Genomic DNA, 144179 nt, shown 5'->3' with positions numbered 1-144179 from the left:
CATGATTCATGTAAGAACTATATCTCATGTATGGTGACAAATTTTGTTTAATTAAATGCATGTGACTCCTTTTGTTATGAACTGCGTACAATGATTGAGGAATTGACTGTTATATGCTAAATCTCACGGGTTGCACCCTATGTTGTATTTAGGGAATGCCTCCTAAGAGTACGCGAACCTCGGCATGCCTCACCCTTGGTGACTCGATTGACGGAGCTCCTCCCCTAAGCGATAGCTAGACGGAACCAGTTTGAGCCCGACTCTTGACACTATGTCCGATTCTCAGCCGGCCACTAGCCCACTAATGGGCCAACACCTGTTACACCACCGGTTCTTGAGCAGAACCACGTGTCTACCTCGACACCACACGCATCTCAGTCGGCTCCTTCTGCAGATAGGTTGGAGCAAATGATGTTATTGATACAGCAACAACAGCTGCAACACCAGCAGCAGTAACAACAGTAGCAGTAGCAACAATTTTTGGCTACTATTGCAGGGGTCTTTGCCTAGAATACGGGTATGGCTCCACCTGCATCACCTATGCACCCTGCTGGGAACGCGAGTGCCAGCGGCACCTTCGAGCGATTCCAGCACTTGCGGCCTCCCACTTTCACGCGTACTCACCGACCCGAAGAGGCCGAGTATTGGCTTGACCACATCTCTAAGATGCTGAAGCCGCTACACTGCACTGAGGAAGAGTAGGTGGAGTAGGTCACTTTCATGTTCGAAAAGGAGGCCAGCCTTTGGTGGGACAGTGTCCTTCGGACGATTGCCGATGGATACAAATGGACGTGGGCAGCTTTTGAGACGCCCTTCCACGAGAAATATTTTTCTCTCACGTACCGCCATGAGAATGAGAGTGAGTTCCTTCACCTTCGATAGGGAGGCATGTCAGTGCAGAGTATGAAAATAGGTTTACGAAGCTGGCTAGATATGCTCCATTGATATTAGCTGATCAGCCGATGTGTATGCAGCGATTTTCTGAGGGCTTGTGGCCTGAGATACACTTGAAGATGTGTTGCACTAGCATTTCCACCTATACTAAGCTAGTGGATATGTCTTTGCGAGCGGAGCAGGATGGGAACAGGCTGTCCCGTACACGTGGTCCTATGGCCCTTAGGCCGCGTCTAGAGTTGCCGACCAGGCCGTTCCTCGGTAAGAGGCCCCGCACTGATTCGCCTCCCAGGATTGTGGCTTCACCAGCCCCTATGAGGTGACCGGACTTGTGGTGCACGTATTGCAAGCGTGCGGGCCACACAAATACTTATTATTTCACCAAGATGAGGGACAACGACTTCTCGCCGCCTCAGAGGATCAACCGCCCGCTTCCTCAAGCCATTACAGCCCCACCACTGCGATCAGCACCAGCACATCCATCTTTTCACCCACCTACACCCCGATTTAGGCCGCCTTAGAGACCTATGGTGCCGCAGTCGAACTGTTCGCAACAGGCTCGGGTGCATTCACTTACAGTAGAGGCATTCAAGACAGCAGATATAGCACCAATGACTTTTGAGGTCATGGCACAGATCTAAGGTGTTCCAGTCTTCTTATTGGTGGACATTGGGTCCATTACGTTCATCATATCATGCGCAGCAGTCAAGCGACTATCGTTGGGTACTGCTCCTATGAAGGGAGTGAGAATCCTTACTGCCATAGGAACTTTTTTTGACGTTACCAGGATTTGCGAGGGTTGCACAATAGATTTAGGAAGCAGGGTGGTACTAGTCTATCTGATTGTTGCCCCCCTGTATCATTATGACGTTATCCTCGGTATGGACTGGCTCACTGAGATGAGGGCAGAGATCGATTGTGAAGCTAAGGTGGTGACAACCCATGGACCTAAGGACACGGCTTTTACTTTCCCTGTTCAGGTCAGTCACCCTTCCCGTTTGAGTTGTTATGCTTCTCTATTGGAGAGTATTAATGGTCCGACACTTGGGAACACGCTTGTTGTTCAGGACTTTGAGGATGTATTCAGAAAGATACTAGAGTTGCCTCCTCAACGCGGATCGATTTTACAATCGATTTAGTGCCTGGTGCGACACCCATTTCGCTGCCGACGTATCACATGCCTCCATGTGAGATGGAGGAACTGAGGAAGCAGATCGATGATTTGTTGGATGCAGGCTTCATACGACCTAACGTGTCTCCATGGGGAGTACCTGTGTTATTTGTGAAGAAGAAGAATAGATCTCTGCGATTGTGTATTGATTATCGCAGGCTGAACCAAACAACGGTGAAGAACAAGTATCATTTGTCCAGAATAGATGATTTGTTCGATTAGTTGAAAGGGGCACGATATTTTTCAAAGATCGATTTGCAGTTAGGGTATCATCAGTTGTACGTCAGAGATGAGGACGTGCAGAAGACAGCATTCAGGTTCAGCTTTGGGCATTACGAGTTCCTTGTGATGTCATTTGGACTCATGAACGCACCGGCCGTGTTCATGGACCTAATGAATCGGGTATTTCAACTGTACTTGTACCGATTCGTCATCATCTTTATAGATGACATTCTGATATACTCCAAGAGTCGGGAAGAGCACGAGGAGCACCTGCGGGCAGTCTTTACTACTCTCAGGGAGAATCAGTTGTTCGTACAGTACAAGAAGTGTGACTTCTGAAAAGAAGAAGTCAAGTTCCTAGGACATGTGATGTCCAAGGAAGGGATAGCTGTGGACCTTGCTAAGGTAGCCGCAGTTCAGGACTGGGGCAGCTCGGTTCGGTTACTGAAGTGAGGAATTTTCTTGGTCTTGTAGGTTATTATCGACGATTAATTTGGGACTTCTCCAAGATAGCTAAACCTTTGTCTCAGTTGACACAGAAGGATCTGAAGTTCGCCTGGAATGAGAAGGTGGAAGCAGCTTTTCAGGAGCTGAAGGACAAGCTAACGTCCGCCTCTGTGCTAGTATTGCCACAGCAAGGGGTTAAGTATACTATATACACCGACGCGTCTCGCGTTGGTCTGAGTTGTGTCCTTATGTAGAAGGATAGGGTGATTGCTTACGCCTTGAGACAGTTGAGGAAACACGAGGAGAATTACCCTACACACAACTTAAAGTTAGCAGCCGTCATCTTTGCACTGAAGCTCTAGAGACATTACCTCTACGGAGAGGAGTTCAAGCTCTTTTGTGACCACAAGAGCCTCAGATACATATTCACTCAGCGAGACCTGAATATGAGGCAGCGGCATGGATGAAAACCTTGAAGGACTTCAAGTTCAAGGTTTCCTACCATCCGGGCAAGGCTAACCTTATGGCTGAAGCGTTGAGCCGCAAGAAGACCATAGAGTTTGTGGCTCGGCTGATGGTGGTAGAATGGGGTATGGTAGAGTTCATGCGAGACTTTGAGCAGAAGCTCACTGTGGAGGAGCCGTTCGAGAGCGTCGTGCACGTTCGTGTGTAGCTACTTATTGATGATAGGATCATTGAGGCCCAGAAGGATGATGGAAGATTGTCTGAGCTTCGAGAGCAGGCTAGCGACGACGAGGACACCGAGTGGAGAGTTGGTAAGGATGGGGGCTTACATTACCGTGGCCGCCTATGCATCCCAGATCTCCATGACTTGAGACAGGAGGTTCTCGAGGCTGCACATAGTTTAAAATTGGTGATGCATCCTGGAAGTACAAAGATGTATCGAGATATGAAGAGATCATATTGGTGGGATAACATGAAGGCCCACATAGCAGAGTATGTATCACGTTGTCTCACGTGCCAGCAGGTTAAGGCCGAATATCATCGACCTCTTAGACTGCTTCAGCCCATGCCCATAGCTGAATGGAAATGGGATTTCATCTCCATGAATTTTATATCAGGGCTGCCGAAGACGAGGAAGGGGCATGAATCCATTTGGGTGATCATGGACCGGTTAACGAAATCGGCTCATTTCCTCCTGATTAAAGTTTCAAACTCAGGAGACGAATTGGATATGTTATACATCAAGGAGATCGTACGCCTTCATGGAGTTCCCCTAGAGATCGTGTTGGACCGAGACACGCGATTCACATCTATCTTCTGGACTCGTATCTAGGAAGCGATGGGTGCGAAACTGAAGTTCAATACCGCGTTCCACCCACAGACTGACGGGCAGACGAAACGGGTGAATCAGGTGTTGGAAGATATGCTGTGAGCTTGTGTACTTAATTTCAAGGACAGTTAGGATAATTGTCTCCCATATGCAGGGTTTACTTATAACAATAGTTTACAGGAGAGTATTGGCATGACTCCCTATGAGGCCTTGTATGGGTGCCCCTGTCGAGCACCGCATTGCTGGGCAGAGGTTAGCGAGAAGAGCTTGATTAGCCCAGAGTTAGTTCAGGCGACCTCAGAGAAGATCGAAATTATCAGGCGTCGTCTTCTGGCAGCACAGAGCAGACAGAAGAGCTACGCCGATATGAGGTGGCGGCAGCTAGAGTTCGAGGTCCAGGACCATATGTTTCTGAAAGTTTCCCCGATGAAGGGAGTCCTTCAGTTTGGGAAGAAGGGGAAGCTTACGTCGAGACTCATCAGCCCATTTCAGATACTTGATCGAGTGGGTGTGGTAGCATACCGTCTTGCTCTGCCTACACCACTTGCGGGCGTGCATAACGTATTTCATGTATCTATGCTGAAGAAATACATTTCCAATCCTTCCCACATTATCAGATGGGAGTAGGTACAGTTGAGTGAGGATGCTACATATGTACTGCGACCGACGTGGATCCTAGACAGGAAGGAGCAGGTATTGCATAGCAAGGTTATCCCACTTGTGAAGGTATTATGGACGCATCACACCGAAGAAGAGGCTACTTAGGAAACAGAAGCCGAAGTTTACAAGAACTACCCTCAGATTCTCAAGGAGTACGAAAATGTGCTAATTTTGAGGGTGAAATTTTTCTTTAAGGGTGGTAGATTATAACTTCTTGAAAAAATCCGTACAAAGATCCGAGTGCCACCTCAGGCAGAAATCACTAAAGACCAAATCCTTTAGAAATTAAACGAAATTAACTAAGTGCTAAATGAGATTATCTGTGAAATTAGCACTAATCACTTTAAATACGAACTGCAAGACCCAAAACGTGAAAATTCGTTAACACCATATTACCTTAAAACTTAGGACCCATCTCTAAACCCGGTTGCTCTCGGGAGCACACCGAAACTCCGTGTCAGACCTGGACCACGCGTCGAAAGTCCGATTACCCCAAAACTATATGGTTATGACTGCTTTGTTGGACTTGACAACCACCTTGGAAATCAAGTCCTAATAATACCCAGAAACGCACAACTTGAGCCCGGAGTGAAGTGTGTGAGAAACGCGAATATCTTTAGAAAACGAACTGAAGTGAATTGAGTCATTCACTTGCAGGCCAAATCTAAGGACTCAAACCATCGAAATCTGACCCAATTACACCCTCGGATCAGGAGAAATTTCCAACACATGCCAGTGTACTTGTGGCCCTGATCGAGTACCGGTAACCGTTGAACTGAAACTGGCCCACCACGGCCGATCTATAAATCCGATTGGACCGAAAACTTAACTCGACCTAGATCTAATGTCAGGGAGCTTAAGTTCGACCGCATACAAAAAAGGAGCCCCTAGATGTGCTCTGTTGGATCGGAACAGTCCGTATTTAGTTATAACCTAAGTATACCATGGCCCTGGGGCCATTCTCATCACTTCTGGGGCCTATATAAGGGCCTTAAACCCTCTCTCTCCCTCCACATACGAATTTTCAAACCCTAGAGAGAGAAGAGAGAGAAAAGAGAAGGAAAGAGAGAGAAAGTGAGAGAGAGAGTTGGCGGTTGTTCCTGGGATTCAATCCCGCCGCTCAACGTGCTTAACCACCCTTTCCGTGTTGCCATTCCGGTGATTCTGATTCCGTTCTTAGGTAAGAAAACATAATCTTAACCTATTTTAGGGTTTTTCAATAGTGTAAATGGTGAAATAACTAATCTATTCCCTATTATAGGTTATTGTGGTGTCGTAGACAAACTCTTAGCTTTTAAACTGAGTTCGTTACGAGTCTACCGGCGAAAGGTGCGGACTATGAATATTTAGGTTATGCTTTTCAAGGCTTTCAATGTCAGTTAATGATTTATGACTGACTTGAATGCTGTCGTATGCTTAGATACGATGTTTTTCGTACTTTACACATATATATGAACTATGTTGAATATAGTGAAATCCATGTATTTGTTGATATGTTTGAATGAATATGGAATTATGATTTGTGCTTGCCATGATTATTGATTGTAAATGCATGATCATTGAATACGAGGCATCTCTTTTATGAAAGGATTTGCTATAATATGTGTTTTAATTAAGTTATTACATGCATGTAATATGTGTAGTCTAAGTGTTTGATAAAATGCTTCAATGAGGAAATACTTGTTGAAATACATGTAATGAGGGTGTTGAGATAGGATTCTCAATTCCCTTAACTATGACTATAGTTTCCTTTATGTGATTTATATCGCTACTACGTGCTTTATGGTTAAAATGCCTATGTATGCTAACATGTACCCTATGTGTTTGTTGAAATGCCCATGTGAGATCTGTATTTGATTTCAGTTGCCACATGCTATTTTGGCTTACTATATGTGAATGCTATTGTTTGGAATGTGATTGGGGCTACGAGGTAGTCCAGGCAATCGGTAATGGTTTACGATAGGTGGTCGTACTACTTAGCCACGATAAACACGCCCGATGAATCCGAGTCGTACGTTGCTTGTCGATAGTGGTTAGGCCACACGGAGTGCTTACGCGCTCCATGTCGATCGGCTCGATATATGCTCGTACCAGTCGAGCTTGTCAAGTAACCCGGTTGACCCGATGTATGTTCACCATGTATGGACGCTACTGTTTGAATCTAAGCTACCAACTTACCAGTGCCAAAACCCGTTTAACCTTGATACCTTGATCCGCTAAGACTCACGAGTCAGGCATGGTGGTATGGGACACCGTGGTCGTGTTGTCAGCGTATGCTGAAGTGACGAGCCTCACCATAGTGACCACTGAGCAACCCAAACTCATGAGCCGAATACAGTGGTATGGGACACTGTATTCGAGCTATCGGCCTACGATCAGGTGACGAGCCTGTAATGACCTCGAGCATACACTAGAAACTACGTTGAGGTGACGAGCCTTTCCGTAGTAAACTAGAGTATAAACTAGGCCTATGCTGACGGTGACGAGCTTCTTCGTAACGACCTGAAAACTATTTATCGTATGTGACTACTAGGATTGACAACCCTAGATGGATCAATGTTTGGGTTATGATATAAAGGGAAGTGCCTTAGCTTCCCAATCCTACTATATGAAAAGGTCTAATAAGAACTCGGTAATCACACTCATGCATCGCATTGCACGGTACTTTGGCGAGGAAGTGCACAGAGGAAGGGGTGCATGCCGCGACCATAAGAGGAAGATCGTAAAGGGAGTGCAGGCGAGGGCATGCATCATTAATATATATCATTTTTACATTAACCAGAGTACTTAGAGATGCTTGATTGTATTGCTTTATCATTACTACTTGATTGAATTGATAACATGTTAACCTTTGCCTTATAGCTCCACTGAGTTGATCACTCACTCCCATGTTCTGGGACGGTGTTGTATACACCAATCAGACTCTGTCTTAGCTGCAAGTGATGCCGATGATTATGAGGCAGAGCCGGACTATTATGATGATGAGAAGGAGTTCTCTTATATACAACTGTCTAGTGGGTCTATGTAGACCTGGAGTTGCGCTGGCGGGGCTGCAGGGTTTTGGATAGAGAATATTATACTTTCTCATTTTGTATATTCTGGAACTAAACTTGTAATTATTTAACCTAGTGACAATCATACCCTAAGGGCTTACTATGACTCTTATATAGTTTATATACATATCACAGTCTTTCGCTTGCGTAATTTAATTTTTCCCTGGAGTATTGTAACGCCCTGAAAATCGGGGGTCGAGCATAGACTCAACTTCCGAGTTCCAACGCATCACTTATGCAACATAGAAAATGATGATTTAATGTTGTCCTTATTAGTGCATTAAACATGAGTGAGATTAAGCTAAAACAACATGTCATACTCCAAAGGCATTTAAACAACGCAAGCAGAAGTCTGTGATACATATATAAACAGTATAAGTGAGTGTAAGCCTTCAAAGTATGAACGTCTCCAAGTTAAATAATTACAAGTGTGTTTCCAAAATAAACAAAATAATGAAGTGTCGTGCCATCTATCCATGCCCCTGTAGCCCCGTCTGCGCAAATCCAGGCCTACATAAATCCGCCTGAAAACTGCATGTAGGAGAATGCTTCCTCGTCATCCTCGAAGTCCAGCTCTGCCTCGTAGGCATCACCATCACCTACAACTAAGGCAAGGTCTGGTTGGTATTTAAAACACCATCCCAGAACGTGGGAGTGAGTGATCAACTCAGTGGAACAATAAAGCAAAGGTTAACATATTATCAACTCAGTCAAGCAGCAATGATAAGCAATACAATTAAACATCCCTAAGTACTGTGATTAATGCAAGAATGGTACGTAATAATGATACATGCCCTCGCCTGCACTCCCTCTGCGATCTTCATCTCACAGTCGCGGCATATCAGTCACTTTTTTAGTGCTCTACCCAACGCTAAACGGCACATGCAGTGCGGTGCATGAGCGTGATTACCAAGTTCTTATTAGGCCTTTTCATACAGCAGGATTGGAAAACTAAGGTACCTCCCTTATATCATTTTCCAAACAATGATCCATTCTAGGGTCGTTAGTCCTAGTTAATCTCATACGATGTTACGGTTACAGGTCGCTACAAAGGGCTCATCACCTCGATGCATGCCTGGCTTATACTCTTGTTTACTACGGCAAGGCTCATCACCTTAGCGCAGTCTTAGAGTATGCTCGAGGTCACTACGAATGGCTCGTCACCTAGTTGTAGGCCGATAGCTCGAATACGGTATCCCATACCACCATATTCGGCTCACAAGTCTAGGTTGCTCACTGGCCACTACGCGAAGGCTCGTCACCCCAGCATAGGCCGACAGCACGATCACGATGTCCCATACCACCATGCCCAGCTCATGAGTCTTAGCGGATCGAGGTACCAAGGTTAAACGGGCTTTTCACTAGTAAGTTTGGTACCTTAGATTCAAGCAGTAGCATCCATACATGGTGAACACTTAATATGACAATCGGTTTTATTAGACAAGTTCGACTGGTACAAGCATACGCTGAAGTAATCGACATGGAGCACTAACCACTGTCGACAATCATCGTACGACTCAGATTCGTCAAACGCATCAAATGTGGTGAGACTATCTCGGCTACTCAAACAGGAATTGTTACCGATTGCCTGGACTACATCGTAGCCCCAATCACACCTCAAATACAACAGGCATTCATATGTACTAGTCAAACAGCATGTAGCAACCAATCCAAATATAGATCTCATATAAATAATTTAATGAACACATAAAGTACATATTATCATACATAAGCATTCATCCACAAATCACATAGTAATAAGATAGGTTACATAAAGGGAACTGCAACTACAGGTAAGGGAGTTGAGAATCCTATCTCAACACCCTCATTACATACATATAGACAAGCATTTTTTCTTTCAGATATTTCATTAAACACTTAGACTACACATATTACATACTTGTAATAAATCAGTTAAACCACATATTATAGCAAATCCTTCTACATAGGAGTTGTCATACGTACAACAATCATGTATTCTCACACATCAATTATAACAAGCACAAATCATAATTTCATATCCATTCAGACATTTCAACAAACACATAGAATGCATTAAAAGCAACGCAGTTTACATATACGTGTAATATACGGGAAACATCGTAGCTAAGCATATGTAATAGCAATCAAGTCAGTTATAAATCATTAACTGACATTGAAAGCCTTGAAAACTGTAACCTAAATGTTTATAGTCTGCATCTTTCGCCGGTAAACCCGTACCGAGCTCAGTTTGAACACTACGTCTTTGTCTACGGCACAACGGCTACCTGAATCACGAAGTAGATTAACTATTTCGTTGATATCTCTATTTGGATTTCTAAAATGAGATTAGTGTTAGGATTTTTTACCCAAATCGGAACCGAAACAAGTTAAGTAGCGTAGTAGAGAAAAGAAACGGCGTGTGGAGTTGTGGAAAAAGATCCCAACAATAATCCTCAAGAATCTCTCCTCTTGCCTTCTTCTTTTATCTCCTTTTCTTTCTCTCTCACCTAGGGTTTCTAAGAAATTCGTATGGATTGGGAGTGAGGGAGTTTAAGGGCTATTTATAAGCCTAGAATCGATGTCAATGGCCCCAGGGCCATGGTATACTTAAGTTATAGCCAAAATGCATCTGTTTCGGTCCAACAGAGCTGATCTGGAGGCCCCTTTTCTGTGTGCAGTTGGACTTAAGCTCTCTAACATTGGATCTAGGTCGAGTTAAGTTTTCGGCCTGATCGGATTTATGAATCGACCGTGGCGGACCCATTTCAGTTCAACGGTTACCGATACTGGATCAGGGCCACAAGTGCACTGACATGTGTTAAAAATTTTTCCTGATCTGAGGGTGTAATTGGGTCAGATTCTGACGGTTAGAATCGTTAGATTTGGTTTGCAAGTGAATGACTCAATTCACTTAAGTTTCAGTTCATTTTCTAAAGATACTCGCGTTTCTCACCAACTTCGCTCCGGGCTCAAGTTGTACGTTTTTTATTACTATTAGGACTTGATTTTCGATATGTAAGCAAGTCCAACGAGGCGGTCATAACCGTATAGTTTCGCTGTCATCGGACTTTCGATGCGCGGTCCAGGTCCGATACGGAGTTTCGTGATGCTCCCGAGAGCAACTGGGTTTTGAGATTGATCCTATGTTTCTAGGTAATATTGAGTTAGTGATTCTAATGGGTTTGGGTCTTGTAGTTCATATAGAAAGTGGTTCAAGCTAATTCTATTGATTATTCAGTCTGGTACTTAACTAAATTATGCCCTAATTATGACAGAATATGGTCCTAGGGCAGTTTTATGCCCCTTTCTGGTGCTTTTAATTAGTATATTATTTTAATTATTTTTCTAATAGTTCTTCATTAATTTTAGTCTATACCAAATTTCATTAGATTTTGTATCATTAAAAAATTCTAAAAATTCTAGACGCAGCAGTTGTTCAAACTAATGATTTTCAGACAGTTGTCACAACGACCTACATTTAATTATATTATAATTTTTATTATATTTTATTATTTTTATATAAAACTAGACTTATTGAGCTTCAATCTGGCTTTTGAATCACCTAAATTGGAGTTATAACGAAGGAGATATGACTTTTCAAAGTCGGACGATAAGTGTAGAAAAATCGCAGAGGCCGGCGAGGCCTCGCCGATCCAGCGATGCCATCGCCGGTCCCTGGACCCCGGGGCGATGGCTCACCCTAGGGGCAATGGAACCCCCCTTGGAGTGCCGAAAATGTGCGGGAACCACCTTGGGTCCCCCCGATTTGCATCGTTTGGCCCCTCGAGTCCGTTTGATGTGGTTTCGTCACTCAATACTTGAAACGGGTGCATCTTCCAATCTAGAATGGGTTACGCAACATGCAATATATGATTTTGGGGTAGGAGAAGCTAATTAATCCAAATAACCTATTTATATCATGAGATTCCAAAAATGTTAATGGTCAAAAGCCTATTTTATTTATGTATTTACCATTTACAGTAAGTTTTAGTCTAAGTATTGTTCTTCATCATTTAAACTTCAAGATTAATATCTAATATGAAAGTACTTGAAAAATTTGAAGAATAGGGTGGTGAAAGGTGAGATTTTAAAAGAAGTGAGTTGAAAGGGGCTTAAGGCTTTAGGATTGAGCTTTGAGAAGTCAATTAAGGTGTCATGATCGACTCATTGCCTAAAGACGTCTATCTCCAAGTTGGCAAAAAATCCGAGGTGTTACAAGTATGATATGTTGTTTTGGTATAATCTCATTCATGTTTAAGGCACTAATACAGACAACATTTAATTATCATTATTTATGTTACATAAGTGATGCGTTGGAACTCGAGAGTTGAGTATATGCTCGACTCCTGATTTTTAGGGCGTTATAGTATTCGAGTTGTCGGCCTACGCTAAGGTGATGAGCCTTTCCCGTAGTGACCTCAAGTGTACACCATGAGTACGTTAAGGTAACGAGCCTTTCCGTAGTGACCTTACATATAAATCAGGCCTGCGCTGAGGTGACGAGCCTCTCCGTGGTGACCTGGAACATGCCCATCGTATGTGATTGACTAGGATTGACGACCCTAGATGGATCATTACTTGGGTAATAATATAAGAGAGGTACCTTAGCTTCCCGAATCTGCTGTATGAATAAGCTTAAATAAAAACTTAGTTAACACGATCATGCATCCGCATTGCACGGTGCTTTGGTGAGGAAGTGCACGTTTACCGGGAGTGTAGCATACGCGATCTTGAGATGATGTCGCTAAGGGAGTGCAGGCGAGGGCATACATCATTTTCGCATACCATTCTTGCATTAACAAGAGTACTTAGGACATGATTGTCATACTGCTTGACTGAATTGATAACATGTTAACCTTTGCCTTATAGCTCCACTGAGTTGATTACTCACTCCCACTCTGGGACGGTGTTTTAAAACACCAACCAGACTCTGGTTTAGTTGCAGATGATAGTGATGCTTATGAAGCGGAACCTGATTTTTATGATGACGAGGAGGAGTTCTCCTATATGCAGTTATCAGGTGGGTCTATGTAGGCCATGTTTTGATCGACGGGGATTACTGAGATGCTGACTAGATGACATTACATATTTTGTATATTTTGGAATTTTACATGTAATCAATTGACCTGGTAACATGATCATACTCAAGAGACTTACAATCACTTATATATTCTATATACTTATCACAGTCTTCCGCTTGCGTAATCTAACTGTCTCTGGAGTATGATTTGCTGATTTGGTATAATCCCACTCATGTTTAATGCACTAATATAGACAACATTTAATCATCATTATCTATGTTGCATAAGTGATGTGTTGGAACTCGGGAGTTGGGCTCTTGCTCGACCCCCGATTTTCAGGGCATTACAATATGATGGGCCCAACGAATAAGCCCCGCAACAAATAATAAGTGGACCAACAAACATGATTCACAACTATGAATGGGCCACTGCTAGAGCTGTACACAAGTCGAGTTGGCTCGGTCAGCTCGCTCGACTCGACTCGGAAATGCTCTACTTGCCTCGGCTTGAAATTGGATTTGAACGGAGTCGAGCTGGTTTCTGGAGCTTGAAAAAATTTTGAGCTGAGTTTGAACTTGCCCGAGCTCGAATCAACTTAGATCGAACCTCAACTCGAATCGACTCGAATCGAATTAGCTCGATGACTCGATTATTTTGATATTGATGTTGCTCGTTGAATGTTTGATGAAATGACTCAATTAAGTGTGACTGCCCTCATATCTTGATTTTGATGTTGGTCGCCGAGAAATATCTGTAAAGCATTGTTACTATTTTGTATTTTGTGAGAAATTGATGATGCATTCTACGTGTTTGAGAAAATGTCGCACATAATCAAACTCGGCTTGAACTGGCCCGAGCTACTGATCGAATCGAGCCGAGCTGGCTAGACATGCTTGAGGACCAAGCCGAGTCGAGTTAAAGTTGGGGTTAGCTACTGGCCAAGTTGAGCCGCGTTGTGCCAAGCTCAACTCAGTTTGACTAGTGTACAACTCTGACAACCACACAATTGTAGAAGGAGTAGATGTCGGAGGGCTAATCTAAAACGTTACCACAGGCCCAACTAAGACGTCAAATGAGTGGGTAATTGTTGATGTAGAAATCTGGGTAGCCTTCCATGGACCTTCGAGTGCCTACACAAAAAGCAGACCAAGGAGACCCGGCAAGGGCCTCCGATGCCTAAGTCAGGTAGGGAATCTAGGTCTGGTTGTAAATAGGGTTTTGGGCTCAAGATTGTGCATACCTTTCACTATTAGGAATGCTCTTATTTATAGGTGGGAGAAGGCGGTGGCGTAAGAGGTAGTCTTCCTGTTTAACAGAGATGTATTGTATAAGGATTTGGATCTCATTCATGTCATGAGGATCTTCTGAGATCCTCGGCCAAGATCTCAGGCAAATCCGTGTTGCAATTGCCTTCTTAGATCCTCGACTGGGATCTTGAGTAGACACTGTCAAGACCAGGTCGGAACTAGTAGAAGAAGGGTTATGCTAACCTGGGTTTATGCCGACCCAATTCCTTTAACGAGTAGTAATCAAGTTCTTTTTGGTGTCGGGCAGATCAATGGATTTTTCGACCTGTTGTCAAGGACTGACGAAAGGTCGATGCTGATCTCATTTCCTGCTCGGATTGGAGCCAGAAGTCGAGCCTTTAGTCGTATCGGCTGTTGACCGACCTAGCGAAGTACACGGAGTTCCGAATTGACCTTATCTTATTAGTCGACCCATTTTTCCCATAACAGTGATGATAACCATAATAACTAGCAGATTCATGCAAATAGTGGAAGGTGGGCCACAACGTAATTGATGCAAAGGTCCTGCACAGGAGAAATGAACTAGCTAGGCTAGATCAGACCTTTAAAGTCTGAAAGATGTCTAGGCACAATATCTAAGAAAGAATTATTATGGAAGAATAAGTTGTTGGCCTAATAGCAATGTAAGATCTATTTTCTATCGTCCATAGAAAATAGATGGTCCACAACAGTTGCATATCCATAACAGTGTCTCTAATATTGCAGTGGACCTTGAATCTGAGTAGCAGCATGCAGTCCCTCATCCACAATATTTTCCAATGGATGGTCACTGATGGATGCGGGCCTCTTTTAGTCACCACGTCCCGTTAGGATCACCAGCAAAAGTGAAAGGCAAGAACAACAACAAAACCCTCGTTCATGAAAGACAACCACCATGTGGGATTTTAGCAAGAGGAAGACATCGTGCAATATCTCAGAAGCGATAAGGCATCCATGAGCAACAAGTTGGAGACATGCAGATATGGGACAGTGATCAAGCAATGATCATCAACCAATGGATAACAATGCTTACAGGGAGTATCAGGTCCATAGATCCATAATAGCATAAAAGAAAAATAGCCTAGTCCAGATTTAATCAAGTTGCTGTAGAGAGGAAGAAAGGCATTACAAAGGACATATGTGTTGGACAGATGATCAGATTTGGGACAACAAAAGAAGAAGTGTCCAAGATTTTGATCTAGGCTCATTGCAACTTTAAACACTGATCAATGGCACTAAAACATGCCTGAGGAGGAGGTCGGATCTACCTGATTTTTTCAAAAATGGCCCACTTTGATACTATGTCGAATGGCTACATTTTGTCATTCTTATGGGCCTATGAGGTGCAACAATGGAAAGATGAAAGAAGAAAGATGAGAGAGTAAACATGTGAGATTAGAAGAAGTAGAGGAGAAGGTTTCTCTTAGGAGAAAAACCTAATTCCATTTCTCATTGTATAATAATCCATACCGTGTACAATCAACGTATAGGACTTTGGGCGAATGCGCAAGGTCTAGTCAATTCAACTAATGTTTACAACTTATTCATCTCAGTTCTCTGACCTATTTAATTGAGTTTAAATTCATTCTTTTAATATATAAGGGGAATGACTTGGTGTCAAGATGAGCATTCTTCAGCATTAGGCTTGATTTTGTGTCAGTGTGCATTCACCAAAGCTCATAAGAGTTTGTGTCACTGATGGTTTACTGGATGGGACCTTTGATCACTCACATTGGTAGGATTGCTTATAAATAATTAGTTTAGGAGGTTCACCATGTCCAGACCAAAAGATACTTGTGGTTGTACTAACTCTATTAAATCTCTTGATAGAAGGATGTGTTGATGAAGAGATTATCATTGATATTGTTTAGCTTACTTTACAAGGTTACTGTAGGGCTACTAAAAGTGAATGTGGTCGGTTAATTTCATCAAGGTCTTCAAAGTCCACATGATTCAACATGAGATCTACTTGATTTGCTTGAGACACTCATGTGGGTTGATCTTATAGTTTGCACCATTTTAAGGGGGTGTTTGGCACATGGAATTAAGTGGTATTAAGTGGGATGGAACTTTAAATTCCTTGGTTTGAAAAATCATCTCTATTTGGTTCATCATAGGTTTCCAACATTGAATCTTGTGCATGGAGTAGAGAGGGCTTTCCATAATTCAGCCATGATTTACGGAATCTATGGGATTTCCTCTTAAAAGCATAAGTTAGGAAGTTCTAATGCTGGGAAGGCCCATCTTGATATTTGTGAGGAATCCACCCCACTCTTTCCTCTCGTATGGCCCACTTGAGTTTTGGATCTACTCGACTTTTGGTAGTATGTCCTAAAATGATTTCACAAAACGGATGGACGGGGTGGATTACTCACCAACATCAAGGTGGGCCCCACCTTACTTCTCACTGTAGTTTTCAAACATGATTTTTGAGATTGGTAGTTATTTTCTATGTACAACCAAACACTACATGAATCAAAACATGTATTTAAGCCATACATCCTACATGATCCAAACACCAAAGTTAACAGGCTCACTCCCATGGCATTAAGAGATAATCCACTGACAAGTGCATTTATTACAAAAAAGCAATTCCATTTCACTTAATACCATCTAATGCCATGCGCCAAAACACCCCCTAAAGGTTGGTAAACTCTTTTATGGTTTTTAATTGGTTAATCGTAAGTTTTCAACTGTTAACTTTGAGTTTTAACTGTTGATTTATTTCAAGCCTTTTTTGATAAACATCTAATTGCTAAGATATATTAATCCACTCATTGGGGCAACATGAGAAACTCTGAGGATGGTGACTACAGGTAATAGAAGACTTGGATGGTTGGGTGTATGGATTAAGAAAGTGAGCATGATTCCTCCATAGTATGGTACACAAAAGCTCCGTAGAGTAGTGGAACACCATATTGGGTGCACCTTCTCAAACCCTAAACCCTCATTGTATAAATGTAGACACCTACATCAAACCCAATACTTTTGAGCAAATGCAGTGATAGGTGGTAGCACCATCAACTTTGCACAAATGCGGTGGTAGCTCCACCGTCTCGACAAGAAAACAAGTTTGTGGGTTTGGCAAAATAATCGCTCGCTTACACGTTGGCTTGGCTCACACGAGCACCCATCCATGACCCCATGTGATGGTCTGACTCATACGAACCTAACTTTGAATCCAAGCCTGTGGCTCATAGGATCTGGACCTGACATCCAAAATGCCTATAAAAGGAGTGCTCGCCTTCAGAGCGAGAGGTGGGGAAAAATGAGAAAGGAAGAGTGAGAGGGCATAATCCATTTAGCAAGCAAGAACCCATATTCCGAAGGGAGAGAGTTTTGCTGAATTTCAATCTCTAGATCTTTCTCTGATCTCTTCTTTCTTTCTCTTCTTTTATTTCAAACTTAATTTTTTTTGCCAAATACTTATTTCCGATCTATCCTGTGATAGTAAACATATTTCAACCCTCTTCCAACCCCCTGTTTTGAACACTTGAGGGAGTAGGCTCCGCTTCGATATAATGAAAGTAAGCTCTATAGTTGCATCTCTAGAGAATCTTCTGTATCAGAAAACATGACTTAAATGAGTAACTAAAAACTGCATTCTTTTTCTTTTCTGTACTTTCATAAACAAAAAACCTTTTTATCATGTTATTTTCGTTTTCCGTCTCACCTGTAGTCTAAACATTTAGAGCTTAGTATTTTACTAGAAGTTTCTTTGAATCACTTTTAAAAGCATACAACCTTGCAAAGTAGAGATCGTGCTTGACACAGGCGGTAAAAGTGGGCCTAACCTCTTCCTTTTCTATAACCGAGGCTCTTACCCAGAATCCATGGCGCAGATCTACCAGAGAGTCATTTAAGCCAAGAATTCTTCGATTTTCCCAATCTTTAGGCAATTTCATGGATTCTAACCAACCGTGAATTCTAGAGCCTTTATTTTGGCTATCGGTGGCTCTGATCAATACATAGACACAAGTGCATTGCATGAGGTTTATGAATGATATACATATAATTATTAAGCTTTTCTTCTCAACCCTTCCGCAAGGTTTGGGTATGGAGGTCTTAGCTATAGGTTTTATTGGATCTGGATAGACTTTGGATCTGGGCCTTCATATATTATTGCCTGTATCAACCAAGCACTTAAAATCATTATTATTCTCTTTTCAACACCTCCGTGAGGTTCAAGTATAAAGGTCTTAGCTATGGGTTTCACTGGATTTGGATAAACTTTAGATTTGGGCCTTCACATGCTATCGCCCGTATCAACCGAGGATACAATATTCCTATATTAATCACTATATATATATATATCCATCATTCAACTCATGTAACCATCAGACAGTCCGACCCAAACACCTAGTGGCGCAGCTCGGGGGGATTTCCCTCTAGCATTTACAATAAATATTATATCTCAAGGAGTAGAGAATTCCAGAGAGAGAGAGAGAGAGAGAGAGAGAGAGAGTGTGTGTGTGTGTGTGTGTAATGGCCCGAATTTTCGTCAACTAGGATTTAAAAAGTCTTTGATAAAGTTTTTGCTAGAATCATTTTAATCCCTTATCTAGTGATCCTTAATACGTGATCCTAACAAAATTGTAGGTATTGCTAGTAAAGAACCACACAAATTTGATTAATTACTCATAGGAAACTAACGATTATGCCTGATCAGTTAAATATTGGTCCTAACCTCATCATATAATTATCTAAAGCCTAAATCTAGGTGACCTACTACTAATTAATCAGAATAATTGTAGTTTAATGAAAATTCATCTAAAACCAAGACAGCTAATGGAGTAGATCTTGATTATCCCATACACAAAAACCAAATAGACCTAGTCACTCTTTTAAAATAATTAATAATTTAGGATAATTAGAGCTGAATCACCCTTTCTGCTAATTACATAAAGGCCAAACGATGTACTTAGACAATCCGAACCCTACTTATCGCGCACAAGCGATCCCGCTACTTAAATGATCCTAAACATGGTCGGATTAACCAAACAAGCTTTAGACCTCTCGTTAGTGGCCATTAAACTCGAAACTATAGTAAGACGTCCATCTCAGTGGGCTTGACATCTCTCATTGAAGATTAAGTCGAGACTATACACTGAATCATTCAACTTGCACTCGTGAGGTTGCACGTGACATGTGTGAATTTCCCTAAAAACTCTAAAAAAGTTAAGTTATTTGTGTACACTAGAACTTAGCCAATGTGGAAACTTTTGAATCGTTAGTTCTTGATCAAATTAAAGGCATTAGCATAAACTACAATCATACAACTATCCCTATAGTCGTGACCCTAATCAATGATTGGTAACTATTAAACTAACTCTTAATCATATCCATCGATCATTGTATACGAATAACGAGACATTTGAGGCCTTACGTATATCACTACTTCGGACAATTATCCTATAACATAGATCGACCCGTACACCATGGTAGACCCTAAAAACTAGAATTGGCCTCTCATAGGGTTAGCTAATACTTAAACCCATCTCTAGGGCCAATGAAACATCATTTGGACTTATAAATACCCTATTTTGAGTAGCCCATTCCCTTCATACGAATTTACCTTAGCTTGAAAAGAAAGAAAGAAAAAGAGAGTGAGAGGAAGAGATCTTGTTACTTAGCGTAGTATTCCTTTGACGAAACCCTACAAACTACCATTTTCCTCCACCGAATCCACCTCCACTTGTGATCGGAGATAAGATTTACACCAAACCTTTCAACTAATCAATCGAATGTTAGATCCCCTATCTTTACTTAAGAATTACTTGTATTTGGTTTCGAAAATTAAAGTTCTCCCCAAAACCCTAACCCTAGGTGCTCGGAGATTGAGAAATCTCTTTTTAAGGCGTGGACCATTTCTTTTAGGTTTATTGTTATTAACCCTTGATAGTCTTAGATAATGAACCACGTTGCTATTAGGATTTTATATGATACAAATGCTAGATTTTCTATATTATCACAACCTTGATGTTGTTTGCTATTGTTGATAACATGCTTGATGAAATGCTTGAATGATATGAAATTTATAATATAAGAACTTTCCTACTATGGTTATTATGTCACTTTGACATAAATTTGATTGTAGTGATTTGTACAATATCCAATTGACTTACCACAATGTGGTGTTAAATTACTTTTAAACTTGAGATTATGTATTCAATGATTTGCACTATTATTATCGTGGATCAAGCTCTACAAATTGTTTAAGTAATCAGATGACCTACCTTAGGTTGGCTACTCCAGACTTGTTCGATCGACCGAGTTTGAACACGGACGACCGAAAGTAGTTGGAACTATTTGGGACTTTGCACCCAATGCTGGTTTTGCTAGAGCTCTTCGAAGTCGATCGAATCCGTCTAATGTAGGATTGACACCGTGTCCAAGCTATCGACTTATGGTAGGTGACAAGTACCCCGTAGTGACCAGTGAATATCATTGGAGGTGTCGAGCCATATTACGATAGGATTGATTTATTGGTAACATTGGTGACGAGTGATGTTACAATAGGATAAATATTATTAGTGATATTAGTGACGAGCCTTTCTATATCCTTAAAATTATTGATTATAATATATATCAGGTGACGAACCCTAAATTGGATTAAAGGACATTGGCGACGGGCTACTATGTACTGCAACTAGCCACATGATCTACTTATTCGACTTGTGATATAATAGTGGTATTCTAACTTTACTAATATGTTATTTGAATCGACATTAATAAAGATTTGGCTAATCATGCATATCATGGCATTTGTTAGTAATGATGGTGGCAAGCTACATTACAATAGGATAAATATTTGTGCATGATGGTGTTGACAAGAAGTATTACAATTATTTTTATTTTCGATATATGCATTTGCGTATCATGCCATCTATACACTTAAAAACCAGATGAGGAAACCATTTGTTTTGTTATGCTCTTATTATCTATGTTTGATTATGTTAATAACATGTGTAACTTAAGGTAATGGTACCACTGCGTTTATTACTCACTCCCACCTAAGACGGTATTTTAAAACACCAACCAAGCAATATCATTGATGTAGATACTACATGAGGCAACACATTAGATGAGGCCCATCTATGCCCCATAGAGGAGGTACCCAACTTTTAGATCCCGGACATGTACGAGTAAGTGGAGCGCTCCAATTATCGCTCATTTGTTGAGTGTCGTGCATGGATGTTATTATACATTATTTTTGTACATTTTGGGATATGTATATTGGGGTCCGCAACTGGGTGGACTTCATGGATTGATGATGGATGTGTGTATATTTTGGAAATTTTCATGACTACACTTAAATTTAGACTTATATACATTGTTTAACTTAGCTTTTATTATTGATTTAATGCCATTATAACTATAAATGAGAAATTATTCTTCTGAAAGTAAAAGGAGTATATACTCGACTCCTGAAATTTAGGGCGTTACAAAAGAGAGAGAGCCCTAGACATCTAAGCCCCACCTCTCCCCCAACATCCACACTAGAAAGAGTATGTGCTAGCTTCTTGAACTGACTTTGTTTTTTGAGCTGGTCTCTGTAGTCTTGCAAGGCCTCCATGTTAGTCAAAGATCTTCGAGGTCTTTAGAGAAGAGGTTCCACCTTGACGTGTTTCTCTTACTCACCCTCTCTGTCCTTGGGCCCCTTTGTCTATCCTTCCTTATCTTTTTTCCTACTCTACGCGCCCATCTAAAATGGCTATTGGGGGGCTGAATTTATAAAAGTATACTATTTGCTCATGGTGGGCCAATGGTGGACACTTGCCATTTTTTTTAGTTGTTGTACTAGTATCAACAGGAAGGATATATACTTTGGTTGGTGAAAAATGGGCCAAGTTTTTGTTGGCATGTAGTGGGTGGACGACCTACTTTTTCTACTACCTAGCACCTACTATGTTTAGAGGCCTTTAAAAAAAAAAAAAAATTAATTTTAATTTTTTAATTTTTTATTTTATAAAGGTCCATTTCTTGGTTAAATTCAGGTTTATCGGGTCAATCGATCAATCAAGGTTGCTGACTAGCTCTGAGCAGTGCTCAAGTCCTAATCTTTCACCATTTTGTTAATTTACAATGCTTCTTTGGGTGTGTATCCGTAGCTTTATCAGATAATGCATGAATATGGTTCTCAATAGGTGTGAATTACTTATCCTACTTTGGGTTCTAGGGTTGGGAATCTCTTGATCGGGTTTGGTAAGTGGGTTCATGATGGGCCGATGATCCTTTCCCTTGGCTTGATTAGACGGTCAACTCGCTTAAGGGTGGTTTGATCAAAGCTTAGTCATTTATAATGGTAGTTTTTTTATTTCTCAATTTAGATTGGGCGTTCACAATGATTTGTGGAGGATACATGGGGCTGATTTAAACCTTTCTTTCCATTGAATATCATTAGTTTATAATTGTGTGATGAAGAGTGGATGATATCATTGATTTATGATTGTGATGAAGAGTGGATGATAATTTGTTTAACGACCTTATTTTGGTATTATTTTAAAATTTTACCATTGTGTGGTTGAACATAGGCCGTCATTCTAACGATTCTCAAGTTATAAATGTTATGGGATTTTATATTTCCATTTAGATTACAACTTATATGTAGGGCTGTACACGATCCGGGCTAGCCTAATTAACTTGCTCGACTCGGCCCGAAAAAGCTTGACTCGGCCTGACCGGAATTGAGTTCGGGTCGGGACGGGCCATTTTCTTTGGGCCGAGTTCGGATAGGTTCCAGTTAGACCCGACTAGGCCCGAGACCCTACTCGGCTCGACCCGGCCTATATATATTCCTAAATTCTTACCCAGTTACCCTAACTATTTATAGCAATCCAGGCCGTCCAAATTGTGGGTCCCTTTGTAGATGGACCAAAGTCCCAAAAATCTGACAAAAGCCCTTCTCAAAAATCAAGGCCATTCAAGTTACCTGCCAAAGCCCTTCCTATGGAGTAGATGGAGTAGAGTCAAAAAATCAAGGCCGTCCAAATCGTGGGTCCGAAACTAGCCCGAACTCGCCTGATTGCTGACCAGGCCGGGTTCGGGCTGGACAAGTTGGCCCGGTGCTGGGCTGGGCCAAGTTCGGGCTGGTTTGGCTAGTGACCGGGCCGGGCTAGGTTGAGCCCAGGTCGACTCGATTTGGCCTGATGTACACCCCTGCTTATATGTATTATAGACGGCCTGAATTAAATTTTAATACAAGGTTACAGATCCACGAGGTTAAGTTTAAGTGATTGATAGACATACTGCAGATACCATATTCGTTCCACATGGGAATTGATTTCATTGGAAAGGGGGTGATGAGAGCTTCAAGGCAAGCGTGGCTCTTGTGGGGCCCACCGCATGGAGTAGCGGTATAGCTGCCGTCCTTGGCCCATGCTACAAGGAAACGGATTGGCTACTCCCCCGCCCCTAGCCCGGTGGCTGGTGGTCGGTGCTCTGTGGGACCCACCATGATGTATGTGTTTTATCCATTCCGTTCATCCATTTTTAAAGATCATTTAAGTTCTTGACCCCAAAAATGGGAGGCATATAAATCTCATGTGGACCACCACACCACAGGAAAACAATAATGACCGGATATCCACCTTTAAAATCCTCTTAAGGTCCACTGTACTCTTTATTTGACATCCAATCTGTTGATTACGTCACACAGGCTAAGATGAAGGGAAAAATCAAATATCAGCTTGATCTAAAACTTTTATGCTCCCAAAATGCTTTTAATGGTAGACGCTCATTCAACACTGTTTCCTGTAAGGTGTTCCACTTGAGATTTGGATATATCCCATTTTAGTTCTCCTACCATAAAATGATCTGTAAAAATATATGGACGGCATGGATGAAACACATACATCATGGTGGGGCCCACAGAGCACCGACCATCAGCCATTGGCTGATGGCAGGGGGAGTAGCCAATCCGTCTCCACGCTACAGCCCAAGCCTGGCCAAGTGGGGCTAGGTTCGAAAGCCTGGTGGGCCAGCCCCACCCGTAGACAGCCCAGATCGGTTTTCAAGCTGTGTATGGTAAGAGATGGGGTCCACTTGGTGAGGTCAGCAACAACTATCGAATCATCCTCCACGATACGGACGAACGAAGAAAAAGAGCACAGCACATTGCCGGGCTCCCATTGGCAAGCTCGTTTTGAAGTACTTTGGTTTCAGTGTTCCATAAACGCGATGGTATCAACAAACGATGCACCGCAGGCTTACCAAGTCCCACACAACAGCCCAAGAAGGATCATCAAGATCGTTTAAGAGATAGCCTCCAGGATAATTAGCCATAAAAAAAATTAACTTTCTCTACGAACCATACCACATATCAATAAATAAATGTTTGAAAACAAACATACCCAAAATTATAATTAAATATCACAGATAGACTAATAGGGTAGTTTATAGAAATATAATATTTTTTAATGGATCATCAGTTGTGGGGCCTACCACTTGAACGGTTATCATCACCTGAAATTGTGACCGAACAAAGACAGCACAATTTAAACCAGCAGTCCTCGTTGTACCCTATCGACCTTCCTTTTTGTAGTCCGGCGTTTCCCTCGTCACGAGTAGAGCAGATTAGGTGAGACCCCGGTCTCACCCAAGACGGTACGGCCCTTTCCATGGGGCCCACATTGATGCATGTATTAAGAATCCATTCTGTACATCCGTTTTGACAGATCATTTTAGGGTATTATCCAAAATTTTAAGCAGATCCAATCATCAATCGGATCATCCCGCAAGAAACAGTAACGATTGACTATTTATGGGCCACAAAAGTTCTGGTTCAAGGTGATATTTGGTTTTTTTCTTTTATTTTTAAAATTATTATTATAATTCATCGAGGCTTATTTGACCTTATCAACAGATTGGATAGTAAATAAATACTACATAAACATTAAGTTGCGACCTTAGAAGTTTTTAATGGTAGGGCAGTCAATCACCACCGTTTCTTATGGTATGTTAAACCTAATTATTGGATCTGCTTAATTTTTAGGATGATACTATAAAATGACCTTTAAAAACGGATGGACGGTGTCGATACATAATAAATACATCAATGTGGGTCCCACAGTAACCCCACAGCAAGGGCCGCACGGTCTTGGGCGACACCAGAGTCTCACCGAATACAATCCAAGTCAAGCGATTATTTTAGAGAAAGAAAGAGCAATTATTTTAAAGAAAGAAAGTGAAGTAGGATGGATGATTTGTAGGCACTCAGGGCTTGTTTGAATTTTCAATCCATAGAGAAATATCACGAAAATATATAATAGTTATTTTCTTTACATTTACCTCTCTTTTTCTAATGTTTGGCCTGACCACATGCATTTTTGACACGAAAATTGAAATGGCCGTGACATATTTGTGAGTCTCACCGTGATGCGTGTTGCATATCCACACTGGTAATCTACCATGCCTGGTGAATTTATGGCATGAACCAAAAAACGAGGTATATCCAAAGGCCAACCGAACCACTAGAAAAAGAAAATCAAATACTTACCATTACTTAATAAAAATGTGGTACAGAAAATAATTCAAATTAAACTTTCTCGATCACCGGTCTAGCTTAGATGACAGGACCCAAGAATTTATATTACTTGATTATCTGACCATCACGTTGGTGGACACTGATCAAACGGTTAGAAATGAAAACATCCAACGGTCTTATGTCGATAAGTAAGTGGCTAAGAATTAGAGCTCAGTATTGTTAAAGGAATCTGATTTTTGGACGGTGATTTAGAGACAGAGGGTTCCACGATCTGGTCCATTTAATTAAAGTTAGTGCATGGTTATGTGTGCAATTTGCGGGTGCCTGCGTATCAAGCTTCATGCCTGCGGGAGTATAAAATAACTTCGGTATTTTATGACACGGACCTGTAGTCGGAAGCTGTGTGGAGCCCACCGAGATAGATGTGACACATCCACTCCGTCCATACGTTTTTTAAAGACCAAAATAGGACTACACCTAAAAATCAGCCAGATCCAAAAATCATTTCGGCCACACCACACGAAACAGTCGGATTCGAAACGTCCACCGTTGAAACATTCCTGAGGTTTATATGCTATCCAAACCGTTCATATGGTTATCAACACTAGATAAAATTTATGCACAAGCATCATTCTGATACAAAACCTTTGTGGCCCCCACAAAGTTTCCAACTCTGAGGGTTCAACCCACTGTTTATTATGGTGTGGCCCACATGAGTTTTGGATCTGCCTTAGTTTTAGATTTCTTCCCTATTGTAGACTTTAGAAATAGTTTTGAACTTCTTCCCTATTGCAGACTTTAGAAACTGATGGATTGAGTGGATTTGTCACAGTCATCTCCGTGGGTCCCACGTAGCTTCTGACCACACTAAGTCCATGTGGTCGGGGCGCAGGCAATTCGCGTTCGGTGTTCGTCGTTGAAATCGAATTCTTCGTTTCTCGGGAGATACCCTCCACGGCTAACATACAGACACAAACTTAACAAAAATTACGACGATGCCATAGACTATTTGTGTTATCATTGATAAGACGAATCTGTTATCAATTCCTTCACATTGCCGACTCGAGAAGACTAACACCTCCGTAACGGGCGAACCCCTCAAAATATCGGCGAAACCAATCGTATCGGTCGTATCGGCCGATACTGAGTCATTTCGCCCATTTAGCATTCTGCTTCTTCTGTTCTCTTCCGTAACAGACGAACTCCTCCGTAACAGCTTCCGATTCCATCGGTGAGTCGATTCGTTAGTCTTTCCTCTTTACCTGCAAAACTCTCTTTCTTCGCTGAGTTTCTGAAAATAATCAAAACCGTTTTCTGTTCTTTTGCTCTTTTAAAATCAAGGGAATGCTTCCTTTTCTAAGTTTTTTTTTGTAATGATTGGCATGCACTTTATCGAAAATGAAGAGAGAAAAAGGGGCTTATATGAAAAAATAGGGGGTGCAAAGTTAAAAAAAGAGGGTTTCTTTTTGGGGGATTTTGATATATAAACCTCTGTCTTTTGTTCATTGCCATAAAAACCCCTCCATTATTAATATTTCCAAATAAACCCCTATCTTTAGTAGAAAACAGCCCCTAACATTAGTCTGCAATCCGAACTGCATAAGAACCATTTACATGTTTTGTATATGACCAAAATGCCCATAGCTGCTAACTTACCTCACCATTCCTGGGGCCTACCGCTATGTTTATATGCGATCCAACCCGTAAAGATAAGCTTGATTCAAAACTTTTGGGGCCCCAAGAAAGTTTCAGTGGTGGGCGTCCAATCCTCACTATTTCTTGTGGTGTTGCCCACTCGAGTTTTGAATTTGCCGGATTTTTTGGCTCATGTCCTAACATGTACCGACAGAATGAATGGACGGAGTGGATTTCATACGGACATCACAGTGGGCCACGTCATTTCCATGCCCTAACAGTCATTTCTTTAAGGGCCTGTTTGGATTTGAAGCATAGCAAAGGAAATAGTGTTTCTCAGGAAACCTTATTTGTAGGAAACCATGGGGGATAGGAAACATAGTTTTCCTTGTTTGTTTGTTTGCTTTTTTTTTTTTTTTTTCCCACAAGATTTTCGTAGAAAATTTGGACCTATTTTCAAATTTGTTGTTTGGCAAGATAAATTTTCTTGAAAAAAATTTCATATCAGTTATTGGCATGTGTCAAATTAGCACATTTGGTAAGTATGGGACGCTAGAAAAGGAACAATTGCACATGTGGCATACACTACATATGTAGGGTGCTTGAAGTTGAACAGTGGCACATGTGAGGTGCTTGAAGATGTATGGTGGCACATGTGATACAACAAGCACATTGGCACAGTTGATATGCTGGGCACTTAAAGCTAAAGGGTAGCGCTTGTGCACATTGGCACATATGGCCTATATGTGGCAATTGAAGATGGACAAAGGCACATGTGGGGTGCAAGGGACGCCAATTGCCTCTAACCCTTGGTTAAAGGGGCCTCCTGTAACCCCTGACGTGGTCCAATGAAAGGCACCATGTGCCCATACTAGATGTGGAGCTGGTAGTGAAAAGTAAAGATTCCGCTATGTGAAATAATGATGTTGCCTTTTCACTCTGGGGCCTACATTTGACATTCGCACGTGACCCTGTAATGGCATTGTCCAAATCACGTAATCTGCGATGACAATGTGCATCTTTGTGCCATTACAGGGACCGAATGGCTCGTTGGCGCATGTGACGTTCTAATAGCATGTTGAAATCACAGGGGCCAAATCACATTGGCAGTTACATTGGCAAATGTGGCATTTGTGAGGCTATATGAAGGTGAATGGTAGCACATTTGGGTTTAACTCTTGAAAAAACTCATTTTCCTTTTTGTCGTGGGAAAATCTGTTTCTTAGGGGTGGAGCTATAAAAGTAAATTTATTGATTTTCCAAGAAAAAAATGTTACTAAGCAATTGTGTTTCTCACAAATTTCCACAATGAAAGGCTTCACAAACAAACAATGGAAAGTTAGTTTCGTAGGAAATGGTGTTTCCTTTCCTTTCCATGATGCCAAATGAACGCTACGGGCAAAATAGTCATTTTCATCCCTAACGGTCTTTTCGGTCACTTTTCTATCAATCAAAGTCAAAATAGGGGCACATTTGGCCCTATCTAGAAAAGATAGGGTTTTATTTGGGAATAGTAATTAGTGAAGAGGTTTTATGACAATGGACCAAAAGATAGGGGTTCATGTGTCGAAATCCCTTTTCAGTAAAATTATCATACTCCAATTGATGATGAGTGCATTTTGTGCGCATGATAAAGTTTGTAGTATTGCTTGGCCATCTCCAACATCTCCAGTTCTCCGCTGTAGTGGCATTCACGAGGGTGATTGGGATTGTTGATCTGTTGGTCACCATGTGGGCAGGCCATTGTTCACAAATCGCTGGCTACATCCTTGTTGGTGTGCAAATGGATGGTTTAGAAAATGTTTAGCAAAAAAGGAAAAAGCAACAGCCTACATTCAACTGATCGACTTGGATTGTCAAATCATGGTGGATTTTGGGATGTGAACATTCCATATTTTAACCCACCAGATCAATGGTCATAATCACCCTAGATGATTGTCATCTGCACGGTGAAGATGATAGAGATGGGTGAGCAACCATCTCCAACATGCTCATGAATGGTTGCAGTTGTGTTGGAGATCAAAAGATCTTGCGCACCATCAGCGAAACTTCTCTATTGGTGAATGTTATTGTTGTCAATCAAGAAGGCCCCACTTGATACCGCCAACTTCTAATGAAAGTCAAAGACGATGACAAACCTTTCTTATTATGGTCTATCTTGTAGGGCAGTGATGTGGTCAGTTCACTAATAGCGAGGTTTCTGTATTGATGTCCTATGCCAGATGGTTTTCCTTTCATCATTGAAATTTGATGGAGCTACTATATAATTGTCAGCTAGAACTAGCGGCTGCCTTTGTTCAGGCCAGCATTATTTACAGTTCATGTCCACTTTCAGTTATCTAGATCATTTGTGATTTGTCTGGTGGGCCCCACCATGGCTGGGGAATGTATCTAAACTTCCCCTCCATAAGCAATCCAAGCCGGCTGATCCGTGGACCTTTTCCATTGTGTATGGACCTTGGCTAAGTTTTACTTTTAAACATCCATTTTCTAACAATCAGATGGCTAAATATCTGATAGGGGATGGTTTTTAGATTATATTCACAATGGGTCTTTCAGATGAATGGTTTGGATCACTGAAAGGGGCTCATTTGTATGCTTTGCTGGCGCGAACTTAATTGCTGCTACTTTGGGTGGGCATTTTATATTTCCCTTATAGATGTTGTATATATATATTTGGAAGGATTAAAGTATCTGGTCTATATGTATGTTTTGCTATATGCCTCACCCATGGGGATGTTCCCCCTCTTGAACCTCACTCATGTTACAAGACATCTTCTTGCTCCTAACTACTGTTACCATCATTTGATTGTGTAGCTGACGCCTATTAGTTGGGATAAATCATCATCATCTAAGCCTTATTGCAATTAACTAGGGTTGGCTACATGAATCCTTTTCTGCCATTCCCTCTATTAAGGGATATGGCTTTAGTTACTTAGACCACAGGTCATCAAGTCTTTTCTTACTACCTCCACCCACGTCCTTTTGGGCTTTCCCCTTGTCCTTTTAGAGCCTTCAACTTGCACGACCTCACTCTTTATAATAATAATAATAATAATAATAATAATAATTATTATTATTATTATTATGGGAGTTTAGCATGTTAGTACACACCCCACTTGGGAATCGATACCAAGACCTCATTGTTGAAACAAGGTTATTCTCAACTCACTCATTTAGTTGGGAAAGATGGCAATGATTGTAATTATTATTTTATGCAGACATGCCTTTGGTGCTGTTAGTCCTGAACTTGATGAGAACCACTGATTCCTGGCTCCTACATCAGCTTTTGCTTTTGAGCCTGGCTTATGCATCATAGAACTGATGGATTCTGTAGATTGATATTGGTTAGATGTGTTCAAAATGTTATAGGTTCTTCCCATGTCATGATGTCATTCACAACCTTAGTCGTGTTGCTTACAACTCAAAGAGGGTGGCATGACCTTGTTGCCATGTGAGTGGTGTTTGGTAAACATGCGTGGGTGGCTCCTCGAGATTTTGTGCAGCCAACCATTCCACGTCTTTCCATTTTTGGTTTGTTGATGTAGCAACAAAGGCCTACCAGGTGTGGTAAAGCCTGTAGGGTTAAATTTGGAGTCACCACTAGCCCTTTTCTTTTGTATGGTTCAAGGATGGGTAGAATCCTTGTTGGTTTCGCAAAAGATAAGACAATAATCTCCTTGATTCCGAGGAAGTTACTCCAACTTGGTCTCCAAACCACTCTTCAGGGTAAGGATCACGATTATGGAGTAGAAAGGGGTTGCTTCACATCCAAAGATATGGTCTGTACTCAAGAAGGAAATTCCAAACAATTCGAATTTTGACAAATAGTCGATTTGTGTCCCAAGGGTAAAAGAAAAGAAAGAAGAAAGAATTTGAATTGAGAAGGAAAGAAGAGGGAAGCTTGGGAATATGGCAAGTTGATTGCTTGCTCATCTTCTTGTGGCTTGAGTGAAGCTTTGATCTTTTAAAATTTTTATGCTTGAGGCTTGAACTTGAGCTCCTTGGATTGAAATTGCACTACTTGATGAAGGAGAATCTTGCCTTGTATGGTTTTCTAAGAGAAGTGAGTTGGGTGAAGAACAAGTGAATTCCTCTACCTCTCAAGGTTGTAGAAGCCTTGGCTCATCACTTCTAAGAGGTCTATGGCCTTGGGGAATGTGGAATTCCCAAGCTCATAGCCCCTTGCACGTGTTCTCTTGCCTCTCCATAGGATGTGCAAAATTCTCAAGTATTGGGATTGGGCTCTTAGAAATAGGCTTATGGGGACTTAGAGATTTTGAGGCAAAGACCCCTCACTAGTAGCAAGAGTGCTCTATTCATAGAGAAGAGGGATGGCAATGTTGTAAATTATAGGAAGGTTAAGGGTGTTGCAAGGAGTAGGCTAGTTATGGATGATTGACAAGTGGGATTGGGCTCTTAGAGATAGGCTTATGGGGACTTAGAGATTTTGAGGCAAAGACCCCTCACTAGTAGCAAGAGTGCTCTATTCATAGAGAAGAGGGATGGCAATGTTGTAAATTATAGGCAGGTTAAGGGTGTTGCAAGGAGTAGGCTAGTTATGGATGATTGACAAATGGTAAGATCTTGGAGGTTCATTGGGTGTATGGTGTAAATTGTAGAGAATTAAGGAGTAATTGGGTTTTGGGAAGTTTCTAGAGGCTTGGAAATGAATGCTTGGGATTAAGACACTTGGAAGAATCTCATGGTTTGAAAAAGCCGTAGTTTTGGAATTTCACTGTTTAAATTAGTTACGAGGGGTCGTTATGTAAAAAGGTGATACGTTAGGCTTAAACTAAGGCTCTTGGGGGTATTTTGATAAAAAGTGAGTCAAAAGGTCGAAGGAAATTGAAATTTGGCTTTTGGATCCCCGTGCAAGGACATGGATGTCTATTTTTTTTTTTTTTTTCCTTTCCTCGAAAGGTTACGATTTTATTAATGAAAAATGCTGAAACAAGAGAAATAAGTACAAATTAGCCCAAGAATAAGAAGATAGAACACAATCGTCAAAAGCAATTGACTTTGAAACCCAATCAATTGCATCAAATTTAGCTCTTCTAAAAACCTCCGACGCTATCCTGCTATGATTGCAGAAGCATTGGTTGTTCCTTTCTCCTTATAGGGTCTAAAACCCAACTTATAATGCAAAGCTTCACCATATCCTTCCTTCCTTTCCAACCCTACCCCCATTCTAGGAGAGAAAGAAGCCCTCGATTGACTTCAACAACACCCAAACCACATCTAAGATACCCAAGAATGATTCCCATAACTCCCTAGCAAAAGGGCAATGAATGAAGAGGTGGTTGATCAATTCCTCACTCCACATACAAAGTAGGCATGTCTTTGTAAATGTCATTCTCCTCTTCCTGAGATTATCAATCATGAGCACCTTATTCTTATCCACCAGCCATGCCGGGGAGGGACCTTGTAGAACCAAAGGAAAGAGGTGTGCGCTGCTACCTTCCCTGAAGAAGAACCAAGGAGCAATTTGTAGAAGGATCAAACCGAGAAGTGTTTGGACTTGTCCTTGATCCAAACCATCAAATCCGTAGCCGTCGTAGAAGGATTGATGCCAAGAAGCTGCTTTGTGAAGCTAATGAACTCTATCTCTTCCTCTTCCAAAAGGTTTATTCAGCAAGGAGGGGTCTAACCCACCTCAGAGATAGAAATCGAGTAGCATTAAGCAATAGTAACATTTTTTTTTGAGGACAAGCCAACCAACCTCGAGTAGTCTTCAAGCAGAATTTTTTCTCTCAGCCAAATATCCTCCCAAAACCTAATCTTTCTTCCATTGCCCAAAGAGAACCGAATCCCCTCCTTGAACCTTTTCCCCAAATTGGCGATCTCTTTCCACATCCCTGTATCTTTTGTGGTCGTCCCCCCCCCAGAGTCCAGTCCACTGAGGCCCATATAGGCCTACTATATGGCCCAATAAGATGTAGGACCATAGTCCACCATAGGGCCCACCATGTGCTGATTTTTGGACTATTTTTGAGAGATATGGGGGTTGGTTTAAAGATGTGATTGAAGATTTGATTGAAGGGGATGTGACGAGGGGCTTTGCAAAGGGTCAATATTAATTTCAAATTTGGTGAAAGTGGTCTAGCACTAAGTAAAGTCTGCATATGTTTAGTCATTGCATATTCTTGTCTTCCATGATGTTCAATCATAGTCAAACAGTATCTTCGTCAATTGGGGCTTTGTTTGCTGCATCATGTCAGTCCACTCATCATGTGGTTGATACATGTACATTGTATGTGGATGTTGGTTATCCTTCTTTCGCCTTCCATGTTCTGCATATATGTGGCCCACCTGAAGGGTGGACCAGCCTATTTTTGGACAGCATATTCACTGTGAAGCTCACCCGATGAGTGGCTGAATCTTGCACAGGTGTGCTATGTTGGCATGTGTTGGATGCTTGTGACTGGCATTGGCAGATGGATGCTTGCAAGGCTCATTCCTTGTATACATGGTGATGAATGAAGTCATCTACACTATATCTAACTCGAGCAGCTTTTAGACATTTGTGCCCCCACAGAATTAGTTTTTTAGGGTGGAAAACCTTGAATATTCAAAAGACATGGGAAGACATTTTAAATGAAGTCATGGGTATTTTGGGAACTAGGAAATGTGATGTTGTTAGTGCACAGTTTAGATTTTCATCCACAAAAAGATTGCATTGGCTTACATTTTACTCGCATCTTTTAAGTTCTTTGATGCCAGTAGCCTGCTCAAACATTCCCCTTCTTTGCATGTAGCCCACATGGAGTGTAGTAAGTAGGGAGACCGTGCAGCAAAGGCTCCATGGGGCCCATTGTTCCATATTGGACATCTATTGTGCCAGCACATCAGCCCAAAAACGTGGCGGATCTGAAGCTCAAGTGGCTTCTCTCTCTCTCTATACCTTTGCTACAATTTCTCCTGTTTTTCTCCCCCTTTTCCGATCCCTCTCTCTCTCTCTCTCACTACTCCCCAACTCATCTTCTTTGTATGTGCATTGCATGTGACACTTCACCTAGTGAAAGCATAAATCTGATTTTTAAATCTTGACAGCCTACCCTTATGGATGCATAAGCTTATCAATATGAAATAAGAGAGAAAAGTTCCTGCCGTGGATACACATAAGTACTTCCTGCTGGATGTGCATGGAGTGCTGCTTACCTTTGGTGTACAGATGCTTGGCAATAAAGCTTCCAAGAAATGGGTGACAACTACAAACAAGTATGATTTCTTGATGAAATTGCAAACATATGCAGCACATGCTGCAAGAGAACACAATTACTTTTAGAGATTCATGGATGTATTGTAGCATTATAATTACCCGTCAAACACCCAGTACAAAATGATGTATTTACCAATGCAAGAGAAAAGTTCCTGCTGTGGGTACACATAAGTACTTCCTGCTGGATGTGCATGGAGTGCTGCTTACCTTTGGTGTACAGATGCTTGGCAATAAAGCTTCCAAGAAATGGGTGACATCTACAAACAAGTATGATTTCTTGATGAAATTGCAAACATATGCAGCACATGCTGCAAGAGAACACAATTACTTTTAGAGATTCATGGATGTATTGTAGCATTATAATTACCCGTCAAACACCCAGTTCAAAATGATGTATTTACCAATGCAACGTAGGTTGATGGATTACTTGTACTAAATGACTTGTCAAATGAATCTGTTGTTGTGCATAAAAGAATGCAACATTGGTTGTGGAGGGAGGATTTTTGTTATTTGAGATTTTTTTCTTCTTACTTCTTTCTTATTCATCTCACTTTTTGTATTTTTTCTAGCTGACTTCGTTTAGTTACCTCTTCAAACCCTTTCTGTTGTTTGTAGGTGAAATCTGACAAGACAGTGCCTTCGAAAATCATTCAGAAAAAAAATGAAGTTGGCTCCAAGAGAAGTTGAAAAATTATCTCTACATGGTGCAGGTTTCCTTGCACAGAAGCGTCTGGCTCGAGGTTTGAGACTTAATTACACTGAAGCAGTAGCATTGATAGCAACTCAGGTACTAGTGAAATTACTCGCAATTTTACATTTTTCGGACAATTTTCTTTTCCTAGTAATTATTTATTGTTTGGGTTAAAAAAGAAGAAGTCGTCATTGCTCGTGCATTCTTCATGCCGGTGCATGGGGTCATGTATGCCAATACCTCTTTTTTAGTCTCTCATAATTCTGGCAGTGGACAACTGCAAAACTGGTTTGGTAAGATACTTCTGATTGTTGCCAGCATGTCTGGTTGACTAATCAACATTGTTATTTGACATGGAATGATGATACTTGGATCCTTCAGAAAATCGGCAATACCCAAATCCGATAATTGGATATTCAGATAAGGGTAAGGATAAGGGATTCCTTATTTCAGACTCGATCTACTAGACCTATTGGTTGATTAGAATTTACAATGGGTTGTCCAAACAGGCTACAAACCCACTTGAGATATTGTTAGGAAAACATTTTCACATCATTATACATATGAGTTGTAGCCAATCCTAGTCCATAAACTCCTGACAAACAAGATCTATGGTACTGATCCTGGCCATACTGGATACCCGTAACAATACTCATGTAACAGAACTAATGAAAAATACGTTTGTCATGTAGACGGGGCATGTCCACATGACGAGGCATTATGGCTGTTGTGCAAGCTGACATGTGTAGCCAATGGTCAGTTATAGATGAGAGAATATTTTGCCTGATCGTTTTTTCTTGGGTGATACACAATGTTACATAGATCATGCAAAGAATTAATTGAGGCCTTAGTTATAATATATTAAATAATCCACTAGGATAAGATTTCTCTTGGGGGATAGGCACTGAAAGTCTCTATAATTCTCCTAGACGTGGACCTCATCATACTAGCTAATAACTATTCTTATCCATCCTGTGCGGTAGATAAGTTGTGACAAGAAAGTCCATCTGAGAGTTTGGAATCAGTTTGACAGCCAACAAAAGCATCATCCTAAGTTCTGACACCTTGATCATCTTTTCTTTTAATTTTTATCGGCAGGCTTGGCCTTTAAGTTGAAACTTAGTTGTCCAATGTTTTATCAAGATGCTGCTTACTCTTTACACTGTGTTCTGGCTTCCACTTTCTAGGCTTTTCACTTGCTATACTTGAAACAGATACATCCGTGCTCATGCACCAAATCCCCTACAACTTCCCGTCATGCTTTGTGCAACTACGAGCTGGACAACTGAGCTCTCTCTCTCTCTCTCTCTCTCTCCTAGTTTCTTGTTCTTCAAGTAATGGTTCTGAAAATCGATATTGTATCGGCGAATACGGACGTATTGTATCCATATTGGCTAGATACGATATGCGATACAGGGCCATATCGGAATCGGTTGTGCCATATTGGTCTGCATCGCCCGATATAGGCCGATACGCCAATAAAGCCCCAAATTTGATTTTTTTTTTTTAATAATAAATTCACTCATGTCTCCTTTTCTTCTTCCTTTCATTTAAACCATGGAAGAATCTTAAAAACTCAATTTAGGCTAGATCTAGACCTATCTTGTGATAAAAATAAATGATTTGAATGGGATTTGACAAATCGAAGCGAAGTGGATGATTATGGGAAAAATCAGAAAGAAGGGTAAACCTTTACTTTCTTTTTTATATTTTCATCTTCTTTTGCTGTATTTCTAATGTAATGGGCCATTGCTCACCAAATCATGTTTAATTTGTGTTCAATTAGGGCCCATTTAGTTGACCTTCAACAAGTCAAATTGACAGACAACATTCTCATCAAAGAATAGCCCGATGCACGATTGAATACATGGTCAAAACACAGCAAAATGATAGATTCGTGAATATCTTATTTTTTTCCCCTATTTTTCTGATATTTTTTCATATTTTTTTTCTTCAATTTTTTTTTTTTTTTTTGACCGATATGGGTCAATATGACCCTGATTTTGATACGCAACGCCATATCGTATCATTTCTCCGCGGAGCCGATATGGTGGCTGATACCGTCATTCGGAGCCATGATTATCAAGTTACACATTAACTTACCCAACAAATTCCATATCCTTGTTTTCTTCTAGCCATTCATCGAAAGGATCTTTAATTAGTATCACTATGTTGGTATTATTCTATTCCATGTTACGCAACTAGTTGTGCGCCCATCACCATGGTGTTTTTACGATGTCTTGCCCATCCATTAAGATTATCCCATCATGAAAATGAGATGCCCCAAAAATCAGGTTGATCCAGCTATTAGGTGGGGTACACCATAGAAAACCAGGAAACAACACCTAAAAACTCCACATTCACATGGAGCATCACATTTTTCATGGTTGGATTGTCCTGATTTTTTTGGCGCATCCTATTTTATGGTGGGACAACCTTGCTAGACGGACGAGATGTCATACAAACACCATAGTGGCCCCCACACGCCAACTGGTTGGACGTACAACTAGTTGCGTGTGAGCATCTCTCTCTCTCTCTCTCTCTCTCTCTCTCTCTCTCTCTCTCGCTCTCTCTCTCTCTATGTGTATATTACACACACATATTTTATATCCATGATGCTGTCTTGCTAATTTTCAAGTCCTATGTCAGTTTTGCTTGTCCAAGCACATATGCAAGATTCTGATATGTGGGAAGGTTGCTGTATTATTATTTAGAATCCTCCCTCTTGATCCAAAAATTGATTGACCTATTTTGTTTTACCCTTATATATTTATTCATAGATATTGGAGTTTGTTCGCGATGGGGACAAGACTGTTGCAGACTTAATGGACCTTGGGAAGCAGCTTTTGGGAAGGTGTGCTATTTGAAATTTTGAACTAAACATCTGATTTTTATGCTCTATGAGATGTACTTTCTTTCTAAGACTTTGCATAGAATATTAATACTTTCAAAAAAGTTGCTTGTTATGTGTAGGGGAAAATCATCTTTAAGGTTCTTCATGAAAACCTTATTTCTTTGTAGGTTATCGCTTTTCAATGCAGTACTACTTTTCATTGTTGGCTTATACTATCAACTGATTACTAACGTTCTAATGAGGACATCACGTCACGTACATCATTACGTACGTATCAGAGGAGGAAGTAGGCCACGCCAATTTTCTTGTGGCTAGGCGAGTACCCGTGATCGTGTTGAAGACCCCATGTGCATGTGCGAGCATCTGGAAGACCCCACACTGGGAAGATGCACATGGACTGCTTTATGACGTGATCCAGACCGTTGGATCGGAGGGATGCGACGATCGGGCTATTGATCGTTGATCGTCCGCATCGGTTTTAGACTTTATCATATTTTAGGATTTAGTTTTTGATTATTTTATATTTGGACACATTATGAGTGTTTTAGTTGATTTTATTTAGACTAGGGCTATTTTCATTAAAGTTCACAAGACGGGGATTTTTGTAATTTTTGAAACTTCTTGGATCTATAAAAAGAGGAGGGCATGTGACCTCTCCCTGATTGAATTTCGTGATAAAAAAACGAAGAGAAAAACTCTTGCTTTCTTCTCCCATGATCCCATCTTCATGCGATTTGGAAGGAAGATTGGTGCGAGGCTAATCTTCATAAATGGAGGCGCGAGGTCTCCATCTATCCCCACACCTTCTCTTTTCTTCCCCATACAGGTATTTCCTTCAGATTCTTAATTCTCCCATCTCAAATCTTCGTCTTCTCCCAAACTCAACTTTCCTATACCCATCCGTGATCCAAACCTTGACCCTAAGCCTAAATTCCCAATTTTCCTACTTTCCCAAAATACCTAAACCCTAATTTCACCCTAGGTTGTATTAAGTTTCCTATTTTGAAATAGACTATATCCTATGCTAATTGGATGTCCCTACATCCATTAGATCCTAGTTTCTTTTTGTTTAATGATTTTAAGTTACGATATTGGTAGCTTAGGCTACGATTATCCATGCATTTCTTTTGATTTTCATGATATTTATGATGATTATAGCGATGTTTGTGTTTTTTTGTTAAATATTTTAATTCAGCTATTTGATCTCACATGTTACTTAGTTCATGCATCGGTCCTGCATCGTGTTCTAGTCAAGGGCATTTAATATTTCCGCTTTTCTTTTAGAGGAATCTGCCTAAAAGTGAAAACATGTTACGTAAACGGAACTTTCTTCTTAACTTGGCCAATGTCCACAAATTCACCACAATTTTATGTCCACTTCAGTTGGTTTTATGATTTTTGTAGTTGAGGCCTCATTCAAAGTTTTGTGTGGGCGCGTTTAGCTCCTGTAGAAATGAAGGGGAAACTTGCACACATAGTCTAACATCTGGGGATTTGGTTGATGGCATCAATGCCAAGATTGATATATTTCGTCCTCTGATACTAGGATCCTTCGAAATACACCTAAGTACCTGTTTTGACCCAAAAACCAAAAAACTTTTGACCCAATATGGCATGGGTATGGCATCTGATTGGCATGACGGTATCCTGTTTTTGGAAGGGGTGATGGTACTCATGCGATGGGGAAACCACCTGGATGGGATTGGGATTGGGTGTTGTATACAGTCAGTCACCCTACTGATGTAAGGCAGAGAAGACGAGTTGCCAATAATCCATTTAGAAAACTAGGGAGGTTGGTAAACTACAATATTAAATTTTGTAGAGAAGTGGGCTATTGAATTTTGCAAAAAGTGACTCTGATTTTGGTCCAAACCTAGAGATTCAGTGGAAGGGTCTCAGTGATGGGGAAAGGAAGCTATGAGGGCCCCACCATGTAAAACACATGTATCTGCTTGTGTTTTGGAGAGAGAATTCAAGTGAAAATTTCATTATGATAAAGGATTTATTTTACTTTCATTATTATTATTTTGATTGATCAATAGAGAAAGACGCCCAAAGCATGCAATGAAAAGGGTGATGAGAGATCATGCAACATGTACGAGCCTAGACTCAATGTCCCAAGGTCCAGCAAACTCTATCGTATGATGTTCACACAGATCCAATGTCTCACACTCAAGATGACCACTATTAGATCCTAATGAAGGAAAAATCCTATGAATATTTCAAACACAAGGATGCCATGGGCATGCCAGAGGGCAATAATCTTCTTATCTTGATCTTCTGGAGAAACTAATGCTAGAGAAGAGCCCTCTTCTTTTTAGAAGATACAAGCCATCAGTTGATAACCCAAATTTCTTAATGTATTCCAGAATATGTCCTATCTGACAAGTTTTCATCCAATCTGCTAGTCATGCTATTATTCTAGTAATAGAAGAACACTAAAGACATTATCATTGTATAATCATATCCACCAACTGCTTATATTATTCCTGATTTGTACTTGATGGATCTATGCCAGACCTGTCCGCCCCTTGTACATGAATCCAGATTTAAGCAGAGAAAGAGAAAGGATAATTGCTATTTTTTCCCAACTCAACATACCTCCCAATCTACACAGATTTCCTTTTTCATATAGTGGGTTGCTGCTGTTTTTTCTAGATCTAAACTCCATATCTACAAAGGTCTCTTTTCGAGATAGCAGGCTGCTTCTATTTTTTCAAGATCGAGCCTCCAGACCTTCATGGATCTTCTTTTTTGGTCTAGATTTAGCCTCCACATCTAGAAAGCGGGTAGGTGATTATTATTTTTTCTTTCCAAATCTTCCCTCTAGCTCTACACAGATTTTCACCAAACAGCACCAATATCCACTGCACCAAAAGTAATAGCAGCCTCACATCAAGTCTATACCACAATATAAATGCCACAAAATTTAAAATCAATTTTACAATTCTAACTTTCTTGGTGGGATAAAAGAAAAGGAAATTTATCTAGTGGGATGAAAAGAAAAGATTGAATGTCTCTGATACCATATACATGTAGAGGAATGAAGAAGAAAAAAGTGTGAGAAAGATGGGAAAAAATTTGTGAGACGGAGAAGAGATGATTAGGTTCTAATATAACAACCATATGCTTTACTTTATTAATAAAAACCAGTATAAGACCAAATGCCCTTGGGCACAAGAAACCAAATAGAACACTATCATATATACATATCAATGTTTCAAATAGCATTCGTAGTGTAGCCGTAGCACTATGTAGTGTAGCTAAATAGCATAAATCCCCTATACCATATGCTACGGGGGTTGTAGCATGCGCGACAGCTACGTAGCGTGTAACATTTGTAGCGTATGCTACAATGTATTTTTTTATTTTAAGTTTTGTTTTTTAAAATTGCAGAAAATTCACATCATAAAAAACCCTACAATGTAAAGTTAAAACCAAACCTTTTTATGTTTACTTTCACTTAAAATGGTGGTGATCCTTTGTTAAAGTTGGTGTGAAACTCACACACTAAAAAACCTTTAAAACTAAAAAGAAAAGGGTTTGGAAAGAGGGTTTTCGAAAACCCCTCTTCATATAGATGACATCTATTGTACTTAATACTCTTTATCTATGGGATTTTTATTTCTTTTCATACTTGTGAGTTGTAACTTGTGGTTTCAATTAGGCATTATTAACTAAAGTGTTTTGCTTAGAAAGTTGTTTATGCAATAATTATTTGATTTGTTTGATAACTTTATATATGTAGATTAGCTTTTGATAACTGATAATTAATAACTTGTTTGAACATGCTTACATTGAAAAAAAAAAGGAATCATCTATTAAGCAGTTTTAGATTTTATTGCTTTTTTTTTTAATTTTTAATTTTTATTTTTTTAATTTACTATTTACCATATTTTTCCTATTTTTAAATTAAAAAAAAATAGAAATATCGTGTAGCTTAAGCTACACGCTACGCTATTTATGCTACATACTACAGAGATCTGAAAGCTATGTAACATTGATGTAGGACCGATGCATGAACTCAAATATTGTGTAGGATCAATGAACAAAATTAACTTAATTAATAAAAAAACACAAAATTACTATCATCATCACAAATACCAAAATCCCAAGAGAAGATCATGCATAATTATAGCCTAGGTTACCAAGCATCATCCTACAAGACCATTAAATAAGGGGAACTAGGATCTAATGGATGTAGGGACATCCAAATAGCATAGATTAAAGCCTATTTCAAAGGAGAAGATCTAATACTACCTAGGGTGAAATGAGAGTTTAGGGAAATTGGGGAAAACTTGGAATTGGGGTTAATGGGGTAAATTGGGTAGAAGGGTTAAAGGGTGTAGGTACTAGGATAAGGGAATTAGGGTTTTGGATGGAGGGAATGTAAGGATTTGGGTTTAATTGAAGAATGTGAAGAACTAGGGTTTGGTAATTTGGGGAAATAGGAAAATTTGGGATTTATAGGTTTAGGGTTGGGGTTTAGAAAAGAGAGAATAGGGTTTTGATGCAAGGGTAGTGGAAAGCCAAAGGTGCAAGAGTGTGTCCGTACAGCCAACCCGATGGGTTCACACGTGTGGGCTAGGTTTGTGAGGTTTTGGGTCCTTAGGGTTTGGCTCATCGATAGATGTATAAGGGATAAGGATCGGAAGAATAGTGATGACTTGGGCTGGAGAGGATTGAAGAACTTGAAGAATACCTCGATGGTTAATGAAAGGATGAGAATGTGGGGAATAAATGGAAGCCTCGCACCTCCATTGATGAAGATTAACTTCGCATCAATCTTCTTTCCAATTCACATGGAAGTCACCTTCAAATCATATGAAGATGGGAGAAGGAAGCTAGGAGCTCTCTCTCTCTCTCTCTCTCTCTTTTTCCCCTCAAAAAACCAAGTGAGAAGAGGTCACCCCCCCCCCCTCTTTTTATAGCTTCAAGAACTTTTGAAAATTACAATTTCAACCGTCTTATGAAATTTGATGAAAATAACCATAGTCTAATGAAAAATCAACTAAAATCAATCATAAGGTGTCCAAAAAAGTAATCATAAACTAAATCCTAAAAGAGAATAATGTCCAAAATGATGAAGATGATCCATGATCAATGGCCCGATCATGTGATCCATGCGATCTAATGACCCGATTGTCACGTTCCTCGAATCCGACGGTCCAAATCATTCCTTAAAGAAGCCCATGTGTATCTTCCCAAATGTGGGGTCTTTTAGATGCTTGCACATGCACATGGGGTCTTCAACATGATCATGGGTACTCGCCTGGCCACATAGAAATCGGTGCGGCCCGTCTCTTCCTCTCATACGTACGCAAAGGTGTACGTGAAGTAATGTCCTCATCAAACACGCTACCGCTATTTAAAACACCGATGCATATAAGGTCACACATGTGTGTACATGCATGCACACATGCACACGCACAACCCTTCTAATAGGCTCCTTGGCACATGACCTCTGAAATTACAAAATTTGGAGGGTTGATGTACACAATCATTCTTGTATGTGATATCTATATATGTATGCCAGGTAACACAGGTTTTATTGGCATACATTCTGCTGGAAACACCAATCGCTTGTAGAATCAGCTGCATAATATGTATAGCCCTCTGACTGTCCTCATAATTGGGTGGCATTCGTAAATGTGATAAACTCTGAGTCTGGATAAGAGACAATAGCAGTAAGTCCCCACCCAACATAATGAATCATATGTAGGAATTAAGGCTATCAATGGGCTAAGCTTGGGTTTAACTTTTAGTCTGTGCACTGGGCTTGGGCCTGGTTTTCAGGCTCAGAAGACAAGTGGGCTTTGGCTGCGTGTAGAATTTTCAACAGTGTCTTTAAGACCCAGTTTGAAACTGAATCTGGGCCCCTTTTTTTCTGGAGAATTGATGATTTATTATGAAAACAACCAGAAAAAAAACAGCAAAACAGCCCATCTTCTCTTATTTATGTTAAATGGAAATTGGCATGATTCCATGCCGAAGCCCCCAAGACAATGTATTGTGTGGACCAACTATTATTCATGTTAAATGGAAGTTGACATGATTTGGCAACTGATAAGCAACACATTGCTATAAGAAAAAAGGAAAAAATTAAAAAAGAAGACAACTAATGCAGTCATTAAAATTGTTTCTACCAATACGCAAACAGAGGAGAAACAAGACCAAACTGGACATACTTTTTTATATTTAACATGGCCTAGATGCTTTTGCTGCTGGTTCTATGGTTGCCTTTGTCATCGACAACAAAATGGTGGAAAATTTTGAGAAACGGTTCCTGTAGTGAAGCTGTACGATCTCCTCTTTATTGGACCAATCTTCCCGAGGTGAAATCATGGCATTCCAATTAGAAGGTCTCATAACTAACCACCAAAAACCATGCTTTTCCCCCCCTAAACTAGGAAGTTGCAAAAATGACACATTCCTAATCCTGCCACCGCAGTTATGGATCCATTAGCTAAAGGAAAAAACCCTTGTGGAAAGCTGGCTGTGTCAGAGAGATACAAAAAGAGTAGTGCAGCCATCTAGCGAGTGATGGCTCGTGTCAACCAATGTTGAGAACTAGGTCCAGGAACATTCAAGGTCATCTTATCCTAGACAATTTCCTATCAACAGAGTAAACCATCCAAATTAATTTCGAAACCACAGAAGTGCTGTCACTTGCAACACAATCATCACCAATTTGTCACTTGGGTTCTAGAATTTCCGCTTCGGCCATGTTTGGATACATATATTCCAAGGGAAAACAAAATAAAAGGTAATAATTAGACAATGATTATTTCCATGAGCACTATTAAAACGTATTCCATTTTTAGGGGTCTTGCTTGTATAGCAAGTGGAAATCTCATATTTGTGAGACAACATCACCTAGGTTTCATGTGCCAGATAATCCAAACTATGAAAATTGCAATGATTGCTTTGTGGAATTCACCATTTTCTTTGCTATCCAAACACCTTAAACTATCTCATCAATGGAAAAACTATTCTATTTCCATTGGTTTCCATGGAATTGGTGATATCCAACATGCCCTTAAGTACATTGTTTCCACAACTTGCATATGAACTATTTGAACATTCAAGGGTATCTTGGAGTCTTGAATATATATTAAAAGAATCCAAGGATGGTCTACTGAAGGGTGGCTCCTGAAATTCGCAGATATAAGGGCTCCTTTTCCATTTTAACTAGAAAATGTCTGAATGCATATGCTGATATTAATCCCAACTTATTATGTTTTTTATGAACATTTATTATTTGATTGTGAGTTCTACGTTGTGCTAGTATGTCCAGTGTTTGAAATAGCAAATAGTGTGCCGCATAACTTTCACCCTTCTGAAGTGTGATGTTTAAGCTACATACAATGTTTTAAATAGCGATTAGCATGTAGCATAGCATTCACCCCTTTGAAGCGTGAGGCATAACCTACATAACGTGTAGTGTTAGCTACACACTAATTTTAGATTTTTAATCAAGGTTGTGCTTGGTTGCACCAACTCATGATATTTTACACCAAGTTAGACTGATTAACAATGAAATTTAACAAAATTTCATGATATTTGGTGCAACCAATGCAACCAATGCAACCTAAAGTAATAGGAAAGGGCAATGACTAAGTATAAAGGTAAAAAAAGAGTAGCGAAATTTAATATTGTTACTTATATTATTTTACTAAAAGCATTGAAATAATTAATTCTCTCTCCTTTTTATTTATTTATTTTTTAATTTTTAAAATATAAAAATGTATAAATCATTGAAAACATTAATTGATTTTAATATTGCAGTGAAAAATTACTTTTAATGTGAGCTACGTAGTGTGTAGCCTATGGAAATTATCACGTAGCGTAGGCTACATGTGACTTAAGCTATTTTCATGAGCTACGTAGCGTTAAGGCTAAGCTATTCTACGTAACTTAAGCTACATGCTACATAACGTAGCTATTTAAAACACTGCTGAAAACTTAAAGTGCTGAATTTTAGTACTTATAAGTACTGAAAATTTTGTTTAGTAATTCGTCTGAAAAAAATCCTGATATCTGAAAATAAGCACTTTTTTTTTTTTTTTTTTTTCCATAAAAACTTGTTTGGTAAACACTAACCACAAATATCTAAAAATTGGCAATTTTTCATATTTGCCCATAGTCTCAATTTCTATCTTTTGTCAAGTATAAGACAAAATCTGCTATTGCCATGCTACAAAATTTAGCACACCCATGCCCAATCTAATAAAATTTTAATACTTTTCACTTGTGCATTCTAGCAAGAGAATGTCACCCAATTTATAACTGTTAACCCTTACTATTTAGAAAGTTCAATGATGATTTGCGAGTAAGGAGAGACTGAAGGTCAATTAGACGCACATGCAAGATCTGCGTCAGATATCTCATGAACAACTCAGATATTTAGTAGGTGTGCCATGCTAATCAAGACTGCCTAGATATTAGGCTTGGATATGGGCTAATTGTGATAGGTCCAGTGTTTGAAATATCGGTATCGTGCAATGTATCGCAACCTTGGGATACAGATACGTATCGGTTATCGCACGGGATATATCGTTTGAATCGCGTAATTTATCACACTTTTTGGGAAACATGGGGAAACATTGGGAAAATGGTTGAATTTTTCAATGGAACTTCAGGAATTATTTAAAAAGACCTTAATACACACTTTTAAATCATAAAATTTTAAAAAATAAGTGCACATGATAGGTTTCCTTTGTATAGGATCCTGAGTTATGCGTTGTCCGGTTGAACAAAGGCAACTATATTCCAATATGATGCATAACTTTTATAAATGTATCAAGACATGAATGAAAACACAACCAATGTATTCAAAAGCAAAAGCTATAAAAATAAATTAATATTTTAAATTTTTTTAGGTGGACCATAATACAGGAAATAGTGGTAATCAACCATTACAAACTTTTCATGGGCCATAAAAGCTTTGGATCAAGCTGATATTTATGTGGTCTCTTCATCCAAGTCTTTGTGACCTTACCAACAGGCAACAGGTTGGATGGCGAATAAAAATTCCAGTGGACCCTATGGAGTTCTAATGGTGGGGATTTAATCACCACTGTTAATAGTGTTGTGGTCCACCTAAGACCTGGACCTGCTTCATTTTTGGGATAATGCCTGAAAATGAGCTTTAAAATGGATGGACGGTGTGGATGTAAGGCACATGCATTATAATGGGCCCCACAGTTAGGGATCCACGAAAACAAGGACTCCACTTTGATTGCGTAGCCAAGCGACTACTGACAATGCTTTGTGCGCCCCACAATGATGTGTGTGTCCTATTCACTCCATCCATCCATTTTTCCAGACTATTTTATGGCATGAGCTTAAAAATTAGGCAGATCCAAACCTCATATGGACCACACCATGGGAAAGAGTGGTGATTGAACACTCACTGTTAAAAACTTGTTAGGGCCATAAAAGTTTTGGATTAAGCTGATATTTGTGTTTTCTGTTCATCCAAGTGTGCGTGACATAATCAACGAGTTGGATGACAAATAAATATCACAATGAGCTCTAGGAAGTTTTTAATGGTGGGCATTCAATCACCATTGTTTTCTTGTGATGTGGTTTACTCAGATTTGGATCTCCCTCATTTTTTAGCCCATGCTCTATATTAATCTGGAAAAATAGATGGACGGCTTGGATAAAACACGCATATATCATGCGGAGCCCACATAACACTAGGCAATCGGCGTCCCCAAAACAGGGACGCAAATTAGGTGTTACCGTGTAGTAGTTTAGTGGGTGTTGCCCCTACGGTAGGGCCCACCTTGATGATGTTGTGTATATCAACGTTGCCATTCGTTTTTCTAGCCCATTTTAGGATGGGATACCAAAAATTATGCAGATCCAAATCTCACCTGGACCACACCACAAGAAATAATAGTGATTTAGTGCCTCACCATTAAAAAATCCAAAGGGCCCATCATAAAGTTTTTGTAATGTTTATTTGCAAATCTAACCTGTTGACAATGTCAAGAAGATCTGGATGAATGGAAAATAGAAATATCAGATTCATCCAAAACTTTTATGGCCCATAAAAAGTTTTTAATGGTTATTCATCACTGTTTCTATTGGTATGGTCCACCTGAGATTTGGATTTTGATGATTTAAGATCTCATCCTAAAATGAGATGGAAAAACAGATGGTTGTCATGGATATATAAAAAAAAACATCAAGATGGGCCCCACATGGTTAGGGTATACTCACTAAGCTGTTCCATGGTAACTGTTAATCCACTCGCCACTCTCAGTCCGTGTTGCACAACGGACGAGCGATGTGAGTGGGACCTTGACTGTGGGCCCCACCATTTGTATGTGCTATATCCACACCATCCATCCATTTGGAGAGCATTTTAAGGAATCGACCAAAGAATGAGGCCGATTCAAAGCTCAAGTGGACCCCACCGCATGAAACAACGGGTATAGTGATGCCCACCATTGAAACTTTTAACGTTCCTAGGGCCCATCATAATGTTTATTTGTGATCCAACCTGTTCATAAGTCTAGGGAGATATGGACTGAGGGAAAACACAAATATCAGTGTGATCGAAAACTTCTTGGGCCCTCAATAAGTTTTGCTATGGTAAACGTTCAATCCCCACTGTTTTTTGTGATGAGGTCCAGTCGAGCTTTGGATCTGCCTCATTCTTTGTCTCATGACCTAAATGGATATTTAAAAACGTATAAACGGAATGGATATACAATATATACATCAATGTGGGCCCCATTGTAAGGATTGCACCGTCCTAAATACACCGTACACGCACCGAATCCACTCCCTCTCAAATCGTTTTCTTCTCCGTAGGCTTCGGAAGGTGCTGGATTTCGGTTTGAAAGCCCCAAAAATCTCGTTGGAATCCCTACCAAAATCCCAAAAACCTCGGCAGCAATCTGTTTTTTTTTTTTTTTTTTTTTTTTCGGGAATCTCTCCGAAAGAAAAAAAAATAAAAAATGGGGGGTTTTACGATTTCTTACCTGATCTGGCGCGCTCGATGTTTGGCCCACCAAATCCGGTCGAGGGCAACTACATCTTTAGGTAAGAGAGATTTATCTATATATTTTTTCGAATTTGTGGGGTAGTAGAGAGGATTTTGCCTCATACCGCCGAAAACAATGCCGCTACAGAAAGATTCTGTGGTAGGTGGCTACAGAAGATTTCGTCGATATCAACAATATTGTGTATAAAATCATTGGAAATTTTATGATACATTGGGATATATCGTCAATATCGGCAATATTGCACAATATTTTGTGATATTGTGCGATATATCGCACAATACAAATAATTCCCTATATATTTTTCATTTCTGAGTGAATTCCACGGAGTTTCGTATCGCTGGCCAGCGATAATGATAATATCGGCCGATATATCGAACGATAATATCGGCCGATATATTGGCCGATAGTATTGATATTACGAACACTGGATCGGTCATTATTTAATCTCACCATACAACAAGCCGAGACGTTCACAACCTACATCTCCTTGATTGGACACCATCTAACATTTTGAACCACCAGCTGCGTTCAATGGATATTCATTGGGTCATAGAACCGTTTTCAACCCAATTTGACCTGAATTAAATAAGATCTATCGAAAACAAGATTGAATGGCCACGATCTCATATTGTTGGATTTGGTCAGTCATGGTCCAATCCTGACTGACCAAATCCGACCAAATTATCTTTAAGAACACATCGCGACCCACCTAGATTAAGTTTTGTCCAAATCCGATAACGGATGAGATATGGTCCATTGAAGGAACATGCCATCTTGAACATCCATTTTTGTCGCGATCCATTCCCCAATCTGGATGAGTAACCTTTTGATTTCATAGAGCTTGAAGTGCCGGACATCATGGAAGGCTTAGATCTCCCAAATGGGACCAAAAAAGCCAAAAAAAAAAAGGGACGCAAACAGCTGATGTCAAATTTCACATTAAAAATAAAATTAAATTTTGTCAGCATGTGTGACAACACATAATTTTGTATGTCCAAGATATCAACGCTCAAATCTTTGTTTAGGACATGCGATTACTTGTTTTGAAGCTATATACAAATAATGCAAGATGTGCGGCCCACATCTTGAAAGGAGATAGAAACATCTAAGAAACTGGGCAATAAAGTCAAATTGTTATTGCTGCATATGTAGCCCAATGAGCAGCAACACACCAAATTCGATGTACAAGATCTTAGCACTTCAATCTCTATTCGGCGCTACAAGTACTTGTTTCGAAGCTATCAATGAGTACTACAAGATGTGTGCTCCACTTCGCGAAAAGTACTACAAACACCTCGAGAAATGGGCCACAAAGTCAAATTGTTATTACTGCACATGTGGCTTGGATGTGCAGTGACACATCAACTTCAACATACAAGATCTCACTGCTCCGATCTCCTTTCTAGATTTGGGACCACTTGTTTCAAATCTATCAATGAAAACTACAAGATAAGCGGTCTACTTTGCAAAAGGAGTCTAGAAATACCTCGAAAAATGGGCCACAATGTTACTCGTTATTACCACATGTCCCAAACGTGCAGTAACAGACCAACTTTAACACCCAAGATTTCAGTGCTTTGATCTCTGCTTTGAGCGAGTGACCACTTGTTTCAAAGGGCTTGACGGGTAATTCGAAATTAACTACTTACATCTATGAATAGACCTCATAAGGTGGCCCAAAAGGTATTGTAATTTTTTAGAAGAGGAAGGGCATTGTTGTCATTTTAAATTATTGATACGGAGCAAAATAACTTACCACATTCCACATTAAGTGCTAAGTCAAGGGAGGCGAGCTAGAAAAAAAACTCATTTTTTCAGTAGAAATTGAAATTAAGCACTTAATTATGTGGATTTACCAAACGCCCCGAACAAGTAAAAATCACTAAAAATATCAAAATTCAGTGGTAAGTGCTGAAAATAAGTTTGATCAAACAGGCCTTAAAACATTAAAATCGCTTAATGTTTTCAATGATTTGTTACATTTTTCATTTTAATGAAAATTAGCTAATTTTTTCAATGATTTTATTAACATAATATAAGTAATAGTATTAAATTAGTTAAGTTGCTCTTTCTTTGCCTTTATACTTAATCTTTACCTATCTTTCGTGCTATTTTAGGTTATGAATGGTTTCACTAAATGTCATTAAATTTCATTATTAATTAGACTGATTTGGTGCTAAATATCATAAAACTTCATGATATTTAATGCAACCAAGCACAACCTTAATGAAAAATCTAGAAGAAGTGTGTAGCTTACACTAGCCACCATGTAGGCGTATGTCCTTAGCTATTGGTAGCAACAAAATTTTAAGATGTTGGTTCCTTATTGGATCTGCTTTTTGTTTTCTTATTCTTGCTCACCAGACGGCAAGTTCTTCCAGCTGTTCCTTACCTTTTGGACACCATCCAGGTAATTTCTTCTGTATCTTGTCGATATTATATTTAAAACTCCTTTTAGATTGATTAGAAGAGACATTTAAAATGTTAAAGCCATTGATAAAAATATTGTTTACTTCATTTTTGCATGTTTGTTAGGTTAGAAGAGGTGAATGCCAGTTTTATTAGGATTGAATTTGAAATAAATTCATGGAGTAAGTTTATCATCAGTTTTAATGTCTAAGCCCCATTGACAATGATCCGTTTATATTTGGTTTGTATGTGGATTTTCAAATGTATTAAGTATTTAGACTTGCCAAGATAACGAACTATGGAAATATTTACACAAGTTAAAAGTTGATTTCTCAACCTTGGACTGGAACTAGTATATAATCTTATATATTCTCATGAGCTGTGAAACATAATCCAATTACAGATATGCCACAACACAACATATAGTCTTACACGCGTTGATATTTCCTGCCATGTTTGTAAATCATTGAAATTCCTCTGTTGGAGACATTTTGCTTGAAGGACATATATAATTGGAAAGCTCGATGTCAGATAGGAACAGCAGTACATTATAATTTAAAAAAAGACTGGTAACATTTTAAAAAAAGTTTTCCAACTTCTTCATCGCAATATATAGAATGATAGTACTTCGAAACTGGCAATTTACATGTTTGAAAAATTATTAGGAACAGCAGTACATAATAATTTCTTCAAATTCGTTGGTATTACAACTAAGTAAAATGTCCTTAAAAATCAGATCTGCGATAAAAACAGTAAATAAAGAATTTACTGACATGGCGTAACATGATTTGAATTGATTGAGTACTTTCATTGGTGAATGGTTATCTTTGAATTCCCATAACATGAGCAGACTGATGTGATGGTCCTGATTGGAAAATCAACCATCCCTCTTGAATTTCCACGTTATGCAGCTCTAGAGTCTGGAAAATGGTATAATTTTATATAAGGTAGGAGGGTCTTTGCTATGCATCATGCGCTTTTTTCGTACTTTACATCATAGAATGTCTAGATTCTTTTAGGACTCTTACTGTCTGTTGTTGCAATTAGTGTTCAAAATATTAGTATTGTGTTACATATCGCATCCTTGGGATATAGATATGTATCGGTTATTGAGGGATGTTTGTATCGGGTAATTTATTAAACTTCTTGGAAAACATGAGGAAACATTGGGGAAATGGTTGAATTTTTCAATGAAACTTAAGGGATTGTTAAAAAAAGACCTTAACACCCTTTTAAATCATAATATCTCAAAAAAGAAGTGCACATAATAGGTTTCTTTTGAATAGGGTCCTAAGCTATGTGTTGTTTGACTGAACTAATGCAACTATATTCAAATTGAATGCATAACATATAGAGTGTATGTGATGATCATTTAATCAAACATTCCTAAATACTTCGAAATTAGTCTCAATTAACAACTGGTTGATGGGAAATTTTTAAAAAAATATATTTTAATAATTTTTAATTAAAAAATGATTTTTATTTTCCGAAAATTGACCAGGACTTAACAAATCAGTAGATTAACCCTCATACATGCTTGATTTTATGTTTGGGGTGCAACATTGCAAGCAATTTGGGAGAAATGGGGAAAATTTGAATTTTCCCCAAATCGGACAATCTACACTCAAATTTCGAAATTAGAGTGTTTGTGACAATCATTTTATCAAATACTCCTAAATACTTTGAAATTAGTCTCAATTGACAACTGGTTGAAGGGAAATTTTGAAAAAAATATTGTAATAATATTTTAATAATTTTTAATTAAAAAATTATTTTTTTCCCCAAAAATTGACTTAACAAATCAATAGATCAACCCTCATGCATGCTTGATTTCATGTTTGGAGTGCAACATTGCAAGCAATTCGGGAGAAATCGGGGAAATTTTGAAATTTTCTTGAAATCGGACCACCTACACTCAAATTTCGAAATTAGAGTGTATGTGATGATAATTTCATCAAATAGTCATTAATACTTTGAAATTAGTCTTAATTGACAGCTGGTTGAAGGAAAATTTTGAAAAAATAAAATGGAGAACATGAAGAACCAATGGATATCGAAATCAAAGCTCCAACTCCATTCTTTTTCATGCAAAACATGAAGAAACAATGGATTGTAACCATTTGACACTGATTTAACATTATTTCAACAAAAAGGGATTGAAAATTGAAAAATGCTCATCGGATTGAACATGTGGGATATATCGGCACTACTTGTGTGCTTCGTATCGCACAAGCGGGATACAAGATATATCGTGTGATATATCGGCCGATATTGTCGATATTTAAAACATTGCTTAACACACTTTTAAATCATAACACCGAAAAAAAGAAGCACACATAATATGTTTTCTTTGTATAGGGTCCTAGGCTATATGTTGTTTGACTAAACTAATGCAACCATTTAGAGTGCTGTGATGATCATTCAAATTGAATGCATAACATTTAGGGTGTATGTGATGATCATTTTATCAAACACTTCTAAATACTTCTAAATTAGTCTCAATTGATAGCTAGTTGAAGGGGAATTTTTTTTTTTCTTTTACATATAAATAAAATGTTATTAATTTTTAATGAAAAATGATTTTTATTTTCTGAAAATTGACAAGGACTTGACAAATCAGTAGATCAACCCTCATACATGCTTGATTGATTTCATATTTGGAGTGCAACATTGCAAGCATTTTGGGAGAAATTGAGGAAATTTTGAAAATTTCCCAAATCGGACCACCTGCATTCAAATTTTGAAATTAGAGTGTATGTGATGATCATTTCATCAGATACTCCTAAATACTTTGAAATTAGTCTCAATTGACAGCTAGTTGAAGGAAAATTTTGAAAAAAACATGGAGGACATGAAGAACCAATGGATATCGAAATCAAATCTCCAACTAAATGATTTTTCATGCAACACATAAAGAACCAATGAATTTATAACCATTTGAAACTGACTTAACATAATTTCAACAAAAAAAAGGGATCGAAAATTGGAAATGCTCACTGGATCGAACATGTAGGATATATCGACGCTACATATGCCTTTCGTATCGCACATGTGGGATACAAGATATATCGTGGGATATTTCGGCCGATATCGTCGATATTTAAAACATTGATTGTGGGCTATATCAGCCGATATTGGGGGCCCTCCTTTGTCGCTATTATTCCAAAGACGGAGCAAAGATTTTTGGCACATCAGTCTGATCAGCAACCCTTGTAAGATCGTGGAGAAAATTCTTGCTACCAGATTCCAAGAAATGCTCCCGTCTATCATTGCTAAAATTTAGAGCGCCTTTGTGTTAGGCCGCTAGATTCTGGATAGTGCACTCGTTTCTCACAAATGCATTGTTTCATTCATTGAGTGCGTAAATCGGGGGTGGTTTGCAAACTTGATCTTGAGAAAGTGTACGATTGCGTGGACTGGGATTTCCTGGACTACAGGTTGGGAAGGTTTGGTTGCGGTCAGATTTGGAGGGCTTGGATCAGGGAATGTATCTCGTCGGCTCACTTCTTCATTTTGGTAAATGGATCTCTAAAAGGCTTTTTTGAGGGTTTGAGGGGTCTGTGCCAGGGCAATCTGCTGTCCCCATTTCTGTTTGTTGTTGATGTGGAAGCTCTTGAAAGGGCATGAGTTAGGTCTGTTCCGTAGCTTTTCGGTTTTTACCTCAGGACCGGCGATCACCCATCTTCAATTTGCGGACGACACTATTCTTTTTTGCGAAGCGAATGAAGGTATGATTGACAACTTGAGAAAGGCCATTAAATGTTTTGAATTGGTCTCAAGGCTGAAGGTTAACTCCATGAATTGCGAATTACTTGGGATCCATTTGTCGGAGGAGGATGTTCGGCGATACGCCGGCATCTTTGGTTGATGACCTGGGTCATTCCCTTCATTGTATCCAGGTTTGCCTTTGTGCACAGGCAAGCCTCCGAAGCATCTTTGGGACTCGGTTATTGAAAGAATTGAACGCAGGCTCTCAATATGGAAGAGTCGTCATCTGTCTTTGGGAGGTCATATTGTTCTCATTAAAGCTGCATTCTCCAATATCCATCTTTAAATGCCCCAAATCAGTGTCTGATAGTCTTGAAAAGATTAGATGCGACTTCCTTTGGAATGACAAAGCAGATGACAACAAATTCCACCTTCTCAGATGGGATGAAGTTTATAAGCCTCATAAGGAGGGGTTGGTCTGAGGAAGTTGGAGTTGATGAACATGGCTTTGTTGGGTAAATGGCTCTGGCAGTTTGCAACAGAGGAAGAGAAACTTTGGAGGCAGGTGCTGAAGGCTAAATACGGGGCCGGCCTAGGAGACTGGTGGCCAAAACAATCCTTGTCATATATAGCATCCGGAATATGGAAGGCTATCTGCCCAATAGTTCCGAAATTCAAAGCAGCGATTGCTTTCAAGATTGGGACCAGATCTCGCATTCGATTCTGGGAAGACCCTTGGATTGGAGAGGGGTTGTTGAAAGACATGTTTCCTATGTTGGCTCAGCTGGCATCAGATAGCAATGTTACTGCTGACATGTGTTATTCCATAAATGGCGCAGAGACAGTTTGGGGGCTGCCTTGTCGAAGAGATCTGTCAGATGATGAAGTCACTTCCCTCTTATCCCTGCTGGAGAGACTCAAGAGCATTGAGATCGACACGGGCGAGGAGGATTCTCTTGTCTGGAAAGGTCAAGGTTCGGACAGGTTCTCAGTCCGATCGTTTTTCAATCTTCTCTCGGCATCTTCTCTTCCTTCTTCCCATTGTTTCCACTTTTGGAACTATGGGGCCCCAACGAAGGTAGCTGCTTTCATCCGGTTGGCAGGTAGAAACAAGATTTTAATGGTGGATAACCTGACCAAAAGAGGTATGATCCTGCCTAATGTCTGCCTGCTGCGCTGAATCAGTGAACCATATATTCATTCACTGCCAATTCTCCAATCTGATTTGGAATGCATTCCTATCTTGTCTTCACATTCCCTGGGTCATGCCAGGCACTTTCTCCTGCTTACTGGCGTCATGGCAAGGTTGTGACATTCGGAAAGAGAGGAAATTGGTTTGGCAGCTTGTGGTCATGGCTGTTCCTTGAACTATTTGGACAGAGCAGAACCTGTGCTGTTTCGAGAACAAGGTGGTGTCAGCCATTCGGGTTACTTGGAAGGCAAAATGCCTAGTTGCTGAGTGGGCTTCAATTGCTTCTCCCGCTGAAGCCTGCGTGCTTCGTTCTTTGCTTGACTTGTAGCTGTGTTTGTATTCTTTTCGAGCCTTTGGTCCATTCTTTAATAAAATTGTTAATTCTAAAAAAAAAAAAGATATATCGGCCAATATTGTCGATATTTAAAACATTGGTTGCAGAAAACATGGTTGAGACTTGCTTTGGTAGGTTATTTTATCTTCTTGTACAAGTAGGCAAACTATATTATCTCTATGTCTTGGATTTAGTATCCATTCAATAGATTATCATTAATGTTTTGTTTGAACAGGTCTGTTGTGCTTTGTGAATTATAACACCAACACACACACATGTATGCATGAACTAATTGCGGTTATGATTTGATGATTTTGGTATTTTATATCTTTCAAGATTCACAACTGGTGGTTTTGTTTTCTTCTTTAGAAATATGCTAGACATGCCCAATTGGGTGAAAATTTTGAATTAGATTGTGCTACTTTGTGACCTGATAGTGTTTTTTCATGGCCTGTGTATCAACAGCCATTCTCAGGTAGAGGGATCTGTCGGAACAAATATTTATTTCAGGGACCTCGTCTCTCTCTCTCTCTCTCTCTCTCTCTCTCTCTAAGAAGCGAGAGGAAGGGAGGGAGACGACAACAAAATATTGGAACATCAATTTGGAAGAGATAGTGGAATGACTCTTTGATTGTATGAACCAAAGGGAGCAATGCTTTTGGTTTTCTCCACCAAGTTGGAAACCAAATGGATTTATCTTTTGACCTGTATATATATATATATATATATATATATATATATATATATATATATATATATATATATATATATATATTGATAAGTTCATCAAATATCTCATTCATTGGCAGGATTAGTAAAATAAAGCAAAATGCATTATCTTCCTCTTTCACTAAAGCATAATCTTCTTCTGAAAGTCTTGAAAGAAAAGCAAATTCTTAATGTTGGCAAGTTTCTTTGTTAGATTAGAAAATGACAAATTGTACTTAAAGCATCAGTGTTTCTATGTGCGATACCAGTTTTACTCGACTAACCTTTGATTATGAGACAATTCAAATACTTATTGTGGATATTTGTATTTTGTCTTCTCCACATTTAGCTTTAGTGAATCTCAAAACTACTGAATACTTCATTTTAGGAATTTATTTGTTGTCTTATACTCTTTCTATGAATATCACTTTTACGGTTTTACCATTGACGAGTCTGCACTTTTTGTTTCTTCATTTAGGTTGAGGGGACCTTTCTGAATGGGACAAAGTTAGTCACCGTTCATGGTGCAATTTCGTGTGATGATGGAAATTTGGAGCTAGCGTTGTATGGCTCTTTTCTTCCAGGTATGGAATAATATTGGCAGAACATTGTAGATGTATCCAATTTTAATGACTTTATGGCTGTATTTATGCACAACATACTTCTCAAAATCATGTCTTTTTTAAAAAAAACTTCTCAAGATCAGATTAATACTAATGGACCTGTGCCAACTAATTTATTTATTTATGTTTTGGATTCAAAATTGTCATTGAATACTTATTCTTTCCTCTAACTCAAGGTTAACTCATTATCGATTACTGACTCAGCTACGACTGAAATTGAAACGGATTGATGAGTGAGAGATGACTCAGTGGAGTTGTTTTATGGAAGTGAGAAAAGAAAACATTATTCACTCATTTATGCAATAGTTGTTACATGGTTGTGGCATTATTCACCTATTTATGCCCTAGTTTTTTGAAAGATGATAATTTATTCAAAAAGGCCGAAGCTAAAATATAAGAAATTAAAAAGAAAAGACAAACACCCCCAACACTATAACAAACAAGGGATGCTATGAGAAACTTGTGCCCATTCCAACACATGAGCTTTTGCCCTTAAAAACATTTCCCGAACCGGCCCTTACCATTTCTAAAGCATCGATTGTTCCTTTCAAACAAAATGGCCCACAGGCCGGCTAGAAGAGTTAAGTGCCAAATTTTCCTCCCAACCCTTCCAATTCCCCCGCCATGCCAAACACTTCCCCTATTTATGCACTAGTTATTCATCTATTTCTGAAAATCTGTAGGTTGAGTCATTTGATTCTGTTATTTTGGTTGGTGATTCGTCCAATACATAAACGTATTAAACTAGTCATATATGTTTGATACAAGTCACTGGTTACATAGGATACTCCCATTGGAAAAAAAAAAAGGGCTGATAACCTATAAGAATAAGGGAGGGGACATGAAGTACATGTTGGGATTATCGAATACGACAAAAGACATGATTGATTGTAGCAGGCATTACCTAATTGGTTTCTTGTCAGAGAATATATTTGTTATGTGGATGTTTACATTATTTCTGTACGCATACGGTATACCTTATCATTGTAAGATAAAGAGCATATAACTAAGATTGTTAAGGATACAAAAGGAGCCTCTCTTTTCTTCTCCTATCTCTTTCCTTCATTTTTTTTTTCTTTTCTTTTCTTTTTTCTTTTCTCCCCTTTTTCCTTTTTTACCATGGATTTAAACATGGTATCAAAGTGGTGTCTTAGTTAAGATTCCATTTTCTTCGTCTCCCATCTTATTCTTTATTTTTTCTTTTTCTCTCCCTATCACCCTCACCATCGGCAACCACCAGTATCACCCAAGGTTAGAGGTGCACACGAGTCGAGCCGAGCCGAGCTTTGCCCAGCTCATGCTCGACTCGGACTGCTCGAGTGCTTGAGTCCTAACTCGTGCTCGGCTCGGCCTTCGAGCTTAGAACAGCAACTCGTGCTCGGCTCATCCGAGTTCGAACCAAGTTCGAATAGATTTCGAGTCGATTTGAGTAGAGTTTTCGAGTCAAGTTCAAGTTCGAGTCTTTGAGCCTGTTTTGAGTTCGAGTTTTTAAGCCGAGTATCGAGTTTCGAGTTTGAGCTTTGAGCCGAGTTCAAGTTTTCGAACCGAGTATCGAGTTCCGAGTTCGAGCTTTAAGCCGATTTCGAGTTATAAATTGAGATTCATTTAAATTTGAATTTGATTATCAATTGGAATTCGAAGTTGAACAAAGTAATAAAATATATAAAATGCATAATTTACGATTAAAAACATTGATAATTACATATTTACATTGTTCAAAATGACAATTTACAATTAATAACCTCCATAAGAGGAGTGCCTTCTTGTATTGTCATTTGATCCATCCGAACTACTATATATTTTTTCATATACATATTGGTTCACTTCCCCTGAGTCAGAAGGCGAAGAGATGTTTCCTTCGTGCTCTTTTACACTTTGAACTAGATTTTTCAAACTTTCTTTATGTGAAGAATTGTATGTAGTACCCAATGCCTGGTGAAGAATTTGAATTTGTTACTCTTCTTATTCTTCTTGCTTGTCGTACTCGATCCAGCTTCAACATCGTGTTGTCTTTGAGGATATCTCTAAAATCTAGAAACATCTTCGATTCTGCGTTTTAAGGCGAGTTGGAATTGTTCTTCCTCCAAAGCTTTTAATCTGACTTCCTCCTCTGCATCTTTTGTGGATGTCATTCGTGTACTAGATCCAGAATCAGAAGATTTGGATGGAGTGGTAGGTTTTCTATTTGAATCTAAAAGGGCTGAAAAAGAATTTGGACATCCTTAGGGGCATTGGGGCATGGTTTTGCATCACTTCCTCGACAGGACAAGTGTAACTGAAACCGATTAGTCTTGTTCACAAACTTTGTGCCATACAAACCACACATAATCTTTGTTCTTCCGGAACTTGGTGGTGATTCAACTAGGGAAGCGTGGTCCCAAATGTTTGTCGATGGGTCCGATGATGACATATCTACATTCAATTTTTAATAAAAAAATCAGAATATTGATAAATAATTTGAACTTGATATAGGAACAAAATAAAAGCAATATAAATGTATCAAAAATAAAAGGAAATGAGCAGTAGTGAGTAAATAAATATCAAAGTCTTACAAACCACCTTCCACCACTTTCATGTTTCAAGTTAAATAATATTACAGATCATTCAAGGTTCAACTAAATAGAATTAAAAAACCGAAAATAATTACAGATCTGCAAGTAGAGATTCGTCATGAATCTCAATCTCTTCTTCATCATCATTCATATCTCTTCCACATATCGGGCGCAACCAATCTTCCGTATAAATCAACGCTTCAACTGTATTTGGTGCAAGTGAGTTTCTATACTTGCTTACAACCTTGCTCCCAGTGCTGAATGCGGATTCTGATGCCACTGTTGAAATTGGTATTGATAATATGTCCTGTGCCATCACAGATAATGTAGGGTATTTTGATTCATTAACCCTCGTCTTCCACCATTCCAACACATCAAAGTCGGATCGTACTATGATTGGCTCGTTGAGGTACATTTCTATCTCTGATTCCTTAGTCTCAACTCCCATTCGTTCTTGTAGCAAGTATGACATGTATTCATTTAGCACATCATCATTATCAAGTATAGAAACATTCGTATCTCTATTTTCTTTAACACCTGCTGCAGGTAAAGTAGTAGCATACGAATTGTACAAATCTTCAAGGGCTTGACGAACCTTGAACGTCTCTGTTGCCGCTCTATTATTAGGATAAATCTTCATGAAAATAAACTTAACCAACCCCACATTACAACGAGGATTAAGAACAACTGCTAATATAAACAGTTTGGACCCATTTTCTTAGTTGTTGATTGGACTGTTCAAATCATTTGATCAAAGTGATGTTGAAGCATATGGGTAATAAAAGAAGGGCCCACATGATGAATGGCCTAAACTGATTATCAAAGAATTTTCAATATGATTAGTCAGAACCATCCATTATATGGCCATTGATTGAATGCATAGAAACATCATATTAAAGATCTTGATTAGGCAGTTAGACCAGTTGGGATCATGAGCAATCAAGTAACAGACTATCAGATTGATAACATAATGAGTTTATATGAACACCTATGTTTTAGAGATCTTGATCTCAAATTTATAATTAGAGGTAAATAAAAAGATAAACCACCCAATTAATTAATCAATTAATCAGTTAATCAATTCATACAATAACAACAACAGGGCAGTGGCTTACCGGACTGGCTTGGGGCGACCGGACTAACAGAGCAGTGGCAACCGACAGGGGCGATCGGGCAGTGGCTAGTAGGGCCGTAGGGGCGACCGTACTGGGTGAGCTGCTGTGGTAGGGCCATAGGGGCGACCGGACTAAGAGAGAGGGAAGAAGAGAGAGGACGATAGGCCATGTGGGTAAGGAAGGCTGAGGGAGAGAGTAGAGAGAGAGAGAGAGGCTCGCTGGCCGTACTGATAGAGAGGGAGGAAGAGAGGCCGTGCGGCCATGCAGGTAGGTAAGGGAGGATGAGAGAGAGAGAGAGAGAGAGAGAGAGAGAGAGAGAGAGAGGGAGGAGCTTCGCCAGCTGCCGAACTGACAGAGAGGGCAAAAGAGAGGGAGGAAATAGGAAGAGAGGGTTAGGGTCGTGCGGGCACTGGGCGAGATCGTTTTGAAAAGGTGGGGTAGGTTTTTTTTTTTTTTTTTTTTTTGGAAGGGTATATATACCCTGTACCAAGTCGAGCTGAGTTCGAGTAGTATTCGAGTCGAGCTGGGGAAAGCTCGAACTCGTTTCGAGCTCCAAAAATCAGCTCAACTCGGTTCGAACTCAGCTTCGATCCGAGTCGAGTCGAGCGAGCTATTGAGCTAACTTTGCTCGTGTACAGCTCTACCCAAGGTATTCAATAACGGTAACGGTGGCCGTAATGGCCAGCCTTATGGCCATTAAGATACGTGCTATTATGCCTTTTGTAATAGCCGTTTTGGCCCTGTAACGATCAAATTTTCTTTTAAATGAAAAAATTGTATTGGCCCTACATCGGCTTCATATTTGTCTGTTATGGTTCTGTATCGTGTAATAGTCACCATCCTTACCCTTACGTAACGGTCGTTATATTGTAATTGTTTTTTAATACCATGGTATTGCTGGATGCTTTGCTGGTAACCACCAGGTGACAGGCCACCAACAACATTGTTGGTAGTAACCAAGGCCACTGAAAACACCATTAGTTGATACCAGTGGCCACTAGTGGTACCCGTTGGTTGGTATTAAAGGCACTAGTGGCACTAGAGGTACCATGGAGCATCTTTGTCCTCTCTATCCCCCTAGATATCCATCTTCTAAGATGTTCCTCGACTTCGACCAAGGGTCTTGTTGCTTGAACCCTTACAAAATTTGTGTTAGGAGGTTTGGAAGGGAAGGAAGATTAAGCAAATCCTCCCACCACAAGGTTACCTGATCCGTTTCCCGAAAGGATAGTGATCACCTTAGCCTTTTTCAGCATGGGGGATTTTGAATTTCTTATAAGCAAACTCTATTCTCCTTGGTTCTTACTATGCTCGCTCTCTCTCTCTCTCTCTCTCTCTCTCTCTCTCTCTCTCTCGAATTTCCTCTCCCCTTTTGCATGATTTTCTAATTTTTTAAGGTTTGAAGGAAGAATTTGGATTAGGAAGTGGAGTAGGGATAAGCTCAAGCCAAAAGCCTCATCCTTAAAGAAGGGGGGGGGGGGGGGGGGGGTCCTATTTATAAACTAGGCTGTGTTTCTTTGGTAGTTTTGAAAACTTTAGTGCTGTTTTGAAGTGGTTGACACATGACATGATTAGAAGTGCCATGGTCCCACCACAGGTGGCCACCCGTTGGTCATTGTGGAGTAAAAAGACAACCTTAAATGGCTTAATAAATTAAAGGGGTGGAATGTTCAAGAAACGTACATCGACCCATGGAAATTGGATTTATAATGTTACATAAGCTCAAAAAACATGAAACATAGGGTGTAGAAATTGAATTTCCGCTCCCTGCAAAAAATAAAATAAAATAAAAGGGGGGTGGGGGCCCAGGCCTTGACAAAGCTGGGTTCCACATACCTTACTATTTGTAAGGTAGACTTGGATGGTTAAAAGTTTTTTTTTTTTTTTTGGCACAAGGGAAGAGGTTTTCCTAATTAGAGTTAATCCCTGCACATTTCGAGTTAGGAGGCAAGACACTCCTAGCCAATTCGACTCCAACAGATGGACCAAGTAGCCAGCTATAGGTAGGGTGTCCACCCCTTGTCATTTATTTCTTGTCAAGTTTCATCTTAGGAGTAGGCATAACAAAACTTTGATTCCATTCTATATCCTTGATGAGATGCATAGAGACCTAACCTCAATACATGTCACTTAAAAGAAGTGACTGACCTTGATGAATACACTTGTGTAACAAGCATCAAGCATGTTCAATATTTAGCTTATGGGATGTTGTTGAAAAAACTGCGTGCACAAGTGCTGCAGATTTGCATTTTGTTCTACTTGGTATTTTTCTACCCCAAGGACTTTTGGTCTTTTTGATCCCAGGCCCATCATGTCAATGAATTACATTATCAATCTCTCACCATTTCATCTAAGCACTTGACTAGGCCAACTATGACCACATCTAACCTAAAACAAGGCAGAATGGAATTGTAACCAAAGTTTAGGAGAGATGGACGGCTCATGTAGGTACCCTAGGGTCAGGTCCAACGGGATGAATCATGTAGTAGAGTGCACTAAGGTCGGAATCGCAAGCTGTATACACGATGCACAATGGAGTGCAACACTTACTAAAAATCTCTATTACTAGAATTCCAGGACTGTGTGATCCAGAGTCACTATCCTACACAGCGGCAGTGAGAGGATGAGATGATGGGCACTGAGTGTTCCATTCAACCGCATGTATGGTTTGAACCACCCCTCGGTGGGAGTGTTGTGACTCGAAGGTGTGAATGTCTGTGAGTGTCACCTGATATGGTTTACATATCGTTGAATCATAGGTGAGTGACAAGTAATGATCTAAAAACCTTGATTATGACCTCATTCATATTATCATATAAAGGTTTCCTTTTTGGAGATATAATGATTGTATGTTATCATGTTTGCATATGCGAGGCTACTGCTTAATAAATTATGGTTCATGTTATAAACTACAACAACCATTCCTTTCAACCCCTTAGCTGAGATTCTCAATATATAGGTTTACCACATCATACATATAAGAACAATGAACAAATTTCATGGTTGTCATTTCGAGGCAATTATTTCAAGTCAATCTCTGGAGATAGAATTTGAGCTCAATCTCAATAGTAGAATATTCCTCTAAGTTAGACATATTACTAGTTGATTTTATGCCAAATCCACTGAAAATTTCACCAATTTCTAGAGTCTTCTCATGATCTCCTTTTAATGGGGTCGGCAGTTGCTTCCCATAGTGGGGTTAAATATCCAAAGAATTTAACTCATTCAAGGGGCACAAACATCCAAAGAATTTGATCTGTTCAGCTTTAAATTCTTATACTACCATGATTTCCTTGTGCTTGTTTGCCATTTCGAGGGCTTTGATGAATAATGAATTTGTGTTATCCAATGCTACTATGATTTCCTTGTGCCTGTTTGTCATTTTGGGGGCTTTAATGGATGATGAATTTTTGTTATCCTTAGAAACATTGGCATAGTTCCTATACTAAGTCATGATGCCGGTCTTATCGATTATAGTAGAAACGAACAATCCTTAACAATTTCAAGGATGTGCATTGATTAAAAATTCCAGTTCTGCAGTTCCTTCACTAGACAAGTTTTCGGGGATAGAATGTGATATCTTTCCTGGTGAATTAATTTTCGGATGCGGAAGTATCATGCTTAATAGAGGAAGGAAAGCTGTTATTATTAGAGTCACTAACAAGGCAGATAGGCCCATTCAGGTGACTTTCTTTAATTCACACCTTGGCTTTTGTTTATTGGATTAATTTCTTCCTTTTTCATAGTTTCATTTTCAATTTTAATGGTTTAAATGTTCCAATGTTTATTCTGCATGTTTAGTACTTGATGGCTTCTTGGCTGACTATTTTTGTGTGAAAGCCTTCTTATTTTTTCTAAACTGCTTTACCAGCTTGGATCAGATGTCAGTCTGAAGTTCTGATAGCTGTGTTGCATTTTCAAGTTTTACTTGTATTCATTAATTTTTCCGGAGAGAGTTTGTAACGTACAATGTTTCATTTCAAAATTCTTTTCTTTTTTTTTTTTTTGTTTTTTTTTTTTTTTTTGTTTTTTGTTTTTTGTTTTTTGAATGGGACCATGTTTTCAGAATAAACTTTAATCCATTTCTTCTTCTTACATCATCTCTCTTCACTTCCGCATGAAAAGATGGAGTCCCTGACTTTATCTATATCGGTTTTTGTCCTTTTCTTTTGGGTGTACATGGAAGTCTCAGAGAAATCTGGCAAATTCTCTGTTCGATCTTTTATTCGGTGCTTCGTTCCCCTCAAGCTAGTAATTCCCCTGAGCTAACTGGAGCACATTTGGTCATATACAGGCCTGCCCCAGGTTATGGGCAAGAATTCTTGATCTATTCCAATGCTCTTGGGTGATGCTGGCATTGATCAGGTACCCCTTCTTTTCTTGGCATGGGGTGGAGTTGCGAGTAAAATGGAAAGTGTTGTGGCATTTTTCTTTTTACTGGGATTTTGATCCATTTGGTCTGAGAGCATTGGGAGATGTTTCATTCTGTTCTGGATGAGGTCTTAAAGAAAGCCAAGATGGATGTGGTTGCGTGAGCTTCATCCCTCAAGCAGTTGGAAGGAGTTACATCTGTTTCTTTTGATTCTTTTGGGTCATTCTGTGTAATTTTAAGGAGTAGATTTTCATCTTCATCTTGTCTTTCTCAGTAAAATTGCATTATCCTTTAAAAAAAAAGTCCCAAGAAAAAGTCAGGCAGGCAGGATGCTTTTCTGCCCAAATTAGCATCCAAAACTTTTCAGGTCAAACCAGAAATGTCTTGCATTCTCAATTTGGGTGAAAAGGAGGAAAAAAGTAGGGATCCCATATTAGTTACAGAAAAATAGGTGTGAAGAAAACATTGGAAGATTTGGAAAATAACCTAAAATATTGACTGTGCTGTTTCATTCTCAACTCACCGAAACTGATCTGTCATACCCTCTTATTTTAGATATTTTATTTCAATACTGACCAGTGAATTTGAAATCATCTTTCCTCTCTGAGTTCAGGTTGGCAGCCATTATCACTTCATTGAGGTCAACCCTTACATGGTTTTTGATAGAAGGAGAGCCTATGGCATGCGGCTGAATATACCAGCAGGGACTGCTACTCGATTTGAGGTGGTAGTTAGCATAATTTAATTTTCACGAATGATTGATTAAGAATTTTGTTTACTCTGTGTCATTAGAGAAAAAAGTGGTTGAAGGTACTAGATGGTTAGAAATATCCAAATTCCTTTATTTGAAGTTCCAAAATGCGGTGGTGCTGATGTGAAATGTTTCTTTAAGTGGAATTATATCATGGTCATTAAGAATTGAGTAATTGTTGGCATGACGTAATACATGAATTTTATCTATCAGATAGTTCTACAGAACTTTTTCAACAATTAGTTATTGATGTGCGTAAGTTTGTTAACTGTGATGGATTTGGTTGTGTGCAATTCAGGCTGTAGAAAATTCCTTTTGGCTGGAAATTCCACTCCTTTCATTGACCATCATCAATGTTGAGAAGAAGCAAAGAAACTCAGTATTATGAGATTTATTCATAGAAGTTGTTCTAAAGTTAATCCTGCATGTACTTGTGATTTTTCTAATTTGGGGGCGCCAATTTTGGTCCTTTCTTGTGATGAATTGGTCGTGTACCTTTTATATGCTCAACTGGTTGAGTTTGAGAAGTTACGGAATATTTAGGGAATACCCCAAAACCTATTGGGCGGCTGCTTATTGGAAGAAAAGGAAAGAAAGAAAGGATGGGGTGGATGTGACTGCCCTAATATATTTGGATTAGGGTGGCCTGCACACGATGCGGATTGTATTTACACTCCAAATCAATGACAAAAATGGCAATTTGTAATCAAACAGGTTATCCCAAACAAGTGCAAGGATCATCCTTCCAGTCTTCCACAGTGGCATATTTGTGCAAGATCCTAGCTGTTATCAGGTGGGATTCATTTTGTAGATGCCCTGGTCCCCAGTCAACTCATTGATGGGCAATAGTATATGACACCACTGGTGGCTGAAAGAACTTGGCCTAGATTTTTTTAGCCATCCATTTGTGTCACACATGGGCCTACCAATGAGTGGACAGGCCTGATTCTCATCTACCAGTGAGGCTTACCTGATGGGAATACTTTTGTTCCACACAAATGTAAGCTTGGTACATGTGCAAGCATGCAAATGGGCTGTGAACCATGTGCCCCAATATTCTCTACAACACATTTTCTTTTCAAAGGCTGTGAATGAAGAACTACATGGAACTACCATTCAAAAAGCAAGGGAGCCACAGAGAATTAAGAGGGTTGTAGATCACACACACTTAACGACTAGCCACTTGGATCTACTATCAGTTCCCTGACCTTTCAGTGCTTTGATGTTGTTTTTTAATGAGATATTTCAGCTTGTTTTTCACTTTCACATGCTATTTTTGCACTTCATAACTTTTGATTCTGTGTTTATGTGTATGATGTTATTTTCTACGTTATGAATCATTTGCCAGAGCATGCAGTATCAAGGAATACTTAATAACTATGAAAGATTGTTTGAAACGTTAGTATGTGAATGATGCAATTTTGATCTACGAAGAATGCTCCACATATTGAAGTAATTAGTTTTGATGAATTATAGAAGGTTTAAAGGTTACTATCCAGGTTTAGAAGCCTATTTAAGATCATTCTCTTTGTGAATCTTATGTAATTTTTTAAAAACAATTAAAAATCATTGCTGTCTATAGTTTCTAACTTTGGACATGCATTGTTGTGTTCATCATGTGTTTCCTCAGCAGAGGGATGTTTCCTCTGAGGAATTATATGATCTTCAGCTGCCTGAATATATGGATAGCATCCTCAGCCCTGGGTTCCAACAATTGGGGTCATTGGTCATTGATCCAGATTGGGTCTCAGCATGGTTGGACCAAGCTCCAAAATTTTTTAAGATGGGACAATTCTAACCTTTCAATTGGAAGCCTGCAAATAGACAGTTAAGATAGAAAATATATCAACGGTCTACGTAAAATAAGGCTGAATCAGTATCTTTGATCTCTGAATCCAATAGATATTTGGGGAATTGTACATTCACAGTGGGGCCCACAGATCAACGCCCTGATCACCAAACTGTAGACCACTCTTAGGACCTCAACCAGATGATTTTATGATATCCATCAGGGTCGAAGATCATATAATTCCCCATATCTTTGTAGCAATAAATAAGAAGGATAATAATTTCTTCAATGCTGAAACATGAAAATCTGCCTAAACTATTTTTCATGATATTTAATGGGAGTTTCTTTCGGTAATTTGACAATAATTTGATCATCATAATTTCATACTTGATGCACGCTATATTTCTAGCCATTAAAAAAATGAAATAAAATCTGCATATATGTTTTGATATGCAGATGGGTGTGCAACTGTTCCATTGTTGCTTGTCTTCTACATTTTCTAATTAATACTCTTTTTTTCTTTTTCTTTTTTAAAGGTAACACTACCAGGGATTGAACCCTCGATTACTCATACACACTACAGTGTCTCCACCAGCTCATCTAATTAACGTACTCTTTTTACCAGCCAGGGGAAACAAAACAGGTTGTTCTTGTCAGTATTGGAGGTGGGCAGGTGATCAAAGGTGGGAATGGCATTGCGGATGGTCCTGTTGATGTCTCCCGGATTGAAAAGGTGACGGAAGCTGTAACTGCTAATGGATTAGGGAATGCAGTGCAAGTAGACATGAGGTTTGGATGTATTCTGTAAATCTTGATGTGGTAGTGGACCACTTGCTTTTACTTATTGTTACCAAGGAAATCAGGAAGCTTTTAAGCATAGCTATGAAATTGTATTGAGCAGATGATTTGTTGCCATCTGCTCCATTTTTGCTTCCTTGGTTGTTTCTTTTTTGTTTGCTTTTAGGGCCTGTTTGTTTCAATGTAATTACTTGTATTTTCCTTGAATTTGGCATTTATTAACTACAATGTTAAATGTAAATAGCAATTAATGTATGATGTTGACATCTACACTTTTTGGTAGATTTTGACTCAGAAAACGAGGCAGACTATGTGGGCTCCACCATGATATATGCATTATATCCACACCATCCAATCATTTTAAAGCATGAGCCAAAAAATGAGGCAGATCCAAAGCTTAAGTGGACCACATCATAGGAAGTAGTGGGAATGATGACTCCACCATTGAACCCACTATTTTCTTTGGTGTGGTCTACTTGAGCTTTGTATTTGCCCCATTTTTAGGCTCATGCACTAAAATGATCTGAAAAAAATGAATGGACGGCGTGGATATCATGGTGGGGCCCACAGAGTTCCGATGATGAAATTGCGTTGAGTTTTTGATGTAGAGCAGGTTGTGGATAGTTTCATGGCCAAGATGGATCAGAAAAGGCCCGGTCGACATCAGAAGTGATCTGGACCGTCAGACCTTAAATCGGGCGTATCTCGCAATGCGGAATGAGTTATCGAGCATAAAAATATGATTTTGGGGTAGAATGAGCTACTTTAGCCACCCAACCCCGCTACGCCGGGTTGCGCTTGCCAGATTTGCGAAATACCACCAGATCGGCGGTCGTTTCCCTATTCTTATTCTGTTTTTACTATGAATAGTAAGTTTTAGTTTGATTATAACTCTTCATCTGTTGGGCTTTAGGAGTTGCGCCCAACGCGAGAAGTGCTTAGAGTAATTAGGAGAATAGCTTGGTGAAGCCAAATAGGACACTACTAATTTTGGCCAAAAACCTTCCGCACTAGTAGACATCACGACCGTCTATAAATAGTAAGTTTACTATTTATAGTAAGTTGTGAATTCTAGGAGTTTTAGTTATAGTTTGATTCTGATTTCTCTCCCATTGCTTAGTATCCCTATTTAAAAAGTTGTGAACTCATTTAATTCATTCATCAATCAATTTTGAATTTTATAGAAATTATTTTCTATTTTCCTTGTTCTTTTCCTTGTGGATTCGAGGAGTCTCTGTGAGGAGTCCAGAGAAGTTCCGTGGATTCAGAACAGTTATCCCCTTGAGGAAGACGATGCTCGACCTCATGTCCTCCCCTGTGTCAGTTTTGCTGGAGTAATTCCTCCCTTTTCAAACGGAGAATGGATGGAATTATGATGCTTTTACTATACAATTACATGTACTTACATTGAAACAAACAGGCCCGTAATGAATTTCAGTTACAATTTCCAAAAGAAAAGAAAAGAAAAAAAGCTAAGAAGTTTGGGAGAGGTGAGGACAAATGTGGCAAAGTAAATATCTGCAGGTCTAGAATTTGGGAAGGTCAAAGAAAATGCATGAATATTGGGGAAGTTTAGGAAGTAGCAAAAAATAATAGTAAATCAGGAAAACTTTATCTTTTCATTTCCTCTACTTCATCTTCATCTGATTCTTCCTTATTCTTATCCCCTTTTTCTTCTATTCATTCCCTTCCTTTCCTCTTTTTTTCCCCATCCTCCTCAATAAATTAAAAATCGTGAATATTTTTGAGTTATTGATGAAGAAAGTCTTTTCTTTTCTTTTTTTCTTTTGAGAAATATTTGTAAAAGGAATTGGTCAATTTTTCTGTTTTTTCTTTGAAGATACTTTCTAAGTTGTTTTGTTAGGCCATCTCTAAAGTTTGATTTTTATCAAATTTTGTCACAGTGAAGGTGTTACTGGAGAAAATTCTATTTTAACCAGAGAAGTTTCTCGAGAGGTCTACGCAAACTCGTATGGACCCACTACTGGCGACAAAATCCGGCTGGGTGACACTAACTTGTATGCAGAAATTGAAAGGGATTTTGCAGTTTATGGTGATGAATGTATATTTGGGGGTGGGAAAGTTCTTCGGGATGGAATGGGACAGGCTGCTGGCTATCCAGCCTCACTCTGCCTGGATACTGTAATCACAAATGCTGTGATAATTGATTATACAGGAATATATAAGGCAGATATTGGCATCAAAGGAGGAATCATTGTTTGCACAGGGAAGGCAGGCAACCCAGATGTCATGGATGGCGTGATGACAAATATGATTGTTGGGGTAATTTTGTTCTCTTGAAATCATGGTAGTACTTGCGTATGATTGTGCATCATCTATTTTGTGAATATTTGCTATTTATTTCTTTGAATGAAGGTGAACACTGAGGTTATTTCTGGGGAACGAATGATTGTCACTGCAGGTGGCATAGACGGTCATATCCATTTTATCTGTCCTCAGTTGGCAGAACAAGCTATCTCTAGTGGTTAGATTCTTGTTCATTTGTTGAGTATTTTACATACATGAAAAATTTCTGAGGTTCACAGTGTGTTTGGATGCTCAATTGAAGTACACTGCAAGAACATTTCAATCTAGAGGGAATGATCATAGCGGTGGTGGGGCCATTTTAATTCATAATGACAAGAAAAATTCTAATTGTAATTCCATGCTTTTCAAGTTCAATTTGAAACTATCATTAACAGTAAGCTGTTGCACTGACTAGCCCGTCCTTTACTCATGAACTGTGTTAGTCCAATTCGTTTCAATTGAGCAACCAAACCCACCTTTATTTAATCTTAATATATAATTATTAACTTCTTATGTGAACCGAACTCATATGTGGACTATTATAATTTGTTCAATGTTGCCATGAAAGATTCAGCTATACCAAATTACCAATGCATGAAAATTGGGACCCAGGGATTTTGGGCTCCATGTTTTCCAGTCACATGGGCCTAGAGAGAGCAGACAGATAAACTGATACCAGTCTTATTTTTATTAAATAGCTTCTTGCGTGAAGAACACATACATTGTTTCAAAATTCCACCTCTTCTTCTGTTTAGAATCTTTTGGTTCATGTAGAGGTAATTGCAATTAGGAACTTGACACTAAGAAAATGCAAAGGTGACTCACAAGGGTAGGGTTTTGAACCCAACTCTCACCACATGTTCCCAATTGTCCCATATGTCTGAGATCCCTGTAGTTGATCAAGTGGGTGCCACTGTGTGTACATGCTGTTACCCAAAAGTCAGGTTGCCCCCACCCAAACACACACACACCAACTTCTTACCTGATCTTGTTCTGGATAGATCGGGCTCTCTCTCTCTGACCATTCTTACCTTATTTTTCTACACGATAGATCGGTCTCTCTCTCTCTCTCTTTCTCACCTTATTTTCTACACGATAGATTGGTCTGTGTGTGTGTGTGTGTGTGTGTGTGTGTGTGTGTGTGTGTGTGTGTGTGTGTGAATAGAATGGTCTCTCTCTCATTCTTACCTTATTTTTCTACATGATAGATCAGTCACTCCATTAGATAGACCGGGAGCTTATTCCTTTCTGCCTATTTTGTTTTTTGATATTTCTACTTCCAGCATGAGTTTATACCGTTAAGCTGGCCTTGGATATTTTTAATGAATGGCAGTTGAAGCGCATATGCTGACAGTTTATACAGATGAATGGCAGCCCTTTGAATGTTCTTGTAGCATATGTAGTCATCATGGAAAAAGTAACATATTGGTCAATCCCTAAATGTTCCATGTAATTGTGAATTTGTAGGCATACTGAACTAGCTCCCGTTTCTGATCTGTTTATTTGAAGCTCCATAACAACTTATGTGTATTATGGCCAAGATTGACACTTACCTACAAATAATTCTCTCCCAAGTCAGCACATTATGCTTATATTCTTTTTCTGCTTTTTGTCCAAAGGACTAATTAAAGGTCATGAAGGCAGATGTGGTGTCGAGTGGTATACCCACTACACCAGTATTACCATCCATTCCTTGTATGCATTTTCTGCTTACAATGATTAAATTGTAGGTATCACAACATTAATTGGTGGCGGGACCGGACCAGCACATGGAACATGCGCAACTACTTGCACACCTGCACCAGTGCATATGCAATTCATGTTGCAGTCAACTGATGACTTGCCACTCAATTTGGGTTTCACAGGGAAAGTATGTCTGTTGTCTACTCCTTTAGAAGATTATTCATTACATCATCACCATAATGGCCTTGTCCCAGCTATTTGGGACCAGGTTTACGAAGCATGTTTTGCCAAAAAAAGATTGCTCATTACATGTTAGCGGCTAAAATGTTTCTAAAGGAAATGAAAGTTGAATTTCTCCAACAGCAGGAAGATTTTTGTTTTTTCTGTGTTTTTTTATTTTTATTTTTTCTTTTCATTCGGGGGCTGTTTGGGGATAAGGGATTCGGGGAAGGGATTTGTGAAATCTACGGATTTCAAATCTCTCCTGTTTGTCTTTGTCGGGGATCTACCAAATTTGTGGATTTCCCAAATCCACACCTCCTCAAATCCATGGATTTGGGGCAAATCCAAATTCCCATAAAATTAAAGACTTGGCAAATCCTCAAAATATGACTCTTAAAACCAATAGACCCACACGCTTGCACGCACGCACACAGGAAGGTCTTTTGTGCAACTTGTTGAGCCAGCTGTGGTGTATGTATGGCATCCAACCGGCTGCCCCATAATGAAAACTGGATGCCCCTAAAATCATGCTGACCCAACCATCAAGTGGGCCACCACCATGTGAATTTCATGGTTTTTGGGTGATTGTCCATTGTTTTCTATTGCGTGGCCCATATGATGATTGGATTGGCATGTTTTTTGAGCCACCCTATTTTCATGATGGGGTGACCCACGGCATGCTCCACATGTAGCTAGTTGCACATTTTTTTTTCATCCATAACTTGCATGTGAGACCTTTCTATTATGTTATTTCCTTGCAATAAATTATTTCCATTGGCTGATTTTCAGCCGATAAGTCTGATTAGGGGCCCTTACAAGATTCTTGCAAAAGTCATGACAACCCGCCTGTTAGGGGTGATCGGCTCCGTCATATCTCACCATTAAAGCGCCTTCATTCCCGGTAGGCAAATCATTGACTGTGCCCTCATTGCAAATGAATGTCTTCATTCCAGACACAAATCAAAGTCAAAGGGGCTTATCTGCAAGTTGGACATTCACAAGGCTTACGATCATGTAGACTGGGAGTTCCTCCTGTTCATGTTTCAGAGGATGGGTTTTGGCGAGAGATGGAGAAAATGGATTAAAGAATGTGTCGCATCGGCTATGTTCTTAGTCCTAATTAATGGCTCTCCGAAAGGGTTCTTTCCAAGCTCTAGGGGTCTGCACCAAGGTGACCCTCTCTCCCCTTTTCTATTTCTGATCGTGGGTGAGGCTCTCTCCAGAATGCTCAGCCGAGGTCAGGAAGCTTGTTTAACCAGCGGATTCAAAGTGGAGGGGATGTCCAGCCCAATCTCCCATATCCAGTTCGCCGATGACACCCTTTTGTTCAGCGAGGCTGACTGGGACAAAGTCTGCAATCTCCACACTATAATTCGGTGCTTTGAGGTGGTGTCAGTGTTGAGATGTGGAGCCACATCTGGGGGCCGCACGACCGGTTGTGGCCCCTGCTCGACCGGTCGTGCAGCCCCCACGACTAGTCGTGGACTGGCTCGACTCAAAGTCCAGCGAGCATCAATTTTTGGGTTCTGAGGTGCTCGACCGGTCGTGGCCCATGCTCAATCGGTCGAGGGGTCCGCTCGACTGGTCGTGCAGCCTGCTTGACCAGTCGAGGTTACGCAGATTTGTTTCCGGATTTGATGCGGACTGCGGAAATTTGAGTCTGTTTTCGCAAGGTTGCGAAAGAAAAGTTGCCTAAACTATATATAGGTGTCCCTAAGGCCTTTCTAGTGTAAGGGGAAATAATTCGAAGGTATGGGCAAAGGGCTTTCTCTGTATTTCCAAGGGAGAGGTTAGTATATTGCCTTGTAACATTCGTTTTTCTTCATAGTGGAAGTTTGTATCCGTGGTTTTTTTACCCTAGTTTGGGGTTTTTCCACGTATATCTTGTCTTGTGGTTTGTTTGGATTGCTTTGATCCGTTTCTAGTTTATATTTCTTCTTGTTTATCGTTTGTGGGTGAGACCGAAGATTGGATCTTGGTTCACTGCGTTGTTGGCGTGCTGCGCAACAACTGGTATAAGAGCTATTGGTTTAGTTCTATTAGGAGCGATGACAGAAGAAGGAAAGACTAGAATTGAAAATTTTGATGGTTTAAACTTTGCCTTCTGGAAGATGCAGATGGAGGATTATCTGTATTAGGACCTCTATATTCCTCTAGGAGGAAAATAGAAGAAACCAAAAAAGATGACAGATGATGAATGGTTTTTACTGGATAGGAGGGCTTTAGGAACGATCCGACTCTCTTTGTCTAAGAGCGTCGCCTTCAACATATCCAAGGTGAAAACTACAAAAGAATTAATGGAAGCCCTAGCCACCATGTATGAAAAACCCTCAGCGTCCAACAAGGTTCATCTTATGAAACAGCTATTCAACATGAAGATGTCAGATGGTGGGAGCGTGGCTGAACATCTAAACGAGTTTAATACAGTCACGAGCCAGTTGGAATCCGTTGGCATTGTTTTTGAGGATGAGGTTAGGGCGTTATTGATCTTGTCCAGTTTGCTAGACAGTTGGGATGGTTTAGTGATTGTTGTGAGCAATTCTTTAGGGTCGACAAAGTTGAAATTTGATGATGTGGCCGGTCTAATTCTCAGCGAAGAATCTAGAAGAAAAGCATCAGGAGTTTCAGGGAATGCTCTAAACGTTGAAGGAAGAGGAAGATCGCTGAACAAAGGAGGCAATAAACACGGACATTCTAAGTCGAGGAAGAAGTCCAAGGGACCGAAAGAAAAAGACGGGTGTTGGCATTACGGCAAGAAGGGGCACATGAAACGTGATTGTAGGGCGCTTAAGAAACAAGACGGAAGCTCTCAAGGCGGGAAGGATTCAGTGAATCTATCTGAGGAGAGTGACACAGAGGCGTTGATCTTGTCTCTTGATGCGAGGAATGAGTCTTGGGTCATAGACTCGGGTGCTTCGTTTCATGCCACTTCATGTAAGGAAGTTCTGCGTAATTATGTATTATGTGACTTCGGGAGAGTCTACCTGGGTGATGATGAACCGTGCAGTATCGTTGGAAAGAGAGATGTTCATATAAGTCAGAAAGATGAAACGACTTTGAAATTGAAGGATGTCAGACATGTACTGAGTTTGAAACGTAATTTGATCTCAGTGGGGCAGTTGGCCGATACCGGTTATGTGACTACATTCGCTAGTGATTCCTGGAAAATCACAAAAGGTGCCTTGGTGATATCTCGAGGCGAGAAGGAAGGTACTTTGTACGTGACTTCAAGATCGTATAGTTCACTCGCAGTCGCATCAACTGGAGTGAATGGGCAGTTATGGCATCAGAGGTTGAGACATATGAGTGAGAAATGGATGAAAGTGATATTGTCAAAAGGGAAGCTGCCAGGGCTGAAGTCTATTGACTTGGAATTCTGCGAGGGCTGCGTGTATGGCAAACAGAAGAGGGTAAGCTTCAAGAAGACGGGACGCGCTCCAAAGATGCATCTATTGGAGCTTGTACACATTGATGTGTGGGGACCGACACAGGTATTATCTCTTGGTGGCTCATGTTATTTTGTTTCCTTTATTGATGATGCTAGTAGAAAACTGTGGGTCTATTTCTTAAAACATAAATCTAATGTATTTGATGTATTTAATAAGTGGAAAGTTATGGTAGAAAATGAGACAGGTAAAACAGTAAAATGTCTCAGATCTGATAATGGGGGAGAGTACTGTGATAAGAGATTTGAGGAGTATTGTGCAGCAAATGGAATCAAACATTAGAAAACGATTCCAAGGACACCGTAACAGAATGGTGTGGCTGAGTGCATTAACAGGATCATCCTTAACCGCGCCAGGAGCATGAGGTTACATGCAGGGTTGCCCAAGACCTTTTGGGTAGATGCTGTGAATACTGCCCCAATCTCATCAATAGAAGTCCCTCAGCACCATTAGATGGTGGACTACTAGAAGAAACGTGGACTGGGAAAGAAGTGAACCTTGCACATCTCAGAGTGTTCGGTTGCACTTTATATGTTCACATTGATACAGAGCATAGAAACAAGCTGGATGCGAAGTCCAGGAGGTGCACGTTTATAGGCTACGGGCAGCATGATTTTGGCTACAGGTTTTGGGATGCAGAAAATAGAAAAATCATCAGAAGCAAGGACGTATTCTTCAATGAAAAAGTGATGCATAAGAACAATGTGCAAGAAAATAAGGCCGAGAAAAAGGAATTCGTAGAGTTGGAGGAGTTACCAAACACGGGTGTTACAACGCCACAGGATGATTATGCACAGGAGCATTATGAGGCAGAGCCACATACACCGGTTGTGAGGAGGTCTACTTGGGAGAGGAGACCCATGGTCCGATACTCACCCTCCTTACATTATCTATTGCTAACAGATAATGGTGAACCAGAGTGTTTTGAAGAGGCATTACAGTCGGATACACGGGTTAAGTGGGAGCAGGCCATGGATGATGAGATGGATTCTCTTGAGTCTAATCTTACAAGGGAGCTAGTCACTCTACCCAAGGATAAGAAAGCTCTTCATAACAAGTGGGTTTACTGACTGAAGGAGGAGCACGATGGTTTGAAACGGTATAAGGCTAGATTGGTTGTGAAAGGGTTTCAACAAAAGGCAGGTATCGATTTCACTGAAATATTTTCACCTGTGGTGAAAATGTCTACGATTCGTATGGTCTTAAGTATAGTGATTACAGAGGACTTACATCTAGAGCAGCTAGATGTTAAGACAACCTTTCTTCATGGGGACCTTGAAGAAGAGATATATATGCATCAGCCGACAAGATATGTAGTACCAGGAAAGGAGAACAAGGTATGTAAACCGAAAAAGAGTCTATATGGCTTGAAGTAGGCCCCGAGGCAGTGGTACAAGAAGTTAGACAGTTTAATGTCGAGAAACGGTTTTAGGAGATGTCATGCAGACCACTGTTGTTATTTGAAAAAGTTTGATACGTCGTACATCATCCTTCATCTGTACGTTGATGATATGCTTGTGGCCGGTTTAAGCATGAAGGACATCTCAGATCTTAAAAGACAACTGTTTAAAGAATTTGCCATGAAGGATATAGGAGCTGCAAAACAAATCTTAGGCATAAGGATAAAGCATGACAGGGAAAACAAGAAATTAGTTTTGTCACAGGCAGAGTATATAGCCAAGGTACTTGATTGATTCAATATGGGAGGTGCTAAGCCGGTTAACACTCCATTAGCCAACCACTTCAAGCTATCTAAGGAGCAAGGTGCAAGTCGCAGGAGGAATGAGACTACATGGCTAAAAGTCCCATACGCGTCAGCCATTGGGAGTCTCATGTATGCTATGGTAAGCACGAGGCCAGACATTGCTCAAGCAGTGGGAGTTGTTAGCAGGTTCATGAACAACCCCGGGAAGGAACATTGGGAAGCTGTAAAGTGGATTTTTAGATACCTGGTAGGTACTAAGGATGTAGGGCTGTGCTATGGTGGATCGGAAATCAAGTTACAAGGCTACGTGGATTCAGATTTGGCAGGAGATATCGATAGCAGAAGAAGCACTACAGGTTATGTTTTTTCTCTGGGTAGTGCTGCAGTTAGTTGGGTCTCTCAGTGACAGAAGATAGTATCTATCAGTATGACAGAAGCAGAATATGTTGCGGCTACAGAAGCGTGCAAGGAGATGGTGTGAATACAAGGTTTCATGGAAGAGTTGGATGAGAAGCAAGCTGATTGCAAGCTGTACAGTGACAGTCAGAGTACAATACACTTGGCTAAGAAGTCAGCCTTTCATTCAAGGACCAAGTATATTGCCATCAGATATTACTTCATACGTTCGTTACTGGAAGATGGATCAATTGCTCTGGAGAAGATTTATACAAGTGAGAATCCTGCGGATATGCTGACCAAGGCGGTCACACGGGAGAAACTGAAGCTTTATTCAGCTTTGATTGATCTTCAGGCTTGAAGACGGTGAGGTGGTGCACTACGGATGTAGAAGACGAATGTTTATGGCGATGTGTCTGCAAGTGGAAGATTGTTGAGATGTGGAGCCACATCTGGGGGCCGCATGACCGGTCGTGGCCCTTGCTCGATCGGTCGTGCAGCCCCCACGAGCAGTCGCGGACTGGCTCGACTTAAAGTCCAACGAGCATCAATTTTTGGGTTCTGAGGTTTCGACCGGTCGAGGGGTCCGCTCGATCGGTCGTGCAGCTTGCTCGACCAGTCGATGTTACGCAGATTCGTTTCCGGATTTGATGCAGACTGTGGAAATTTGAGTCGGTTTTCGCAAGGGTGCGAAAGGGAAGTTGCCTAAACTATATATAGGTATCCCTAGGGCTTTTCTAGTATAAGGGGAAATAATTCCAAGGCGTGGGCAAAGGGTTTTCTCTATATTTCCAAGGGAGAGGTTAGTATATTGCCTTGTAATATTCGTTTTTCTTCATAGTGGAAGTTTGTATCCGTGGTTTTTACCCCTTGTTTAGGGTTTTTCCACGTATATCTTGTCTTGTGGTTTGTTTGGATTGCTTTGATCTGTTTCTAGTTTCTATTTCTTCTTGTTTATCGTTTGTGGGTGAGACCGGAGATTGGATCTCGGTTCACTGCGTTATTGGCGTGCTGCGCAACAGTCAGGTCTTTGTGTCAACATGTCCAAATCTGTTATGTGGGGGTGAACATGGAGGAAGCTGAAACCACAGAATACGCGGATTTTTTTCGTTGCTCGGTGGGCCATTTTCCTACTTCTTTTGTGGGCCTCCCGCTGTGCATTGGTAAGCCTCCCAAGAAGGCTTGGGACAAGGTCACAGAGAGGGTCAGATCTTACCTAGCAAACTGGAAAAGCAGGTACCTATCCTTAGGGGGGCGCTTAACTCTCATCAAATATGCGCTATCTAATCTCCTCACATATTTCATGTCCCTGTTCAAATGCCCGGTGTCGATCGTGAAGACTCTGGAGAAACTTAGAAAGGACTTCCTATGGCATGGCAAGTCTGAAAAGGAAAAACTTCATCTGGTCAACTGGAAGGTGGTCTGCAGTCAAATGCAAGATGGCGGGGCTGGCGTTAGAGATCTCAAACTCATGAACTCTGCTCTCTTGGGAAAATGGATATGGACGCTAGGAAATGAAGACAGGGCCCTTTGGAATAGGCTGATAAAAGCAAAATATGGATTATCTGAAGGGGGATGATGGTCCAAAACTTGCAGCAATCACAAAACGTCTGCCATCTGGAGAGACATTCAATCCACCAGGCCTGCAGTCCTTAGCAGCATTTCCTTTTCCGTTGGTACGGGAAATCGCACTCGGTTCTGGTTAGATCCCTGGCTGGGAAATGAAACTCTCCTCTACCTATCCGAACTTATTTCGCGTTGCTAAAGTCCCTCCCATTTCGGTTGCTAACTGTTACTCCATAGTCGGTGGAGCCATGGTTTGGAATATCGACTTCAGGAGAAATCTTCACGACCGGGAAATTGTGGAGCTTTCTGCTCTCCTTCCCCGCATCTATAATCTCCCGCCATTCTCCAATGGTCCGGATCGTCTCATCTGGAACCCGGATAAGCATGGCACTTTCTCAGTCAAGTCCCTTTACGGCTTTTTGATCAATAGACTACCCCGCCCTGCTGGGTTTCTGCACTACTATGGCTGGAAGTGTACGGTCCTACCTAAAATTGCGATATTCGGTTGGCTAGTCGGAAATAAGAAGGTCCTCACCGTCGACAACTTGAGAAAGCAGGGAATGATGTCAACAAATATTTGTGTCTGCTGCATGGCTAGCGAAGAATCGGTGGATCATCTCTTCATCCACTGTCCTTACCTCCACAGGATATGGTCGGAATTGCTATCTCGGTTCAATGTCTCCTAGTGCTTTCTGCTCTCTACATCCAGCCTCCTCGATTCTTGGCACGGGGTCAACTGTGGGAAGCAGCGCACCCCTCTATGGCAAATGGCCCTCCTTGCTGTCTGGTGGGCTGTTTGGGCTGAACGGAATAACCGATGTTTTAATGACAGGCCTGATCCTGCGGACGTCACCTTCCTTAGAGCGATACACTGTCTGGTCGAGTGGGCCACCTATTCTGTTAAACCTCTAGACTGTAATTTTGAGTTTTTATATGCCTAACTGCTCTGCTACCTCAGTAGATCAGTCTCTTTTGTTCCTTTTTGTTCCTTTATTAATTTAATCTTTGTGTTATCTCTCAAATTTTATTTATTTATTTATTTCCATTGCAATAATGGCTCCCCAAATCCATGGATTTGTAGTTTGATTCCCAAACAATGGACTTTGGAATTTGCCAAGTCCAGATCCAATGCAAATCCATAAATTTGATAAGTTCATGGATTTGCCAAGTTCATGGTCTCAATTCTTTGATCCTAAACAGGGCCTTAACAAACTTGAAAGTTCCATATCCGCACTATTTGGTTCTTTCTTCCATTGTGAAGTTACATGCGTCCATTGCATTTCCAATTGTTTTATACAGATGAACAAGAGTTGGGTGCTGACTTTTAATATATATCCTTCTGTCATGAATTACTATCTATGTATTTAGGGTAACACTGCCAAACCAGATGGGTTGCCAGAAATAATCAAGGCAGGAGCAATGGGTCTGAAGTTGCATGAGGACTGGGGAAGCACCCCTGCTGCAATAGACAATTGTTTGACTGTTGCAGAAGCTTATGATATCCAGGTACCGCAATTTTTTAAAAATGTTTTTGTCATCTTGATTTTTCATATTTATTATTTATGTATCCTTAAAAAAATATTTATTATTTATGTCTTCCTTATTTCATGCTATTTGTTTGGGGCAGGTTAACATCCACACGGATACTTTGAATGAATCTGGATGTGTAGAACACACAATAGCTGCATTTAAGGAAAGGACAATACACACGTATCACAGGTGAAGTATTCATGTTTCCTGTTTTCTTGAAACTTATAGTTCATGGATTCACAGTTCCTGCAAAAATGGATTTCATACAGGCCAACCTCGGTTGGAAAGAGTGTGCATGTAATTCTTTTCTGACTTTTAGTTTTTAACGTAAACAATTCTGCATTTAATAGTGGCTGCTGCTACTTCACCAAAATATCCCGGCATCTTGAGATCTCTTCTGGCCAAGCACTACTGGCTCCCAATTCTTAACAAATATCAGTATTATGCTGATTCCAAAATTCAAATCCCAAATTCCATGGATTTGAGCAACATAAACTCGTTACTATTTTTGCTGATTTCTCTCAGAGGAAGCTCCGTCATTTGAAAAAAGGAAACACCATTCTTCTGTTGAACTCCATCTGAATGTCTTTGTATCATTTTGAGATGGATAACCTGGTTGGCGTTCCCTTTTTTCCAATAATCTTTAAGGGCCTGTTTGATAATGAGTATCCCTGATATTATCGAAACATCCCTAATATTATCCGTATCTCCAACTCGGCACTACCGATAACACTGTAGTGTAAGAAATTCCAGGTATCGACGATGTATCGCTAAGTATCGCCAATGTATCAATTTCACCAATATTTTCGATTGTGTAAATTCCAGGTGTCACTTGTATCGCCAATGTATTGATATTGCCAATGTACTACTAATATTTTCAATTGCGTAAATTCCAGGTGTTGCTTTTATCACCAGTGTATCGACGATATTTCAATAATATCGCCAACGTATTGATATCGCCAAAAATCTGTTTATTAAAAAAAAATAAAAAATTCCATTTCAGTTATTTATTTATTATTTTTTATTTTGTAATGGGTGCATTGTTGTATGCAGCGTTCAATGATAATATCGCGATATTATCATTATTGTAACATGGGCAATGTTGAGACCACGGTCTTTCATTTGCTTTCTAGTTGTCAAAGATTCCTAAAATATCGTGTGTTGTTGATATATCGACGGAAGGCTGGATGAATAGAGATGTGATTGATGGGATGGTTGTACTGATTTCTTACGACAACACATGCTTTTAGGCCTTCATTAAATGGAAACTTATTATGTATACTCTTCTTTTTTCTTTTTGTCTTTTGCAATTTCTTGAGTCCTAAATATGCAAATATGTATATTTTAGCATCTCCTAAAGTTTCACTGAAAACTTCCACTGTTTTCCCCATGTATGCCCAAGGTTTCCCTGCATGACTTTATCGGCAATATCAATATTGTTTCCATATCCTCAGCCAATGAAACTTATAGCGATACCAATACTTTGAACACCGATTCCTTGTAGTTAAATGGAAATGAGCAATTATTACATATTACTTGTCTCTTTACACGAGTTGCTTTTGATTACAATGGTGGTCTTTCCCCATTGTTTGATTTATCCATGGGAAAAAATAATGTGGCTGTTTGATTGGAGATGTTTATTGTAATTTCATGAAAAAGAGCAATGACTACAAATTACAATTTTCTCTCCTCAATACATCTACATTTGACCAACCATTCACTTGTTTGATTTGGCTGTAATGGGGTCTTCACTTCCACTGTTATTTCCAATAGGAACAGCCAAGACTGTCCATTGATTTACTTAGCCCACACCTGTGTTCTAACTCCTCATGAGACAACATTGAATTGAACCACCATTTTTCCATAGAGCCTTCCTGCCCCTTATTTGAAAATACTATATATGAATAGTCATTCGATGAATAATCATTTGGCAAAAACATAATAATGCCATAATTTCTTTTGACTACAAGGAATTACTCACTATCAAACATGCCCTAAAGAAAAGCAAGTACATTTTTGGAAGAGGGGCATTATATTCTCTCCTAACTTTTGAAAGCACCCTTTCTTTTATTGTACTTTTGGCATTACAAGAGTTTGCTTTCTGTACTATTCTAGTGCGATAAGTACAAATAAGGGGTGGATACGTCAAAAGAGGCTGTAAATATCAGTTCCTTTATAGCGGAAAAAGCCCTGGAAGCAATAAAAATATATTACACAATGAACTGGATTAACCATGTCAATTTGCAGATTCTTTTAGCTTTTTCTGTGGGTCAAGGCTGTATATGTAATGCCAATTCTAAATAACTTCAGGACAGTTCACTTTTCATTCTATTCAAATTCTCTGGAGCATATATCCTCACAATCCCACAAACAGTGAAGGTGCAGGTGGTGGCCATGCTCCAGATATCATCAAAGTGTGTGGAGTGAAAAATGTCTTGCCTTCATCAACAAATCCTACACGACCGTTTACTACAAATACCATAGATGAGCACCTTGACATGCTGGTAAAGGAGAACAAAAAATAATTAAAAAATTTGTTGGTTTCTTATTGCTTGATCAGCCACCTCTAAGATTGATCAAGTTTTGTCCAGATGGTCTGCCATCACCTTGATAAGAACATGCCTGAAGATGTAGCATTTGCTGAATCTCGGATACGGGCAGAAACAATTGCTGCAGAAGACATTTTGCATGATATGGGAGCTATCAGTATTATTTCTTCTGATTCACAAGCCATGGGTCGTGTTGGAGAGGTTTGCAATGCCATTAGCTTCTTTTTAATTTTACAGAATTTTCTATTAAACTATGTGCTGCATTCTAACAAATCAGTAACATGGTTTAGTGTTTTTTTTTTTTCAGAGATAATTGAAATTTATTAAAAGCGAGAAAAGAATACAACACAACTCTACAACTCATACAAAGAGAAATCTGTTGATATTTTAAGTGGAGCTATAAGAGTCCTGCACCCGGGGCATGCTGTTTTATGTTGTCCCCAGTTCCATGCATATCGGGCCCATTGTTCAGTGCCAGATAATTGATCTGATGGGCACCACTATGGATGCACTGAACGTCTCCCAAATTGGAAGGTCAGAGGGTTACAGAAAGTCGATTACGAAAATGACACAAAAATAGTCCACATCCAACAGGAAAAAGAAGGGTGGAAGTTTGAACAGCTACAATCTTCAAGTCTAGGAGAACTTTGGGGCATCCCCTATCAACAGTGGGACCCATCAGACGATGGGTTTTGCATGTACAGAATTCTTAAGCTCAACAAATTGTCCATTTTCTATCTACTAATATGTTTATCCCATTGCGATATACTTTTCGCTGCACATTGTCCTCAAGAGTTTGTAGTATGATTGACGTCAGTTAGTTCTTTACTAGAAGATAATAAGAAGACATACAATTGTAGCCTTGAGATCAAGCATACTTTTGTAGGATTAGGATATTTGAAGTAAAAGAAGTTCCGAGAAAGATAAAAACAAGAAAGGGCTATCATGGGATTAAACTTATGAGCATGGTATGCCAAAACAGTTACATAATGGCTGCAAAGATAACGGTAAAGGTCATAATCGCAGACAGAGAGAGAGAGAGAGAGAGAGAGAGAGAGAGAGAGAGAGAGAGAGAGAGAGAGAGAGAGAAGTGGCACTGTTACCGTTACACTGTTACCGTTATGGAACAGTGCCACTGCTGAGAGAAAGAGGGAGGCTGTTATGGCTCGTATCATAACAGTAACAACAGTGACACTGTTACCGTTATGGAACACCTTGCTTACGAGTCACACTATGAAACTTTGGGGCAAAGATTAAGGCATGAGACAAATGTAGAAGTAATGAGCCACAGGCATGTTCTTCTCCATAGAGGCCCAATCCAACTGCGAATCGTCACCAAGAGAAGTAAATCCACCCTAGCAAACTCTTTCCACAAATTCGATGCCTTGTAACTTCATATTGTCTTTATTGACTCAAATAGGCAAAGGATAAGGTTCCTAGAGGTAATCTGATGGGTGTTGGGTAGAAAGGAGTTTCAAGAGGGTATATTACCATGATTAAGGATAAGTACGAGGGAATGGTAAAAAGTATGAGGACAACTAGTGGAGAGACAACAACTTTCCAATTATGGTAGGCTTACACCAGGGTCGGCATTGAGCCCCTATTGTGTTGCATTGGTTATGGATGAGTTAATGAGGCGTCATGTGTTGTATGTTTTTTGTAGATTACATAGTTTTCATCGGTGAGTCAAGAGACGAGGAAGTGGGCAAATGCAAAAGTAGGATTATGGAGGGATGCTTTAGAATCTAAAGGTTTTAAAATCAGTTGAAAAAACAGTAGATGGAATGCAGAATGCAATTTTAGTAACAATTGGAATGGAAATGGGGAATTAATTAAGAAATGGCCAAGAAGTACCCAAAATGACCATTTTTTATGTTGCTCTAGATAATTTGAGAGCAAATTATTCCGTATTGGTAACGGTGGCTGTAACGGTCACCACAATTACTGATACGGGTATCGGCATACGGGGGTGTAACAATCGTTACGACCCCCGTAACGGTTGAAAATTTTCTTTTGTCCAAAAAATTCTGAAAAAATATCTAGAAAATCAAAAACAACGTAAATATTTCAAATATGTATTCATTTTTTGTTTTGAACATGTTTATGGTAGTGTAACGGTCCACTCTTTGGTGAGGGTGTTGTATCGGGCTGTCTAGTGAATTGTTTAATATGATTATGTCTCTAATGTTTACACATCACAATCAAGCATTAGAACTAGAAATCAGAAAAAGGCATAAATACTGTTTTTTCAATTTTTTGAAAAAAAGGCCCTCGGAAATTCTATTTGCTCAAATCACTTCAATCCACAGTTTTAATCTTAAAAGCTATAGTAAGAGTGGTCAAAATCTATTGTAACATGATATAAGAGAGTTTTTGGAATGAGAAAAGTGAAAAAGATGAGAAAAATGAATTTAAATAGAAAAAAAAAAAAGTGATCGTTTTTCAACGTTAAGGGAGTAACGGTCGTTATGCCTTGTAACGAACGGCCGTTACAGCCACCGTAACGGCTGATACGGTTTCAAAAAACTAACTGCCCATTTTCACCCCCGTATCGCGTAACGTCATGGCTGTTACCTATACGTATCGGCCTTTACAGGCGTATCGTAACTGATACGGAACACATCGTTTGAGAGAGCAAAAAGATTGATAAGGATTTTGCTCATAGAATTGGAGTTGGGTGGATAAAGTGGAATTTGACTCTAGAGTTTTATGTGATCGTTGCATGCGAAAACCAAATTGAAGGGGAAATTTATATGATAGCTATAAGACCAACCATGGATTCTGGGACAAAATGTTGGGCAGTAAAGGAACAACATGTTCATAGGATGAACATAGCTGAATTTAGGATGTTGAGATGGATGAGTGACAAGATGAGGAACAATATAATTAGAAATGAATGCATTTGAGAGAACTTAGATGTAACACCAATAGGTAATGAGATGAATGGAAGTAGACGTGCAATGCAAACCAAGAACTGCACCAATTAGGAGTGAGTTGGTTCAAGTCGAATGCTCTAAAAGGGCAAGAGAAGGCCCAAAAGGACTTGGGTGGAGGCCGTAAGAAAAGACTCGATGACCTATGGTTTAACTATGTTAGGCTGTCGATCTACTTGTGGATAACATACGATGGTCTCCAAATTTTGGCACAAGGAATGTAAAAAATGATATCACTAAGACCATTTCTAATGGGATGTAAATGGTTAATGGGCCTAAGCTCAGAATTGGACCCACTTGATAAAAAGATCTATGAATAGTATTTAAATGCCTATTAATTTTTGTACATAGATTTCTTTAAGCGGGGCCCGCAATCTAGTAAAGTCTTGGGCCATTGAGTGGGCCCAAACACATTCCTTCAACCCCCCCCCCCCCCCCCAAAAAAAAAAAAGAGTTGGGCCCACTTTGTCCATGTAATAGGCCCAAGAGCCATTCCACTGTTCTTCTCAACTTCTTCTCTCTCACTTATAGGAATCTATTTGGACTTTACAATAGGCTAGAAGCCTTCTTCTTTAGGACCAAAAATTGATCAGGCCCTATGAACCCCAACATCAAAGCCCAAAAACAAAACCTGTCTTCCCTTTTCTTCTTCATTATCCATCTTGCTTAGGGTTTGAAAAAACCCTACATACAATTTTAAAAAAAACAAATAGCCATTGTTGCATATGCTAAACAGCCCATAGCGTGAAAAAAAAAAAAAAAAAAAAAACCTCAATCCCCTATGAACCCCAACATCAAAGCCCAAAAACAAAACCTGTCTTCCTTTTTCTTCTTCATTATCCATCTTGCTTAGGGTTTGAAAAAACCCTACATACAATTTAAAAAAAAACAAACAGCCATTGTTGCATATGCTAAACGGCCCATAGCGTGAAAAAAAAAAAAAAAACCTCAATCCCCTACTGTTTTTTTTACAGATAGGGTGTCGTTGTTTCGGCTGCTTGCAGTGGTTGGCATGGCTGCCATAGTAAAGAACGGAAAAAGAAGAGAAAGTGAGAGAAAGGATTGAGAGGGCCAGAGAGGAAGGCGGCCAAGGGCATTTTTGAAGGCAACTGTGTGCTTCTACTAGCAATATTGTCGGGCTATAGCCAACAGCTACCAGCCAAGGGCTTGGGTCTAGAGCAGGGTCTCTATCGGCAGTGATCGGCCGATTGTGGTAGCTTCTCCCGCCATAGCGGGCAGCTACGGTGGCCCTATTTCCTGTGTAAGAATCAAGTCACCTAGTTTACATAGCGCAACTACAGGCCATTATCATAACCACTAGGCCCACTCTACTAACTCAATCAACCGCTCTTCTCCTTTTCTTTTATTTAAATAAACTTAATTAAGAGATCCATTTCAAAAGTGCAGATGATCGACATGTAAAATAAAAAAGGCATAACAATAAAATTTTAGATTAAAATAGAGGTTGTACTTGATCGATTAATCCATGTAAATCAGAGATTTGTCGTAGAGTCGCTCTAATATCATTAATAGACGGCCCAAAAGAGTGGACCCGTAGAATCTGACGGTCTATATGATCTTAGGACCTTCGCAAAAGCCGAAGATGGATGGTGCACGTCCAGTGGTCCGCCTAACCACTATTTGATGTAGGATGGCCTAATCCAACCTTAAATGAGCATGGTATTTGAAAGGGGCAGATTTATGCAATCTTAAAAAACAAATAAAATATCAGCCTTATACATCATAAACACAAGAAAGAAATAAGGTTAATATAGCATTGATTATGGCCATCCATCACAAACACGAAGTATTGAATCTTAAAATCGAAGTTTAGTTCGATCCGGCGAAAGATAGAACTTTCGTCTTGCAATAGGTCCGTTTAACAATCTAAGTGGATTTTCTAATACAGAAAATAGGAATTTCCTAGATTGAGAAATCTGGAAAATTCAGAAAAGAATTGGTGGTTCTTCAAATTTAGATTCGGGTGATGAGTTTCATGTGGGGATGAAAATTTTTTGATATCTAATGATTTAGATAAAAAGAAACAAGATCAGCTTCTAGATCTAAAGATTTTAGGAGAAAAGGAAGAGAATAGGGTTAAAGAAAAAGAGTACCTTGAGAAAAGAAATAAAGAGAAAGAAGTAGGGGATGAGAAATCACTTCCCTGTGCCTTACGCCCTCTTCCAATCACTGGAAGTCGAAGACGAAATCATCAGAAGCAACAAGCTCTCTTTTTCTTTCATAAATATAACATAACATGTTATAGGTTTAGGGCAACCCTTATAAATTCGTAATTATATGAAATTACCGAAATATCCCTATTAAAAAAAAGTTTAAAAAAAGAAAAAGAAATTCTCACAAAATTGCGTGCAAACTGTCTCAAAACTTAAATAAATCAAATGTTCATAAACTCAATACAAATTTAAGATGCCCGGTGGGCCCTAATGATAACACCGTGAAGGTGATGTAATGAAGGTGGGCCGTAACGATCCAATAGTCCGATCACACTATCCGTGCGATCCAATGGTCTAAATATCTCATTAGGCAACTTACGCATGTCATGAACACATGTGTAAGGTCTTCAACTTCTAGAAACCCGACCCGTACTCGTCATCTAACTACATTGACATAGGTAACGCACGCTTCCTGCGTTGATATACTTTGAATGGCCTGGTGTCCGCATCAACTCCTCTCGGCTAAGAAGATCTTGACTCCAGTGAGATAAAACTCTTGTGCTTTTCTAACAAATCTGGATCTAGTCTCTACAACTCTGCTTCCGTCAACCATGTACAGTCGGATGATAGTCTGTTCTTCTACTTCACTAAGTACCTCTGAAATCCACCGTCCTGAGTGGAAACAATTTGCTTATCCACAATTCCTTCAATTTCTTCTCTTTTCTCAGGTACAGTAGGCATAGGTGGTGTGGGTTGGGAAGAAAATTCAGAAATTGACCAATGGTTTGGAACAAAATTAGGGTCTATGGGATGACTTAAACAAGACATTAGATCCTCCACATTGAATGTTGAATTAATCCCTATGCGAGGTGGAAGATTTATCACATATGCATTGGCCCAATCTTTTTCAGAATCTTAAATAGTCCAGCACTGTGTGCTTGCAACTTTTTAATGGTACCTTGTGGGAACCGTTCTAGCCTCATCCTAACCATTACATAATCACCTCATTAAATTCTTAAATTCTACAATGTAAGTCAGTTGAAATTTTGTATCGTTCATTTCTAGCATTTATCCGCCTCCTAATCTCTGCACGCAACTCATGAATGTGATGGGAAAATGCATCGACTCACTTTGAGGTCCGCTGGGTGACTGACATAGGTAACAAATCTATGGGTAGTCTAGGTTTGTAACTACTAACAATCTTAAATGGACTCATACCCGTAGACTTATTAACTGAACTGTTATATGCAAACTCGGCTATTGGCAGGACTAAGTCGCAAGTTTTAATGTGTTCACCCACCAAACATTGTAGTAGATTTTCGAGACTTCGATTTACAACCTCAGTTTGGCCATCAGTTTGAGGATTGTAGGCAGACGAGAACTAGAGTCTCGTACCCATCATATGCTATAATGTCTTTCAAAAATAACTAGTAAACCAGACATCCCCGTCAGACACTATGCTCTTAGGCAAACCATCTAATCGAACTACCCCCTCAAAGAAAATCTTGGCTATGTTGGACGCATCTGAGGTTTTAGAGTAAGGGAGAAAGTGGGCCATTTTTGAGAAACGATCCACGACCACAAAAATGGAATTGTGCTTTTTAATTGTCTTGAGAAGCCCAAGCATGAAATCCATACTGATGTCTTGCCACGATGCGTGTGGCACTGGCAATGGCGTGTACAATTCAGTATTCTGCTTCTTTTGTTTTGCTAGTTGACATGTTCGACATTGCCCTAAAATTTTGGCTACGTCTCGCTTGAGACTTGGCCATTAAAATTGATCCTCCATTAGGACTATGGTCTTATCGCGACCAAAATGACCAGTTATACCTCCAGCATGAAGCTCCCAAATAAGGAAATCTTGGAGGGAAGTGCGGGGAATACAAAGTCGGTCTTCTTTAAAAAGGAAACCATCTTTCAGCACGAACTCACGCGAACTATGCTAGGCACCTAAGAGTGACACGTATGTTCCCCTAAAATCTGGACACATGGGATACTCGTCTTTCAGTTGCTCAAACCCGACAACTTCTATACTCAAGGAGTTGAGCAGTGTCACTCTCCTACTAAGGACATCGGCTGGTTTGTTCTCGATCCCGGCTTTATGTTTTAGGACAAATGAATATTTCTGAAGAACGTTGCCCACTTAACATGCCTTGGGTTAAGCTTCTTTAGAGAATTCAAATACCTCGAAGCCTCGTGATAAGAAAACAAGACAAATTCTTGCGGTAGAAGATAATGACGCCAATGACGTAGCGACTGCACTACCACATAAAATTCTGTCATAGGTGGAATACTTTTGTTTTGCTTCATTCAGTTTCTCACTGAAATAGGCAACTGGATGACCCTCTTGGCTTAGTACTCCTATACCTATGCCTGAAGCATCACACGTTACTTTGAAGACTTTAGAAAAATCTGGAAGACGCATGACGGGAGCCTCTATCATCTTGCCCTTAATATCATTGAATGCCTTAGCTGCGGCCTTAGACCATATGAACTCTCTCTTTTTAATGCAATCAGTAATGGGAGCCATAATAGTGCTAAATCCTCGAATGAATCAACGATAAAATATAGCTAACCCATGAAAGCTTCTCACATCATGTATGTTCCGCGGTTCAGGCCAATCAACTATGGCCTTTACCTTTTTTAAATCTACTCGCATCCCTACAGACGACACTATGAACCCTAAGAAGACAACCCTATCAAACAAGAACGAACATTTCTTAAGGTTCGCACATAACCTCCCCGCCCTCAGGACACTACAGACCTGCCTCAAGTAGTCGAGATGCAGCTCTTTTGTGGTACTATATATGAGTATGTCATTAAAATAAACCACTAAGAACTTCCCCGTAAAGGGTCTCAAAACCTGGATCATCATGCATAAAAGTACTGGGTGCATTAATCAAGCCAAAGGGCATGACCAACCACTCGTACAACTCATCCTTCGTCTTGAAGGCTGTCTTCCACTCATCTCCTGGGCGTATGCGTATCCGGTGATACCCGCTCTTGAGGTCTATCTTGAAAAAAATGGTGGATCTGGCCATCATGTCTAACATATCATCAAGCCTCAGTATCGGAAACTGATACTTAATCGTGATCTTATTAATGGCCCTACTATCCACACACATCCGCCATGTACCATCTTTCTTAGGCGTTAATAGCGCTGGTACGGCACACGGACTCATGCTCTCACGGATGAACCCTTTCGCAGGAGCTTATTTACCTGCCTATGAAATTCTGCATGCTCTGCAAGATTCATCCTATAATGAGGAAGGTTTGGTAAAGTAGACCCCGAGATGAGATCAATGGTATGCTGGATGTTCCGCATAGGTGGAAGCTCATCCGGTAAATCCTTAAGGAATACATCACTGTACTCCTCGAGAACCGAAGTTACCTCAGGGGGTAAATCTACATGAACCTCGGGTGTAACTTCCCTAGCCATTAGGGCGTACACCGTCGAATCATCTTATGTCTCTTTCTCAAACTCTTTTGCATTTATGATATGTAGAGACTTCGGAATAGATTTCCTCACATCCTTCCTTGACTCACTCGTTTTCACATCCCTCATGTGTGAATGTACACACATTCGAGCGATAAAAAATCGTGACATCTCTATTGTATAACCACGGCCTCCCAAGAATGATGTGACCTACATCCATAGGTAAAACATCACACCACAACATGTCTTTATATGAACCGATTTGGATGAGGACTAAATACTGCTGGGACACAAGCATAGAAGGCGTGTCAACCCAAGAAACTTTGTAAGGTTGAGGGTGAGGGATGGGCTTCAAACCCAAACGAGTGACTGTTCTAGCGGAGACCACGTTGGTCCAACTACCACTATCCACGATGACTTTGCAATTTTTGTCACCACTCTTGATAAACGCGTAGAAAATTGTGCTTCTGCGCTAATCATCACTCTCTTTGGCTTGCACCAAAGCACATCTAACTATAGCTAGTGGTGCAGTCTCCGGTTCTTCTTCTTTATAATCACTAGCACCTATCTCTAGATGATATTCCTCAACTTCATAATCACCCATGTCATCCGCTTTTTCATTTGACTTGTCTATGACTAAGGCTTTCCCGTGAGTCTTTACCGTGCACTGGTATGCGAAATGACTTGTACCTCCATACTCATAACATCTCAAGTGACTACCACTGCCAGGATTGGCACCAAGGACACCTTTGCCCTTATCATCCTTAGGCTTAGGTGGTGCACTAGCTTACGCCTTAGGCTAACTTCCAATGTTAGGTTTGGTTCCCTGAAAACTAGATCTAATAGTAGAGTCTCGGGACTCAAAGCGCCTCGTGATAGGAGACTTTAGGTAAAGCTCTAACTCTTGTACAACTTGGTAAGCTTGATCCAAGTCACTCACTACATGGGTCATAATCTCACGCTGCAGATCCATGCGAAGACCCACCTTGAAACGCGCCAACGTCACTAAGGGATCTTCCTGAATATCACACCACATCATATACTCCTCAAATTTTGTGATATAATTTGCAACCAACATAGATCCTTGGTGTAATACTTGTCATTGATCTAGGAGCTTTTGACGATAAGAAAGGGGAAGATATTTTTCTTTTAATAGTTTTTTCATCTCTACCCAATGGGCGACTGGGACACCTCCTGATCTCTCGATCCTACGCTCCGTATTTGTTCAAAACAATTTTGCTTGACCCACAAGTTTCATTTTCGCAAACCACACCTGTTAGTTCTTAGACATCTCATACCATTCGAAATAATGGTCCATGTCCACTAACCAATCAAGGAATGCTTTTGGGTCAAGACGCCCATCAAAACTAGGAGCATCTACTTTAACACTCTTTAAGACCCTCTCATCGACATTATAACGGTCTTGATACTCGATAACGGGCTGCAGATTTCGCGCCCCTCCACGTCCTACCCCTCGGCCACATGCTCCATGACCTCTACCACTATTTCCTACCCGTTCCTCAACTACTCCCCTTACGTGAGGCTGCTCATCCCCTCCAATGTCGGAGATTTCTCTTAGAGACGCTTCTATCGAATTCATACATGTATTCGTGTTCCTAGATTATGCCTCAATGGCGGCCAAACGTTGGTTGATCGTGTTCATCATCTCAGTCAACTGTTCCATATTGAAAATCCGGTGTAAACCAAATCCTCTACCAGTCTGAGTGGGCATACACAACAAGACTCAACTTAGGTTTCCTAAAACACGACTCTAAGAGATTGTTTTGACATGAGACTATGGACACCAATGGTCCTAACCTTTAGAATTATGCAAATGTGGAAAATTTCAGATGTAGACTCTTCTTCTTCTTCTTCTTCTTCTTCTTCTTCTTCTTCTTCTTCTTCGTCTTCCTCTCTCTCTCTCTCTCTCTCTCTCTCTCTCTCTCTCTCTAATAAAATGCAAATCTGAAAATTTCAGATCTAAACTCTATATGCTATGCATGAAACCCTAGAAAAAAAAATATAAAAATAAAACTCTAGACTCTTGATAACTTGATCTAAGACGACCTAATGCAATAACCTAGGCTCTGATACCAATAATTGATGGACGACAGCCTAATCCAACCTTAAATGAGCATGGTATTTGAAAAGGGCAGATTTACGCAATCTTAAAAAATCAAATAAAATATCAGCCTTATACATAATAAACGCAAGAAAGAAATAAGGTTAATATATCATTTATTACGGCCATCCATCACAAACACGAAGTATTGAATTTTAAAATCTGAGTTTAGTTGGATCCGGCGAAAGATAGAACTTTCGTCTTGCAATAGGTCCATCCAATGATCCAAGTGGATTTTCTAATCCAGAAAATAGGAATTTCCTGGATTAAGAAATTTGGAAAATTCAGAAAAGAATTGGTGGTTCTTCAAATTTAGATTTGGGTGATGGGTTTTATGTGGGGATGAAACTCCTTTGATATCTAATGATTTAAATAAAAAGAAACAAGATCGGCTTCTAGATCTAAAGATTTTAGGGGAAAAGGAAGAGAATAGGGTTAAAGAAAAAGAGTACCTTGAGAAAAGAAAGAAGGAGAAAGAAGTAGGGGATGAGAAATCACTTCCCTGGGCTTCACGCCCTCTTCCAATCACTGAAAGTCGAAGAGGAAATCGTTAGAAGCAAAAAAGCTCTCTTTTTCTTTCATAAACATAACATAACATGCTATAAGTTTAGGACAACCCTCATAAATTCGTAATTACATGAAAATACCAAAATACCCCTACTAAAAAAAGTTTCAAAAAAACAAGAAATTTGCACAAAATTGTGTGCAAACTGTCTCAAAACTTAAATAAATCAAATGTTCATAAACTAAATGCAAATTTAAGATGCTCGATGGACCCCGATGATAACGTCGTGAAGGTGGTGTAATGAAGGTGGGCCGTGACGATCCAATGGTCTGATCACACCATCCTCACGATCTAGTAGTCTAAATATCTCCTTTAAGCAACTTACATATGTCACGAACACATGTGTAAGGTCTTCAACTTCTAAAGACCTGACCCATACTCATCATCTAACCACATTGATACGGGTAACGCACGCTTCCTGCGCTGATATACTTTAAATGGCCTGATGTCCGCATCACTATTGGAGCAGAGAGGTCTAATCACCCCTCTGATTCTATAGTTAAGATAGCCCTGGATTACGATTAATGGCTTGGACTCTACTTCTCTCTATTTTCTTTTTAGGATTCAGAACTACTTGATGTCGTTTACGAGGGATCCCCATCCCTATTTAAAGGGAAGGGTCGAGTAGTTTGGATGAGGTTGGTAGTTATACCATCTCATCCAATCTCATCCTATCCCAATCTCATCTACAATTGAATTTAATTTTGAATTCAAAATTTAAAATTCAACTTAAACATCCAAGAGAAATTGGAAGGAGGGTATACAAAGGGAAACTTGTCTGGGACTCACCCACAAGTGGGCTCCATGGGCCCATGTCCAACATTGTATAGAGATGAACTCAGGGTGGTCCACCCTCTTTTAGGCAACCCATATTTACCTATTTTGATGCACTTCAAAAAGCTATTCTTGTGAGTCGCAAATCTCCATAGACATTTCCAAGCAATGCTCAGATTCATCTTCAGGTCTTTGATACCAACACCCCTTGCCTCATGATCTAAGAAATCTTATTGGAGCCTCTCACGATTGATAATGCTCGTTTGACATTGAAAGAGGGACAAACTAAATAGGCATGTTTGACAAGGCCATTTTGATTAGGGTAATTATTGCGACCTAGAGATAAGTATTTTCCTTTCCAAGCAAAAACTATTCTCTCCACTCTTTCCACTACATCATTTCACAGACACTTGGCAGGTTTCCCTATGCATAATGGCAGACCAACATATATCGTCGGGAGTTTTCCAACCATGCAACCAAATTCCTTAGCCAATATGTCCGCACACCCTCCTCTAGCCGAATCCCAATCATCTCACTTTAATGCACATTGATCTTTTGGCCTTAGACCACTTCAAAGCGTGTCAACACGCTTCTTAGTTTAACCACTTTTCACCACACAAAGAAGAGTGTCTTCAATGTAAATAGTACATTGTTATCTTGCAAAAAGAGGAGTCTTGTTGATCATAATCAACCTATGGAATAGACTATTAGATAGTGCTTGATTGTAATCAACCTATGTAATAACCTATTATAATCATGCCTGTGGGAGTTTTTGTGCTCCCATTGCTGGTCCCAAGCCCAGATAGAGGAGGGTCGCATCAGTTTGGCAGCCAGTGTCAAACTTTTGCACAAACATCCATTATGTACCTGGACCGGAACAGGATTCATGTAGCCAACCCCAATTAGTTGGGATAAGGCTTAGATGATGATGATGTCTTTGAATTCCATCATACACTATTTAGCACTTCATCCAAATGCTACCTTAACATTTCAATTGAAGTCAATAAGGTCACCTATTTCCCAATGGGAAGTGACTGGTCACCAATATCTGAGAAAAGTGAATGAACATTGTCAATGTGAGCTAGGCATGAGATGCATTATTGTAGAATAGTTCTTTGTTTTGATATATGGTATACTTCTACGTCGTAGGTGCAATTTATTCTTGATTTTCATATTGTTCATTTCATTGAGCTCCAAAGGAAGATCTCTATCATTAATAGTGATTTCCAAAGCTATGTTTGCTTGAATACCCATTTTGGAAATGTCTGGGGCTTAGGATGGGTAAATATTCTTATCAGGTGATTTCTCGGACATGGCAAACTGCCCACAAGATGAAGGCACAAAGAGGCAATCCAATCGATCCCAGTGGAGCTGTCAATGACAATTTCCGAATCAAACGGTACATTGCAAAGTACACGATAAATCCTGCAATAGCTAATGGAATTTCTCAGTATGTTGGTTCAATTGAGGTATGCATACATTATTTATCATTTTGACTCTTTCCAATTTTGGTTCTTTTTTTTTTCTTTTTTTTTTTTTCATTTAAAGTTTGAATGTGTTTATTTTGCATTTAGATTTCCAAGTTCCATATTTAGTAAAACTATGTTGATGTATAAAGGATGTGCATAGTGTGTCCTAACACCCCACCATCGAAGTATGGCCCATTGTTTGGTTGTTGGTGATCCAGCCCATGATCTGATGGGTCCCACTATGATGGGAAATGCTCCAAAGTCTTGCAGACGAGAAGATCCTAGCAGTCTAATCTTTGGTCTTTTTACCAGACCATTTCCTTTTTCTTTTCTTTTTTTCCTTGAGATGTCTGTTTCTAGTCCCTGACTGAAGTGCTAGGATATTCTATTCTGGGAGATATTTAGCGCATTCTCCATCCACAGTGAGTCCATCAGATTAACAGTCTCGACCACTGAACTGTGGGGTGGGTGGTGCCACTTTTATATGGACTGTGCTTCAGGGAACTATCTCCTGGAAGATATTTAACGCATCCTTCATCCATGGTGGGTCCATCATATCAACAGTCTGGACCAATTAAACTGTGGGTGCCACTTCTATGTGGATTGATTGCCTCAGGACACTACCTCCTGATGCATCCGGATCTGTAATTTCTCTAAGGATGGATAGTTGCTTTTATGATGTAAAGTGTAGCCACCTGAAATCAAGTCTTCATCAAACCTCATTTCAGTATATGGTGCTTGTTCTCTTTTTTGGGTGTTTTTTTCTTTTCCTTTTTCTTTGCTGTTGTTCTTTTGTATATTTTTTTTTTCTTTGGCCTTACTAAAGTGATTCATCTTTCAAAGAAAGTATATGGTGCGCTGTACAGGTCGAAGTCACAGTTCCAATACAGCTATATGTGCTCTAAAAACATTTTAATGCTGCAGAACGGGAAAATGGCGGATCTTGTTTTGTGGAAACCGTCATTTTTTGGTGCGAAGCCGGAAATGGTGATCAAAGGTGGAGCAATTGCATGGGCCAATATGGGTGATCCAAATGCTAGCATCCCTACTCCTGAACCGGTAATATATATTTTCTTTTGCTCTGTTTGCATGCTTGCTGCTGATAGCATATGCTGCAAGCATTTTTCTTTCTGCTCAAAATTTAGAATCTCAATAATGCATCACAGTGTATGCAACAACATAAGATATTTGTTGCTAATCCCTCATGTTACACTGCTAATTTTGAGTTTCTTTATCTGGACTTCACAGCTTTATGTATTTATATTTTGGTGGTTGGAGAGGATTGATTCTGAGAACTCAACATTACTAATACCTTATCGGGCTTGACTGCTATTCGTGTCTTACTGTCAAAATTGAACCATAACATTGGATCAATTTCTTTTGGGGAGCCACAATCACCCCTTCATTTTCTTATGGCCCACTTTCTGTTTTGGCAATTTAGTACGAAAGCATACTGTTTCAATTGGGAAAAACCAGAAAGTTCGTTACCGAGACTTTCATTTCATCCATGTAACAAATGTGTGTAAGATCCAAACCGGTCATTAGGTAGGCCCGACCTTGGATTGGTCATATCGCAAAGTTCACACCGATTGGCCAATCCTAACCCCTGATTCAAGTATTTCTAGGACAAAAATGGATGATCAAAGGAACTTTGGTTGACTTCTCTATACCCATGTTTATCTTTCCTCAAAATTCCTCCTGAAGAATGGTTAGGATTGTCAGGTTGGTGTGATTTTGGGGTATGGCCTATCAATGTATTATTCTAGCTCATTTCAATTCCCAAAATAGAAAATGGGTGTATGTGAATTGTTAAATTTAATAGTGTTATAGAAAATCAGGAAAGGAGATAAGAATAGTTAGATGGAGATAAGCATGGGGAGATAAGAACAGTTGCATGAAGGTAAGAATAGCTACAAAAGATAAATACAAGCATATGGTGCTCTACAGGAGCACTGAAGGCTGTCCGCATAATGTGTTGTTGTTTCTAACAAAAATCAACCAGGGTGGGCGTAGCCCCCCCCCCCCCCCCCCAACAATTCTAGCAACATTTCGGCTGTTTAGACCATACATATTCAATCATTCCCAAGGGAGAAGAAGACGAAGGTTGGTTTAAATTCTTCTCATGAGTAGTTTGATGTAATCCAGCTTTAGGATAGAACCAAGTTGCAACTATATAGCTTTCCTTATACGGAAAATGCGTAACTAGGTGTATAATATACTTAACTTTACAGAAAACTCACGTTGTAGGACATGCATTGGTCTCAGTTCAATGCAAAAAGTATTTTTTAATCTTCTTCTTCTTCTTCTTCTTCTTTTTTTTTTTTTTTTTTTTTTTTTTTTTAAATTTTAAATTTTAAATTTTATAAATTTGTTGGAATCATTTATATACCATTTATGTAGTTTCAATTATTTATGTGAATCCATCTTCATATTTTTGTATACCATGCCTTCATAAACAACGATAGGTATTTTAATTCTGTCACCTGTATATCATATTTCCATAGGAGTGTCGCCGTGGTGGGATTTCTAGAGTATCAGTATCTATCGTTTATATGGTTGGCAGCAGATGAGAAAAGAGATGTCATTTAAACACCATAAACTTTAATTTCTGTTCAAGGGCATGTTTATATTTGTGAAAAGCATGGGAAAAGAAATAGTTTTTTTTTTTTAAAAAAAAAAATTTAATTTTTTTATTTTAATGAGATTTCTTAGAAACTCTGGGTCTTGTGTCCATCTGTTGATTGGCTAAACAAAAATTATCTCGAAAAAAATTTCCTGCTAGTTACTAGCATGTGGTAGATTAGCACAAGTGGCACATGTGGGATGTTGTAAGATGGATGGTGGCACATGTAGGGTGCTTGAAGCTTAATGGTGGTACCCCTGGCACATGTTGGATGCTTGAAGCTATATGGTGACACATGGCACAAGTGACACATTGTCACATTTGACACATGTGAGCACTTGAAGGTAGATGGTGGCACATGTGCACACGGGAACATGGGCACATGTGTCATGTTGTCACATTTGGCACATATGGAGAGAATGAAGATGGATGATGAAATTAGAGGGAAGGTGCCACTGTTGCAGCGGACCAACAGCAAGTGCACGGTGCATCGATGACTTGTGGAAATGTCATGAGAGTTGGTATTAGAGCATGGTTTCAAAGATCAAGTCATGGTTAGTGGAAATCCTTAGGCCAGTACTGTGGGGAGTTTTGGGGAAAGATAAGTCTAGGTTCTCCTGATCAAATAGATAGTTCACTTGAAAATAAATTTCTTAATTTTCCAACAAAAAAGAGTAAGTGGGAAATGGTGTTTCCCACAAATTCCCACAAAGAAAGGCCTCACAAAAGTGAAAATAGAATTTCATGGGAAATGGTCTGGCCTTTCCTTTCAGTGAATCGAACCAGGCCCTAAAAGAAACTGAAAAAGCACATGGAGGAAAATAGTCAGAAATAGTCAGACTGTTAATGGGCTGTGAGTGGGCAAAGAAAAATCAGATTTTTTAGTAGGGTCAGCTTGATAGCACCACCCCAACCAGTTCAACATCTGGACCCAATCAGACTCCAGGCCGTGCCTGTTGATGGTTCTAAATATAGTAAAATGGTAGGGAAGGGTAGATGGGACTGAGACCTTTAATTTCAATAAAATCCCTTCCCCTTTTGTATGCACATGAATTCATGGGTGGTTACCAGTCCAGTCTCTCTTCAGTTCCATCTCGTTTGAAATTTTAAAGCAGAAGCAATTGCAGGTGATTATGAGGCCGATGTTTGGCGCATTCGGCAAGGCTGGAAGCTCCAACTCCATTGCATTTGTCAGCAAGGCAAGTCATCTCTCTTTATTATCTATTCATTTCCCCTTCTTTTTTTTTTTACAATGTTCTACCAGCCCCATTGTATGTTTGGGCCAGTATCCTTTACTGGCAGGGCCCCCCCTTTTAAATGATTCAGATCCTTCATCTGGTGGGTCAACCATGGGTGGGTGATGTACCAAAAATCTCCTCTACTGAACATGCCAGCCATCGAATTGGTTTGATTTTTCGCTCTGCAAATGCTGTTTTTTTAAACCATCCATTTGCTATCCAGAGATCAAATGGCTGGTATTCCCCAACTTAGGTGCTTTGTGCCCCATCTACATCCACCAGGTGAACCATCTGGATCGTGCTAAGACACTACTAATTTAGGCTGGGCACTGTATATTGTACATGGAATTTGCAAATCTCACCTCAACTAATAAATCTGTCCTATATTCTAAAACTGCTGTTGGGGTGCATATTAGGCTGCCAAAGAGGCTGGGATCGGAAATGAGTACGGACTCAAAAAGAGGGTGGAAGCTGTTGGAAATGTGCGCTGCCTTACCAAACTAGACATGAAGCTAAATGCCGCTCTACCCAAGATTGAGGTGGACCCCGAGACATACACAGTCACTGCAGACGGTGAGGTTCTTTCCTGCAGTGCGGTAACCACAGTTCCCCTATCTCGAAACTACTTCCTCTTTTAGAATAACCAGACTAACCAGGTTTCGATCTCAAACTCTGTTTGTATGTGTTGTCCATGTTGCCTTTCCAATAAGAAATAACATTAACGAATAATTAAGCAAAAAGTTGAGATTAAGGTTCCAGAATACCCCTCTCTCTCTCTCACTCTCTCTCTCTCTCTCTCTCTCTCTCTACATATATATATATATATGAGGTCGAGCTATGTGGGCCCCACCGTGATGTGTGACGAACATCTACCTCATCAGTCAGATGAACCATTCCATGGTGGGCCACAGGCATAAAAATCAGTTCAATCCATGAATTAGGTGGGCCACACCACACACAACAGTTGAGAGGGATTACCTGCCCATTAAAACTTTCATGATTATTTATTAGGCCCACTGAGCCGTGGTTTACAAATCCAGCCAATCCATTGTGTGTGTCCCACTTGGATGAGGGTGATGAGGGTCAGACCAAGTTTCGGCTGCATCCAAAACTCAGGTGGGCCCCACAAAGTGCTTTTATATGATTTAGGCATGTATTCACATGGTTTTGGATGGTACGGCCCACCTGAGTTCCATATATGGCCGATTTTTGGGATATCCAATAACCTAAAGGGGACCCATCAAATGCACGGTGTTAATGTCCGACACATCACAGTGGGGCCCACACAGCTCGACCTCATGGGAAGTTCCCATGAGGTCGACCTTGTAGGACCATTTCCCATATGTGTGTGTGCGCGCGCGCGCCCGCACATACATACATATATATCCAATAAAACTACTTTATATATTTAAACTCATAGATAATTCTTTTAATTATGATTTATTAAGTATCAAGTTGAGTCGGGTGGTCTTCGAGTCGACCCAACCCAGCTAAACATCGAGTCTTGAGTTGTTAGGTTTTCTTACTATGTTGGGTCCACCAGAAGAACGGTTACAGTCATTGTGTGTGGACCCATGTTCACTGTAGTTTATAGAACACCGCAATTAGGGAGGTTCATGCCAGTTACATGCCTTTATAGGTCTGTAGCAGCAAAAATATTACTCAAGATGGCAATGGGTACAATAACCAGACAGATTTTCAGGTCGGACCCGCCATGGACCACCCTTGGTCCTGATTTTAGGCCCTCTAGTGAATGGTCTGGATCAGTCTCAGGTTCAACTAAAAATTTCCATTGTTTACAATCGTTCCATATATGCTGGGTGAATTTGGGCCCAATTAAGAAACGTGCTAATGCAGCCCAGCCCCATACCATGCCAAATTATTAATGCTGTTTAAAGAGTAAGTCTAGGGGTGGTAATGGGTTGGGGTCAGTCCAAACTGGACCCATTTACTAAATGGTCCAAGAATTCTTGCCCAAACCCAATCCATGATCCATTACTCCAAACCTACCCAGCCCACTTTAAAATTCATCAAGCCTGGGCTGGTCCGACCCAGGCCGACCCATCTAATTGTAAATGGGTCTGACTTAATTGACCCGATCCAATCGGCTGCTATGCAACTCAAGTTTAAGAATGCAATATGACACTAAGGTTATGGACAACCAAGCCCAGTCAGTGGATATGTACCTGCATTAAATTACTCATCCAAAGTTTTCTTCTTTATTTTGTTTCGGGTTTTGGTTTGCGTCGGATCGGACTGTCCGTCCCAACTCATTAATAACTTATATGGTCGGATTGAGTTGGGTTCAACCCAAGCCTGACCCATTTACTTAAATGGTTCATGTTTCTAGCCCGAGTCTGACCTCACTTCCTTTTTAGCATGTTCTGGACCCACCCTGGTCAACCTGACCTAATGCCCAATTGAATTGAATATGAACATTCAGTATAATCAGGTCATGTGGTAGCCACAATAGTTACCAACGCTGCAGTTTTTTTATGACCTACAGCTACTACTGCAATTGAGAGCCTAATTCCTTTTTAGGTGGCACATGTGGGTTGCTTGAAATTAATACTAGCACACGTGGGTTGCTTGGGGATGCATGAATCTTAAACATGGAAGGTGGCATATGTACATGTGGGCGTTGGCATGTGTGGCACATGTGGAGCACTTGAAAGTTGATGAAGGTGAATAATCTTGCTAGCCGCACATTGATACGATCTTCATCTCTCAAAATGATATTTCCACAAAATTTCAGAGAACTTCTCACCTACCTCAGCCACATGCTATGTTTATGGCTACATCTTTCCTTCGAAAGAGTTACTCGCAGAAGCACCTAGTGTGGCCTGCCTAATGAGTGGATCAACCTGACTTCAGTGCCATGTGATCAAACATCTAAATGTCCAATTGTTCCTATCAAGTGGACCTCATGTTGCTATTAGTTGTTCCAATGAGAGCTCATGTCATTGATATAGATAACACAAGATCTGACGGAGGTTGATGGGGACAAGCAGTAGTCGTGTTGTCCTAATCATCATAAGTGGTAACATCCAAAAATGGAAGAGGAGGTAGTAGACAATGAGGGGATGTGGATTATACAATAAGGAACATTTTCTAAGAAGGTTAGATCCCGAGAAATATTATACCATACAATAAGGAACATTTTCTAAAAAGGTTAGATCCCGAGAAATATTATACCTATACATTGATCACTGGATAGCACCACTTGTACGCATTTTGGGAAAATGAATATTGAAGGAATACACACTTTATAGACAATAGTGAGAGTTCATCGTGTTCAAAACCATCGACATAAATAAAAGAGGTGCATCCAAGACCTTGAAAGGTAAAATGAATGAAGGAGAATCTTGCTCGAGTAGTTGAAAATGGTAACTCTTTACAGGTGTTGAAGAAGGCATTCTTTGATCGTATAGGCAACCATCATGACTTCTTCATCCCATTATGTCGAGGGAACAACCATCCCAATTAGCATGGATGGAGTGACTTCCAACAAATGATTTTTTTTTTTTCGTTTAGAAACCCATTTTGTTGGCAAGTATAAAAACATGATATTTGATATTTGGATCTGAATCATGATTTTTAAAGAAAAAAAATTATAATTTTTAACATATATTATATAGCATTGTTTTATTAAAATTTCTTAAGTGTTGGGGAACCGCAAAAGTAAATCCCGAATTCAAATCACATAATGAAAGACAAGCGTAAACAAATCATGCGTAAGAACACATAATTTTACATGGAAAGCCCTCGTGGGAAAAAACCATGGCATAAAGTGACAACAAATCCACTATGAAACGAATTATAAGTGATTGATCTTACTTACGGATGCGAAAACTCTTCTTCTCTCTTCCAAACCTTAGAATCGATTTAGCCCTTATTGTTCTTCACTAATCCCGCAATTACATCCATATATATATATATATATATATATATTGTTATACCTAGAATAGGAAACAAATCGTGCAATTAAGCAAAACTATACGCGTCATTAATTAATGCATTTATCGATATCGATCAATAAATCATTGGTCAATTGAGCACCCATGTTTGATCAATCAAACATGTTCAAAACTGTCTAGAGAGTTTTTTTGGTTTTTCTGAATTATGTTAATCGATCGAACATGTCCAAAACTGTCCAAAGAAAATTTTATTTAATTCAAGGTTTACTAAATTGATTAACCAGGTTGTTCAATTGATTGAGATCTCCTGTTTATGACAAATCGAAGACATCTAGACAACAATCTCCATCATGACTTCAATCATCATGAATCAAGTTTTAACTCTAATCGTCTCAATTATAGCTTCCCTATCATTATCGTCTTTCGTGCACACTCCATCTTCATCAAACCTTTGCCAAACCTAGAAAAGTTGAACAAAATTTGAACTTCTCTACGGGAACCACCTTTGTAAGCATATCCGTCGAATTCACACTCGTGTGGATCTTCACGAGAGTAACACTGCCTTCTTCAAACACCTGTTAGATAAAATAATGATGGATATCAATATGTTTAGCATGAGAATAGTAAACTGTATTCTCTGCCAAGTTGATCGCGTTTTCACTGTCATAATTAACTGGCATGATATCTTACTAAAGCCTCAACTCATTCATCATTCCATGCAACCAAACACCTTCCTTAAAAAGCCTCTGTTACTACCATATACTCAGCTTCGGTTGTGGAAAGAGCAACCACAAACTAAAGCTTCGACATCCAACTGATTTCTCCACTCGACGGTACAAACGAGTAACTGAAAATCAACCTTCCGTTGTCCACATTCTTAGCATAATTGGCGTCCACATAGCCTACCAAATTTTCCTTTAATTTTTTAAATGTCAAGACGTGGTCTGCTGTACCTCATAAATAACGAAGTAGTCATTTCACTGTCTCTCAATGCTGCTTGCTGGGTCATTTGACATGTATTTGCTCACGACATTGACTGCATGTGAAATATTCGATCTCATAGAGACCATGACATACATCAAACTATTAACCGCGTTCAAGTAGGGCACATGATACATAAAATGTTTTTCTTCATTTGTAATGAGGCATTGCTCTAAAGAAAGCCGAAAGTAAGTAGTGTGGGGTGTGTTAACTGATTTATCTTTGTCAATCCCAAACTAGACCACACCTTCTCAAGGTATTCTGCATGAGACAGTTGTAACCTGCTCTTCTCCCTATATCTGTGTATATCAATGTCAAAAATCATCTTTGTAGCCCCAAGATCTTTCATTTCGAATGTCCCTGATAACTAAGTTTCAATATATTGATCTCAGACATGCTCTGGCTAGCGATAAACATGTCATCAATATATAATACTAGTATAATAAATTCTCCATTACTCAGTGCCTTGAAGTAGACACAATAATTATATTCACTTTCGGTAAACCGCTAACTCACCATGAAAGTATTAAATTTCTTATACCATTACCTAGATGACTGTTTCAGGCCATACAATGACCTTCTCAATCTGCAAACCTTATTCTCTGACCCTTGCACCTCAAACTACTCTAGTTGCTTCATGTAAATCTAGTCTTCCAACTCCCTATGTAGGAAAGCAATATTCGCATATATTTGTTCCAGTTCCAAATTGTATTGGGCAACCAACACCAACACAAATCAGATAGATACCTGCTTGACAATCGATGCAAATATCTCATTGAAATTGTCACTTTCTTTCTAAGCATACCCATTCGCAACCAATCTCGCCTTGTATTTGTCATGTTTCTTCATATAAATTCACTTACATCTGATCGCTTTATACCTAAAGGGAAGTTCCACCAGCTCCCACGCCTCATTTTTTTTTATAAAAAATCCATCTTGTTTTGCATTGCCACCATCCACTTATCAGCATTTGGGTCATCTAGTGCTTTCTGAAAAGTAGATGGATCTCTCTCATCTGTAATGAAAATGAATGAAATATTTGTGTTATCTTTATATCTTGTTTGTAATGTACGATCTGTCAGTGGATTTTTCTTCACAGGTAGCTACTCTACCTACTTATTTACCTCTTCTTACAGCTCGACTTCTTCCCATGTCTCACCTTTTTTTACTTTGACATCAATAGCTACTGATTTTTTTCTATTTTCTTTTATTCATCCTTACGGAACAAGGAATCTTCATCAAACCTAATGTCATGATTAATCGTAATCTTTCGTGTGACCTGATTATATAATCTGTATCTCTTCACACCATCACTATAGTCAATAAAGGTGCACTTCTCTGCCATTTGGTCTAGCTTATCTCTCTACTGACGGTATATGAGAGTAAACGTCACAACCAAATATTCGAATCCTTGAGTAGTCTACATCATGATCACTCCATACTTCTTTTACAATCGATCGATTTAGACGAAGACCAATTCACTAAGTAGTAAGTTGTGTTAATGGCCTCAGTTCATAGCTCCTTGCCTAATCCAGCATCGCTTAACATACTTTGAGTTCTCTCTAAGAGTCTAATTCATACGTTCTACTGCACCATTTTGCTTTGGTGTGCCTAATTGTGTTATGTCGTACGATCCCCTCATCTTTATAAAACCGATTGAAATCATTTTAAGTGAATTCTCCATCATTTTGTCCTCATTTTTTTCAACTTTCGCCTTATCTACTTTCCCATCCTTTTCCACATCTTGAAGGTGACAAAAACGTCAAATTTATGCTTCATAAAGTAAACTCAAACTTTTTTAGAGTAGTCATCTATGAATGAGACAAAAAACATTGACCTTCATTCAGAAAGAATAGGCAATGACCCCCATACATTCGAATGCACATAATCTAAAACACCCTTACTTGCATGTTTTTCAAATTTAAAAGATAATCATAATTGTTGATCATATATACAATGCTCGCATATATTAAAATCAATACTTTTAAAAGTAGGAATCAAACAACGATTAGAAAGTATATTCATATTGTGCTTGCTCATCTGTATAGGCGTGCATACCACAAACGAGCTGATGTGGACTCCGCTACAAACGTTGCACCACCCATTTCAATATTCTCAATCAACTTTAAAGGTCGCTCCACTGCGCTTTTATTACAATGAGTGCCCACTCTGAAACCTTCAGGACACAATCAAATACGGTCAACTTGCACCCAACTGCATTAAGAGCTCATAGGGATATTAGATTCTTTTTTAGTTCACGAATCTGTCTTACATCCGTTAAGATACACTCCGTTCTATCAAATATCTTAATGCGCACTGATTTGATTCCAACAACCTTAAAGACAAAGTCGTTGCCTACAAATACATGGCCACCATTGTACTCATTATAACTAGTGAACCAACTCCTTTGAAAAGTCACGTGATATGAAGCCCCCAAATCTAAAATTCACTCATTTATGAGATAATCGGATTTGGATGTGGTCAAAACGTTACAACCACCCACCTACTCACTGGATTTCATTGTGTTGGCCTCATACGGTGTTTTATCTGATTTTTTTTTTCTTTTTGGGCTTTAGGATTCTGTCAATCTTTCTTCATATGCCCCTGTCTCCCATAATTCCAACATTTCATCTTCCATTTGCCCTTAGACTTGGACTGAGATCGCGAATTTCCCTTCTCTCATTTAGAATTTCTTCTCCTAGCAACCAACGTATCCATAGAAGAACGACTACCATTATCATACTTTCTCAACTGCTTCAAATGAAGGGTTGAGATGATAGTTTCGACCTCTATGGTCTCCTTACCGTGGCACATAATATATACAAGACTCTCGTAAAACTCTAGATGAGAGTTCAACAAAATTATAGCTTGGTCTTTCTCACCAATTTTCACTTCCACACTCCTTAACTTGCAAAGTGGTTGATTAAATGTGCTAATGTATTCATTAATATTCGACTCTTCTGCCATCTTTAGTTTATAAAAATGTTTTTTCAAATACAGATTATTAGAGAGATGTTTCATCATGTACAAGTTTTTTAACTTTGCTCGAAGTCCTACGATGATCTTATGATCAAGGACATTATAAAAGACCTCGTCAGATAGGCATAATTGAATCAAAGTTTTCGCCTTCTCATCTAGTTTTTTGCACTCTTCATCTTTAATAGTCATCGGACGCTTCACTACCCCAAGGAGTGCCTGTTGCAATCCTTGTTGAACTAGAAGGCCTTTCATCTTTACCTTTCAAATTTCAAAATTATTTTTCCCGATGAACTTTTCAGTTTCATACTTAAGTTCGATCCCTTCATCGATACGTTTCAGATTTAAACTCGAATCCTAACGTATAGCTTTAATACCACTTGTTAGGGAACCACAAAAGTAAATACCAAATTCAAATCACACAATGAAAGGTAAACGTAAACAAAGCATGCACAATAACACATGATTTTACGTGGAAAACCCTTGTGAGAAAAAACCACAACACAAAGCAACAACAAATCCACTATGAAAACTAATTATAAGAGATAGATTTTACTTATAGATACGAAAACTCATCTTTTCTCCCTTCCAAACCCTAGAATCAATTTAACCCTCCTTGTTCTTCATTAATGCTGTAATTACACCCATATATATAATATTACACTCGAAATGGGAAACAAATCATGCAATTACGCAAAACCGTGTGTATCATCTATTGATGTATCGATCGATTGACATCGATTAAGCAGTCCTCAATGGATCAAGCATCCATGCTCGATCAATCAAACATGCTCAAAACTGTCTAAAGAGTTTTCTTAGTTTTTCTGAATTATGTCAATCGATCGACCTAACAAGTTAAATTGATTGAACATGTCCAAAACTGTCAACAGACCAATCTGTTTAATATAGGATTCGCTTGATTGATCGACCGGGTCGTTCGATCGATCAAGATCCCTAATTTATGACATATTGAAGACATTTAAACAATAAATAGTATGACTAAATTGGATTCTAATGTAATTTATTTTTTTTATATAAAAAAAATATACAATAGAGGATACCTATATCCTACTTTTTATGATAAATAATTAAGTGAATTTAGAAAAATCATCAATAAATGGCATAAAATAGCAATGTCCAAACAATGACACTATGGGGGAAGGTCTCCACATATCAAAATGAATTAATTCAAGCGGTTTGAATGACTTGGTTTCACTAAGTAAATAAGAACTATGAATATGTTTAAAAACCTAGTAAGTCTAACATTATAAATTAATAGATGAAAAAACTATGCTTAAAAACAAATGACGAAGAGTACCGAAAACAAATGACGAAGAGTACCAATTAATACATGACCAAGGTGAGCATTCAAAAGAAAAGTGCAGTTTTCTTTATTCACACCACTCTCTATAGTAGATGAAAATGAGCTACCATGAATGGCAATGAGATACAACTTGTCGTACTCATGTCCACAACCAATACTCTGTTTGGTTTATAAATCCTTGATTATATAAGAAGAAGGGAAAAAAAGCTAACAAAATAATTGATTTGTTTGGTTAGTGAACTAATTGAAAGTTGAAAAAAAAAAAAAAGAAGCAAACAACAAAGCAATAAACTAAGTTAAGCTTAAGAGATCCTTCTCGAAGACACGAGAAGGAACAATCAACCAATATAATGCATGAATAAATGAAGCATACGATAGGAAGTTACCTTCCTCATTCACCATGTGAGATGTGGTCCTGGAGTCAATGATTCAAGGTTCATTGGAACGCGAAGTAGTTTTTTTTTTTTTTTTGAGGCAAATGGGAAGCAGGTATTGCCTCTTTCTTATGTAAAACACATTTGACCTTTGTAAACCTTAACACACTAGGTAGGCCAATAAGCTTTTGCATGTCTAGTCAAAGCCCAACTCGATTCATGAACATGCTTGAATGTCAAGCCTAGGGCTATCCATGCACCGATTTAGCTCAGTTAGCTCGCTTGACTCAACTCGACTTGAAAAAGCTTGATTTGACTCGGTTTGAAACTGAGTTCGAGCCGAGTCAAGTTGATTTTTTGAGCTTGAAAAAATTTCAAACCGAGTTTGAGCTTGGCTCGACTTGGATTGAACCCCAACTCCAATAGAACTCGGATCGAACCAGTTCGGTGACTCGGTTACTTTGATATTGATGTTGCTCACCAAGTGTTTGATGAAATGACTCAACGAGGTGTTGGATGGTGTCAAGGAAGGTATGTATATGAAACAAATACCATTTTTTCTTGATTTTGATATTACTTACAAGGTGTTTGATGAAATACTTGTAAATAGCTGCTGCTATTTTACATACAGTAAGAAATTGAAAGTGCATTCCATGTGTTTGTGAAAATGCCGCATAAGCTCGATCTTGGCTCGAACTCATCTTGAACTGGCCCGAGATGCTAGCTAAACCGAGCCGAGCTAGCCAGTCAGGCTTGGGGACTGAGTTGAGCCGACTTCGAGTTGGGGTCAGCTAGTGGCTGAACCGAGTCAAGCTTGGCACAGCTGGATTTGACTCGTGTACACCTCTAGTTAAGCTTAAGCTTAGCCCTCAAGCCTGATAATTTAGCCCAAGGTAAGCCATGCGGGAAAGCCCAACAAGCGAACCCGGCCTGTCGAGACCCCTGTTATCCATAAAATGATAAATGGTATGGTAGGTCACAAGACTACCACAAAAGTTACACCAATACTGCAAAATCACACTAACACCAACATTTTCCAACCTCTCTCAAAAATCACTTTAAACGATCCTTACCGTCCAGATGGCTAAGGAAATTAATGGTCCTAGCTAATTATACAGAAAAGAAAATATTCGTCTAGATCAAACATCATGCGATTCCTACCTTCGTTTTTAAAAAAAAGAAAAATCACTTCCATCTTATGATCCTAACCATTCAATGTCTAGGAAATTGGATGTTTTACATTGATTATGCTACACACAGTCCAATCATTGATATCGATCTCAATTATCATGACTAATCTGCCTTTAATTTCCCATCCCACTCAAAAAGTATCACTTTGGTCTGATGATCCAAACTCATATGATACTCGGACAAGGATTACGCTCGATATGCAGGCACAAAAAATCCATACACTTGGCGTACATTAACTTAAATTAATTATATGATACTCAGACAAGGATGAGGCTAGATATGCGGGCAACAAGAAACCATACACTCGGCCTACCTTAACTTAAACTGATTAAGTTGTGGAATCCACTCTCTTTAAGACGCAATCTCAAAATGAGATTGGTTGAACAATCCTATTTCTTATCCGTAGACATTTGTTTGTGGTAATGGGCCATTGGATATTTTTTATTTTCAACCGTCCAATAAATGACCACTAATCCAATAGCCAGATTAAAAAAATAAAATAAAATAAAATAAAAAGCGGAAATTTTGGTTCAAGTTACAGCTAAGCTGGGAACCATAATATGACAGTTTATTAGTTGACTTGCTTGCATGCAATGCATACAATTTCTAAGTAATTTTTAAGTGGCCGTGCATCATTCATCACGCTCTGCCAGAGTATCAAAGTCTTTCTCTTTTCACCGGTGGCCGGTCTGTGCTACTGCGAGTGATTCACCTGCTTATAAAAGTCATTCACCTATTCTAGGGACGCGGATTAGCTACTGAAAGTTTGAGTAGCGAGGCTTGCTACTGAAGTGACATCACCAAGTTCTGTGGGCCCACCATGATGTATGGTTTGTATCCACACCGTCCATCCATTTGGAAAGACCATATTAGGGCATGATCCAAAGAATGAGTCAGATCCAAAGCTCGAATGAACCCCACCACCGAAAAACAGTGGGGAGAGTGACGCCCACCGTTAAAAATTTCAAAGGGCCACAAAAGTTTTCAATCAAAGCTGATATTTATATTTTCCCTTCTTTTACGTCTGCGTTAACACATGAACAGGTTGGATCTCAAATAAATATCATAGTGGACCTTCAAAAAGTTTCAACAGCGGGGTCACTATCCCGCCGTTTTCTGTAGTGGGGTCCACTCTAGCCTTGGATCTGCATCGTTCTTTGGATCATACCTTAAAATGATCTCTCCAAATGTATATGCGGTGTGGATATAACACATACATCATGGTGGGGCTCACAGAACTTTGGTGGCATCCCTTCAACAGCAAAAGTGGCTACTCAAACTGTCAGTTGCTAATCCGCGTTCCTATCTTAGACGCTCTGTAGGTCAGGCGGATTAGCTGCTGACTGGTTCAGTAGCGAATTTGGCTACTGAGGTGACGTCACCAAGTTCTAAGGCCAGCAATGATTTATGTGTTGTATCCACACCGTCCATCCATTTGGAGAAATCATTTTAGGGCATGGCTAAAGAATAAAACAGATCCAAAAGCTCGAGTGAACCCCACCATAAAAAACAGTGGGGACAATGACATCCACCGTTGAAACCTTGGTAGGGTCCACCATTATGTTTATTTGAGGTCTATGAGTAAACAAAGACATGGACAAAGGGAAAACAAAAATATCAACTTGATCCAAAACATTTATGAACCCTAAGAAAATTTTAATGGTAGGCATTCAATCCCCACTGTTTTATGTGGTGGGGATGCACTTGAAAATTGGATCCGCCTCATTCTTTGGCTCATGCCCTAAAATAATCTCTCCAAATGAATGTATGTTATGGATACAGGACATACATCATTGCGGGGCAATGGGATTTACTAATTCATCAGTCTCCAATAATTAAGTGGGCCAGAGGATAGAAAGCAAAAGGCCGCCCAAAAACATCCAAATTCAGGTAGCGGTCCTCGTGATGGTTGGATCAGTCTAATTTTCCAGATGTCCAACTTTCATAATTACGTGACCTGATTTTTGAGATGTCCAAACTGTGGTAGTTGGGTGACCTATTTTTTAGACGTCAGATTGAAGTTGTCCAACTTTCATGTTTGGGTGGTCAGATTTTTGAGACATCCAACTTTCATAGTCAGGTGGCCTGCTTTCAAGATATCCAACGATCATAGTCTGTTGGCCTGATTTTTGAGATGTCCATCTTTCATGGTGGGGTGAGCTACAGACAAGTTTATAACATGTCCCTTGCCCCGCGTCAATGGTATCACAACTTGGGACGCCACTTAGCTGTGGCCCCAGATCAAGCGATGTGGGTGGGTGGGATCCAACGGTGATGTGGGCATTATATATTTATACTGTCTGTCTATTTTGGCGGTTCGTTGCCGGTCATAGGCTAAAAACAAGAAGCAAAACCAAATATCAAGTAGACAAAACCACAAGAAACAGTAGTTATTGACTATTGAATTGTTTTAACGCTACAAAAGTTTTGGATCAAGGTGATATTTGTGTTTAGAGGTCCAAATGACCTTATCAAAGGTTAGATACCAAATGGGCAAATAAATATTAGGGTCGATCCATGAAAGTTTTTAAATGATGGGCATTAAATGGCCATGGTTTCTTACCGCGTGTCCACTTAAGATTTCGATTTGCTTATTTTTGAGCCGGTTTCCCAAAATGAGCTGACAAAATGAATAGGCCACATCGATATACAATGCATGCATAGAGCTACAGTCAGGGTCCCACCCACGTGGATGAATGGGGGGGTCATAGCTAAGTCATGTCCCACAACTTGTGGTACTGTACCATGTTTCATGCCAACAAGCGATTTACCTGGTCCATCGGTACCATAAAAATGGTGGGATCTGCTGGGAAGATCAGCATACTGGAAATCAGGTTAATCTTCTTACTTGGTAGCTCCCATTTGTATATTGAGTTAAAACATCAGCTGTTCATTATTTTCAATGGTATGGCCCACCTGAGTGGAGTGGCCTGATTTTGTTTCAGGTGATCTTAATGATGGAGTCTACCATTTTCATGTGACTGAATTGACTAATGTCCCGTGTTGAATGGCGTGGAGGGAAAGAAGGTATGGTACCACAAGTTATGGACCTACCTGTAGGTGGAGGTGGGTAGGATTCAACCCGACTCGATCGAATCGGTCGGATCCGATCTTACCCAAACCGAAAGACAGGGTCGGGTCGGATCAAGTAAACTTATTTGGATGTGCGTCAAATCGAGTCGAGTTCGGGTCATGTAGTAACTCGATCCAATCCAATCTAGACTGGAATCAGATAATATAAAGTCAGATTTTATTTTATTTATTTATTTTTTATTTTTTATTTTTTAAATACTTTTATTCTTCTTTTACCCGAACCCGAACCCGAATCCGAACCCTACCTAATCCGACGCCGCCAGATGAACCTTTATGGCGTGTAATAGCTATAACTATACTAGCCTTTCCATCCTATTGGTTGAAGCACAACCAGTAAACAGAACCTGGCTTGGTTTTTAGATCCTACTCGGTGTGAGAGAAAAATTTGAATTACATACTCGGGTTCGATGAACGACCTGGCATGGCGCGGCATCACAGTTCGAGCTGACTTCCTCTCCTTCCTTCTTTCTTTCTCTCATCCTTTTTCTCTCAATTTTCTTCTTGTTTTCTTCCTAGTACGAGAGTCTCCGGCTCAATTTGACTTAGCCCAGTCCGAATCGACCGGACAAACTCAATTCGATTCGACTCGATTTTTCTAATCGAGTCGGACTCGGTTGGGTCAAGCCAGTAAGGAATCGATTCAAATCGAATTAGCCCATCTGGACTCAGTCCCGAATTGAATTGAGTTTAGATCTGATACTTGCAAAAACCGGATCGAATCGAGTTAGACGCAATCCGGTCTAACTCGGCTCGATGCCCACCTCTACCTATAGCTAATCAATTCTTCGCAGTTTGTACAAGTTGGTCCCATGTGTCAGCGCTCCATATCGTCATGGCTGTTGCCAGAAGAAGACGACTGCCCCCGAGTATCCCGCACACACTAGACCATGGACCACCAACACTGGGCATTTATTGAAGTTGAATGTGGGCCATTGCTGTATTTATTTTGGGAAGTGGATTGCTTGCAGCACCCACCACAGGATGGAGCTCTGTAAGCCCACCATGGTGTTTGAGTTTTATCCATGCCGGCCATCCATTTTTCCAGCTCATTTTACGGTACGTTCCAAAAAAATGAAGAAGATCTGGACCATACCACAGGAAACAGTGGGGATTGAAAAATCACAGTTGAAATCTTTTGTGGCCAAATTTTTTTAAGCTACAAAAGTTTTGGATCAAATTCATACTTATGTTTTTCCAGGTCTACGTAACTTTATAAACAGGTTGGATGGCAAATAAACATCACGGTGGGACTTAGGAAGGTTCACTGGTAGGTGGGCCACTTTATTTTTGGATCTACCTCATTTTTGGGCTAATGCCATAAAATGAGCTGGCTAAACAGATGGACGGTGTGGATAAAATAGATACAACATGGTTGCCACACAGCTTGGGCCACATCTTGCCACCAGCAATATCTATGCATGGCGGGTGCTGTAGGCAATCCTCTTCGTCTGTCAGGGTATTTGCTGGATATTGATTGGGTTCTGTCCCTGCCAGCACTGGCATCGCAGCTGACTTGATGTGACCCAATTTAGCTGGGTGGTAGGCTACTGTGAGATGGAATTAAACGGATCGGCTACTCCCCCTTACACCAGCCAATGCTTGATGGTCGGTGCTTTGTGGGACCCACCATTATATATGTGTTTCATCCATGCCGTCCATCTGTTTTTATAGAACATTTTAGAATATAAGACTAAAAATAAGATATATGCAACATCAAATGGACCACATTGCAGGAAACGGTGTTGAATGAACGTTGACCATTAAAAACTTCTTGGGGCCCATAAAAGTTTTGGATCAAGCTGATATTTGTTTTTTCCCTTCATCTAGGTCTGTATGACCTAATCAACAGATTGGATGTCAAATAAACAATATAGTGGGCCTTAGGAGGATTTTAATGGTGGATATTCAATCACTACTATTTTCCAGTGATGTCGTCAACCTGAGATTCATATCCCTCTCATTTTTGGGCTACAGCCCTAATATGATCTGTGAAAATGTATGAACCGCATGGATGAATCACATACATCATGGTGGGGCCCACGGAGCACTGACCACCAGCCACCGGGCTAGTGGCAGGGGGAGTAGCCAATCCGAACCCATACAAATCATTTTAAAAAGCTGTGAGCCATGGGAGCGGAGTAGCTGTTAGCCGTGTAACTGAGGCCCACCTTGATGAATGTATTATATATCAACACTGTACATCCGTTTTTTCAGCTCATTTTAGGCCGTAATCTCCAAATTCAAGTAGATCCAAATATCAGGTGGACCACACCACAGTAAACAGTGGTGATTGAATATTCACAATCAAATTTATTGGGGCCCACTATAGGAAAATCTGTAATGTTTCTTTTCCTTCCAACCCGTTGATAAGGCCAAACGTTTCAAAGCTTTTGAAGCCAATAAAAGCTTTTATAATTAATTACTCATCACCTTTTTACAGTAGTATAGTCAAGTGAGATTTGGATATCCTAATTTTTTATAATAACATCTTATAATGAGTGGAGAAAATCAATAGTACGTAGACATGTAATACATTCATCAAGGTAGGCCCCATGTAATAAAGGATATACCTACTAAAGTGTTATAATCTACTCTTGATCATAAGTAATAAGGGATAAAAACTTATTACTTAATCAAATCCTGTCTATGTCATATCATCAAAAAGGGTTAACAATTACGATACTCAATTCATATCCATATTCATAGGACTATAATTAAAATAAGGTGGTCCCATTTGGAATATTAGGTGGCCCAAAAACTCAGGCTTATTCATTCATTAGGTTTATTGACTATCAAAAATCATTTTGATAACATGATCTTTGCCAACCAATCAATGGCTAATGAAATCAATGGTTCTCATTGATTGTACAAGAAAAGATCCATCCAGTCATCTAAACCATCCATCACATGGTTCCCTAATGCACCAATTATAGATGGGACCCACTGCAATGATACAATCGCATTAGCAGGTCACGTCCACCAACCACTTCCTTCATTGCGAATTTCATGACATATAGATTGAATATAATAACATAAAACCAAATGAAAAGTCATATAAAATATAAATGTTCACATCCATCTCAATGGACCAGTAAGTTTCAACCAGTTACTTTAAAAGATCAAATGAAATGTCATATAAAATATAAATGTTCACATCCATCTCAGTGGACCAATAAGTATCCATCCATACATGAATCCCTCCAACATGTCATTTGTAGATCAGAGCCACAGAAAACGTATAGCCAACTTTTAAAACCGTTGGCTACAAAAATTAGTCTGATTTAATCAAGTGGGCCACATTTGTAATTGAGTAAATCCATTGGCTGTTCTTTGCTGTTTATGGTGAGGCCGACAAGATGAATAAATCTACCAGAGTTCCTGGACTATCTATCCTCAACGTAGGGCCTAGCTTTTCAATGGCTTGGATACCGTGTACATCTGACACATCACCCTACATAATCAATGCACCATACGTTTGTGGTCCGTTGAGATGGATGTGAATCTTCCTCCTGAAATACCATATATAGTCACACGGCACGTTTGCCCAATATAAAAGAAGAATTAGATGGTCCACTTGGTTAGTAGATACAGATTTAAATGGCGGCACAAGTAAGATCTAGTTTGTCCATGTGATATAGATTAAGGTCTTACATGCACTTATTGGATAATTTGGATTTCTAACATACAGCGATGAAATGATTGTGTGATATCGAACTTGTCCAAAAAGGTTGGTCCCATGATGGATGTAGCCTGGTGGGCCATGTATTTGAGATCAATGCACTCATCAGGTGAGTCACATACTTACCTTGAATTGGATAAGGGGTGGTCTATGATTTTTCCAGTGGGGCAGTGGATTGGCTTGATTCTTGCCTGACCATAATTCAAACTGAGGGCAACCTTTCAGATGGGTCAGATGTTCTCTATAGTAGATATTTGGATACTTATATGCAAGTTGGACAGTAGCTTTCTGTCCAACTAGTTGCACCTGAGACCTCTTATTAAGTTAATTTAAAGAAAAGATAAGTTAGATTGTGCCTAATTTAACTTGTAACTAATCTAAAGGGTTGGTTAAAAATATTTTTGAGCAATTCTAACATATAAAACTACTAATTAATTATTAAACATGTGGTACTAGTGACAAGCATTAATTACTTATTAAGAAATAATTAAAAATGTCTTCCTAAGGGACTTGTAGATATTTAAAAGATTGTTTTCGTGCATAAACCTCTTTTGAAAGGGGCAGAACATATACTGGATCTATGTGTGTACTTTAAATATGCCATTTACAAAAAAATAAGGGTATCATGCTCGTTAAGTGATTCCCACATGTCTACTAATTATATATTTTTAGGCCTTTTGTTTTATAATAACTCGATTTTCTTTTTCTAGTTTGACCCGCCTGGTTAGCAAGCCAATAATATTTTTGTTTGTGCTTTTGTGGCTCTCTACTTGGTGGGCTAAATTACCTATGGAAAATCTTTTAACTTTGGGTGTTTGGTTTTCCAATTAAAAACAGATAATAATTACTTACTCCTGTAATTGTGTAATGAAGTCACTTGCATTTGATCGTAATGAAATGTTTACCTATTTGTTTCTCCCGAAATTCATGGTAAAAATGATAATTTTATAATGAAAATTTATAATGGTTATCATTTCCTTCGCCCATTTTCTTTACAAGTGTATTTTACTCTTAATTTATGAGTCATAATTTTTGTTTAAACAAATACTCTGAAACGACAATAATGATTTATTTACTTTGTATTATTAATATTGGAAAATCAAGAGAAATCACAGGACTTTGAATTTCAAAAAAAGGTGATACGGGCATTAGAGATGCATCTACGGTCTTGATTCATGGGCGTTGATTGGGCACTACCCTCACTAGACCCAGCTAAAGATGTGCAATCATGGTAGGGGCTCACTATAATGTATATATTTTATCTACATCGTCCATCAATTTTAAAAGACCATTTTAAGACATAAGCCTTAAAAGGAGTTAGATCAAAAGCCCAAGTGGACCACACCACAGTGGGGATTGAACTCTTGCTGTTGAAAAGTCCTAGGGCCCACCATGATGTTTATTCGCCATGCAACCTGTTCATAAAATTACATAGACGGATACGAATGGGAAATATAAATATCAGCTTGATCCAAAACTTCCGTGGCCTTAAAAAAAGTTTTCAATGGTAGACTTTCAATCCCCACTACTTACTTATGGTGTGGTCCACTTGTGCATTTAATGTGCCTCCTTTTTAGACTCATGCTTATCCATATATATTATAATGGGATTTCAAAATGGACAGACGATGTGAATAAAACATATACATAACGGTGGGCCCCACAAAGCCATGCAAGGATGGTCCATCTCTGGCTAGGTCGTAGTGGGGTTACCCAATCCACCCTCGATTTCCAAAGACCTCCAAAACAATAATATATTTAAAATATTTTTTATCATTTCAAATGCCTTACCTAGTACATTTTCTACTTTTAAAAGAACCTTCTCTTAAGGAGCGGATTAGTTGTTACCCAGGTAACATCTCAGTGGATGTTACCCTAACCATGTGGGGCCCATCTTGATGTATTTGTTGTATATTAAGGTTGTCCATTTGTTTTATTCATTTCATTTTAAGACACATTGTAGACACTCCACATAGGCTAGCAACTTGATAAAGGAAGGATGATCCTTAGGAACTGAACCTAAACCCCATACCCAACCCAAAATCGCAACCATTTCCTAAAACCGATCCAAACCCTAGCCGAACCTGAGTCATTCCATTACCTCACATCCTAACTTAACTCAGGCTATTACCCAATTCAAAGCATACATAAACCTTCACCCACAATCAATCCATTTTTCGAGTCACTTTCATGTCATAATCGAGCCAATTTTAAGCCATTTTCGAGCCAAATATCCAAAATGAGCTTTGAGCCACTCTTAAGGCCCAAAAAAAGGCCCACCGGCCAAAATGCAGGAGAAACCGTACCTAACCAGTAATTCGATTACCGCCTGCTCTCAAAAAATGTGCGCGAAGCCAGCTGGCTGAGTTTCGGACTAAAATAGTCAGAGGCGGCGTTAATCTGATTACCGCCCCACCTCAACAGATGTGTCCCTCTAAGCTACAGTTATTCCTCCCTCCCAAAAGTTAACTCTCTCATAAACTTACCCCCAGAATTTATCCTATTTACCATCCTACCAAGCTTAAGGACTTATAAGAGAGCGTCACGTGGCATTACCTTTTCCTCAACCAATCACAAGCTGCCACATCATCATTCACCTTCCAAAGTCCTTAGAATTACCAAAAGACCATCTTAAAAGGCTATAAATACCCTTCACTTCTTCTCATTTCCATCAACAATTACTAACCAAAAGGAGAGTGAGAGTAAGAGTGAGTGAGTGAGAATGAGAGTGAGTACTTGAATTCTTAAGCTCCCATCTTTTTAGCCCCCCTCTAGCCTCCTCCAGTCATCTCTTAGTCTTACAATCCTACTTGGGTCAATCATTCCTAACCATGGTGCATTCAAACATCCAAACTATTTTAAGTGCAAGTCAAAGATCATGTAATCATCATTAGCATTTATACTTCATAAATCGCATCATTACTTCCCTTCTCAACCCCCTTGCTTCTCTAAGTTGTCATTGAATGTATGCTCTGTGACTTGCCGAAACACCGGATCCTGTCACATCAAAAACTCATGGTAGCCTAGTCCTCTTTTTAATGATATTTTAGGATCACATCTGTTCAAAAAACTCCTCTAGACATTCTTTGGACGTATGCTCTATGGCTTGCCGAAATTCTAAACATTGCCTCATCAGAAATCCAAGTTTGTCTAGTCCCATGTCAATATTATCATCATATCCCTTAAGACTATTTTACCACATTAAGTAGAAACCGTATATTCATACGGACAGAGAGGGTGCCTAACACATTCTCTCTTTGTAACCAAGGTCCCTTACTCAGAATCTCAAACCGCTGTTCAGGAGTCAATTTAAAGTAAGAGAGTCTTCGGATTCTCTAGCTTTACGTATTCGATAGGTTCTAACCGACTGCAGGATTTCGAGTTAAGTGGCTAGTGGCGACTTCAAGTCTATTCATCAATCCAAATTAGCCTAATCACCCCCACTCCCAAAACAAACATAAATTAGCGTGGGCACCAATTTCTCAACGTTCACAGAATAGCGACTCCACTAGGGACTTGCTAGCTCGCAATAGCTGAGACCCGACTCGAAAGAGTATGGTAATACAATCTTAGGGGATATTCTACAAACATTTGCATTCATACTTTGCTTTTACAAAAAAAAAAAGAAAAAGGATGAGCATCGATCTTTGGCTTGCACTGATTCAAGGCCTCCACCCACCCCATGCTTACCCGATCCAGAGATGTCACGACAAACCAAGAAGAAGAAACCATTGTGCCTAAAAAGTACCCCTCAGATCACTTGAGCTCATGGCTAGTAATACAACAACCACTGAATCCATGGCCGATGTAGCCCAAAATCTCAACGCTTTACAGGACCTACTTGCCTAATGTGTTCAAAGAGGGGTTGTCCAAACCATACAAGTATCATCACCTAATGCCCCAATCATCTCAACTTTCTAGCATCCTCCCCGCAACGGGAGTTACTTTCAAGACCAATTTTCCTCGACCGAGAATCCTTTCCAGCAGCCTCTCACTAATGAGAACTGCTATCAAAATCAACCTCCTATAGCCAGGAATCCTATCCAATTCCAACATCCTCCTCCTAGTAGGAGATCTAGTCAACTCCAAGGGACAAAACCCCCCTCATCTGAGCCCTCCAAAATCGAAGAACTCTGCGAGCAATTGCAAGAGATGCAGAGTAGGTTACGGAAGCAGTAAGGGGTGGATCTCCCACCTACCAAGTTCAAGGATCTTTGTTCATTTCCCGATGCAAAGGTACCTCAAGACTTTGAGATACCAAAATTCAAAAGATATGATAGTACGAGGTGTCCTATGGATCACTTAAGAGCATTTTGTGGGGAGCTTAATATTATGGCAGGTAATGATGGAGCGTTGATCCGTTTATTTCAAAAATCCTTGAAAGGCGATGTGTTAGATTGGTACATGTCATTATACTACCATCAAATTAAAACTTGGGAACAACTTTCCCAAGCTTTCATTGATCATTTTGTGTACAATCTTAATGTAGTACCCAAAAGGGTGGATCTTGCTGCCTTAAGGCAGAGGAACAATGAGTCATTATCAACTTATGTTGGACGGTGGCAGGCCATGGCTGCCAAAATGAAAACATCAATTGATGACGAGGAGCAAATCTACATGATCATCCACTCGGTAAACCCGAGTATCTCTGGATACTTCATCTCGTATCCATATACCAACTTTACCCAACTCATCCACGCTGGGGAACAAATCGAAGCCAGAATAAGGGCTGGGACGATATCCCCCTAGTGGCATCATTAGGCCTCACCAGTACAACGAATAGTGAAAAAAAGGCTTACTGGATACGAGAACAGTAATAGAAGTATTCCTGACCTCCACCTAATAGAAGAAGACAATCTTATCCCCTCTACTCAAGGCGCTCAATTAGCCCCTCAAGAGAGACAATGACAAAAATAGCAGTAAAGGGAGATTCGTTAGTATCCCAATCATGGTCAGCAGATGGGGATGTCTCGGGAACCTAGGAAGTTTACATCGATAGCCTAAACTTATAGTGAGATACTAGCCACGTTAGTATAAAGGTAAATACTTACACCGCTACTGCCTAGGCCCCCACCAAACCCTCTACCGCCAAACTATAATGAGAATGAGTATTGTGCATACCACTAATCTTTAGGCCACATAACGTACCATTGTTTCACCTTGAAACATGTAGTCCAAGATCTGATTGATAGCCAAAGGATTGTGGTTATCTTTCCTGTTGTTGCCGCCACCAACTACATCCTCCAAAATTTCCTACCACCGCATTAAGTATGCCCCAGGTCATCAGGAACCCCTACCAACAATATCATTCAGGGAGAATTGCCTTGGCATCCAGTCCAATGCATCCATTCAATCACTGCCAGTCTGTCACCAATACTCCCAATTCTGCGAGGGGCACACCCAACCAGTCCAATCTTTACGCCCTTAAATATGCAAGGGACATCTCCATCCAGTCCAATATCCATGCCCCCAAGTCTATAAGAGCCACCCCCGATCAATCAAGTCCATACATCATTTGTCTTACAAGGGGCACCACCTGCCTCTCCGGCCCCTACTCCAACCGTCATGCTCCAAGAAAAAGCTCCTTCCCTGATCAACATACCACATGCCCTAGCAAAATCAGGGCCCAACTTTAATCATGTGGTAACTTTTCAAGAAGGACATTCTAATTCTCAAAGTGATTTGCCTAGCTCTACTCAGTCTTCGATCCTTCTAGAGAAGAGTTTAAGACGGGTGGATCCCGCTTATAGGAAACGAGTTGAGGAAGAGATTGAAGTCAAGATTTCGATTAGTCCAAAAACATCAACCATCACTTTTCAGGTCTTTGACATCACGGCTTCATTTCATCTCCTCCCTGATCGATCATGGATCTATAAAGTCAAGGCTATTTCTTCAATTCTTCACCAAAAGGCTAAGTTCATTTTCAGAAATAAGGCACTAGCCATTCTGGATGATCCCGAATAAATCTTTCCGATAAAAGCAGCTAATCATCAAGAGCTACATATCTTGATGATAAATATACAATGCTCCGGTGAGGGCATCCCATACCATAGTCTTAAGATTGAGACTGTGAATTGCATACCTATTGCATGTCGCATCGGATCAAACTGTCTTCCCTTCAGTCGAGCACCAACATTTTTATTATCAGCTCGAATATCAAGAGAATGTAGGCATGAGAGGACTGGAATATCTGCCTCCTATGGGTGAGATAGTAAAGCGCAGATGTATCAAAGGAGAGCAAAATCAGCAAGAGGAGGATGATCCCTTTAGCCACACATCAATCAAATCCATCAAAGAAGGAATCATCTATCTAGTTGGGAGGTCGAGATCCACCGTAGAGGATCAAATGAGTGGAATGAGCCCAACTAAGCTATTTAAAAACGACTCGGGCAAGGGGCAAGAATTTCCCCTGATTGACTGGACCACAGTCTAGATACCACCCGAGCTAGAAGAATACAAATAGTCATGATGCATCAGGGATGAGCTGAGAAAAGTGACATCCAACACAAACTCAAAGCCCCATCCCGAATTCATCATGATGTTTGGGCACAACAGTGTGGGTTTACCTACTGATCTATATGGCCCTCCCTTCTGAGGGGAGGGAGTGCAAGGCGATAGTTAGTTCGTGATCCCTGAGACGGTACAATAAAAGAAAATAATGTTTGGCTCCTCGAGCCGAATCAGGGAATCCCTGATTCACGTCACCGTCTTTCTATAATAAAAAAAAAATCAAAAAATTCCCAAAAGCCAAAAACACTAGATATTCCGAAATGCCAAAAAATTCAAATACTTATAAAAAAAAAAATCAAAAAATTCCCAAAAGCTAAAAACACTAAATATTTCCAAAATGCCAAAAAATTCAAATACTTATCAAGATCGAAAAAAAAATCAAAAATTTCTCAAAAAACAAAAACAATAAAAAATCTTTCAAAAATCAAAAGCAATAATGTGCTAGGCATGTCTGTCAAAACATTTGAGTTTGAAGTCAACTCATATGATTTCGATCTAGAGTTAGACTTCAAACTCATGGATTTGGACGAAGCCCAGGATGTGAGAAATGATGATCCAACTCTCGAGCTAGAGGATTCCCTCATAAAGTTCGAAATAAAGGCCAATGTCGTTGTGGATAGTTTCAAAATTGTGTACTTGGGATCCCTTGAGCTCCCTAGAAAAGCACGCATCAGGAGATCCTCACCTCTTAAATACAAGTAGACGATGACAGAATTCATAAGGCTTGGGGCTATCCAACTTTGGGTTCTCCTATGAAGCCTTACCCAGATCAAATGAAGAACTAATCATAAACTATCTACTATGAAGCTTGAAGTCAAGCCCATCGAGCAAAGTTGTCAAGATCATGTCTGAACTCCACAATGGGGTCCACAACTTACGCATAGATGAACATGCGATGTCTAAGAAGAACTTGTGACTAGGCTGATGAACGATTCAGATAAGTTATTGTAGCATGTTAGGAAGTGCTTCAAGTATCTAAAGCCCATATAATGGATCCATATGCATGCTTTGAATCTTTATAACCTGGCAACACCCTAGCCCTTTTTCATTATGGGGTGTGCACATCATCGAAAGAGTGAACCCAAAAGCATCCAGTGGTCATGAGTGCATTCTCGTGGCAAACAAAAGTGGGTAGCATCAATATCCTACATCATCAGTACGAATGAAGAAATAAGTCAATGAAGATGAGTGGTGGTAAGCTTGATGCAACCAACTACGTCTTGCAGACAAAAAGCGCATGGCGATCGCTAGGACCAATGACAAGTGGGTCTAAAAAGAAAGATTAGTAACATGATAATAATGCATATCTTATCATTGCGCCTAATAGATCCAGGGGGCAAGTCCAAGCCATCCTGGGATGATCCACTGATCGTTCGCAAAGTTCTTCCGCGAGGTGCCCTTTGTCACACCATCATTAGGGGCAAAGATCTTCCAGAGTCCATTAACTCCGACAACGTGAATATCTATTATGGGTAATCCTACCTGACTATGTCAACAACTACAATCGTAAAGCTAAAGCCAAAAGACGAGGTTAGTGTCCTGAGGTATATTCCATCATCATTCATTCTCTCCAATAAGTGTTACAAAAAAAAATGGTTCAAAAAGAAGAAGAAATAAAAGATAAAGAAATAAAAAATGAACGAATAAACTGGGCAATCCAAAAAAAAAAGAGTCAAACCCAATGAGTGAGAACACAATTCACCAGCCCATTTCCCCTCAGGATAGTTTACGCCAATATCAGTAGCTTCATGATCTTGATTGAAGACAAAGTCAGGCAGTTCACCGGTTAACCAGCAATGAATGAAATCTAGCCTCTCGCCTCTGTAGAAGAAAAAGAAAAATCAAAAGAAAAATAGCATGCCTAAGCGAAATGGGCGAGGTGAAAACCCGAAAGGGCACCTTGAGTAAAAACAACGGGCATATAGTGGATTTGGTGGAAACCTGAAAAGGCACCAAGGGTAAAAATAGTACAGCTGCCAAGGGGCAGACAAGTGCAAAAACCCCGGACGTGATGAAAATTCGAAAGGATGCCACTGGAAAAAATGATGGGAAAGCCGATCTTGGTGAAAAACTGAAAGGGCACTACGGGCAAAACTAGCTAGAAAAGAAAATTAAAAATAAGGGTGCAGGAAAGGAAGAAGATAAGCCAACGAGCAAAATGAAGAAGCACAAGAAAAAGACAAGTCATGTATCAGAATTCTATCAGACTCTACCCAAATCCAAGGGGCATGATCTTGATATGCACTACTCTCAGGGAACCGGGATCCCTGTTAAACAATTCGGAATACTGAATTCGGCGTAGGCTGAGTTCATTGTTCTAATTCCACCATCCAGGCACAAGTTCAGACACAAGCACACACAGACATATATAGCACAAAAAATTTTCATTTCATTTTCATTATTCATATATAATTTCAACCCTTTAAAAAAAGATTACAAATAATAATAATAATAATAAGTTTCCCCTTTTTTGGCCATTCATGAATAAAAGGCAAAGGTATATTTTCAAACCTCTCTGGACCGCTTCATATGGTTAACTACCTTCCAATCATCATCACTTAAAAGGTAAATATCTCTCCCGATACTCTAACTCCTCAATTTCTCGGCTGATTCTCTCATTTTGTATCACATGTACTAGGGTTCTTCTCAGAAATCACAAACCATGAGGCAAAAGGGGCCTAACCTTTCTAATGGTTAGATGGATTTGATCTTCAAAAAAGACAAGTGGGGGGACCACCCATCATATCCATCCCATCACTCAAATCCATACAACCAATCATAGCCGTCTTGCCACCAACATCCATACCACCGATCATAGCCAAATTTGGACCATCCATCATCATCATGGCCTCATCCACACCCTCCATTGACATACTCATATCAAGGCTCCCAAAAACTAGCCCTCCAAAATCCCAAAACTCATCACCCAATGGCCCATCAAAAATGAAAAAGAAGAAGACAAGAAAGGGAAAGGACAAGTAAAAAGGAGAGAAAATTCAAGGAAAATGGAGAAACAATACGAACATATCTCAATAAAGATCTGATCTTGATCATAACCATTGGATCATGAAATGACAGGCCGGACCATTTCAGAAAAGCCAAAATATGCATCCCCAGTGAATTCAATCTAGATCGCAAGGGATAGAATGCGAAATGATGGATCAGATCCTTTTTCAAAAATAATAAAAACATGTCTTTCGATAATTCGATCTCCCAATAAAAGCCAGATTAGTCGAACAGTCCCACAAAACCACTAGTGGAGGCAACAGAATTATTTGGATTTATTCCAAAAAATAAAAAAATGAAGGCCACAATAAAAAACTAAATGACGACGCCCTCCCGCGAGATCGAACGGATCTTTTAAAAAGGCCTCAAGAAAATCATCAAAATTTACAATAAAATCCCCAGAGAATGTAGCTCCTCATGGGAGATAGTTTTCAAAACAAAACTTTTAAAAATAGTGCTCAGTATCCAAGACACTGAGAGGTCTCCTATACTTCTCAGTAGCATCCAGCACAAACAGTAAAATGAGATTCGACCTCTTCTGGTTTCCCCAGGAGTGGACTGAATTCGTATGCGATACAAGCACGGTTGGCCTGGATCTCAATGTCAGGACGGCCATGCAATGATGAAGTTCAATGCAAGTGATGGTAAGCACGACCAAACTCTAGTTAGAATGATCATTTCAAAAGAATGGAGAAAATCCATTGTAATCAATGTATCAAAATCAGAAGACTGCATGGAAAATAGGTCGTCCACACATACCTAGTCCGGGATGCTTGGAAAGTATGATCGAGTCTAAGTCGGCGTAGTGAGTCCCCCGTAAGGCCACAGAAAACACAGCGCAGCTAACCGCTTTTACAATCAAATATTACAAGTACTCCTAGGGTGATCATGTAGCAAAGGAACATCACACATCCAAACAGTACGGGAATCCCCATAAAGCCGCAAAGCGAGGGGGCCCTACTTTTAAGACTTACTTTCCGATGCTATCACCGATCCGATGCGAAAAGGTTGTGATTCGTGGCCCGTAATGCCTCAAAAAGCGCAAGGACAATCACAAAGTTTTCCTCATACCCTCATGATATGTGCAAGTTATCTCTTTTCCAAACAGTAAACTGACAATGATACTACAGCAGGCAACAAGTCTAAATCATAATCTTTTCTGACCAGAAGGGTGGGGTGTCCACTCACTTTGACATTCGGTTGCATGCAACCTCTACCAAAGAGGGGCATCTGTATACACCCCACCCTAGCTAGCAACTTGATAAGGCATGGATGATCCTTAAGAACTGAACCTAAACCCCGCACCCTACCTAAAACTACAACCATTTTTCAAACCTGATCCAAACCCTAGCCAAACCTAAGCCATTCCATTACCTCACACCCTAACTTAACTCAAGTCATCACCCAAGCCAAAGCATACATAAACCTTCACCCACAATCAATCCATTTTTTGAGTTACTTTCAGGTTATAATTGAGCCAATTTTGACCCATTCTCGAGCCAAATATCCAAAATGGGCTTCGAGACGCTCTCAAGGCCCCAAAAAGGCCCACCGACCAAAATGCGGGAGAAACTGTACCCGACTAGTAATTCGATTACCGCCTGCTCTCAAAAAATGTGCGCGAAGCCAGTTAGCTGAGTTTTGGATCAAAATAGTCAGAGGCGGCACCTCGACAGATGTGCCCCTCTGATCTACAACTGTTCCTCCCTCCCAAAAGTCAACTCTCTTATAAACTTACCTTCAGAATTTACCCTATTTACCATCCTACAAAGCCCAAGGACTTATAAGAGAGTGCTACGTGGCGTTACCCTCTCATTAACCAATCACAAGCTGCCACATCATCATTTACCCTCCAAAGTCCTTAAAATTACCAAAAGATCATCTCAAAAGGCTATAAATACACTTCACTTCTTCTCATTTCCACCAACAATTACTAACCAAAAGGAGAGTGAGAGTGAGAGTGAGTGAGTGAGAATGAGAGGGAGTGCTTGAATTCTCAAACTTCCATCTTTTTAACCCCCATCTAGCCTCCTCCAGTCATCTCTTAGCCTTACAATCCTACTTGGGTCAATCATTCTCAACCATGGTGCATCCAAACATCCAAGCTATTTCAAGTGCAAGCCAAAGATCATGCAATCATCATTAGCATTTATACTTCAGCAATCGCATCATTACTTCCCTTCTCAACCCCCCTTCTTCTCTAAGTTTCCATTGAATATATGCTCTGTGACTTGCCAGAACACCGGATCCTGTCATATCAAAAACTCATGGTAGCCTAGTCCTCTTTTTAATGATATTTTAACATCATCCTATCTGTTCCAAAAACTTCTCTAGACATTCTTTGGACGTATGCTCTGCAGCTTGCTAGAATTCCGAACCTTGCCACAAGTTTGTCTAGTCCCATTTCAATATTATTATCCTATCCCTTAAGACTATTTTACCACACGAAGTAGAGACCATACATTCATACAAGCAGAAAGGGTGCCTAACACATTCCCTCTTTGTAACTGAGATCCCTTACTCAGAATCTCAAACTGTAGATTAGGAGTCAATTTAAAGCAAGAGAGTCTTCGGATTCTCTTGCTTTACGTATTCTATAGGTTTTAGCCAACTACAGCATTTCGAGTTAAGTAGCTAGTGGCGACTCCAAGTCTATAGCATCATCAATTCAAATCAGCCTAATCACCTCCACCCCTAAAACAAACATAAATCAGTGTGGCGCTGATTTCCTAATATTCACATGCATACCATAAAAGGTTCCAAATTCGGACCACACCATTAGAAATAGTGATGAATATTATTAAAAACTTTTTTTGGGCTATAAAAGTTTTGAATCAAGTTGATACTTATTTTTCATTCATCTAAGTTTTCTTGACATTATCAATGGGTTGGATGGAAAATAAACATTATGAAAACCTTAAAATGGGCCTTTTGGAATTTTTAATGGTGAGACACTCAATCACCACTATTTCCTATGATGTGGTGTAGTGTGGTCCATATGAGATTTGGATTTGCTTAATTTTTGCTACCACGTCCTAAAATAATCTTGAGAAATAGATGGATGGCAACATCATCAATGTGGGCCCCATGGTAAGGGTAACACCCGCTAAACTGTTACCCGCGATGATACCTAGCTGTTACCCGCGATGCCCCCCCCCCCCCCCCCACACACACACACACACACACTCACGCCGTAGTGGGATTTCACCACCTATGGATACTCGAACCCTTAACCGGGTGTTGAAACTCCTAATTGGCTCCCCTTGTTTCCTACTTAAATAATGGCCTATATGTATATTTGACACGCGTCATCTGACATGCAAAGCGATTATTTGTTACTTGGTTGGGTGTTATGTACAATGGTAGGTACGTATAACATACATTGGAAAAGGTTCTATGTGGTCGAGCTCATGGGAACTTACCATGTGATCGAGCTAAGTGGGCCCCACCATGATGTATTTCGAACATCAACATTGTGCATTTGATGGGTCCCCTTTAAATTATGGGATATCCCAAAACTCATCCCTATATGGAACTCAGGTGGGCCATACCATCTAACATCATGCCAAGGCATGTCTAAAACATATAAAAGCACTTGGTGGGGCACACCTGAAATTTGGATGCGTATGAAACTTGGTCCGACCCCTCATCTAAGTGGGACATACATAATGGATGGGCTGGATTTGTGAACCACATCTCAGTTGCCTAACAAATGATTATGAATGTTTTAATAGAGGGTAACCCCTCTCAACTCTTGTATGTAGTGTGGCCCACAAAAGTCACAGATTGACTTGATTTTTAATACCTAGGCCCACCATGGAATGGTGCATCTGACTGATGGGGTAGATGTTCAACATGCATCACGGTGGGCCCACACAATTCGACCTCATGGGAAGTTCCCATGAGCTCGACCTTATAGAATGTAAGGCCCGTATCCTAGTCCATACTGTTCCTTAGACTCCCGTGATCATCCCTGTCGAATTCTAGAAACCTGCAACCTGTAATCGGCATTTACGCGCGACCGTAAGTCGTATCCTGTAAATCAAAGTCGACTCGACTCGAAACTTATACCCTAGAGACCGCGTTGTCGCCACGATTCTAACGCTAGGCCGATATGAAACCTAGGCTAGGAGTTGTGGACCCGTGTATATTTTAAAGAAACGCCGCGCGTTGCGAATCCTGAGAGAATTTCTACAATCTGTCACATCAATCAATCACAAGTCAAGTACACATCCCATCACTCCACCCATCCCACCCATCCCTCTCTTACACAAGCCATCCCCAAAGTCAATCCTCATGTCACTCACCCCATAACTCACACCCATCACTCACTCATCCCTTTTCATCCCATCACATTCTCATTCTCTTTACCATTTCCAAGCAACACAAAGAGAGAGCCAACGTCCAAGCTTCCCAATGAGAGACAACCAAGAGAGGCCCACTTTTCTATCCCCAAATCCCACCACCCAACCCTTCAATTCTCATCATCCTCCATCAAAGAGGAAGCTTAAGAGCTCGGGAGATCAATGAGCCTAGAAGAAGTGAAAATCAGTGGGTGTTCATAGCACTAGATCGTGATTTTGATTTAGGGCCCACATGATATGGGACCCACTTGTTGTATATGTTGTATATGGCCACCTAGGGAGGGCTCATAGTGGCGGAGCCCCTCCCCCCCCCCCTCTCTCTCTCTCTTCCCTGTTTGCGGCCCACTATGATGCATGAACTGTTCACTCCCCAAGTATAGGGTTGTGATGTAGTAATAAACTCGGTGAGACCGAGGTCAAATCCCAAGGGACTGAAACCTGTACGTAATCTGAAGCTACCTAGAACTAGAACTAGAATGAGATGAAATCTAAATCGAGTGTGATTTGAGGAATAATGATGAAATAATTATCTAAAACTTAAAGAATTTAGGAAAAGGAACTAGGGATTCAGAGGATCCACTTGTAGAGATTAGGGAGATTTACAGTCGATTCATGAACTCAACTGGCCTTCGAGTCCCATCTTCATCCAGTTGGAAGATATAGCCTGAAAATCAATTCTTAACTTTATTTAATCTAGTTTTCAAGAGATCAGACGGGTGTAAATTAGAGTGAATTCCATCACAAAACCATCCCCATGAGACAAAGCAACCAACAGAATTAAACCAATTCACAGCCAATCTGAGTGACGTATGAATGTTAGGAAGAGTTCTATCATCCCACCATGTCCAAGGGGCAATGGTGAACAACAGGGCTTCCTAACTGCATAATCATAATAAGGGAATGGACATACTCAAAGCCATCGCAGATATATTGTAATTTAAGTCACAATACACAATTAAAAACTGAAAGCATTCCATAAAATCAACTAGCATCAAAATCAATTCAACATGAATCAAAGCCATAGAATCTTCCCATCACGCTACAAGCTTCACCTCTTAGCCCTAGCGAAGAGGTTTAGCCAGCCATGAATGGGCTAGAACTTGAACAAAAATAAAAACAATAAGAAACAAACTCTCTTCTCTACTCTCTCTCTCCTCCTTTTGATGCACGTCCGACGACTCCCATTTCCTCTTGTTTTCTCTTCCTTTTATAGCTGAAGGAGGCCGGTGGCTGTGAAGACGCGGGAGGCAATTTTCGCACCTAGTCAATGGTCGTGTAAGCTGGTTATGCAGAGGGAATTACGCAGTGACAGATAACGCAAACGGTTTTGCATTTTTCCAGCATTATCGGCCTATGAATGTTTAATACGCTAGATCCGAGCCATTCAGGCTCCTTGAGCTTGAACGGTGGTACCCTGGAAAGATTTTGGGCGGACCAGATGGCCAGACCAATCCCTGCCATGATCGTAGAATGGCCCAGACCGTTCCGGGTCTTTGGACGCGCGCAACAGAGCCCTCATTCTTACAGCTGTGTTGACGGTGGGGCTCATGATCGGGCTTTTCTGAGAAATCCAATCCGTCCATTGGAAGCTTCATGAAAAATCATTCAGATATGGTCGGTTTTGGATCGTCTTTGCTACGGTCCACCTTGATTGATCATGCGGCCATCATCAGACGTTCAACATGGTGAGCGCAATCTCCGGTTTCATCCCTGGCACAGTTTTCATGGTCTAAGGCAGCACGTTCATCCGATTCCAGTGGACGGTCCAGATCGATCATGAAGATCACGATCGTGGTCCACAGACGACAACCACGATGCTCTGTTCGAGCGTTTCGCAGAGCATGGAAATAGGAAAAATGAAAATTTCTATTTTTTTACTTGGATTCAATCGGTCAAAGGTCATATGACCACTTTTATTGGTTCGGTGCACTGCTAGTGCACATGTGCACTTGCACGTGTCATTCAAGGTGGGACTCAGTGTGATGCTTGTGGAAGATCCGATTTGTCCATTCCTTTTCTCATCTCATTTAAGCTGTCTAGGTCCAGTTTGAAGAATATCCAGATCTCAGGTGTGACCAAAATCAATGGTTTATGGGCTGATCTGTCCATTGAGCCACTTCCACAAGGATCCAATGGATGAAAATCGACGTGTACGGTCAATTCATGATCATCAGGCCTCATATAAAGTTTGGAGCCAATCAGATGGTGGGAACCCCGTGATCTTGTATTATGGATGTCTTTCAGGCCTGTTTGAAGTGAGTGACTGGAATTTCTCTGATCTCTGGTGTGTAAAGCCTCAATCTTGGTCCCATGGAGTCCTGTCTAATGCCTTGGTGATGCCAGAGCGTCAAATCTATACCTTTAGCATCCTTTTCAATCCATGCTCATCAATTCTCCTTGCAGCACAAAGACGATTAAAATAGCCCATTAAAACAGTATCATGTTAGTAATTCAGGTAATAACTGGGGTCTAATATGTAATATTTGACCCTCAACATGAACTTTATCTACGCTGTCCACAATCAGGCCCACCTTGTTGACGTCCAGCGGACCGGCCCACCCTGGCCATCTATTTTGGACAGACACTAATGAAGGGAAGATACAAATATCAGTTTGATACAAACTAAGGTGGACCACATACACGTGGGACCCACTTGACGCTAGTGTCCATCCAGGTCGTCCGTCCAGAGGACGTCCATCACGCCTGGATGGCACAGGAAAACACAAATAGCAGCTTTATCCTATCAGGTGGGCCACACGTGTGGGACCCACCTGATATATATGTTACATCCATGTTGTCCGTCCCTGGGACGGTGGGACCCACTCTGCACGTGTGGGGTCACCACCGTCTAGGAATGTGGACCCCACAGATGCATGTATTGTATATCCCCACCATCCAATTTGCTGGACAGTGGGATTCCACCATGATGTATGGGTTTTGATCCACTCCGTCCATCGACATGGGACCCACCTTAAATGTATATATTGTATATCCAGACCGTTCGTCTGCTGCCAGCAGCAGATAGCTGTTGTCTAACGTCAACAAGCTTGTGGACCCGATCATGAGATATGTGTTATATCCCAACCTTCCATTTGTAAGGACGTCAACAAGTTCTGTGGGTCTCGCTGATATATTTGTTTCATCCTAGCCGTCTATTTGGATGGGACCCACCGTGATATGTGTTAAATCCAGATCTGTCTATCAGATGGACCACACTGCAAAAATCAGTGGAGGATGAAATTCATTTTTCCTCTTAATTCAGGTCTTTGTGACCTTATAAATAGATTGGATGGAAAATAAACGTTATGGTGGGCCCTGTGAATTTTAAACAGTAAAAATCATTATCCCCACTGCTATTTGTGCTATGGTCCAGATGATCTTTAGATCATTATCTCCGCTACTATTTATGGTGTGGCCCATGTGATGCAGCCCACCTAATGTATATGAGACCCATGTGATGCGGCCCACTTGATGTATATAAGGCCCATGTGATGCAACCCATTATGATGTATATGAGGCCCATCTAATGCGGCCCATTATGATGAATATGAGGCCCATGCAATGCGGCCCACTGTGATGCATGTGAGGCCATTGCGTGAGGCCCAATATGATGCATTTATGACCCTTGTGTGAGGCCCAACATGATGTATATGTGGCCCATTTGAGTGAGGCCCAATGTGATGCATGTGAGGCCCATGGATGTGGCTCATTGCGATGTATTTGAGGCCCATATAATGAGGCCCGATGTGATGTATATTGGCCCATATGATGAGGCCCGATGTGATATATTTGAGGCCCATGGGATGTGGCCCAATGCGATGTATATGAGGCCCTTGTATGAGGCCCAATGTGATGCATGTGAGGCCCATGAGTGAGACACAATGCGACGTATGTGAGGCCCTTGTGTGAGGCCCAAAGCGATGTATATGAGGACCGATGTGATGTGTGATTCCACCATGATGTATGTAATGATATTTATGATGGGTCATGCCTTGCGAGTAATGATGGTTTGATGTCCACATTGTAAGAGCAATGATGGTTAAATGTCCACATTATAACTCTCCCTAGGGCCCATTGTTAGGCCCATTCTCACCTCCCCTTAGTGGGCTAACCCAAACCGTTGGGCCCCCATGATCGTTAGGCCCATTCTTGATATGAGTAGGTAGTCTAGGCTCATCCTTGATATATGGAGAGTGCATCATTATCATATAACATGCTTAGTATAGCTTCACGATCCATGCTCATACGCATCATATGTAAGCTTGATATGAGGAGTGATTGATCATAGCACATGTCATTGAGCTGATTATTATGAGACTCCCTGATAAAATTAGTTGCCCACATGAGCGCATGGTACGCACAAGATTACTACATGAATGGATAGTATGATTCATGCATCTCGCATTTGTGTGATATGATTTCTGTACACCTTAGCGACATCAGGGCTATAGCCTCCACAAGTATATCGTGGATGACAAGATTGGACACCAAAAATATTGTTACTAGCATCGGGGAGCCATAGATGTCCCTGAGTAAAAATTTCTAAACCCGATGGTACCAGATGATAACTCCAACATTAAGACCAAGTGGATACATGAGCACACGAGGGCCATATACCAGTAGGCCGCGTCTCACACTGTGTTGTGGTCGGTTGGAAGGGGGTGTGGCCTTATCCGCCCGAGGGTAGAGGGCAATGCTAGGCTAAGTCTGACTAGCTCGTAAATGGGTCCGCTATTGATGGGCCGAGCCGATATTGGTAGGCAGATAGTGAGGTCTCTTCCACTTGTATGGTCGCGCGTCCAGTGGGCGACGATATGGTGTGTGTGTGTGTGTGTGTGTCATGCCCCAAACTCGAAAACTGGGCTCACAAAATTTTCTATCGCCGAATCCGGTGCTGACAGCCTCTATAATATCCCATTCTCGGCTCCTAGCATATATACGCCAGATCCCGATCCTAGGATCCTACAAGGAGGATTTTTCAACATACATTTATCTCATAATGAGCATAACCACAAGATTATCCAAATCACAAAGGCAACATCATCATCACATATCCACTAATATAATCGTTTGAATACAATACTGAAAGGAAAATACATATATAAAATAAATGAAAGCTTTAGAAGACCACTGCACGCTTCAGGCTCAATGCTGCTGCAACCTAACATCACCTGCACGCATCTATCATGCATAAGCTTATAGAAAGCTTAATGGGTGGTGAAAGTGTGTGCATAAGGTAAGTGCCAAGTAAGCAATATCAGAGTAATCAGAGTAAGCGGAAATACTGGTAAACCCATAATCATACAATATCAGAAACACTAGCAAGATCATAAATCATACGAAATCAGAGTAATGCAGAAATATACGGTAAGTCCATGAATGCTATCAGTTGTACCAAAGCCATACGATACGAAACATAAAAAGACAATAACAGATGCTGAGGATGCAATGCAATATGCAAATCCTGATAAGTCCACGAATACCGTCAGTTGTATCTAGATCATATAAATACATAAACATAGTAACCCGAAATGCCATATACGGCGGATGTAATGCGATATGTGGTGCGAATGGAATGACCATACTGAAGTGTGAAGTCGGGATGATAGTACGTAGTATCGCAGGTCACGGGGTCCATCACAAGGGACTTCTATCCAAACCAGTCCCATACCTAAATTTGGATAGTCAGACTCAATGTGGTAAACTCCTGATCTCAAGTTAGTCGCGCGCCCAACCGAAATCCTAGTCATGCGAATGTACACGTAACAAATAGTTGCGTACCACCAGCCCGAGTGGATAGTGAATGAATGAATGAATGAGTATGCAACGCCTGCTCAATAAGTCCATATATCAGTACGGTTCCTCTCTGAAAAATCACCGGGGTCTATTACACTCCAAACCAGATTGCCGTCCCATCGCGCGCAACAAGGTGAGTGGAAGAGACCTCACTATCCGCTTGCCAATATCGGGTCCGGCTCGTCGATAGCGGACCCATTCCTCGAGCTGGTTAAACTCAGCCTAGATTTGCCCCCTCCTCTCGGGCAGGTAAGGCCGCACCCCCTTCCAACCGACCACGACATAGTGGGAGACGCGGCCTAACGGTATACAGCCCTCATGCGCTCATGTATCCACTCAGTCTAGACGTTGGAGCAACCTCTGGAACCAAGAGGGTTTAGGGACTTTCACCCAGGGATATCTATAGCACCCCATGTATAACAGATTTTCGGTGTCCCATCTGGCCATCCACGAAATACCTGTGGAGGCTACGGCCCTGATGTCACTAGGGCGTACAATAATCACAACACATAATGCAAGATGCATGAGTCATACAATCCAGTCATGCATCAATCCTACGCATACCATGCGCTCATGTGAATAACCTCCGCCTATCAGGGAGTCTCATAACAACCTGCCCAATGACGTATGCAATGGTCAACCACATCGCATAACAAACATGCAGATGATGCGTATGGGCATGTATCATGATGATATGCTGTCACATACTCATAATCGATATCAATAACCGGCATCAACAATCAGCCTCGACAATGTGGGCATTTAACCATCATTGCCTCCAAGGAATGACCCACATAGAGCCTAATGTATAGTGGACCCATGGCCTCACACAAGGGTCAAATATACAACACCATGAGCCTCAGTCAAGAGCTTAATACACATCACGATGGGCCTAACATACATCACGATGGGCTCCATCGCCTGACCCTCAAATGCATCACAATGGACCACATCACATAGGCCTCATATACATCACATTGAAACTTAAACACGGGCTGAATACACATCACCATGGGCCTCAAATACGGGCTGCATAAACATCACATAGGCCTCGACAATCGGCCTCGGCAGTTGAAATCGACCTCGACAATCGAAATTGGCCTCAACAATCGGAATTAACACTCGGAATCGGCCTCGATCGATAATCGGTAATTGGCTCGATCGATTATCGGCAATCGGTCATGACAATCGGAATCAATCGATAATCAGAATCGGTAAATCGGTCACGACAATCGGATCGATCGATAATCAGAGTCGGTAAATTGGTCACGACAATCAGGATCGATCGATAATCAGAGTCGAAAAATCGGTCATGACAATCGGATCGGTAATCGGTCATAATAATCGGAATTGATCGATAATCAGAATCGGCAAATCGGTCACGACAATCGGATCGATCGATAATCAGAGTCGGTAAATCGGTCATGACAATCAGGATTGATCGATAATCAGAGTCAAAAAATCGGTCACGACAATCGAATCGGTAATCGGTCATAATAATCGGAATCAATCGATAATCAGAATCTGTCACACCCTAAACTCAGAAACCGAGCTCACAAAATTTTTGATCACCGAATCCAGTGCCGACAGCCTCCGTAGAACCCCATTCTCGGCTCCCAGTGCCCATTCGCCAGGTTCCGAACCTGGGATGCTACAAGGAGGATTTTCAACATCAGTTTGATTCGTAATAAGCATAACCAAAGGCATAACCCACAAACAATAACCAAAAACTCAATCACATTTCCACTATGATCAAAAACTTTACAAGTACAATGAGCATAAAGGGAAATACAATGAAGATGAACAAAAACTCCAAAATGATCTACCACGCGTCCAAGCCTCAGCGCTACTGCGATCCAACGTCACCTACACGCAATGGTCGTGCATAAGCTTATAGAAAGCTTAGAGGGTGGTGAAAGTGTATGCTCAAGGTGGTAATGCAGTTATGCAGTATCAGAGTAATGCGGAACATGCTGATGAATGCCAAGAATACCATTAGCCGTACCAAGGCCATGCGGTGCAAAGAATGATGTCGGCCATACCAAGGCCATGCAATGCGAAATGCAACCCAAGCATACAAATCCTCATCTAAGTCCACATATCAATACAGCTCAAAATCTGAAATATCACCGGGGTCTAGTACACTCCAAGCCAGATTGCCGCCCCATCGCGCGCAATAAGGTGAGTGGAAAAGACCTCACTATCTGCCTGCCAATATCGGGCTCAGCTCGTCAATAGCGGACCCATTCCTCAAGCTGGTCAGACTCAGCCTAGCATTGCCCTCTACTCTCGGGCGGGTAAGGCCACACCCCCTTCCAACCGACCACGACACAGTGGAAAGCGCAACCGTCTGGTAATCGGCACTCAGCGCTCATGCACCCACTCGGTCTAGACGTTGGAGCAACCTCTTGGTACCATAAGAGTTTAGGGACTTTCACCCAGGGATATCTATCGCACCCCATGTAGAACAGTATTTTCGATATCCAATCCTGCCAACCACGATACGTCTGTGGAGGCTACGACCCTGATGTAGCTAGGGCGTACAGTAACCATATCACACAATATGAATGCATGAATCACACTATCCAGTCATACAGCAATCCTGCGCGTATCGTGCGCTTATGTAGGGCAACACCCCCTGTACGGGAGTCCCTAAACAATCTGCCCGAAGGCATATGCTATGATCAGTCATTTCTCATATCAAGCATTCGTATGATGCATATGATCATGAATCATGGAACTAAACATGTTATATAGGATGGATGATGTTCATAACAAAGATGGGCCTAGACGGCCTACACATTAGACGTATGAGCCTAACAATGGGCCCTAGGAAAAGGCATAATGCGGACATTTAACCAATACTATATTTGCAATGTGGACGTCAAACCAACATTGCTCCCAAGGCACGACTGTCACAAATATCATTACATAAATTATGTTGGGATCACACATTGCAATGGACCTTAGGTACATCCCATTGGGCCTTAAATACATCAAATGGGCCAAATCACATGGGCCTTATATTCATTAAGTGGGCCACATCAATGGGCCGCACCAATGGGCCTTATGTACATTGCAATGGGCTATAACTCGTGGGCCTTAGAGTGCATCAAATGGGCCTACTCACATGGGCCTTATGTGTATCAAATGGGCCTCACCAATTGGGCCCCATATGTACATCAAATGGGCCTCAACCCATAGGCCCCAATACATTTTAATGGGCCTTAACCCATGGGCCCCTAATACATCAAATGGGCCTCGACCCATGGGCCTTACATATAAATCAAAGTGGGCCTCAACCATGGGCCAGAAGTAAATTGAGATGGGCCTGCCACCACCGGTATATTAAATATGATATAAATATAATATATATATATAGTACATATAATATTATATATAATATAATATTATATATATATATATATAAATAGACACACATGCACACACCACACATGCACGCACACCACAGGCCCACCATCCCTGGACGGTGGGGATATAACACAGACATCACAGCGGTCTCCACCGTCCAGGCGGACGGTGGCAACAAAACACTTACACAACTGTGGGCTCCATGTGGGGCCCACCATAATGTTTATATTCCATCCAACCCGTTGATAAGGTCACGTAGGCCTAGATGAAGGGTGAAAACAAATTTCACCCAGATCCAAAACTTCTGTGGACCCAAAAAGGGTTTCAAAGGTAGAGGTTCAATTCCACTGTTTCCTACGGTGTGGGCCACCTGAGCTTTAGATCATGCTAATTTTTGGGTTGGACCCATGTCAGGGGGTGGCCCACCCTATGAACGGGTTAGATGATAGATAAACATCAAGGTGGGGCCCACGGCTACAGCCGTGCTTGGCTGTCCGTCGCCCATCTGCCCAGACGCTGTGCGCAGGTACCGCCTGCTGCGTCTGACACACAGCACTACTGCTGTTGCATTTTTTTTTTTTATTTATAGTTTTTCCCCGGTTTTCACAGGTGGGGTCCACATCTAGACAATCCACTCCGTCCAATGGCCCTCCATGGCTCCAGACAAGCAAAACAAGCCCAATATTGGGCATATTTCGACGTATAAAAGGGTTAGGGAAGGTTTCAATGGTGCAAACCACCATTTGGTACGATATGGCCCGCCAGGACCTCGGGTTGACACCATATTTTGGTTCAACGCTTAACCTGAGGTTTGGAACGGAATGGACGGCGTGGATTGAGGACATACATCAAGGTGGGGCCTACATGAGTGGGCCACCCCAAAGCTTAGGAAGAAGCTGATATTTGCATTTTTCCTTTTGTCCAGCGTCCAGAGACGCTGGACGGTTTGGGCCTGGCACAAACAGTGAGGTGGGCCCTGCTTAGGTGGGCCACCAAATGGGGTATGGTGTAGGTACAATACACACAAAGTGGGCCCCACTTGTAAATGGTTTGGATATAATACATACCTTGTGGTGGGGTCCATTCAAGTGGGCTACACAACCTCGTTATCATCACACATTAAAAAAAAAGGAAAAAGAGAGGGAGAGAGAGATAGAGAGTGGAACCCGCGTGATGGAGAGACCCCGGCACTATGGGCCCTCCCTTGCACTAAATAATACATCAAGTGGGTCCCATTACATGTGGGCCCATTAAAATTAAATCCAACGGTGGAGATCCCTTCTCCACTAAATTAGACGGTCTAGATGACCCTAAATATGCAAGAAAATAAACATCATGTGGGGTCCATGGAGAATGGCTCCATCATGGAATGATCATGATGATCCAAGTGGGCCATCGGCCACATCTTAGGGTCCAAAGTGAGATCCAAACCATTGATCGGTTGGCCTCACTTGGCTCATCTTAAAAACATAAAAAACTAGCCTATTAAAACACCCACCGCTTGATCTTCTTGCTCCCTAGGCTTCCTTAGCTCCTTATGCTTCTCTTTGATGGAGGAAGATGAGAA

The 144179-nt window shown here is 40.2% G+C and overlaps 1 protein-coding gene across 4 annotated transcripts; it reads left to right on the top strand.

The window, feature by feature from the left end:
• The first annotated feature begins 26380 nt into the window (after window positions 1-26380).
• LOC131246300 (urease) lies at window positions 26381-102793 on the top strand. 4 transcript variants are annotated; one of them, XM_058246263.1, is made up of 20 exons: window positions 26383-26746; window positions 29710-29783; window positions 34988-35159; window positions 37844-37917; window positions 51306-51351; window positions 57771-57876; window positions 65123-65265; window positions 66568-66678; window positions 69120-69283; window positions 71197-71575; window positions 71669-71777; window positions 73330-73469; window positions 81986-82123; window positions 82245-82336; window positions 84522-84651; window positions 84739-84897; window positions 97999-98169; window positions 99094-99228; window positions 101920-101991; window positions 102447-102793. In XM_058246263.1, exons 3-20 carry the CDS (start codon window positions 35034-35036, stop codon window positions 102666-102668), a joined length of 2517 nt encoding a protein of 838 aa, XP_058102246.1. In that variant the 5' UTR covers window positions 26383-26746; window positions 29710-29783; window positions 34988-35033; the 3' UTR covers window positions 102669-102793. The 4 variants fall into 4 exon arrangements, with proteins under 4 accessions (XP_058102247.1, XP_058102246.1, XP_058102245.1 ...); XM_058246262.1 differs by lacking the exon at window positions 29710-29783; XM_058246264.1 differs by lacking the exons at window positions 29710-29783; window positions 97999-98169 and having other exon boundaries at window positions 26381-26746.
• The last annotated feature ends 41386 nt before the right edge of the window (window positions 102794-144179 follow it).

Source organism: Magnolia sinica, chromosome 5 (genome assembly GCF_029962835.1).
Source record: "Magnolia sinica isolate HGM2019 chromosome 5, MsV1, whole genome shotgun sequence".
Taxonomy (NCBI): domain Eukaryota; kingdom Viridiplantae; phylum Streptophyta; class Magnoliopsida; order Magnoliales; family Magnoliaceae; genus Magnolia; species Magnolia sinica.
This window is presented reverse-complemented; position numbering and strand designations above follow the sequence as displayed.

What these genes read in the sequence shown, in the direction of transcription:
- LOC131246300 (XM_058246262.1), top strand. Translation starts at nt 35,034, where the DNA reads ATGAAGTTGGCTCCAAGAGAAGTTGAAAAATTATCTCTACATGGTGCA. An exon ending in ATTTGGGTTTCACAGGGAAA is followed by an intron (nt 73,470 to 81,985) that starts GTATGTCTGTTG and finishes CTATGTATTTAG; the next exon opens with GGTAACACTGCCAAACCAGA. An exon ending in CCATTGCATTTGTCAGCAAG is followed by an intron (nt 101,992 to 102,446) that starts GCAAGTCATCTC and finishes GGTGCATATTAG; the next exon opens with GCTGCCAAAGAGGCTGGGAT.